Consider the following 107,867-nt stretch of genomic DNA (forward strand, 5'->3'; position numbering starts at 1 on the left):
TATATATTTTTTCGTCATCCTTGAATTATCTTATTCAAAATAAAATAACGCCACGCTCCAGAATGTCAAGATGACTTTTTTACAACTTTGCAAGCCTGCCTTCTTTACGTCACTTTAAGCCGGTCACGTACACGCTTCAGAATTTCCGAAAAGTAAATAAATTTTTTTTATTAATCCTAAGTAAAGTCCGAAATCCCCTCTTGGGCTTGGTCCGAAATCCCCTATTATTAGCATACATGATATACATCATATCATACATGATAAAAAATAGCTCAATATATTATTTTCTTTCGATATAAATATCAATGAAGTATAGAAGAATATCAGAGTCGTGCACTCTAGCCTTTATGAAAACTCCTTCCAACCTACGTTATTAAAACAATGTTTTATTTTCTTTTCTTCAATTAGGATGTCATTATAAAATAAAAGCCCAAAATATTCCTAATCTTTCGCTTGCTATGTTTGGCAGGTTGATTTTGACGTAATTTGACAATTGACGGTATTGTTAAGTACTTCAACAGCCTCAAATTTCTTTTTATTCTGTGGTCACTACTAGACAGGGCGTTGATGGTTCGGTATTCGGTAATTTTGAAATTTAAATGTTGGGAACTGTTGTTGAATGTTTGTGTATGAAACAAATATTTTATCCATAACTTTTTAATTTGTGAAATTTTACTTTTATGAAAATGGTAAGTTTTATATGGAGGAGAGTATTTGGACTAATACACTTCATGTGCATTAAACTTTGCATTTATTTAATGGTTTCACCATCTGCTAATATTATATTAATCTTTAGCATAACAATAATTAGTTATATGATACAATCAAACATTATGACCTATTTTAGATGCCTTCAGTATATTCATTTCTTAAACGAAGTGATAATGATATTCTTCAAGAGCTTCTTAGAGTATTAGGAACGGGGCGAGGCTCTGTCAAAGAGAAATGGAGTATTGCTGCTGAGTGCCTGGTTGAAACCGGATGTGATGCAATTTGGAAGCTTTCAAAGGATTTCTGTAAAAAGTTTGGTACGTATTATTTAAACAGAACCTAATTATGCTGTATACGTCTTGATGATATTGATAATTATTAAAAAACGCAATCTCGAGAATACAACTAAATCTTGTCTTTTCAGAACTCAGATTTCCTTGTGTTGCATATGTAACAATTACCTCTGTAGTTTTTGAAGATTTGAGTGCTACACTTGAAGTAGCAAGTGTTCAGCATGAGTCAATGTCTTTGCCCGAAGTAGTGCCAGATGTTCCACTCATAGAACTATGGCCAACAATAGAACAAAGAGAAGACTATGTAAATGCGGCTACTACAGCATCATTCATTGATGTTCTAAGGTAAATACCTACCTATGAATGTATAACTATCGAAATAGAACAAAAAAATACAAGTATTAATAGAAGTAGAAGAAGAAAATTTTCTCAATTTGATTAGCATAATTTTAAAGCATTTCACAATTAACGTACATTGATATTGTTAAAATTACCTGATCTAGATTCTTCTACAATAACATTTGGATGCCATGGGATGACCAAGATGGTACAATAGTAACACCAAAAACTATAGAAGATCGAATGGGATTGTGGTTTGACCTACATAGTGGTATTATAAATAGTAGAGTTGCCAGATCAATTAAATTACAAAGAACCAGTGCTATTAAAGCTCATGAAGATTTATTAGAACTTGAATCATTATTCAGTGAAGATACTGATGAAAATGGTTTGTTGTCTTTATCTTCCTAACTCTGTTTGTAAATTCAGTTGTCTTCAACTATCAAATTACATTTAAGTTCCGATTACAGACAGCCAAAGTAAAGTTAGTTACAAATCACAAGTCATAAAAATATAGAGACATACATTTTATTAAATTTCATCCCTTTCCTAATTTAAATTAAAATAGCTTGTTCATTTATGAACATGAGGATCCTATAGTTCAGTTTGTTTTGTCACAATATTTCTCATGCAGATTCAATGCTACCAGCAGACAATATGCTATTTAGATGTGCTGAGTTAAATGCGAAACTGGAGTCAATTAAAGCACAATGGAGTAATTTATATGAGAATGCAACAGTACGAGAGCAATATTTAGCACAAGAGAGAAATAAATGGCAAAAGGATAAAAATAGAATAAATGTATGTATATTCAATATGCATGTACGTAAATCAAAGAAATCTATTTTGTGTGTTTTTTTAGCAAATGTCAGTACTTATTACAGCTAAGATTTTTTTACGGAATGTTCCTTTGTATAACAGCCATTATGCAACAAAGTGAACATTTTTGGTTAATAATTATTAATGTCACCTTTCTTAATTGTTTGATGTATGAATCCATCCTTGCTTTATGCAAGTACTAGAGATTTTAATAATACCTCTTTGAAATCATATTTTCATGTCTTTTTGCTTTATTACATAAGCACATTTATTTATCCTCCTCCCACCTCTTGTCAAAATTAAGAAAAGCTCTCAAAAATGAATTACGTTTTCAAGCACAGACAATGTGTTGGTAATATATGTAAAAAAGTTAATAATTAATGTTGACATAATCACCGAATAAGAAAATCAAAGATCTCCCTCCCCCTATAGTTCGTAATAATTGAATGGCCCCTTTTGTGTTAGCGTATATTTATTATAGATTTTGATTAGTTTGATAAAGTTATTTTAAGTCCTTATGATTTTGTTATACTTGTAATTTCTGACATTATTACATAAGAAAATAAACTTTTCAGTGTATAGCAATATGGCCAGGGGGGCTAAGTGATGAATTCTATGATATATCAAATATCCTACAATCTCACCTGACTAGTAGTCATACACTAACCATTACAACTTCTGCTGAGGATGGATTATCCCGAGATCCAGATGAAGTAATCATTTGTAGCCAAGAATGTGAAATACCTGAGATACAGTTATCAGATATATCTATATGTAGTTGGAAAGGTTGGTAATTTTAGTTAGAAGTTGCTGAAAAATCTTTATTTTTATGAAATCTTTTTGAAAGTGCTATTGTGTAATTATGTGAAAAATACTATATGATTTTTATGTATGTGCGTTGATCTTATCAATCTTCAATCTTAATTAAATCAAAAAATCAAAGATTATGATGAGCATCTGAAAGCACTGATTTCGGAAGTAGGGGATTAAGAGGAAATCTCATTGAAACCTATAAAATCCTTACAGGCCATGTTCCAGGAATTGAGAAGATATTTATTTTAAGTGAAAATACACATTTGAGGGGTAGTTTTTTAAAACTGAAGACCACTCAATATAACACAAATTACCTAAAGAACTTTCTCCGAAACAAAGTAGTGGCCCACTGGAATAGGCTTCCGGAAAATGTAATTAGTTCACCCTCTTTGAACTCTGAACTTCAAAATAGGTTGGATAGTTTCTCCAAATACCCAAATACGCGCGCATCAGTTTATTAAGCTAGTGTCTTAATATACATAATAATAATAGAGCTAAGTTCGCTTTAAGTATGCTTTGAGTTCCAGTACTTTACTCTATATTAATTGATTTTACAGGTGCAACTTTAAAAGCGCCAGAGATGCGGGCCTACCTCTTAATGCTGGGAGAAAAATGCAGACTAAAACATCTGACTCTGGAGTGTGGACAGGTGTCCACTGCAGTAGTGATGAAAGCCGGGACATTGGATGTCACTGACTGTAATATTATCAACAGCCAACGGGTATATTTAATATAAAATAATTTACTTTACTCTAATATATGTTAGGCGGTTCAATAACTGCCTATTGCGGTTCAGAAAAGAGCTTATAACTAAGATAAAGTTCTGGCAACAAGAATGTTATCTTTAGAATGTGAAATGAAATGTATATGTCGCAGTCAACTAGCTTAATCAGCCGTTCAATGAACAGCCTAGGCGTTAAACTAGCGGCTTGAAAGATGGTCAGTTGATCGAACAGCTAGGCAAATGACTTGGATCGATGACGTTTCATTACTTGCCTAGCCTGATGACTGTTAATTTAAATTTAATTTCCACTTTCTGCCACTCTCAAACCCGAAACGAAACTCTTTAAACTGTCAATATGGCGTCGGCAAACCACATCTTTGATGGTGTTTTCAAAAAGTTTCATATAAAACAACAAGTCCAATGGAAGAGTGTAGTGACAATAATAATGTGAATTTGACTTAAGCAATTTAATTTTAAAAGAAACATATGTTTCATCATTTTTATTTCTGCCAAATAATGACTATATCGTAGGAATGGCCCACACATTAGTTAGCCAGTTTATTAAATGTTGTAATGAACGCTACGGCTGAATATCTTTCAGGCCGTTTGTGAAACGGCGCCGTTTAGTGAAAAGGCTATGATGTTAATTGAACGGCTAATTAAGCTTGTTGGCTGCGATATATATTGGATACAAATTAAGTTTATCATTAACATTTGGGATGAATCACTCTTAAATTCAAACTGAACTGTATATGTTAATATTATTTATTTATATTTAAAAACTTTTTTATCTATATTTCCAGATGGATTTGACGCAAGGCATTGTCGCAAAATCTGGGACGAAACTAACTTTAAATAATTGTGTGCTTGAGAATTTCTTCTCTGGAATTGTTGTACACAGAAATGCGGAGGTATTTTTTTTAATCTATTTTTTTTTTGCTCTATATGACCACAGTAGCAATACCAGTATCACACTACCACTAAGCAATGTAAGCCTTTTTTACTCAATTGATATTTTTTTCCTAAAAACAATAATATAAACGTAGATAAATGCATATTTATAATACAACATAGGTAAAACGTTATGGCATTTTGTTTATATAGTGCAAGGTTATAGATGTAATATGTAATCGAAACAATACAATAAAGGAAAATCTAATTAACTAAAAACTTTATTTTCTCATACAAACAAATTTATATAAAAAAAATCGGTACGCCGCATGTGGCGTTTTTTTTATGTAAAGGGAGGCAAACGGGCATGAGGCTCCCCTGGTGTTAAGTGATACCGCCGCCCATGGGCAATCACATTGCCAAAAGGCTCGCGTTGCCGGCCTTTCAATTGATATGTTCTTTTCTTGAAGGACCCTAAGGCGAATTGGTTCGGAAATACTTCAGAAATTATGGCTAACTTCACTTTTGTTGCAATTATAACAAATAAAGATTAATATGATAACGGTTTACTGTTTGGATGTTCGGAAGTGTCGTATGAATATTTCAACAAATCTCAACTATATTTAATGTGTTCCGTTGTAGCCTATGATAAATGTATCTTTGTAATAAATAATAAATTCAATTGGTTCTCGTTTCGTTTCATGTAAAAACCGTATGTACCATCATATGATTTTATGATCTAACATTCCTAGATGTTAGCTCTGACGTAGAGTTGTCTGTATCAAATAATTTTGTGCATTTTTCAATTAGTTTCATATTCAAATGAGTCGATCTACTTTATGTTGCATGTACGACGATTATTTTGTCTATGGATTTTTTTGTATGTTTATTAAAGAAAGTTAACCTAAACATTTGAACGTTTTACAAATTTGTATTTATTGTTATTGAACTCTTGCATTAAGAGTTTTATATAAAAATATATATTTTGTTTAATTACAGATTGAACTGAACAACTGTATTATTCGCAATTGTGGTGTTGGTATTCAAATGTACCCGGAGTGTCAAGTCACGTTAAAAGACACAGTAATAGAGAGCTGCAGGGAACAATGCATTCGCGGCGAGAGTTGCCCAAAGGATAAAAATAGGTAAGCCACAAAACTTCATACAGAAGTATTTTGGATGGTGGTCATTCATATGAAGAGTTCGGAAATTATTGAACAAGGGAGCGTCACGCTGTATCCAATAGTAAAACGTTTCGTGACCAACCCCAGTGACTCTTTATACCTAATACTTACCATTATGTGGTGTAAAGTACTGGAATGTGAAAAATAATACTAACAATAACGCGTAACGTAATCGTAACGTTCTACAAGGGTACGAACCCCCCTCCCCCCCAAATACGTTACGTAATACTTGAACTCTCCCCAAGACTGTTCATACTACATTATCTGATTCAAGGACATTTATGATTATCGATGAAACGAATCAAACAAAATATTGTATCTTGCTCAACTAAGCTAAAAAATTGCTGCTGCAGGCCCGCGAGCGCATGCAGTCGCTATCGCGGGGACTGTGGGGATGGTTAACTCTTATCCCTCTGCTAATCAGAGGGGAGAAACCCGACCCACTAAAATTTCCTCCTGAGCCCTCCATATCGCCTGCTATGCCGGACACATTCATTCTGAATGAATGACGTCTGGCACCGCATTGAGTCCCCCGGGGGTCGCACTAGGCATTCAACCCAGGAAGAGGCCCTTAACCTAACCTAACCTAACCTTTGTTTTACCCAAGTACTAAACATAAAACTTCTTAGAACCTAGAATTTATTACATTATATACATAACTCGACGTTTCGCGTGCTTTTTAGTAATCAGATATGTTTTTCATATTAACGCCATCTATTGGCGTGAAACGTGTACTTTTATTACATTTTCTGATTATTTATTTACTGTTTCAGTATCAAAGGACTTCATATAGGAGATAACTGTAAAATAGGTTCTGGAGATTTGAAGAAGGAAATTTTAGTAGTTGAAGCACCTGAAAATTAACGCTGAAAATTTTGAATTAAAAATAAAAAGGCAGGGTACTTTTATTTTTTTATAATTTATAACCGAATTTTAATTTAGAACTTTTAAAGAGTCCAAAACACCGGAGGTGGATTTTTCATGATTTCACTCTAAGCTTTTTTATTGAGACAGCTATAGTGTAATATAAAAGTAATATTTTGCATGGAGGACTCTTGAAACATACGACGAACGCCTAAAGTATGTGAAATATTTTTAACGATGCTCTTAAATTTATAGCATTTTTAATTTCTTATTCCAAAATATAAATTAAGCATTAAAAATAATAAATTTGCCCTAAATAGATTTTCTTATACAGACCGTTCAAATTGTTACACTACGTATTTTATAACATTTTACGTAATAACAATGTAAAAATGCCTGTTTCAGTACTTTCTTTTCCGAATACACTTTTTCTTAATCTTAAATTTCAGACTAACTGATATTTGTAAAGAATTAAAAAATTCTTTAATCCTTGTAACTCTATTATTTATAGCTTTGACACACATCTAATAGAATAATGTTCATTAAGCTGTTGTAAGCTTTAATATTTATTTTAAGTTGAGGAAATGATTTATGTTTGTCTTAATTTGAGGTGATTATGTTATGTTATTAGTTGGAATAAATTGTATATGAGCAATAAATTTTCTTTTATTTTTTGTATTTGGTCATGTATATGAAAATGATATACAAAAATATATTTTCAGTTTATTATTATTATATTATATTTTATAAAATTAAATATAATTATGTATGTTAACTAGCAAGTTGTATTCCAACACCATATATATATTTTTATACATAGACGACCCCATTATGTATCCTTCCTATAGCATTCTTCTTCGCTTAACAATTCAACCGAGAATTGAACCTAATATCCCAGGCTTTACGCTACAAGACCGCTTGCCCTCAAGGTCTTAAAATTCACCTTAAAAACACAATAAAACAAAACTATCTTTATTGATCGTACGGACTAGAATTAGTAATTCTAGACTAGATCCAAGAAAATTAACCCTAAATACGGCATTGGTAAAATATACCGATTTTGATTATAATGATTCGATGTTATTTAACGATTTATTTTATTAATTTATTTACTTGTAATTTAAATGACAGTCGCGTGTTAGAAGATATTGGTCTTTGTTTTGGCATTAGCAACTATCTGATTGCAAAAAATATTCTAAAAAGGTCTCGTCTTTAAAATTTATCGTAAAATCAATAATGGTGGCATGATAAATTGAGAACAAATCACTTAAGGGTATTGATATTAGTACTTTTTTAGATTTGTATTTACGTGTTAAGATTTCAGAAATTTTAAATAAAAAAGGGATAATTGTTGACTATTATTTATTGCATTAAAACGTTAGTATAAACGTATGTGAAGCATATAAAAAATTTTTGATTAAAATATATTTTTATAGACCCTGGTACAGACATCATAGCTGATTATTATTAGAAGTGTATTTTCTCAAGCTCACTTATCTAATATCTATCATATGTCTACTTAATATTGTTAATAACATGACATAAGTTTACAGAAGTACCCAGATATCAAACTACGACTTGGAAGCAATAAAGCGCTTTTTGTTTCGGTTTTTTCTTATTATCAAAAAACAATCTTGTTCGCCCCGAAGTCAATCTTTTTCAAACCCAAGGGATAAAGTAAGTGAATTAGGAAAGCAAAGATCAAGGTCCAATGTCGTGATATGGTATCTTACTTGGTCCAAATACAGTCGCAGAATATTTATTAATCAAATGTTTTATCCAGATTTGTCATCAGTCATTATTTTTGCTGCCTTCGGAGCTGCTTTTATTGCTAAGAATTTATATATACCACCTATACAGGGTGGCCAAAAAGTGGTAGATTAAACGAAACTAGGCGTTAGATGGGGTCATCAGCTGCAAAAAAAAATCTACAGAAGGTCCTTAAACTCGACCCCTGCAGAGTTATAATTCTAGTGGATAGTGTATCGAATTAAAAAAAGGAAATTTTCTTTTAAAAACGCAAAACAAATGATAACTCTGCTGGGGTCGAGTTTAAGATGCTCCCGTAGAACAATTTTTTTGGAGCTGATGACCCCATTTAACCATGTATTAAAATCTTTAATATACAGATGACAAGTTATATTATTATGTACATAAGTAGATACACTTGTTTAGTAACTATTGACTTTGCACCTGAGTTAAAAAGTAGATATCATTTTGATAAATAAAAACAGCTTCAGCTTTTAACGTGACATACATTTTTGTTTCGAGTCAAATTCCTTCGTCTGCGGTTTAATTAGCGGATTGATTTATCTGATGTATATATATATTATAGTTTATCATTCATAAATTCATTCATTTAAGCATTCATAAAAATAAATTTTGTATCGTACTCTGCGTAAAACTGCCAGACATATGTCAAGAAAGCCTTAATATTCACGAATCTAACCAGTTTTTAAATGGAATCGGCTGAGATCGCACGCATTGTCAATATGGAAGAAGTAAAATCGGACTTTCATGTTGGACATATTCTGTTGAAGTATATGCGACTTAATTCGGACATAGTGGCACAGGTAATTAATTATTATTATTTAATGAGCAACTAATTACACTAAGATTTTTTTTTTCAAGTCTGAATTGTGATTGTTTTAACTACTTTAACGATTTTTTTACCTATCATTTAATAATTCGCCGTGTTAAAAGTAGCCAATATTAATGCAATTTACTTATAAAACTTCGTTTCATTAACGCAATGATTGTTTAATTTAAACATTTAGTAAAATTTATAAGTCGTATAACTAGTATCATATAATATAATAAGTTAGGCTTTAAAAATATTTAACCAAAAGATTATAAATGAGATTTGTCTATTGTTGTAATCGGGCACAAAATTTCGTAGTTAAGTTGCACCATTGTTATCTTGATAAATCATAAAGCGTGCTTTTGTAATTTTGTAAAAATACATAGGTATTTTAAGAGAAACCTGTTAGCTGTTATAATAATAAATATTTAAAAAAAATGTATTCAGGTGTCAAATAGATATGTTACTATTATTGATGAAACAATCACCTGATAATAAATAATTGTACTTTGAATCTTGATACATAAGAAACTTCTATGACGTTAACTTTAACACCGAATTTGATTGATTTTATTGACAAATGTTATCTACATTTACAGTAAACCCTCATAACACGGTACTTTTATAACGCATTTTCATATTACGCGATTTCAGTACCTCGTGTAACACGTGTATTCCCCCGAATAAACCGGGGATAGTTCTGTGACATTTATAAGGATTTATTTTGATATATATTTGACAATATTAAGATATTTGATTTTGATGTCATTTAACGGGAAAAGGTAAACGTGAATCATTTGTAAATAACGCGTTATATGGGGTCATACAAGCGTTTATGCGAGTATACTTCTACAACGCATTTCCCATAACGCGGATACAATCTACCGGGTTGTAGGATTACTGTATATCAATATTTCTATGTATCATATTACTTCATAAAATTCTACTTATCAATTTTATTATCTCATTATACAAAATTTTAACGTTGAGGTTGCAAGTTTATAGATCGATCGACAGCAACGATGTTGTGTAAGCAAAGTCGCGTTAAAAGGCCTTTGAAATATAGTCTTATTAAGTTTATGACTTATTAAGAGGTTAAGAAGAGTTACTCATGTAAATGCATCAATAAATTTCTAGGGCAGCTTCATGGATGCTGTGAGATTTGAAGAGATTTAGCCTACAATTGTAGTATTATGGCATAAGACATGAAGTTTCAAGTTTGACTCGTCGTAGTTTAAGGAATAACAACGCGCACACGGTCGCCTGCGCAAGATTTGCAGTGGTTTTTTACTCATAGGTGGTCATGTGACGAGACTAATTACAGGTAGACTTCGTAAACATAATAGTCAAGGATTTATGACCTTGGACTTTTATAATATCGTCAGACATGATTTATAACAACAATGACATTGCAAAAACATGATTATATGTTGTTGTATATTTTGACGTCAATGATCGGCATTATTGTAAAGAATTCGCTAATGTTTAAGGTTTAACGGAAAGGGTTCTTTTTAATTTTATATCTTTATGTATCACGCCCTCCGTAAAGTCGAAAAACGAAAAATATTTTTTAGTAAATTTATTTCTGCTTCTGTTTAATAAATTTCGTCCCAAGGCAAGAGAGACTTGGCCAACCCGAAAGAAACATTTATATATTATAATATTTTACCGTTTACTTATTATATTACACTCGTATATTTATACTTTTCGTTTAGCACATAGCTATTATAATTAGTAAATCTCTCCATATGCAAACAAAATAGCAAATCATTATTAAAATTACTTTGGATGTATCATATTAGCGATTTATTGCAACACAGATTTTTTTGCATAATTATATTCAACTCTTCCATTTATTTTCAATTAGAATATTTCAATTTTCAGATAGATGGAATAACAGGACAGAAGGAAACTTATGGATCTGTACTAAGCCGATCTATTAAATTGGCCAGGTGTTTGAGAAAGAGTGGGTTCAAGCCGGGGGATGTACTCGCGATCTGTGGGGTCAACCATTTTGACATACGTATACCGTTCTTTAGTGCATTATTCAATGGCTTACCCCTAGTGTGTATTGATCCTTATTATAAAGATGGTGAGTTACACTCCAGAGACACATTTTATAGTATTATCTGCCTAAATAATTAGAATATTTTGTATACAACAGTGTCCCTTTTAGTTCTTCGTAATTTATTTAATAAAATATAACTCTCTTTAATAAATATAACTCAAAAGCACAGATTCATTTGCGCGAAACTGTAACGACGCGGTAGAATAAATTTAAAATATACTTACACCGAATTAAAACTTTACTTTCTATGGGAATTTCGCTGATCATTCGTAATATATGACAACTTAATAATTCAGATCGGAACACACAGAGGCTACACCTACACCACAAAAACATACGTCAAAGTGAAAAGCTTCTTTTTTTTAAACACTATTTTAGTAATAAGTGATAACTTATATCAAAACAAGCTTATGGCAAAGCTTTGTAATCTATTCTCTAAGTAAATATTTATTACAAGTGATATTTTATAAACTTCCATTTACATTCAACCAAAAATATTTGTTGTTAATTTTAAAACGAAAGTTAATAATTAAATTAAATTCAGTCAATATCTTTCGTGAACCTTAAATATATTTCAGACGAGATAAAAACAGTTTTGAAATTATCATTACCGAAAGTGGTCTTTTGCGATGAGGACTTTTATAAGACATACTACACAGTTATTCATGAATTAGGGTTAGACATAAAAATCATCACATTTGGAAAAGAAGAACATTCTATGAAACAGTTCATAGAAATGTATGAAGATGATGAACTGGATGACAGTTTCAGGTATTTATGATTTTAATTGAATTATTTAAATCTTCGCTTGTTTACACAACCCGCGCTTTTAATTCTAACCTAGTACCGTGGTTAATTTAAATTCAAGGTTATACTTAGTGTAGTTCTAATTTAGTTTAAAATGTAGTTAGATTTTTAAAAACAATTTAATATCATATACACTTATTAACGTCAGTGAAAACATTCTAAATTTACATTTACTAGTAATACGTTTATATAGTTGCTAGTATTTTTTAATTATATTTGTATGGCAAACACTTTCAGGGTACTAGAATTCGATGTTAATAAAATATACATATTTCTTATAAGTACAAGTGGTACCACTGGGAACGTTAAATTGGCCGCTTTCACACATCAGTTAATAGTATCAAAAATATCGGATCTTATGACGAATGGACCACGGTAAGTACATATATTTAAAACTTAGCAAAATTAGAGTTAAAAGTATGCGGAATGGAAGGTTTATTGGAATCCAATACTTCATAAGGAACGGATGAGGTTAGCTGTACACCAAAACTGCTATATTTCTGGGTATGACAGAAAAAAAAACAATATGTAATAAAGAAATTATTATAAAAACCGTAAGTCTGCACCGTACACGATTTTGAGTATTCTTTGAGGTTTGAATCTCGGTCTACTCGAATACATGCTTATGGTTATCAACTTGCCGGAGCAGAACTTGCTTGCTTGACGGAGTTCTAGCAGATGCCTATCGTTGACAGATGTTAAAAAAGTAGAAAACATCCAATTCGATCTTCACAGCGATCTTTCAATAAAATGAATTTTAACGTTCCATCATGAGTTTTACCCGCTCTCACGTATGCAATTATACAAAAGGATTGGAATTATACAAACAGGTGACACAAGTAAGATAGTGCGATGTGTTTACGACTTGATATTTCATGACAAGACAGACTTGTCGAAAATCCTATAGAACACCTTTGGTTTCAAGTCAAAGCATTTCACAAACGTGTTATATAATTCGCTGCATGGGCCCTATGTAACTATGTATAAGGTGATGTTGGAGCGGGTGCAATAAAATTTTTTGAGCACATTTTTTTAACTACTCATGTATCTGACCTTATTCTTTCACTGAACCACTGTAGGCAATAACGAGCTCAGGTACGAGGTTCGCCGAGAATTGTGAGAATTGCGTGCCTTAGCCACTGTGTTTCAATGGGTACGTCACAAGGCGGCCGTAGTAACGGCGTATGTAGTAACATAATATGCCCACAGGCCACAGCTAAGACTAGACTAACCTTCTAAGAACGGTACATATTACCTTACGGACCTTTTTTTATAGTCCGTTGAGTGAGCTCTACTATTTTTGTACTACTACTCTATAATTAAAAACTCTACTATTTTGCCTTTAATAGTTAGTTATATTCTTCATTTTGTAAATATTCTTGAGATTGTTTGTTCTAATCAATTTCTTATGTTTTTATTTATTTTGTATCGGATATGCATTCTTGATGTTTTAGGGTCGCTCTAAAGACAAGATTGTGCAGTTTCATTCATAATATTATCCCCTTACTATTTTATCCAGTGTTTTTACAATATGACTATAGTTTGACCAGAAGATACAAATGATTGTTTCTTTGTTAATTCAAACAGTTTAATCATTGAGTTTTATTGATTAGAGGCTTAAGTGCTATTGACACACTTCACTTACAATAGTAATATATGGAGTAATTATTCAAGGTCATACTCTGAATAGGACGAACCAAACCAAACCCTTTTTTCGTTTAAAAATACGATAGCTTGTCATCTTGATACAAGTCCTAAGAAAGATCGGCGTCGCCAAGTCGATTTGAATAACTTGAAACCCTGATATTCTCACCTACACATTTTTAGCCAGAAAACGCGTGAGCAACGGCTAGGTCTCATATATATCTGAATATATATATAAACTTATAAAGTCGGGTTAGTTACACCATTTATAAACCGAGAACTCCTTGTTCTACGTTGATAATATTATTTTGTTCAATTCGTCTTGGCTCTGATAGGCAGAATAACAGTTTAAATAGAAAGAGATTGTTTTCATATTGTTACGAGCTAGGGGATCGGATAGAAAATGCCGTAGATTTATTCAAGGGTTTATTTCTTGAAAAATCAATGAGGAATTTATGGGCACAAATTAATTGCAGAAATGCACTTATAGCACACAAAAACAATCACTTATTACTTCACTTATGCACACTTCACACAGTACTTTATCACTTGTTGAATACAATAATACTTTATTCGCACTTTATCGCTTCGGTGTTTCACTCTTGTTATCGCATTCAAAACTAAAGGTCACTAGTCGCGTTTCGGCTCGCTTATATATCCCTGGGAATATTTCTAAAAAATATCCGAGAACTCTCTAGGCGGGCTCGCTACTGAGTAGCGATTGAACAATTCTAGAACGTCCGCACTCTTTGTCTCTTTCGCACGTTGCTCCGTCCTTGTCGTACGGCGTTCTAGAGTGCTCGGTCTAGTTTCGAGAAAGTTCTGATCTTCTCTTTTTCTCTCGTATCATTTCGTCCTTGTCTCACACCTAGAAAGTTATAGAAAGAATATTCCTTCATCAAAGGGGTCTACCTAGGCCTGAAAACACCTGAAAACGGGTCTCCTGAAAACTGCACCACTCTACTACACATGTTCTGAAACCGACTGAAAAAAGGTGTCAGCTTCCTGAAAACTAGGGTAACATTGTGGAAATTACAATTTTCTAATATGTGATTGACCCTCTCCTGAAACGGTCAGAAATCATAGCACAGCCTGCTGAAAAGTTCTCTAACTAGTGGAAAAATCTAGAAACATTGTCCGTCTTCGTAACAATATAAAGAAAACAAAACACAAGTTTTCATTTCCTTCATAGACAATTTTTGAGTTTATCTAAGAGGTATCACTTAATTAATCGGCTACGGCGGTATGGATTTTCAGAGGAGGCCTTATCCATTGCGAGACTCCGGGCGGCAGGTCTTTACGAGGCCTTTTGTCCTTCGTGAAAAGTATGTGATGCGAAAGTAGGTCTGGTTGTTTGGTTTAGGTATCTGTCATGTTTGAGGAGAAATGTTTAAGTTATAAAATAATTGAAATTTGAGTTTTAAGATATTTTACATTGAAAGGTTTACGAAATTAAAAAATACAAAATGATTTGATGATGACATATTAAAATTGGTGATTTCGGCTTTTCCTAAGGCTAAAATCTTTAATTAAAGCACAATAATGTAATGAATGACCTACATCATTCTCGATTGAAATAATAGCAAGGGCTGAAAGCCGATCTTGCGCCATGGAAATCCTCAGAAATGTTTTAATTTGATGGTAGCAATAATTCTCAGGACTAATACGATAGTGGGGTACATTTCAGTTCATTTTTTTCTATTATATAGTCGTTTTCTTCAAACACACGGACAAGTTCTTCGTACAGATCATGTCCATCAACATCGCAAAATTCTCCTATTGTCATAGACATTTGCAAGTCGCTGCATTGCTTCAAAAAAGTTCACTATTACTATTTTCCTTTAATGTTTTTATATTATTCATGAAACAAAAGTTTATTGCTTAAGTTAATTAAGTTTATATCTCAAGTTAAGTTTATTGCTCAAGTTATTAAAGTTTATTGCTCAAGTTGATAAAGTTTATATCTCAAGTTAATAAAGTTTATTGCTCAATCCGCAAAAGCCTGGACGTACTCACCACCATTTCGCAAGTGCTATAGGGGCAGGTCCAATATTAGATTCCACATTGTTGGTCCCCCAATTGAACCCTGAACGCAGCCTTTGTTAGTTACTTTTTCAACCGTGTGTCCAGCGTAGGTTAATTTTATTTGTCTTTCATGTAAGTTAATCCAAATTATCCATTATTTTCCTTAGTTGTAATGGGCATTGTTCATCTGCCAGTCTGACTCTAATTTGCAGCGACCAAGTGCTGTCAAAGGCGTTCTCTATATCGAGTGATACGATGGTTAGTATCTTCTTTTGATTGACCTTTGCGCGTATATGTGACTGTCATATACGCGCATCTTCAGTGCTCCGCTGGGGCATGAATCCGTATTTGATTTTTTATTAGTAATTGTTGGGCCACAAACCGAGGTCAGTTTTAGGATTCAAATTTTCCATTCCAGCAGCCATGGATGTAGATGTAGACTCGGGCTGAGATTCCTTTTCTTGACTGGATAGCGTTGACGGTGGCACCGGTGCCCTAAGAGACACTGATGTAGTTAATTCATCATCATCTTCAGTGTTTTTACTTGATGATGGTGGCTGCACCCAGGAATGTTTTTAGTTGAATCAGGATTAGAGTCACTTTCAGTCAATAAATGTTTGTAGAAGTTTCTTGATCATCGTTTAATAAATAAAGTTCCACGTAGATTTTCCTTTATCTGCTTTCTTTTGATAGCTAGTTTCCTTTTTGAACTGGACTGGAATTTTCTACCGGCATCGCGATCACGCGAGCTCATTGCGTACATCTTGATTTTATTTCGCACAAACAGTCCAAAATACAATTTTAAGTATCACCAAAAACAGTAAGTTTTTTTAGAGTATTGACTTCAAATACTATAATTCACACTTTTCTAGCTCACACAATACTTTAAATACTATAAGAACGTAATATTCAATAAAATTTAAAGATTTGTATGGCGCAGTAATGATTTTGTAACTCATACTGCAAACAAAATAATTCCAAGGTGACAAGAGTTAAGGAATTAAATAAAACACGGGGATGTCCCCTGCGTTAGAGGAACAAAACATACCCCGACTCGCGAGTGCTGTGCGCTAAAATTATGATCTTCAAGTGTTACGAAGCACGTTTTGAGTTAATGAATTAGTTAACTAACATTATTTTCTTTTACCGTATGTAATTAAGGATCAAATTCTAAAGTTTTGAATTTAAAATTTTATTTTAAAAGATCGATATTTTTTTTTAATTTCCTTGGGGTGTTGCGCGAGGCCCCAGGCGATGGCCCTGTTCGACACCCCATAAGGCCGCCGCTGTGGATTTTGCCGGGTCAGCTAGTAATAAGACACACAGCATTAGAACACTCTCCTTAGTAAGACTCTTCGTCGATTATTTATCCTCATCTATGTGCTTTTTTCAGTAAAGGAACAAAAGCTCTTAGTATATCACCCATAAACTGGGTTTCCACTTATTTTATGACCATATCTGCTCCAATGATTGGTCAAACACTTGTACTATCCTCGGTGCCTGACAATCTTGATGTTATCATTAACATAATCAACAAATATAAGGTACGTAAAATTAACCTGCATTAATTTGCATAATAATCAAGATATATTTCATGACATATTTAAACAATTGTTACACCATGACTCTCAAACTATTTAATCACCTTCATAGATGTTGCCATGTCATATAATACTTTCAAGAGGAAGGTGTTTAAATTTTTAAAGGCAAGGTCCCTTATAGCTTGGGACTATTTAGACCATAATTTTGACAACAATTATATAAAACATTACTTATTATTATGACATTATGATAATGTTCTTATTATATAACATTTGCATACCTATATAGCTGATCGTGCGGATCTTTTTATAAATAATTAATCAATTAAAAGTAATATACATAATGGAATTTCCAAGACCTCCATCGTTAACTGTTGAATGATTTTTTGTAGTTTTATGTTTTTCCGAATCAATGAATGCTACATTTTTTTAATTCCAGCCAGTTGTTTCTCTGTTTAGTCCATCATTAGCGACGTCAATTTTGTCACGAAAGGATGAAGTGGACATGACATGCTTTTTTTACGTTGCATTGGTTGGGTCAAAAGTTTATCCCGATCTTTTTGTTAAGTTTAAGGTATGCATTAAAACAAATTCCAAATTGTGTTGCTAGATACATAGTTTCGTTGTGGTATCTTTATAACACAGATAAGAAATATAACTTTTATCTATCTTATTCTGAAATATTTGAATTAGGAACTACTGGTCTAGACGTACTTAAAATGTAGGCATTATCGTTTGCCCCTGTTTTCACGTTCAATCCTAATTTATGAGATTAATTAATGAAAGTAAATTACTCTATGTAACTCTACATAACTTGTAATTAAAACTTCGCCACAATTTCATGAACTGGCATCGTTATATACCGTGTCAATATAGCATTTAGAAATCAATTTTTATATTTTCGATATCGACGCCTACAGGCGCCCAGAGTATTTTTTACGCTTATTCCTTTAACAAGACGCCTTTATTTTCAGTCATTACTAAGAGAAGGTGCTTTATTGGTTGACGCCTATGGGCAAACTGAGACGCTTGGACTTGTCCTAAGAGGGCTGCCTGGAACACCTGCAGGGAGCTGCGGTCGGGCCTATGATAGATATATGCTTAAGGTATATAGTAATATTGGTAGTCTTATTTCTTCATACTTGGACACCAAAACCAGCAGATATAACCAGGGATCAGTCTGTTTACTGGAAATCCGTCTTTAGACACTAAACATAACTTTCATAGTTTTACTTGAATTTAATGAATAGATATTCTAAATAGTATTTATATTTGTTTTAGCTTATAAACCCAGATACAGGAGTTGAAATCACAAAACCAAATATACCTGGAGAATTAATGGTTAAAGGTCCAACACTCTCTGTAAGTAACTTAATTATAACATATATAAAGTAATAGATTTATTTATTAACTTTATTTGTATAGAGATAATATTACATACACCAATTAATATTATTTTAATTCTATCAGTATTGTTTATGATTTTTATTTCCAGGAATATTACAATGACCCTGAGGAAACTGCAAAATTATTTACAGAAGACGGGTTTTTTAGAACTGGTGATCTTTTATATAGGGACGAGAATGACTACTTCTATTTCGTGGATCGTATCAAAACATTAATCAAGTGTAGGAATTACCAGGTATGAAAATGTTTGCTATAGATAGGTGCTCGTGTGATAATCTATAGTAAGCTGACTTTATAATAAAAAAGAAACCAGTGGCCAGTTAAGTTCGGTGGTTGTATGTTAAACTAAACTCTTTGTTTGAAGGTTGGAAAAAGCATGAGCTTATAACTAAAATGAAATTAGGGTTAGTGGGGTTACGACGCTTACGAATAACTAATTTAGCTTATTTAAGGTCTTTGAAATCTAAGTGACGCTTTAAAGTTTAATATAAGTGTAGTTGACCTTTGTACACCGGAAACTAGAATGTTATTGAAAGAAAACAATTTTTTAACCGGATTAAAGTATTATTATAAACTTATAATTATTTACATTAAAATTTTATTTTAATTTAAATTAGTATATTTATAATTATGTAAATAATTATAAGTTTATAATAATACGAATAGCTTAAATCCGGTTAAAAAATTGTTTTCTTTCAATGTGTAAAAGCTATGTTAACCTAAGACAATAAGAATGTTATTATTACAATTTATGAGTATGGAAAAACTAAACGACTCATTTGGTTGCGCTTCTTATTATATATTAACGAATATATATGTAACTTATTAGGTTACATAACTGGCGCTACAACATTCTATGGTCTGCCTCAGTTTTATGTATCTGTTTTGTGTTGTTTTTTTCTAGTATGCAAGTAGGTGATCCTTTTTCTGTGCCAGGACATGAATGTTTCTTTTTTAATGTTGTGTTAAATACCTAATTTTTCGTAATACATACTATAAAGTTGTGTTATTATATTTTCGACTTGGATAACCTGGTTAATATTTCCATTTCATATTTGGCCTTACAAAATAATATCAATGTGTAGAAATACCGCTAACGGATAGCCTGTTAGGTGTGGTTTTCTTTCTTTATAACGTCCTACATTAAAAAAAAATAACTAACCCAATCCCAACCCTTCTCTGAACGACGAAGCTTAAATATCAGTTATAATATTATGAAAATTTCCCTTTGATTTAATTTTATTACGTCCCGAAATATACCGTTGTTAAAAATCTACCCACGCCTTATTGTAGGTAATATAAATTCGATACGCACTATATTAAAAAAAATGTATTTCAAAGTTTTAGGATAAATAAACTTTTAACGGCACAAAATATTAATGAAGAATATTAGTTTTGCGTATTCGTTATACGCTGTAAAGTTATTCAAACATATGCATTATATGATACAGCGTTTTAGAGTTTCGGGATCAGTTTCTCAGATCATTCATTCCTTTTTAGATCTCACCAGTTGAATTAGAAGAGGTGATTCGTAATCATGAAGACGTAAGTGATGTCTGTGTGGTTGGAATTGAGGATCGAGAGGACGGACAAAGACCAGTCGCATGCGTGGTTAGACGTAACAATAATGTCACTGCGCAGGAAATTAAGCAGCTCGTCGCTGGTCAGTTTAAGTTTAATATATGTGTAAATAATATTTGGTTTACGCAAATACTATTTTTACGAGTATTATTATTATAGCAAATAATATAGACGAGTAGGCAGGTACATACAAATTCGGTATTTTTATACTCGTACATTCTAGGCTTTTGCAACAAGGTATAATGTAGACATACATATATATCTATATTATCCTGCCTTTTAAATTATTTTGTTTTTAGAATATTACGATTATTAGACAATCTAATTTAAACTTGAGACGTAGCGTTTAATATGATTCCTGTAGTGTTTCTCGATCAGATGTATGATTTATTATTAAATTACGTTTTAAAAATTATAGAAAACACTATTTTTTTTAAATCTAATATAGGCAAATGGGCAGGAGGCTCACCTGTGGTTAATTGATACCGCCCCGCCGCCCATGGTTACTCACATAGCCAGTAGGCTCACAATTGCCGGCCTTTAAAAAAGCACATTCTATAAAATAGTTTGAGGCATGTAATGCAATGTAAATACTGATTAGAGTCTGGCCATACTCTCAGGGCGTCATTCTGATGATTTAGGTAATCACCACACTTATTAAACTAAGAAAGCCTGAGTGAGCTTTGGCTCGAACAATTGTTATGTGTCAAAAACGTATTTGATTTGACATATGGGAGCCTACTCTGCCTGCCTAAAAAATAATTAAAAATAAATAAAATATGTGTTTATTCATTTCAAGTACATATGCATTACAATTTGTAAGATTTGGGAACCCTTTAAAGTAAAAAATACCTGTGTCAGGGTTTCCCGCTCTTTCATAACAAACTTAATTATACATTAAAATATTTAATTCATATATAATTTAGTTACTTCTTTTATTTTATTTATTTTTGTTATTGAATTTTAACTGTTGCAATCAACACGCTTGAGTGCATAAGTATCTCATGCATAAGTAAGTAAGCTCTAACTCTGCGTAGGGTTTGTTCATGAGCCAGTCCTTTAGGCGTATTTTTAGATTGTAGACAGTGAGCGGGTAGATGTTAAGCAGCCAATTTAATTTATTATAGATGTAGTCTGCTTGCATATTGCGTCTGGCGAAGTCAGTCCTTACGGTTTGACCAATGACAACATCCCTATTTCTTTTTAAGAACAGCCTACTATCAAATGGTAGCGCTCTGTGTGATTTTAAAATTAGACTCAGGACATACAGCTTCCTAACGGTCAGTAATTGGCTGAGATAATAAAGCTCTTCCGATGGGAATCTGTATGGCCGGAACAGCATGACCTTTAATAGAGCCCTATGTCCCCGGTCCAATCCCAATTTTTTTTTATTGGCCCATCCCCATACGTTTATGCAATATGTCAATACGGACTGAACAAGTGCATTATTTAATAAAATAATAAAATTATTACGCGCCATCTAAACAAGAGACTTCTCCAAGGTACTTATTAATTTCCACTGTCATATTTCTCAGATAAATTATCGAAACACAAGGCATTACGCGGTGGTGTGGTATTCCTGAATGAATTTCCAATGACGTCTACAGGGAAGATAGCAAGAAAAGCGCTACTTGATATAGTAAAAAATGTTAAAAGAGAGTAACTTAAGTAATGTATTGAAGACACATATATATATACCTAGTCCAGCCATAAGTTCTGCTACAAATGAAACTGCATTTTTTAATGAAGTAATGTAATATTATTAAAATTTATACCTACATATTTATTAAAGTCTCAGTCAAAAAAAAATATTTTCGATATGGGCAACTTTGGCTTTAATACTAGCATTTCGCAATCTGTTTGGCCACGAATCTATGGATTTACGTACTGCTTTCAAGGGAGTTTTCGCCACTGCTTGCACCAAAGATTCTTTAAGAGACTCAATATCACCGTGTCGTTTAGAGCAGGCCATTTCATCTAAAACTGACCATGATTCTGGGTCTGGGCTAGGTGAGGGCCAGTTTCAGCTCATACCAAGTTCGTTCCGGACGTTAGTTTCAAGCCAGGCTTGGGTAGTTCGTGCCTTGTGAAGGTGCAGAATCCTGTTGCAAAGTCCATGGTATATTTGTATAAAGTATATTGCTGAGAGGTTTCACAACATGATCCAAGAAGTGTATCAGATACAGATCTGATACACTAGAAGTTTTCACTCCTTTTTCACAAAAAATTAGGTTTGACAAGACACACCCTAGCAAACCATCACTCACGCAGGATGACGACCACATTGTAGCTTTCCTACCACTTGATCAGCATTTCTTTAGAGCTGTGAGCGTATACTTTATCTTTTTGCTTAATGCAGTGTTATTGATTCGTGAAATTTTTTTCATCATTAATAAGGATATTTCTGGGCATTTCAACTGCGTATCGCGGCAGAAGGCGTTTTGATCGATCGACTCTCTTTAATTGTAAAAATAGATTTAAGGCATATACTGCATAACGACGATAAGCACCGTGCTTCAGGTCTTTTTTTTATAATACGCGACTGAGTCCTAGCGGGAATGTTAATTTCTCGACGAATTATGGCTTAACAGCATAAACAGCCTTTGCAATTCTAACAGCTGACGGCTGCCTCTATTTTTTCTGGAGTTCGACATACGAGGTGTTGTATCTGTTGGTAGTACGATATACGAACATAAAGCTGATACCAAGTTTTTGAAGTGTCTGGAATATGATCGATGTCTCCATACCCACTTTGTGCAAGGCGATCACTGCAATCCTGTTTTTTAACACCCCATTCCATATTGTAATTTGATAATGAACACGAAAAATTATGTGAAATGGCGCAAATTCGAAAGAAGTTTTTAAAATAATGTACGGCTTCCAAATTCAAAATAATTGAAATATTGAAAAAAATAGTTTTTATGTAACAGTATTTATGGCCAGACTAGTTATTTATAGAGAAATAAAACAAAAAAATATCATTATCGTTTTATTTTATGAACACCTAAGAGTTTTAAAGTATGGTCGATTATAATTTAGATTTTACAGTGCGTTTGTTTTAACAATTAAAAGCATAAACTGTAGACACTATTAAAATCGGTTGTTTATAGAAGGTTGTTAGATAAAATGAAACAATGCACCAAAACCTACAGAAAAATAATATTTCAATTTTCGAATAAGTTATAAACATTAATAATAAAGTAAGAGAACTAAATCAAACGTGGTTGTAGTGCTAAAAACTTTTAGGTCTGCACATTGATTAGTGTATATGTTTATTGATCATTTGTTTTATCTAATAGGTAAATAGACGATCAACCTTCTACGCTTGACAAACGTCGACTTTTTGGGTTGAACGCCGGTTTCCTCACGATGTTTGAAAAACAAGTATTAGCGGACATAGAAATATAAATCCATTTGTGCACAGCCGGGGTTCGAACCTCGAATTTTAAACGGTTATCATTAATTTAGCGTTTAGTTTTATATTGGTACTGGTGTAATGCAATGTTAGAAAATTAATTTATGACAGTGTCCGGATTCATTACGATTTCCTTTAATTTTCGCCTGTGTACTTTTGTTGATGCTGTCATAGGTATCTCATTCAAAAATACGACTCCACCACGCAGACGCTTCGAATCAGATAACGAATCTAAAAAATATATGAAGTAAATATATCACGCAATTACCAAGGATGTCGGTTATATAAATAAGTACTCTAGTCTAATTCGGCCACTATTACAGACCAGACATACCACGGAGATGGCGTTACTGTCAGCTGTCATTGTTATTATTATATTAAAAACGTCAAAGTCATGTCAGTTCAAAACTACTATACTATACTTTAACTAGTGGTTTGTTTGATTTGCCAATATTGCTAGATATATAAATTAATGACTGTTCAATGGTCTATAGTAATAGTGATTCCATAGTCATTATTATTATTAAAAATAATTAATTAGCACTTTAAATTTTTTAAACATAATAACAATCAATATTAAAGTAATCATGTCTCGTTCCTACGACTGTCGTTTGACTCTGTAATCAGTTCGGGTTCGGTCACGGAACGAGTCATACATTTCTTATTTTATGAAAATCACCTTGAACCATATCTTTAATATTATTTGCGCTGACTTCGTAACCAGTTCGAAGTACCACACAGGCGACAGGCAGATCTCCACATTCTGGATCTGGTAGTCCTGTCACTGCTACGTCTAAAATGCCTGGATGTTGGCGAATCACGTTCTCAACTTCGACCGGTGAAATCTAAAATAATGTTTATAGGACAATATAGTTTTTTTTTAAATAATGATACGAAATAGTTTTAAGTTGAGCAACAATATTTCAGCGATAATAAAGCAGAGTTAAGCGGTGGGACAAATTAAAGGTTGTAACTTTACTATTATACTTAAAACAACGTCAAAAGCAATTATTGTTAAATAGAAATGTTAGTCTTTCTGTAGTAAAAATTGAAATTAATTAATAGAAAAGTAAAACAAATTTAAAAAGTATGGTCCCTATGGCAGTGTAACTTTAACACTGGCAGCATTTCCTCGCTGTGTTGCGATTCTTATTCGTTAAGCGGGGAAATCAACAGCTCTGGGGTTATAGGTACTATCTACCTGGCGCCAACTTAAATCTTTAATTAGCACCTGTACACTTGAACCCCACAAAGTGTGGACTAAAAGTGTGAAACTCTAAAGGGAACAAAATCAAACTATATTTAAGCCATTTATTACTATTCTCTTGCCGATGGAGGTGAGACGTGGTTAACGTTTTCACACAAGTAGCATACTACAGCCCGTCACATCCTCCAAGGAATCAATGACATCCCATCTGGCCGCTTGCCATCAACTCTAGCAATGCCTGTTGGCTCCAACATGGCTGGAGTGGAGCGGAAGTGGGCGGCGCGGGGAGAAAGAGGACGTGCACTCTTTTGAGAATGGAGGCCATGGTGTCCAAGGATACTTACTTCAAACCCACAGGGACACTTATGGGGAGTACATATAGGTACTATGGCAATGCGAAGTGTTTCACGGTCCTAAAGGGTAGCAGTGTTTAGCAAAGGATCATTAAACCAATGACTAACAGACTCCTCTGAGATCAAGCTTGTGAGGTCGGTAACTGAAGTGTGACCTAATAAGTTTAGGAATTCAGATCTACAAATAGGATCATCCCACCATCTTTGAAAGTTGACGCAAGAAGGCAAACTTAAGCCTGGGTCGGAAGCTAACCACGCATCTGTCGTTATAGTTAATAAACCGATTTTAAGCATCTACAAAATAAAATCCGAAAATTACTAATACAATTATTAATAAAAATAAACATGGCGTATAAACAGGAAGTAGTGGGGTATAAGGCACATCTGGATGATATTTCCGCTAAAAATTATACATCATTGTCATCAAGTGTAGAAATGTGTGCCGCAGCTACTGTATATACTTTAAATATTTGTTAGTATATAAATATATTTATACCTGGAAACTTTTATATTTCAGCAGTAGTTTAATTCGTTCGCAAAAGTAGTAATTAAAGTTTTCATCTCTATAGAACATATCACCAGTCTTAAACCATCCGTTTTCATGAAATGTTTCTGCAGTGGCTTCAGGATTTTTGTGGTACTCCTGTGAATTGTTAATTTTCTACAGAAAAAATTATATTTGTGTTTAATTCCTATACTAATAATTTGTGTCTTTTCTTTCTATTTTTACTGAGTGTATTTTGTTGCGGTAATTTAAATAACTGTTGTGAGTTGACTGTAAAAAATTGTGGCTACATTTTATATTTTACCTTAAAGATGCAAGGACCCTTCAGCCACAATTCTCCTGGTACATTTGGTTTATCAATATCTTCTAGTGTATCAACATTTACAATCTAAAATTTAACAAAAATATTAAACAAAATAATCGTAAAAATCAATTTACAAATAGGATCGTAAAAATGAATTTTGATAGTGTTGAAGTTTTTATCAAAAGACCTTGATGAGAATGTTAAATAAAGGCGCTTTTCGTTGATGATATGCTGAGTCCTTTCTTATATACTACATACTCGATAGCCAGCGTTGCCATTTTTTGCCATATCGTGATTTTGGGAAATTTTTGAGTGAAAAAAGGGGGAGTCTTTCGTCGAAAGCGGGACATAGTAAAAAATATTATATAGGATTGACTTATTCGTGATATTTCTGTGAAGATATAACTTCTTTTTTTATCTTTAATAAAGATGAAGAACTCTTCACGGGATAGATGTAGAATAATCTTCATGAGTAATTCTGCTTTCATTTATTTATACTTTCGCCCGGTTTATATTCATATGGTTTAAAGGGATACTTAATATGAAAGATACTTGTTTAAACATATTCCTGGTGTCATTTTTGTAAACTGTTGAGAGAGCTGGTGCCATTTCTGTGCATGGCAATAGTCTGTTGAGTGACGGTTGAGTTAACCCCCAAAAGCGAGAACAAGCATGTTCCACGAAGGACAATTTTCATTCAAAATCGGAACCTGCCACCAAAATACCAAAGCGCCGCGACGTCAGGCAACACTATTACATACATACAAGTAATCTAGAAAATACCCTATATTGAAAGCATCCCATCGGTCTCCCAACAGAACTGGGAGGTGGATAATCAGAGTGGAATGCAATGCCAGATAGTTCACTCATTCCGTAAATACTAAAAACTTCAGTTCCAGGTGTAATATTCTGAAATAAAAATAACATCTTTTAAAAAAATACGACCAACTCACGATATTCTGGCATATTACAAGAAATATTAAATACCATCCAATCCCTCATTTCGTCAGTTCAATGTTGATAAACTTAAAAATATATTACTTTGGTTATTATAGAATTTTAAAGACAGAGGTAATAAACGTAACGAAATAAAAAGACGCTAACGGCTCTAAATACAAGGTCAGTTTCATAAGTGTTTCTTACCTTAAGTTCATTAATTAGTTCAACTGGCACTGCACTTCCACCCAATAGTAAAAGTTCAAAGCACGTGAAATCACACTGATCACGGTCTTCAGGTCGCATCAAAGTGGTCATAAATGTAGGACTCATTACTGCGTATGAAGGCTGTACAAAAAAAATACTAGAAAAACGAATCTAAAACAATTTCAACGCAGCCTGATGCGGTTAATAATGGACTTAAATTAAAATTGTAGCCTGTAGTTCATAAAGCGTATGTATAAATAAAATTAGCCAAAACATTCATACATAAAAAAAAGGTTTAAAATATATTATTATAACTTTAACCTTATAAGTATTGATGAGATAGTACGCATGCTCCTGCGTAAGCGGCGAAGATGTCTGTAGTCTTATGTATTTTAAAATTGGTGATAAAAGAAAGCTCATGATGGCTGTCAGCCATTGCAACGGTGAACCAACCAGCGCCATATGTGTTGGGCCCGGGAATGTTGTCGATCGGGACCTATTACAAAAAGGAGTGTATACAAAATAAAATAGAAATCTTATATGTATTACAAATTATCTCTTAGCAGCCTACTATCAATATTGAGTTCTGATTAATTTATATATTATTTACATTCTTCAATTCTACAGAGTTAGTGATTCGAAAAGGAACTAATGTTGGTACCTAAGTACATAAGATACATTATAACAGCAGGTAAATATTTAATAATAACAATGATTTTAGTATTACACTATTATACCTAAATTTAACAGAAATTAACATGGACTAAAACCAAATACATTTAGAATTTTCGTTGTTTTTCTATGCAATTTCCATTATGTATGATTTTTTTGAAATGGCATCTATACGAAGATCTAAGATCATAGGATTGCTATCATCTGTTTTAAACTGCGTTAGAAACTAGTTTGCCCGAATAGAAAAGAAATCTGAAAGATATTATAAGGAATCTACTTAATGTTATTTTTGTTTACGTGCAGTTTTAAAAGTGAACAATGCAGCAATATTACCATACATAGGGTAGGCTGGTAGCAAAATTTTTGTGCGTCGCTACTGCCGCTTTTGGCAAGCCGGTTGTGCCGCTCGTCGCTATTAAAAGTGCGCCTGCGCTTTCTGTATCTAAATCGGCGACTCTGCACAAGATAACAAATAAATTCAGCCTTTTTTGAGGCAGGTATTATTTTAAATATAATTAAGACATAGTGATCTATGTTAATAAAAATTATTATTATTATTTATTTTCTTAAACTGTGAGAAAGGTATTTATTGAGAGAAAATTGAAACATTTAGTTTTATTACGTACATAGGTTTTTATTTTGGAAAAGCGGACAGTCTCTATGGGGTAACATAGCACAATGTTTTACATGTTGGTATGTTACTAAAAAAGTCTTACTTAATAATCATATTATGGCAAAACGACGTTCTGAGGGACAGCTTGTAATATAGAAAAAAATATAAAATATATTATATTATGTAGTTTTTCTGAGAAAGTTCGTCTTCAACTCTTAGATGAACTATGGCTATAACTTATAAATCCTAATAAAGACACGTTTACGTAGCCTCGATGATAAAACTAGAAACGTTCTAACAATAATTAAAATACAATCTCTTACTCAAAATCATCAATCAATGAATCATCTCGATATCTAGTAACAAATTCTTGGAATGAACACAAGTAATCGCCGCTGTCAAATGTAACAATTTCTGTATTTTGCTCAATATCGTTGAGGGCGATTTGGACTTCCGTTGCCTTTTCACTTTGACAAAATACGATTTTTGGTTCCGACACTTCAAATGTTGCTCTTAGCTCATCTGAAACCGATATCTTTTTAAGTTTGCATGACCATGTAGATAATATAATCAAATATTACTGATGGTACATTGCCGTTTTATGTTAAATAATACGTATGGTAAACTAGATATTGATAATAATTATTTGAACCAAATGTTTTTACCCAATACTGAATTATTTAAAATATAGGCGGACAAAAGCTTAAATGTTTCTCCATTAACCCATTTGAACAAGATTCATTATTAGAAATCAATTTAAAAGTAACATAAGAAGTTAAGATTTATTTTATAAACATCAGAATGTATTTACGGGATCCAACTAGTGTTTGACAGTGCGAACATCATTAGGAAACAGGTATTACATCAAATAATTGATGATGTACAGTAAACCCCCTTGTAACGCATTTTCATTTTACGAGATTTGAGTCCCTCGTGTATCACGGGTATCTGTACTATGACATTTATAATGGTTTGTATGTACATATTTCGTTCATAACATAGTTTTTTCTTAATATTCCATTTTGCGAGGATCTCAAATTCTCGTGAGAGAGAGAAATGAGAGATTTGTACATAACGCGTTAAATGGGGTCATAAAAGCGCGTTATGCGATAATACTCCTACAATTCCTATAACGCGAAACCATAGGAGGGATGATTGTATATCAAACATAGGTTGATCAACTACATACTGGCCAATAATCAAAAAATATTAATAATACAAAATTTATAGAAAATTAAGTTGAGATGCATAGAGTACTTTAGAAAAAATTGTTTGATTATTCTGTTTATGTTAGCTACGCATTGCCACTTACTAACGCTAAGAGTTCTATCAACAGCTGAAACTATGGCACCAACACAAAGGGCTGCATAGAGAGGAATCGCTAGGTCCAAATGGCTTGGAGCCATAAGGACAATAACGTCACCAATTCCTATGCCACACTTCCGTAAGGTGATAGCGCATTCAATAATTCTTTGTAGAGCTGAACTATTGGTCTCTTCTTCTCCAGTTGCGCCATCTATCTGAATTAACATTGATAAAATATAAGCATAATTTGAATAATTTCATAAATTACAGAAACAATTTAGTAAAATTCGTCAATAACACTTTATTGAAATACCAATGATTCATTAGCATCTAGAATTTATACGACTGATTCGACAAACATTTGTGACTTTAATATGTCCCGTACATACGTCTGACGGGATTACGACATTCGCATTTCTGAATCACACCCTAATTAATAAGTGTAGTTATGATATAAGTTTTGGTCGGTACTTAGATCTATCATCGCTATATAATTAAAAAACCAGACAAAATACAAGTTTTATTGAATTAAAGCTTAGTAGTTCAATTTTATATTGTCCTTACATAACTTACTTACTTGCATAATAGCTTTAGGGTAGTCTTTCAAACTTTGTAATATTATTTTGCCAAGATGATATCTGTCACTCGGATTTCCTGATTGACTAACAATTCTTGACGTTAATTCATTCATAAACCAGTGTACGGTATCGTTTGACAGATGGGGTGCCATTAGGAAAAAATAATTTAAAATTACGTTATATTTTCTTTAAATACGTTGATGTTATGTCTAACGTATCGATGGAATGAAGTTATAATTTGAATTGCGAACTTTACTACGAACAATGACAAATTGTACTTATTATAGGTAAAAACTATACTTCAAATCACATATAATATGCGTACAAGGTCCAAACGATTTGAAGCTTATATAAGCTGTAATTTGTTAACCTATTATTGAAATCGTAAAATTATGTCTCGCGATAAGGTCTAGTGATCACTGATCGCTGTCCTTTTTAGATTATTCATATCGTGGGAATTATTCTTCAATTAAATTTTTATTTCAAAGCAGTTTTAATAGTAGTTATCTTGTAGTATATGTTCTGGGAATACTGCACCCATTGTAATTAATTTCAGGCGAAGATAAAAGAAATAAAATAACTTTTTAATTAACCACTGCTCTGTAATTATTAACTTGTAATTTTTGAAACACCCTTTGGTTTTTGGGTTAAAACTGATCTAGTTTTTATAGACCAAAGAGAAATAGGACAAACTTATCAACCAAAAAAATATCAACTGAGTATCGGAAAATATAGAACGGTTCGAAAATGCTATTGTGTACTGAAAGTCCAATATAATGTAAAAAATTGGTTTTATAAACATTTTTTTTCTAACACATGCACATCACGTTAATGAATCAGGTTAGGTAACTTAATCTATGGAGGATTCTAGACTAGAATTTGCTTAGTTCATTACTATTTTGATGAAAAATTGATCCTTGAGAAAAATAATAGCGCAAGATTGCTTTGTTTTTTATAACAGGCCATTGTAAACATTGCCTTAAGAAAATAAGGGCTTTGAAGGTTTGAATATTTAATACAGAGTAGACTTTAGCGAGCTTTCCTACAAATTATAGGCTTAATACATATATAGCTTTGAAATTATACTAATTATGTCGCCAATTGACGATTGAAATATATTTATTAAGTTTCCTTTTTTTATAATTTTCATTATCAATTGAGGAAAATAGCTCGAAACTTAATAAATATTACCTTAATACTAAACTATGATAACTTCAAATTCAATATTTATATTACATTTACAAAGCAACCACTTATATATTGATTACATAGATATTTTCATTGGTATAATTAAATGTTATAAAAGTTTTCATAGTAAATTTAAAAAAAAATATATGTGAATAAAATTTTTATACTACAACAGACTTCTAAGTAAACATCTGGTCCTTTCTCTGTCATCAATATCATTATATTCATTCATGTATTTCTTAATAAAAGAGCAGCTAAACTGAATATAAAGAGGTTTCCAATATTGGAAACCTTTTTAAATTTGTTGCTTATGATGATGTAAAACCGTAAACTTTACTTTATATAAAATTTAACATTCCCTCTAAATTAGTTTTTTACTCATTTTTCTCTCACGTAGTAGTTTATTAGGTTTGGAGAGTGCTTCTTTTTCATTTAGAAAGACGGCAAGTTTATTTATGTCGATGTTTGGGTCAGAGAGAAAAAAGCTTTCTGTCTCGACGTCCGATGATGACACTCAGCTGTAGGAATTAGGTAATCCGAACAACTCCTCTGAACACTATCCATGGTAAATGCGGTAGAAGATGCAGAGTGACGCCACATCTCTATGCAACGTATCAAATGCATGTAGGTATATAACCTAAACAAGTAAACAATTTTATGAAATAAAACGTTCATCTCAAATCTAACGTTAAATTTTATGAAATGAACAATTATAGAACAAAACGTAAACAAAATCTCAATAATTATTACCCATTAACACTGACATTTATTACTTAATTATGATTTTACGGTTTTTAACTAAATCTACATTAATAATGTATTTAATTTGTTTCACCAGTGTGTCTGTTCAGTAGATTACTACTGAACACAAACATTAGTTTGTATTGTACAATAAGTTGTTATATTAATTGCTTATTTTTTCTATTTATACTACGCAACATGTTAAGAAAGTTAAAGAAGCCTGATTTAAATACAAAAATACTACAACTGAAACATTTTTTTATTTTACTACTTGTATATTTAATATAAATCACGCACTGACATAGAGTAGGCAATAAAATAAACACATATTTTGGGTTCTGGTCGATCTTAATAATTACTAGTCTGTGATTGTTTACATTGTACACTTTCCAGTATATGGTTATTGTCAGTTGTCAAGGTTATTGTTTAATATTTGTTAATTAAACATCTACCCAATTATTATATCTTTAAAGTTTAACAAGTTATTCTAAATAATTTAATATTTCTTTTAAATAATGGCAGATGAATATGCAGCTGTTAAACGTAGCAAATTGGTTTTTAAAGGAGATAAACCAAAGTATGTACTTAGTCTATTAAGAATAAATATAAACCCTAGATTCTCTTTGGCGTCGTGGACTATCTTCAGATTGCAACTGTTTCTTTCATAGTGTTTGTATCATACGAAAGTAGATAATCAGCTTTTTATGCAAGACACGTCCTCTAGTAATAGCTCTTTGACAACGGTTATGCCTTTCTAAGAACCCATAGGCCCACAGCCGGAGTTTGATGCGTAGACCTCAGGGTTGAGTGTGGTTTAACCTCCAGGCCTAGTATAAGTAGTCATAACATAATATTTATAGTGTACTCTAAAGTAATATGCAAATCCAGAAAGAACATCCTTGTTCTAATTTGGTTTAGGTTTGTGAAATCCCAGTATAAGAATAATTACAGTATACATCCTACTTCTGTTGATCATATATTGTAGCACTTCTAATAACTTTAACAATGTTTTAGAGCTAAAAAAAGAAAACATAAAAGTAAGGATAACTCAACACATTCTAAAATTGATAATGATTTAGTGAAACATGGAAATTGGTGGAAAGTTGAAAAGATTGAGGATCTAACTGGTCCCATTTCTATTGAATTTGGAAATCTTTCCTATATATCAGCATTAGATAATGGTTTATTTACTTTGGGTGCTCCTCACAATGAAGGTGAAGGTCCATCTCCAGAGGAAATATTTACTGCCTTTCCTGCAGGAGAAAATAAATTTGCCCTCAAATCAGGGTATGGAAAATATCTAGGTATATCCAAAGATGGTGTTGTTATTGGAAGATCTGATGCTGTAGGACCTATGGAACAATGGGAACCAGTATGGCAAGATGGTAAATTAATTCCTTTTAGTTTTATATACATAGAAATAATAAAAGCATTGGGGCATTTAATAAATAACTTGTAAATCTAGGTTATTATGCAAGCTTCCTTAAAATATTGATTTTATACATAATGTTGAGACATTAAGTATTAAACCATAAAATATAATAATATTCCAGTGAGACTACAACCCTTATATGGTTCCTGATATTCAATTCTTTGAATATATTTATAGAAAAGTGTCTTCATCAGTTTTCTTCTACACATGTTGTAAATTTTTGGGTCTAAGACATGCCAATAGCATATTTAAATATGTAGGATGTAGGTTTTATTGTAGACTAAAATTGATGTTTGTTACAGGTAAAACAGCAATACTTAGTTCGTTAAATAAATTTGTCTGTGTGAATAATGAGGATGATTCTATAGTTGCTATACGTGTTTCTGCAAGTGACCAAGAGTTTTGTAATATTCGTAGTAATAGAAGTAAGGTTGTGCAGAAAGTTTTAGTGCCTGAGGAAGAAGGGGACTTAGCAGAAGTTGAAGTTAACTATGTGTAAGTAATAGAAGATGTTGTGTTGTAATCTAGGACTTTTATTTTTTATAAATTGTATTTGCACAAATACACAGTTAGTTAATTATACAAATATATGAATCTATCCTAATTTAAGACCAATAAGTAACATATTTACTAAAAAGGATATTTCACAAAATAAAGTGCCCACTATCACTACTTACAGTCTCCATTTTTTTATTGAGACTGTAAGTAGTGATAGTGTAAGTAAGATTCCCTTTGAAAGACATTTTGTTCTTGTGTACTATTTTTTATCCACTTTCTACTTTTTTAACCCCCCACCTCCATTAAACGTGCCGTAACGTTTTCTGAATCGCGAACGTTTCGCGACCACCCCCAGTGACTCTTTATACCTAAAAGTAGTAGGTAGTAGGAGTTTCTTTTTAGGCTTTGCTACTTTCAGGGGGGAAGGGAGACCTGTTTCCTTTCCTCTACGCTATTTTGACACACCTATTGCTTTTCGTTATTTCTTATTTAAATAATTTCACAATAACAAACGCCACGTTGCTGCTTTATCGTAAATAAATGGCGGCGCTGCGTTAGCGCGTTCTACTTTTACGATTTTGCGACGTTTCGAAATGAAAACAAAAACTGTAATTTATAATTAATTTTGTATAGATGACCAAATCAAAAACGTTGTAGCTAAATATTAACAATTGTATTAGTAATATTTTACATAGTGTTTTTTTTTTCAGAAAAAAGTTTCAAAAATTTCAAGATAAAAAACTGCGCATAAATGATACAGGTGTAGTTGAACTAAAGAAAGCAAAGGTGGATGGTAATCTTCATGAGACATTATTAGACAGACGGGCCAAGATGAAAGCAGACAGATATTGTAAATAGGCAATAGTACCTCATTATCTTGGTTGTTGATGATATCATAAGAACATCCAAGTTTTTTCAATTTCCAGATTATATAATAACTTTTAATTGCACCTAGCATAGTTCTCAGATTAATAATAGTTTGACATCTTATCTATTTATAAGATGCTGACTTCAAACTCATAGTAAGACTGAACATACATTTATATCAATCAAACCTATCTATTTCCCATAGATTGTTATGAAAAATTTGCTAAATGTATGTATATAAGTATATTTCACATTGAAAAAACAAATTTACCTAGGTGAATTTATATTCTTATTAAAATTTCAACCAATTTAGTGAAAATATAATGCTATGATTTTATTTATCAATAATATTAAAACTAAAAATATTTTCCAAATGATTTATTTTCCTTGAATGACATTCGGTAAGAGGGCCTAAACAATTTAGATAAATTTGATATACCATTTATCTTAAAGAGAATGGTACTGACTATGTCCCGCAGAAAATTTGAATATACTAACTACTTGCTTATACAAAACGATATCTACATCTAAACCTAGGATTAGACTAGATAGTCTATCGGAACTTGTTTCAGAGCCAAAAGTCATGATACCTAAATATAGTGTACAAAATAGAAACATTTAGTCTTTAGAATATCGAGTAAGTCTGCATATACATTTTGTTATAATATTATTCTATAAAAAAGAAAATATATTGAACAGGGACTTTATATTAATTAATCCAGGTATCATGATTAATGCCTATAAAAGTCATCTGAAATTAAAGCAAATCCAAATTCATTAAATTCCTATGCATTTGAACTTATCTTAAAATTTAAAAATATTGGCATAATTACAGAATGTTCAAAATTATTTAGACATCCTTCTCAAAGATTTTCAAATGTAGAAAGTTAATTAGCTTCAATTATGAGTAAACATTCTGCAATCATTCATACAAACATCATAAATTCAATTACATTGGCAGTACTCGTTCATACGTGAAAATAACTCTATACAATGAAAAATAAATTTATAGTTAGTGATTTAAATAAAATGAAGATTTACTGTACAAATTAAATAAATGGCCCATCAATTTTTACAATATTTGCAGATTGATTGATTGATCACATTTAATCAATGTTGGGTTGACTAAATCATTTAATGTTCTGTTTCCAATAGTGCCATAAATCAACCTGACCCAGTCTCCTTTGCATTCTAATTATACACTTTTAAAGCATTTGTTAGTTTCTTCTTAGGTTCAAATAAGTTTTTGGCACTAATTCAAACTTTTAATGATTTTAATAATGTGATTACAAAGTTAGTGTTCCAGAATATTGATTTATCTATATTGTAACAATGACTACTTGTACTATTAAAACAATGGATCGGTGGGCATTAAATAAATTATCTAATATATAATGTAAGGAGTATTACAAATTTCGTGCGATGAACAAGGAAAAATATAAAATGTTATGTTATACAAATTTAATATACATATACCGCGACCACAATTAAATTCAATTTTGAATAGAAAATTACCGGAAATTTTAACACGTGAAAAACAAATGTGTGTTGCGTAAAATAACAAGTCAATATGCACAGATATAGTACGCGCATGTCATTTGAATAATGGGTAATGACACCATAGATAATTAATTTGAGAAAAAAGTCTGTATAAACACTATCTATGGCATTAGACTATTTGAATCAATCAACCCAAAGCATTAACTGGTATAGATGACCAGTAAAACTAATATATTTATGTTATTAACATCGTAAAATTTAAAGTAATCGCGGTAATAATAAACATTAGTGTTTTATTGTAGGGTATGTGTAGAACATAATATACACAGATAAACAATATACATGACACTTAAATCTATAAGGCAGGCCCACAATGAACCATCTTACTGCAAGCCTCACCCAATCCTGAAAAAATAATATTTCTAATTTATATAAATATCTGCTGTTTATGTCAAACGCAAAACATACGTCTCATCACTTAACCAATGAAGTTCTTCTAAAATGACCCATTAAATAAACTTTTTTTTTAATCCGAAGAACCTTGAAGGTTTAACGAATATAACATAACAGCAAAAAAGTCGTGAATTTTTTTAGTAAATATGCTTTATCTATTTTTACTAAGTATTTGAAGATCATAATAAGCAATTGATATAACGGATGGGGGTATAAAATATTTAAGGCTAACCCATCTCAATGTGGTCTCAGCTGGCGTGCATGGCTGCGTCTCCACGTTCTGCTCTCAGCCATTCCACAAATTCATCTAACATTACAGGCCCTGGAATAATACATATATGCTATTAAAAAAACGGATTAATTTAATGGTAAATAAGTCTCCTACTTATACGTCCAAAGCCGAATCAAGCCAGAGTTCAAACCCAGGACATCTGGTATATAAAGGCTCTCTACATAATCATGAATAAAATATATTGACAATTGTAAAAAAAAAGAAATTACATTTAAAATCAAACTATTACGACGTCTCATAAAAGTCCTAATGGTCCTATTACGGTACGCTTTTACTAGATATGGTCCTATTACGTACCATGAACTGATTTTGTGTACAAAAATAATACAATGTACCAATGTCTGTTTTTTTCTATATAAATGTTTTAAAATTTGTGAGTGATTTTTTATCAAATGTCAACCACCCAACCAAAAAAATTATAAACATTGCACCCAATTCTGAAAAAATAATCATAATTTGTTTAAAACCAAAAAGGCCAGACTACTTTTCCAAATAAATTAGATTTCGTAATTTTAACAAAACACTGTAATCTTAAAGCTACTTACAAGCTCCATCCGCGTCATAAGCAGTAAGGTGCGTGTCAACAGTGCGGCTGAACTCGAGTATATTACACCACTGGTCCCGGTTAACGACTCGGTACCGCCGTCCATGAGTCAGAAACTCTGCGAGGGGTAGGCGAAGAGGCCAACGCGGTAGAAGTACTCCTAATAGTGCACGAGCCGTACTCGTATCTAGGGAACGTTGGTCTTTATCCTGAAATAGTTAAAATTGTATTAAAGCTAACAACATTGTTACTGCTAGTCTTGGTGACTTGGCGACTTGGCGTTTTTGAAAAATTCAGATTTTTTTTTATTGACGTTCGTATGTGTACATTAACAAATGATGTTTTGATTTGCATCGAGATAATCATTCAGTTAAAAAATGTTAGCGTAGTGGTAAAGCGATTCATGATATAGGTTAAGAAACCTTAGCTCCGAATGCAAGTTGCGCTGAAATAGATTCTTTCTATGTAATTGACACTTATTCGTAAGACTTTGTGAGCAAAATGTAAGCCCAGATTTTTACGCAACGTGCACTACGTTTTAGATCTTTCTATAGACGCAACATGCTTTAGACTGGTTATTATAAAATAAAAACTGGGTTACCCCCAAAAATTAACGTGACGTTATGATGTGACGTGAATTTTTAATTGAGGTTAATATAAATAAAGGATTATAACTTGGACTGTATGTTATGAGTTATATTAACTAGGTATTGACTGCGGCTACGTAACTTCATACTTAGTACAATGAAAATAACTGTTTTCCTTGCGACGTACCCTTTATGGTGGAATATTTAATTATCCATCCTGACAAATAATTTCATTATTAAAGGTTTTTAAATCATTCATTCATTATTAAAACCATGTTGTTTAAACTAAACAAATCTAATTGCATTGCCATTATTTTTAGCACTTATCACAATGAAACTACAAAACATTAGCAAAACAGTCTAAAATCTGATATATTTATTATAAGTAAGCTGTATTGTGAGATGAAATAACATATTGTTAGTAAGTTAGGAAAACAAATTTAACTCACCCTTGCAAAATCATAAGAATATCTATATATTGATTTGAAGACATATGGGTCATTGAGTAAACTTCGAAGATTTTCTAATTTGCTCTGCAATTTGAGTACGCTGTCACATTGTAGATCTGTTAAACCTGTTAATAATAATATAAAAATTGTTACAATACATTACTTAGTACTTTGTCAAAGCCCAAATACACACAAAAGCTTATATATTTTATTTTTATATATTTATTTATTCATACTTCGTTGCAAAAATAAAAGAAACACAAATACATAAAAATTACAAAGGATTATTGCTTTATCAATGATTGCAAGTTATCTCTTCCAGGCAACCCTAGTAAGAGAAAAACTAAAAAAGAAAAATGATGAGTGTAAGAAGTGCAGAACTAAATGTTATAAAAAATCTTCCTAAATCCCTAATCTAAAGTAATAAAAAATATATATTAATAACAAACTAAAAATTAAAATAAAACTAATCTTACAGATTCATGAATAGCGAATAATAATGCAACATAAAATAAAAGGGAACAAGAATTACAACTTAGTCTTTCATTGTTTTTAATTATTAGGTACAACAATGAAATATTTAAATATCAATATAATACATACTTTTTACATACAGACTTTACCAAGTATTTGGTAAGACACAGGAACATTCACACAATGTGAAAGCATAAAAGCTTACTTTAATTTTTTTTTTATAGTAATCATCTACCACCAATAAGTTCTGTCCTTAAAGGTTTAGCCAAATTATAAAATTGATTTATGATGTATAAAACAGTTTTCATCATTGTTCTTTGTCATCACCTGGTGTACTTTATATGTAACCCATGCAAACTAGTATTATTGTTAGTTAGTAGAGTAATATTGTTGTCATATCCCTAGAACAAGCTTAGACAAACAACTTAAGGTTTGCATATCATTTAGATTCATTTATAGCGAGTGTTTTAATTCTTCACTGAAAAAATTAAACAATTTGCTCTCTTTATTAGACTTAGTTAACTAATGTTAAAATATTAATTGTTTAAACTTATGCATTAAAACAGTCCAGGGTATAATCATTTTCTAAACTGAAACATGCACAATACCATATATAAAAAACATAGTGTCTATATCAACACAAACCTTTCAACCACTCTTCCTGTGTGAAATAACCCATTTGTTTAGCTCCCATTTTATATGCAATGACCAACATTACCACATTTTCTGGATCCACTCCTAAATCTTCACAAAATTTTTCCATACCCTCAGGCCCTGAAATAAAACTTAATAATTAAGAACTTATAGATAATCAAAATACAAGTGATTAATTATATTGAATTTAAATAAATAACAGTATATACTGAATGAGGTCAATCTTTCTGCTATTATAGCAATAAAAATAATTTTAAGACATTAGGGCATTTTACATATAACATTACGTCTAAGTGTTTAACAATAAGTAATGACATAATATATATTAAAAGTATGGCTGCAAGAGTAAAATTTCCTTAAACTTCCTGTCGAGGAATGCCTAAAATCTTAAATAGTCTACTATGTATTAGTTCAAGATTTAGAATCCGAAGTGGCAACATTTTTTGACCCTCTTTGTCTACTGCTTTATATATTAGGATTTCTTTAGTAAATTTTGTCTAGAATTATTCTATAATAATATTCATATTTATAGCATTGTGGCTCTTAATCTGTAAAAATACTGATATACAGAATAGATACTGCCTTACCTAATACATCTGGTTCTGCAATTGTGGTATATTCTTTAAACCAGACTAAACACTTTTTAGGACTAAAACTTATATCTTCAGTTTTGGAATGTCTTCGAGAACTGAAATAAAAAACATATCATAGTGTCACATATAAAAGTTTAAACATATATATACAATATTGCACACTGCTTGAAATTGTATATTTTCAAAAATGTTCATCACAGAAACATTACAAGCAAACACATAAGGTATATAGAAATATTTTTAGAGTAGGTAAAATTAAACAGAATTTTCTTGTATGTTTACTCTTGCAAGTCATAATGATTATTATTAAGGGTACAAATTTGTAATAAGTGATTTGCAACAAATTTAATATGAGCAACATTGTTGTTGATAAAACCTAAGACATCTAAATTAGTAGAATTGATACTTGAGTAAGACTAAACTAAACTTTTTAAAAGCCTTTACTAGCATAACCATAACCATTACAAACAATTTTTTAGCAGACCCGCCAGGCATTGTGATGCATGATATTTCAAATGATTAGGATATTGAACAAAGTATGATAGTACCGACTGCAGTACCATCTGGAGGGTGATTTGTGAATCTAAACCATCTAGGATGCCACCTAACCACAAAAGCAAAAATTATTCAAATCGGTCCAGCTGTTTTAGAGGAGTTCAGTGACATACACACATACAGTAGAATTATATATATAAAAATGGTAAAAGACACTTCTTTTTTTAAGACATTTAAGGTTCCTTTTAACTACTGTGTTTATAACAGTCTTAACAGTCTTGTCAGCATGACAAATGCATATAATAATATCTTATAAAGTATGTTTAAAACTATTTATTGATTTATTTCTTATTATAATAATTTGCCAAAAGGTTTCATATCAAATCTTCCCTTAGATAAAACATTACCAAAAAAAGTTAATTATGAGAACATACTTTTGTCAAAATTTCAAGGTCAATTAAAAGTATATTAATAATTTTAATATTCATTGGAAAACAATTGAATATAACAATATTATAAATTAAGATAAATATTATTTAACTGACCTTGTGTTCCTTGACCTTTTGTGGTGGTGGTGGTCTTCAAGAGACGTAGTACCTGGCAGCAAATCGGCTGCTGCACCTCGCGTGCGTTTACTGCATCGCGGCATTGCTCTACCACCCTGCATATACATTAAATTTATAGAACTATATATATATAATTTTAACAAATATCCCAAATATTTAAATGTTTAGTCTAAGTATCATAAGCCAAACAGATTTAAAAATACTATAACGAATGCTATGGATGTATCTAACTTACTGCTACATTACTGATTCATAAGTTAGCTTGGTGATCTTTTGTACATAGCTTAAGGAAAACAATTCAGGCTGTAGTATTGTTCAGCAAATCTAACAGTGGTATCTACTAGTAGTGACAACTTTACAAAATGTTTACTTATTTAAGAGCAATACAGTTAGAAGTAATAAATCCTAAGGACTTTTACATTATACTTCTAAACAAAATCTCTCCCACGCAGGAATAAGATCACGTCAATATGAAGCAAAATACTTATAGCATAAATTTACATCTTCAGATATATCTTTCAAATATATTTCACTATCAATGTTAAATTCAAAGAAAATCCATATATTTGTTTAATATTTACATTACGTTAAACAATACTTACGATCGGTGGTAGATTTGACAAGAAATTTGAGAACTTGAATGGATTTTCGTCTCCTATTTTGCGAATTTGTGGAGACAGCTTGACGAAAAAAATGTCCTCTTGACAGGTCGATAATAACCTGAAATAAAAAATCAATGTGAAAAAAAAAGTTTAAAGGCCGGTAAAAAATATTATAGGAATTCAAATTATTAATATACATTTAAAATACCTCAATATAATGTCAAAAACCACCACAAAAGAGGTCTATCTGTTCTCTTAAAAACTACAAACTTGCAAAAATTCGTTTGTCGATGTTTTATCTAAGGAAATAATTAAATCAAGCTTATGGCAACGTAGATCAAAAACTACTTAAACCATGCTGAATAAGATCAATTATTAGAATTTATTAGTTAAATCTAGGGTGCAAATAGCGGCTGCAAATACGAAAACCTCAAATTACACACTTTTTTATTTACGCTACTTAAACCACAGGCTAGAAATGACAAATTTACCTTTGAAACACAGAATCCATGATCCATACACTCCCACAGATTATTATTTTCGCCCTTCACTTGTATAACAATATTTTGACCAACATGAACATTTAAAACAGCTAAAATTAAATGAGCTAAAGTAGAAAGTTGAAGGCCTTGGAAAAAGCGATAAGTTCTAGACCAAAAGTAAATTTTGTTTTAAAGATAAAATTAAAAAAATAAAACCACTAGATATTTATTAATATTGTATTTCATAAAACAGCAGAATATTCAGAAACGCTAACAACAATAGGCAATAAATAATGAGGAATCTTTGAGCACACTTATAAAACAATTCTTAAATCTAGTGGAAGCGGTTACCATGCGTAGGCAAGACCGAGGCCGTTAGTGTAAGTCATGTGGGACACTGCGGGTGCAGCAGAATAAGCCACTCCTAAAAGGCCACCAGCGACCTAAAAAAAATATTTTATCTTATTTTAATATAGGTGGACAAGTTTATAATACTAGTAGGTATATTATGTATACTAAGGGTATAATATTATCTATTTCTTATTAATACAATTTATATATGGATGTGATACAAATAGATGTTTATATATTATAGCGGTTTTAAGTAGAGATTTAAAGATCTAATTTGTGTCACCCTAGGGACGTAAGAATATAACGAGTTAAAAAAAGTAGTTAATCGAGAACACAACACAGGCTACAGTTTGCAAAATATTGTTGTCGTAGTAGTGTAATCATTAACTTACTCTAGCGGTTGCTAAAGGAGCAGCGACATGTGACACGACCGGACTGGCAAAACTATGGTAAGCTGGTGCCACCGCTAAACCAGGGTTGCTTACGCGAATGTCAGCTTTACGTACACTCGAGAATGGTGTGTCAATTGCTTTGCTGTATGTCGATATCTAAAATAAAGGCAACATTGTTAGACGTAGAAAAAAAGAAGTTGAAAATTATAGTTTTACAAATCGACTTTTACGAGAATTCAAACCCAGGAGCATTGGAGATCCTACGAAAAAACGTTAGTTTTTCCCGCTCTATCGATTTAGATAATAGCGATTTAAAATAATAGATTCGCAATATCAAAAATGCCCACAATTACTATACATTTCAAGTGAAGTTTTAATAATTATCAAAGTTTTATGAAAAATCGTAACCGCCCATTAATATGGCCAAAGTGCTTATACGCTCATTATTACAAGATATAGTTATACCTGACCCAAATTGAAAGGGGACCGCAGGATATTGGAATGCTGAGTAGCAATTGCCGGTTGCGCTGGATAGGAACTGTATGGGTTCCAAGCCCCATATGTATAAGGGGCTCCATAAGCAGCTGATGCCAGAAGACCTCCGGCTTGAGCAGCCACCACAAAGCAAGCAACAATAAGTACCTTAAATAATAGAATACAGTTATGTGTATCACTTGCAGGTATGTACTAGGTACACAGACAGACGACTGATTTTCTTAAAAACACTCGCTTTACAACGTGCATTTTTTGTTTATTATATTTTCAAATGTAAATTTTAATTCTGTAAAAAATAGATTTAACTTGTATAGTGAATAACGTGTAATGAACGGAGATAAAACGTATTACTACTTTATATGTATTTTTTTAATTATCTTTGAATGGGTGCCGTAAGCTGTTGTTAAGACAAGTGGATAGATTATGTTTTTATCTGACGTATAAACCTTCAGTTTCCTATTTTATGATATCTCTGCTAACGGGATTAGTCAACACTTTCGATGAAAGCTTTCAGTCATTCTCCCCATTGCCAATAGGCAAGCAATGGGGAGAACAATAATGTTAATTACGTAATATTGTAGATATTTCTATTGGTTTTAAAAAAAATCAACCTACAATATAAGTGTATACAACTGACAGTAAAAAGTTAGATTAGTTGTAAGACAATTAATTTCTTACCTTAGCAATCATGGTTGATTCCTTTCACGCTCTAGACTGATATGAATTTAAACGGTCAGTGTAACCCTTTTATAGCAGGCTTAATATAAATACAAGGAGCTTATATCATAACTAGATACTCATATATTATACTCTCACATTGTATGCGTAAGCTTAAGAAAAGCCTAGGTGTGGTAGAGCGAGGACACCTCATTGGGTCAAGACAAAACAGCATAGCATAGTGTGCAGGATATTAAATAACAATAATATATTATGACCTATATGTGTCATATATGCATTACTATTTGCACAAATTGCTGGCATTAATGCATTTTAATCTAGAACTGACTTACAAATTAATACAATTACAATATGGAGAATTATTTTGATCGGGATAACTGTCTATTTTATAAATCTAAGACTGTTAATCTTATTTCATGCGGTAAAAGTAGAGCAAATAAGAAAAGCATAACGATTTCTAGATATTTAATTATATCTGTCAAAGAAAACTTAAGTCTATCATTAAATAATGTTGTGAGTTCAGTTGAGAGATCAGTTTATTAGTTTACTCTGTGTGTAAAAACGTGTAGCAAATTTTTAAATAATGATAACCATATTAATTATAATGTTGTCTTGTTTTTCAACAAATAGCTCCCGGTGGTATTCTGCGACTTTACAGAATAATAGTGCTGTAGAATCATTTCAAGAAGTTCAAAACTTTTCTCCAATATTGACTATTGATCCACAGCAATATAATTACATAACGGAAAAACTTAAAGTGGGTGACACAGAGAGCAAATATACAAACTCCGAGCATCAGAACCGAAAAGAGCATTCCGAAAATATTATACACCAAACTCAGCATACTACCTTTAAACCGAAAAGAAAGATTTCGAGATGCAGGGAACCACCAAGAAGATTGAAAAAAATTAAGACAAAAATAACAAGAGACAGTCGTTTTCTAGATATATTCGAAGTTATTGAATTTGATCATGTGCCTTGCACATCTTCTAATGGATTAGAAGGATTATGTCTTCATGAATACGATTGCCAGAAGTCAGGTGGTACTAATATGGGAGTGTGTGCTGATGGCCATGGAACGTGTTGTATAGGTAAGGTTAACAACGTATAAAATTTATAGACAATAAAATGACTAATGAAAACTATTAAAGAAAATTCAAAAGCCGAATCTCGATTTATAAATGACTCAGTTCTTACAAGAATTGAACCCTCTTTTGATAGTTACATATTAATAAATAAAATACCAATTTTCTAATAAATTCACAAAATTACAATACTGATCTACGTGCTAATTTATGCGTTCCTAAACGTCCAGCCTAAAATTTAAATCGGCAACCAGAAATCCTGAGGTGGGTACTAGACTCTAATGTTAACACGTGTTTTATCATAATTTCAGTGCAATTCACATGCGAGAGTAAATCTGCATCTCCCAAAGGGTGGTTTACTAATCGAGAGTATCCCTTACCAACTATTGATAGACTGTCGTGCATCATTACTTTGGAGAAAGCATGGCCAGAAGTTAAGCAATTAAGACTGGATTTTTTAACCTTTGAGGTATGTATAGCCAGTCGTTCGTTGGTATACACTGCCTCCGTGTTGTACTTCTTAAAGAAGATCGCGTGATAGCATGATCGAACTCTGAATGTTCCTTGTAAGTTACAATTCAGTTCCAGTAGCGGCTAAATTTTAATTGTTTCAGCGAAGGGTAAATGGCGAATATGGCCGAACGACCTATTAAGGGTTTCAAGGCGTCACCAACAAATGATAAGCTAGATTATATGATTCAGGATGCCTTATAATGATACATATATATACATACATACATGTAAACTATTTTTTTTTGTTTTTAGTTGTTACCTCCCAACTCTGGCAATTGTGAACAGGACCAATTCATAATAACGGGTCAAGATGTTAACAACGTGTTACCGATCCTATGCGGAATCAATACGGGCCAACACGGTATTTCCTAAATTTTAATAAAATTTGCTTTGACCTTGCAACCAGTCTGATGTCTGACGAATAATAATTAGTCTAAAGATTGTTTAATGATAAATATCTACCTACATTTTATTAATCATTTCTGATTAATAATCTTACTATCGTAGATATTACAAAAATAATTTATTTTTTTAACCAAAGTGAACAAGGCATATATGTAATGATATTAGAATTTGTTAATAGATTTCCTTGTTAAACAAACACACATAGTGATATGACATTAATTAGGTAATTATATGCAGATAGATACACAATTCCTTGGTGTACAGCTGTTGTGATCACTGATCCAGTTTTCTTTATACGCCTGTAGATTTTTAAAGATCTCTTAGTATCTCCTTTATGCGTCAATCCTATATAACCTTACCTCGGCGTAGACTCGTGACGATCAGTTTATGACCGTAAGTTATTTGTTTTTCAGGGACTTGTAAGCAAATTTTCCGTCCTATATTTTGTTCACGAATAGGTTCTATTCAAACTGCTCTATACATTTTAATATATATAATTCTATCGTAATATATATATATATATATAATACACATGTAGTATGTCACTGAACTCCTCTTAAACGGCTGGACCAAATGATTTTTTTGTATGCGCTTGGGTGGCGGCCTTGATAGTTTAGATTCACAAATCAGGTACTTTCATAATGCTAATGTTGTATAGTTTTAACGTATTTTAATGTTTGCAGTTTATGTAGAAGTTGGAAATTCGGCAGGTCCTATCAATTTGTCGATTCAAACCGTCACACCTGAGAGTCGAATATTTGCTATAAAGGTATATCAAATGATAATAAAAGTATTAAAATATCATTCATTAATGTAGGTAAAATAATGCATACTTATTGTCGTAACTGGTTCTTAATTTACATTTAATGACAGTTCTTAACTCAAGGGCGTAGGACGTACGAGAAGAATTGGCAACTCTCCGTCACTCTTAAATCACCAAAGTTTATTTTATAGAACGTTTGTAAAAAGCATTTTATTGTAATTAAAATCTAATAAATAAATAAGAAAACCTAACGTTTCACGTTTTCATTATCAGCAAGGCGTGGCGAAATAGGAGTATGCACTTACACTACTGTGGAGACAATACGCAATACGAATACTATATAAGATTTATTTGATGTATCTAAAGGCCCATTTAGATGATAGATGATAGGTCAGAAATGATCGAGCTCATTTGGTAAATTCTGTCACTTTTAGATAAAAACTCCCCACGATCTACGAAGTTATCATAATATCGTTATTACTTTTTGATTAAATTATAATTACTTATGTCTTTCCAGATAGAAATTAATGAACTGTCTACAAGGCCTAATAATAGATATAACGATAGTTAATACATAAAACGATCCCGATTAGAATACCTAACAAGTATAAGTAAATAGAACTGCGTCGAAAAAAGTATGTACAACAAAACTTAACAAAAGTTACACTCATTGACATGCAAATTAGATTAGAAATTTTCCTTATTATGTAATCTTTACTAGGGACACAAAATTCATGACGTAATGCGAAAAATCTATTTTGGCAAATCCCACAGTACATTAAATTTTTCTTACTCGACTTCCTGCAAATCCTGCCATAATTTAGGGACGATAAACTAACTTTATCTTTGTTGGACTTTTTAAATTGTTTTTTGCTCATTAATTATTTGATTTGTTCAGGATGATTACTAAATATTTTTTTTTGACTGATTTACCAGTAAATTAATTCATAATATCTACCATCACTATGAATACGTAATAATGGCATGATTATGAGGCAAAAATTAACTATTCTAATTAGAAGTTGTCTAAAATTAAATACCTCAACTCAATAATCCTCGGCGAGAAAAAATATTATAGATATGTACTTATTTCCTATTTTATGTTCCTTACTGTTACTTTGTAGAATATAGGTTGACTTTAATCTAAATAATATGATAATTTCTATTTTTCTAGATTACACAACTTTTGCCAAATAATGCCTTATCACCACCGTCTGGATGTCTCCAGTATTTCCAAGAAGAGCAGGGATATTTGGTTTCTTTTAACTATCGGGACATTTCCGAAATATCAATTGGAAAAACATCATCTTATCTGGTAATTTTAGTTATGTTGTATAAAATTATATTTTGTGGTAGTACCAATGATATTTATCAATTTATTTGCAGAATAATCTAAATTATGTCATTTGTATACAACGTCAACCTAGTTTTTGCAGTATCACATATAAAAATGCTGGATACATGCAGATTGTTAATTACGATGGTGGTGAGTGGCATAGATCTATGCATTTTCATATAATAATATACAATTTAATAAATCTTTAACATAACCTACATTTTGTTAGTTTAATTAATTACCTTGAACTTTGGCGGTCAAATTAACATCAGCAGAAAAATATTAAAAATACAGTTTTTCATGTAGATCTTAAAAGTAAAATAACTAAGTATTATATATTTATTAGTTGCAAAGCACTTCCAGAGTCATATATATTTTACGTGCCTTATATATTTAATTTTTAGAAGGTCTTCCAATATTACCACCAAGGCAAGCAGGAGTAGAAATTTTTAATTGTCCGTCAGACTGGCTGTTAATATCCGCAGTACGACTTTGTGGAGAAAGATTAAATGATGGGTCTGCTGTTCAAGACTTCTCTTTTGATGCCCCAGTTACAGGTCAGATATGAGATAGCCTAAGGCTAACCAACATAAACTGTAAATTATAATACTACATTTTTATGCAATTGTCGCGCTCCTAAACCATATTGCTATGGTTACATTAATACAAACCACAGCGGTTTTCTAATGTAAAATATTGTGATTATATTATATTATTTTGTAAAATAAGGAAAAAAAGGTATAAAATAGTGAAACAAAGTTTAGGTTCATACTTTTGCATGATCTTCATAGTTTTGCAAACTTCTGAGTCAATCCATGATTATAAATTATTCTTTAGAGATCGCACATGTTAGGAATATAAATTAAACATCTGAAATAATTTTTATTATTTATTTTCCGCCAAGCTTATAAATTAAATAAATGAATTTTTCATCTCTTTCAGATAGTGCTGTTGGTCCTATAATGGTTTGGTTTAGATCTGATAGTGTTTACACTGGCCGTGGCTTTAAATTACACTATCAACAAAATTTGTGCTTAAATGCTTCATAAATTATCATGGTTTAATTAAAATTAATTTCAGTATATAAAAAGTTATACTCCTGAAATTATCATAATATTGTTGTTGAGGTAAAATACTAATAACTGTCTTCCATCCTAATAAGTTCTAAACTCTGAATACCTATATATTATATATTTTTTATAGTACATACATTAAACTCGAGTATATACTTGATATATATATATATCATTGATTGTCTAATAACTATAATATAAGTGACTTATTTTTAAAAAAATACATTGTTATATAATATAGTATTCATTATATATATTTTCTAGGTTCGGAGGGAGGTTTGGCATTTTGGGTGTCATTACTATAAACAATAAATTGATTTTAATTAATAATACCCACTTTCAGTTACAATTAATGTTCAGCGATATTCTTAAATATATTTTTAGTTGCTACTTTCTTTCTTTTTTTTACTTAAACCGTCTCTTACAATTTTGTGAAATGATAACATAATAACCACTACAATTGCACGTAAAAATCCCATAGTCACAATTTGAAGGAACACTTGACTTACACTATCTATATTTCCACAATATAGTAGAGATAAAATATGCCCACTAAATCCGAAAACTGAATAGCATTTTCCTTTCTGAAAATTAAAAAGAAAATTGGAGATTAATCTACTGGACATAATATATATATGTAAACTGTATTACGATTTAATGGAACCTCAAAGTCACAAATTTTACTTACTAGTGCATCCTGAAGCATCTTCCTACCAACTTCGGATGGAGAATGTAGGCCTCCTGAACCAGATATCTGCTTGGTTTCTGCAGGTTTTGTGAGTTCCTCTTGTTTAAACCCAGGTGTATCTGTATCAGGAGGAAATGCAAGAGTTAATCTTACATTTGTTCCTACCAGTTCCATAAATACTGATTCTGCTAAGCCTCTAACTGCCCATTTTGCTGCACCATACGCACTGTAGCCATATATTCCTAAAGAGTACAATTGTTTTATAAACTTATATATGATATTATTCATGTTATTGGATTTTCTAGACTTACCTAATAAGGCAGCTTCTGTCGAAACAAAAACAATAATACCCTCATTTCTCTCTTTCATCTTTGGTAAAACATACTTAGTTGGATATGCGGTTCCAAAATAATTTAAATCAATCATCTGTTTAATTTCATCAATTTTCATTTCCTCAAATTTACCACAAATACACATACCAGCACAATTAAATAACATAAATATTGTTCCCATTTTATTTTCCAAATCAGAGAAACATTTTTCTATGGTATTATAATTGGATGTAACATCCAATGATGCATATTGTACTTTTTGTTCTTTATTAATAAAATGTCCTTGCATCTCATTAACTACAGATGATAGTTTCTTAATATCTCGACCGATAACTGTTACATTAGCTCCTAATTTTACGGCCTCGATGGCAACAGCCTTACCAATACCACTTGACCCGCCAGTCACAACAACATGTTTATTATTTAAATTTTTGTACAATGTTTTTTTATCTAATGAGAAATGTAAAAAAAGTAATAAAATTGCTAGCCCAGAAACGATTGCACTGATAGTTATTATACAAATCATCTTTTGAGACACTAAAAGCTTTCTGTTCTTCAACTAGATTAACTAAATAATAATAGTACTTTATGATTGACCACAATTTATACAAAATAAAAATTATATTTCAATTTATATCAGAGCACATTACAACTGACTACGATTAATACACTATAGTTATAGTATTGCTGATGAGTGATGACTGATTTGGGCAGTGATGCCAACTTCGACAGAATGTTCTCTAGGACCAACCTCAAATACCTTAAACATCTAGAAAGTAGTAAATCCTTTAAGTTTTTATTGCACACTCGGTTTGAGAGAAATATGAATCAAAAGTACTTTTAAAGTAGTATAAAATAGGTCTTCTTTCAATCTTGCGTTATTATAGCTTTTTGATATTTGAGTTATAGCCCGCTTTTAGTTTAGTTTACATTTGGTTTACTTTTTTGGTTGAGTTTGCGGCTAAAGTTCATAGAATCGTACAGTTTTTTTTAAACCGTCTAAAAAATTGCTTGGGTAAAGTCCCCCCTAAATTTGGGGGGAAAACATCCAAGTTGACATCACTGAACACACGGTAGACTTGTCAAATTTAGTTCGCTTTTTGCCGCGGAACATCTTTTTTATAAACTTATAAATAATTTCACAAAAAATTACTGTCTATTAATCATTTTCATTTTACTTCTTGATTCGTTATATATTATTAAGGAATGACTTAAGCTAAGCAAATGTGTTATTACAGCAACATTAGTAATATGATGTTAGTATTGCTTTAAAAACCTTAATTCTTAAAAGAATTTACACAAAAGTGTAATGAACAATTATTAATTTAATTGTTAAATGTTGACGGCACACTCAATTTCACGTGTATTTTAAAAGTTTAAAGTAACAAGCGTCAAATTTTGGTAAATAAATTTACGACCACCAAGCAAATATCCATGATCACAAATAATTTCATGGATGTTGTGGATAAACTAGCAGACATGGATATAGTTATACCAGCTGATTTATTAAGTATCATGCTGTTTTACTTACCTACAAATTTAGAATCGTAATAGAGACTAATTAATTCTAAGGTGTCTGAAGTCTTAAAAGTGAAGGTTTATTCTTTCTTAAATGCAAATGGAATAAAGAGAAGACTCACCGCTACTCATAGCCACAACAAAACGGCATACGTGAGTAAAAAATAGAACCATTTTAGAAAAAGCTAGATGCTTGTTAATAGAAACAAATACCTCTCTAAACTTATGGGCTGCACGGATTGCAACTGCAAATTATTATTAGTTAATCGTTGTCCAACTAAAGTAATAAATGATGAGACACGATTAAAAAGATGGATGGGCAAAACACCATCTGGGAAACACCTTTAATGTATTTGGCCAACAATAATTTGTTTTGAATGAAATAGAAAATGAAAGGTAAATTTTCCAAAATTACAGCATAGAAATCAGAATAGGTGGGGTAAATCCTTGTTCAGCGACTGATTGATAATAATCCCGAGTGATAAACATTAAAGTTAAGTCAAAACGATATGGTAACGTAACATATCGACTTAAAGCTTCACCACATTTGGGATTTGATTTAGCAGGGTATATGCACCAAAAATATGGAAGCAGCCGCAGCCACTTGGGCTGCAAAAACTAAGAACAAGCATGGGATTTTGCAAAGCGGCGCTAGCTTCGTGATGAGGAGTGTTGGTAGATGATAACTGCTGGAACCATGCTTTTGACCTTTTTAGCTATGTTTCCATATTGTCTTTGTACATAAACATTTTTTTTACATTGTCATATCCAAAATATAAGATTCACTTTTCGAGTCAATTAATTTTTTACCTATAGATGTAATATATTCATTCTAACAGTGACATTTATAATTGTCATCTGCCATGTGCGTTATGTCAATTGTAAGAGTTTAGTTTGTATTATAGTATTATTGATCAAAGGCTAGAAAATTAACCAAAATAATAAATTTACTATTTAGTTTTGCCAATTGTTATTTTTTTTATTTTCTGAATTTAATAAATTTTAGATATTTCATTTATACATTGCTTAACTGTTGATCGTCCAATATACTTTTTTAATCTTCCATTTCGCCCTTCTAATGAAACAAATAATTTTAAATGTATTTAAGAATTGATAAGTTCTCTTATTGTATTTAATATATATCAACAGTGTCATTGAATTCAAGCTGAGTCAACATGAATGTAGAAGCAAACAGGCTGAGTACCTTTAATAACTGGCCTGCGTCAGCTCCCGTTGATCCAATAAGAATAGCCCGAGCTGGTTTTTTCTACACTAGTAATGGAACTGAGGTTGAATGTTTTAGCTGTGGTGGAAAGATTTCTGAGTGGAATTACGGTGATCAAGTTATGGGGCGTCACCGTATGATGGATCCTAATTGTTCGTTTGTTGTAACACCCCATCTATCTGGAAATGTTCCATCTGTAGTTAATCAAGCATATACCTTAAGAAATGAAGAGAGTAGTACATCAAGACCTGTAGATATATCAGTTACCCCTATGCAATATGAATTAACTCAAGATGATCTAATGTATAGAAGTGATGCACTAAGACTGCTTTCATATGTTAATTGGGATGTAAGTAAATTAATTTCATAATTGTTTACTTATTACTGTGGTGGTCTATTAATGGATGTGTAAAGTAGAATTCTAGTTTAAATAAAATCTGGTTACTATTAAATGCTGAAGTATTGCAGCATCTTCTATCTATCTTCTTCTGTCCATATACAATTTAGGAAAAGCCAGTATCTGTAAAAGAATGCTAAAAAATCAAAATCAACAGTAACCAAAAAATGCAATCAATAAATTTATTAAAAAATCAATAGGTCAATATCTATATCAAAAATTATGTGGAATTAAAATGTTTAGAAAGGTGAATTAAAAAGTTTATCTGCCACTTAATATAAGATCAATATATTGTTAAATCTAGCAAATCTAGATAAATTCAGACAAAAATTAATGTTTTTATAAAGCTATTGAATCGTTGAAATAGTGAACAAGTATATATTTTTTAAACTTCATTTTAGATAAATAAATTCCTTAAATTTGTTAAAACAAATGTGGTAATGAAATATTGTAATTCAATGAATTGTTTTAGGACTCATCTTTTTCACGAGAAGCATTAGTGAATGCTGGTTTTTATCATGCTGGCGGTGGGCGTCTGCGATGTGCTTGGTGTGGTGGTGAATTGGGATCATTAACTAATATGGGATTAGAATCACCTCTTGAAATACACCAGATGTAATCAATAATTTTGATTTTATATATGTATATGAAGTTTAGGGTGAATCTTCAGTAGAGTCACCTACATTCAACTATTAATCCTATTAATTATTTAAGTAAATAAAAAGAATAGACTATATAGAAATTCAAGAATTTTCATTATATGTTTTGCCATTAGTACAATATTTTCAAATATATAGTTTAATAAATATAAATCTACAGGTATTTCCCAATGTGTGAATTTGCAACTAGAAGAGCGAGGATGGATAATGTTAATATAGAGATATCAGAAAACATACATGACTTACCAGAGTTCAGAGTTGATATTCCCCAACCACAGGGCACAACACCTCTGCATACGTAAGTAACGGAAAACATACTATTTGACTTACAATGTATGTATATTGAAAGCTGAGCAAATTTCTAAGGATGGAAAGAATGTACTCTGTATGTGAGATATAGAGCATATTAATTATGATATATGATACTCAGGTGTCGGCTTATTTCAACAGACATACTCACAAACATAACTGTTTAATATGAACACAATGTCAGCAAACATAGCAGTATCTTGTTTACATTGTATATTAACTATTCCAAGGTCCAGGTAAATCCAATGTCCCTAGTTTATCATTAAGGTTAAAGTTTAAGTGAGTTATTTTTGCCTACTAATTATGATCAATAATATATGAGATTTATCTAGGCATATTTTACATTAATCTAAAACAAGGGCTCTAATTTTATCTACCCACATCACTTTTGGTTAGAATTGTGATTTTTTTTAGACATCGACATAACATTTATTAATAACACAACACACATACAAAACCACATAAAATAACAATAATCAAAAAAGAAATAAAAAATAATAATAATAGAGAGGTAAGAATTAAAAAAAAAAAAGGTTTAATTGTGTAATGTGGTTTTAGAACATTTAATAAGGTCAATTCTGTTTGTATGTATTTTGTAGTCGAATTTATTACTCTAATATACTTTATTTATAATTTATAAATTATAAAATTAGTTTACTATTGTTGTAAAGTCTTGTAACCATTAAATAGGACATGGGGCAGTTTCATTATGAAGTTTATTATTTTAGCAATGTTTTAAGGCAACAAAGTGAGTAGCCTTGTGTACAACATTGAAATGCATTGTTTACCAGGCATCAAATCACTAAACAGGATCATTGGATTATATAATTTCTGTGTTATTCACCCAGTTACAATGTGAATGCACAACATTTTTTTTAATTAAAAAAAAACAAGATTTCAAATATTTTAAATTTCAAACTAAGGAATTAAGATATAGATTTAAGATTTAGCTTAAAAATATTTTTTTTAGTTCAACTTATATAAAATATTCTAATAAATTTTCTTAACATTTGCCAGTCTACTTTGATATATTATGTTACTTCCAGAAGTGGAGCAGAACATAATGAGCAAGTAGTAGCAGCTGGGAGTACCTGGAGAGATCTGGGAGTTGTTAGCGGAGGAGCTAGGCATCCTACAAAAGCCTCTTTGGCAGCCCGAATGGCAAGTTTTGATTGCAACTGGCCCCAAGATCGGCCTCAAGCACCTTGTTCATTAGCTGAAGCTGGTTTTTTCTATACTGGGTTAGAGGATCAGGTATATTAAAAAAATATATAATAAAATTACTTTATTGTCTATTAGAAATATCTATGCCATACTGGTTGTAATTATATTCTCTTTTATAATATAAATTTAAATTATGTAATGTCTTGTGGTAAATTGAATAAAAGTAGAAGAAATAAAAGCCTAATAAATAACTAAGATTGTTTTGGTTAACAAAGAAAATAACGTATATTATGACATTTTTGCAAGCTCCTTTGACAACTGATCGCACACACTTATAACATCCCTTTTTTTAAATTGGTCTTTATTTTATCCAGGTTCGTTGTTTTTACTGTGACGGTGGTCTGGGCAAATGGGAGGCGGGCGATATACCGTGGCGAGAGCACGCGCGTTGGTTTCCACAGTGCGGATACGTGTTACTCATGAAGGGGCAGCAGTTTGTTGATACGGCCCGTAGCAGTAACTCACGACGTACGGTAAGTTAAAATTACCAATACCAAAGCTCATTATCAAAGGGAAGTTTTTTAAAGATTCCAGGGATATTTCTTTCAATAACAATTTTTTTTTGTTAGTTAAAAGTAAATTTAACTAACTTTGTCTTTGTGCGAAAGCGGCATGTCGTAAATGCAAAAACCACGTGTCAGACTGAAGGCTGATCTACTTATCTATGAATTTTTTTTATCAAAGAATCGGATAATCCGATGTACTGGATTATTATTATTTACTTAAGTTATTAGAAGCCCTGTTTTGTCTATTTTTTCAGTGTCTGTGACTTGTTACTGAACTGAAAGTTTGACGATCATGTATGATCATTATGGTCATATATATAGTTGGTACGGTTGTAAGTTGTTACCATGGTTACCAATTATTGTATGGAAAACACACGTTACTAACTTTAAATCACGTTTTATGCTCAAAATATGCGTAGTTATCACCTATACCTTTTAAACGTGTATTAAAGTTGTTGCTAGCCGAAACTAAGGTATATAATTAAAAAAGTCTTTATTTATCCACATCTTATTAAGATATTATATATATAAAAATATATGTCGCAGTAAAGTAGTTAAATCAGAGAGTTAATTGAATCTCTAGACAGTTAATTAAATGTCGATATTCAATCAAGGCGCTAGCATTTTGATATAAATAAAGCAGCAGTTGGTTAACAATGTAAAACAAGATTTCGCCATGATTATTTCATTTGTTATTGTTATTTCGTTGTAATCGTGAAGAACGGATGATCAATCGTTGTCTCCTTTCCTCTCTCTTACTGCGTCATTAAAAGAGAAGAATAAGACATTAAAATTATTTCTAACTTTAAATTTCAGGTGTCATCAGCTGAACGTGGCGTACTAACTTCAGGACCTCGCAATGCTTCTATAAACTTTCCGGTCACTGAGAGTCAGGTTAATTTTTTTTCTAATATTACGGAACAAACGGTCAGGATGCTCAACTGATGATAAATGATACAGTGCATGGACTGACATTGCTAGAAGAGACGCAAGTGCGTTGCCGGCCTTTTAAAAATTGATACGCTCTTTTCTTGAACGACCCTAAGTCAAACTGGTCCGGAAATGCTTTATTGGGGAGATCCCCAACCACCACCACTGTGCATCACCACCAACACTGTGAACCACCACCACCACTGTGAACCACCACCACCACTGTGCACCATCACCACCACCACTGTGCACCACCACCACGACTGTGCCCCACCACCACCACTGTTCACCACCACCGCCACCGTGCACCACCACCACTGTACATCACCACCACCATGGCTGCCCCTAAATAACGCTCTGTTGCCGAACGGAGGACGGAACGTCCAGGTGATACAAGTGGAATTTCGTATTCTGACTCGAAGTGCAATGATGAAACTTTGTTTTGTTTAATCTAACCCTTTGAGTTCTTAATGAAAGCCGCTAATTATTGAAAGTCTTTAAGAACATAGAAGTAAGAGGTTATATATATATGTGACATTATTGTATATGTCGCGGTCACAAGGATCCCCGAGTTGTTCTTGAGAACAATGGCCGTCGCTTTCGTCACCACGTGGCATATTTCGAATTTAGGTTTAAAGCACAGTAAGTTCTGCGTACGACTTTGCTGGAGGCCGTCGAAGACCAAACTGAACGACCGGTGGTCGGCGACCACCGCTCGACCCGTTATGTCCCCACTTTTGAATCGTACACAGACACACAAACGCCATCTCTGAAAGATTTAGCATTTGACGCTTTTTTAACAAGTAATAACGACATCTATGATCGCTTTAACGCAACCTCGCCGACATATATGAGTATGAAGAAATATTCAGGATTCTTTATAAGTGTATGTTAGTTTACAAATTCCAGATTTGGCAAGAAACACATCCGGGAACTCGATCCTTCTAGCCAAAGCTGTCCAAGGGAATTTCTATCAGCCCTTCATTCCACCACTGCATAGGGATGTTGAATCGCTGGCCCATACCGCGATTCCATTCTTAACGCGCCTTTTCCGGTACCTGTAATCGCTCGGCAGTCCCTAACTGCTGGAAGACCGCTTCAATAAATCAGACAACTAAAAAAGGCGATCTAAAATATCTTTTACCGCTTTTGCCATGAATAGTGTTCACAGTGTTGTTCGGACTAAAACCTGTAGTTGAATTTTATCATCGGACATCAAGGCAGAATACAAATTACCTTGACATCCGTCGTTCCACAACTGAACGTTTCTTAAGCCAGCTTTTGCCGCGCACCACCACTATGGAACCAGGTGCCCACTGAAGTATTTCCGAACCAATTCGACTTAAGGTACTTCCAGAAAAGAGCAATACCCATTCTTAAGAAGTCAGCAACGCACTTGCGCACCATGGGCGGCGGTATCACTGAACATCAGTTTAGACTCCAGCCCGTTTACCTCTTGTTACATAAAAAAAAACTTCATTTCGTAATCGTAAAGTGTTTTTAGATAGAGAATTGTATGGAAAGCAATGCGGCGGCGGATGCCCTTGGAGCCGGTTTGGATGCAGCGCGAGTCAGACGGGCCATTGTTAGACGGTTGCAGGCCACAGGTCAGTATTTAAAAAAAAATCATCTAAAATATTCTGGTTTACAACGCAAAGGCCTTAATCAAAACCTAAAAGTACTAAATAATACTCAAAGCTGTTATTTTTTATCGCTATATATAAAATTCTCACAATGTTCGTTTCCTTACTCCTCCGAAACGGCTCGACCGATGCTTATGAAATTGTTTATGCATATTCAGTAAGTCTGAGAATCGGCTACCAGCTATCTTTCAAACCCCTAAGTGATAAGGGGTGTCCACCCAAAATTTTAGTTTTTTTGAGAGAAAAAAATTGTTTTTATTTTTGTCACCCCTCTACGATCAACCCCTATAGTAGATTTAGAGGTTATTTTTATTGAAATAAAAATAATGTTTCCTGGAAATAATATACATGGCAAAAAGACGTTTGCCGAGTCCGCTAGTTTTATATAAATGTACTGCAATGTGGAAGAATTAAGATCGCTTTTCATTTTAAGTAGTTGAATGTGGGCGAGAGACAAGTCTGACCAGATTGTTATTGCTATTTTTAATTATTTTAAATCTAATATAAATACACAATAGCATGAGGTTCCATCCGTATGGGAAGAACTAATAATCCCAATTAATTTCCAATGAAAATAATGATATTATTATATTCATTTAAAGCTGAAACAAAACAGATTTTATTCTACATTTATTTAATTTTAATCAAAACTTTGACACAATAAATCTATCTCTAATATAGGCCACCCAAAACCAGTCATAATTGTAACGAGTTGTAAATGAACATTATTTTGAAAAAGTATACAATGACAGTTTTAATTCAATTAAAAAAGCTTTACTAAGAAAAATCTGTTATGCAAATTATACCTGTTAAGAAAAACAAATTCTATCCCGTAACGTTTGGGTGCATTTTTGCGTGTTTTTTTTATTTTTTAACCTGGTTCTTTTTCTATCTAATTAAAATTTTTAGGATCGCCATTTCCCAATTCCGAGTCGTTGATAGATGCTGTTCTGGATGATCAGTTGAACGAAGAAGCCTGGAGTACGGTGTCCAGTCAGCGCTTCGCTAGGGATATACTCGCTGAGACACTGCGGGTCTTTGATACTAATGCTAGGTAACTTTTTAATTTCTATGAATTGTTATTAATATTAGATGCTGGATATTACCTTAACATATCACACATCATCACAGCTTCGGTTCAGTGGCCATGTCCGTAAACGCAAATGACAGCTGTCAATGCGTGGGTGTCAGTGGGTGCTCGTTGACAATTGACCATGGCACTTTTTTTTCCGTATACAAATATATGTATGTCTTTGAATTTTTTTCGAAGTTAATTCGCAGATAGCTTCATAATTTAATAAAAATATGCTTATATATCTCCCGGTAGTTAAAAGAGGCGTTATATGCGCAGGAGTATGTTTTTTGCGTCAGCTAAAGTTTTTACATGGACTATAACTTCGACAAAAAAAGAGCTTACCAATTCTTAAAAGGCCGGCAACGCACTCGCGAGCCCATTCGCATTGAACGTGTCCATGGGCGACGGAATCACAATATCGGATGAGCCTCCTACCCGTTTGCCGCGTTGTATAAAAAAAAACCCTCTTACATGCATTTTACTTAGTTTACTTAACTTTACTTAAGGTATTTAAGATAATTCCTTAGATCAACTTAATAGTTGATCTTAGATTTTTCTTTCTATAATTTCTTCGTATATTAAATTTCGTACCTGAGTTACAGTGTTCTTTATTAATAATAATAATAGTATTATTTATTGCTGTAAAATACTTATACTAGTACAAATGTGATATTAATCGGCAAGCCGGTTAATTTCTGTTATACAGCTTGTCCTTGCCTCCTTTTAGAGCTTCGACTCTTCTCGGTTTCTAGTTCAACGTAGCCACATCTTCTCTACTTATGTCGTCTTCCCATCTCTTTATGTTTACATAATAATAAAGATAAATGTAATGGACGACTCTGTCTTTATTGATTACGTTATTAATAACATCATTGACAAGTTAAATGAATATTTCTTCTATTTTTAGGGCTCTACACCTGGATGAAGACAGGTCCGATAGTAGGCAGTCTTCCGAGAGCTCTTCAGCATCACCCCTACCAGAACAGCCTCGACCAATTAAACTAATCAACTCAGAGAAGGAAATGCCAAAGACACCAGTGGAAAAGAAAGAGATGAGCTTGGAGGAAGAGAATCGCCAGTTAAAGGAAGCCAGGCTTTGCAAAGTGTGTATGGATAATGAGGTTTGTATGATTTTCGTTTAAAAAAACTTACAATTATTTAAATATATCAATATTTTTCTTTTTCGTTGTAAAAGTCAGTGGAAATTGTTATAATTATATTATAGGGAAGGCAAGGTATAAGGTACCTTTCGAGTTTTTATCTCTTTGTGCATCTTTATTTATACATTTTTATTAAGGTTGTTATAAATTCGATTTTCATTTATTTTCTTAAACCCAAAAGGTAATATACATATATACAATATGTATATTTTGACTAGACATCTTATGATTTTCCTTCACAATATGAGCAAATATAAAAATTTTGTGACATGGGAGTCATAGTTTGAGCGCGTTTTGAACATTTTAAAAGCAAATATTGCAATTTGTGAGCTCATCAGTCAATGTATGTATCATAGATGTGTATGCGCAGGTTAGCATGGTATTCCTGCCATGCGGTCATTTAGTGTCCTGTGGGATGTGCAGTACGGCCCTAACATCATGCCCGTTATGCCGTGCCGCGGTTAAGGCGCTCGTCAGGGCCTACTTCGCCTGACAACCCACCAGGTGATGCGAGATATTTAGATATATCATTTGTTTTATCCTTACACAGGATGTCCCATAAACCGACGTCAAGCGAAATTGGCTGATAGCAGTTAAACCGCCAGAGATTTTTTATCACCCGACTTGGGATTGACGTTGATTTATGGGACATCCTGTATATAATATTATCTATGTAATAGATAATATTATGACGGGTTTGTTTTTTTTATAAAAAGAGTTAAATACTGGAGGTGATTGGCGCGTCGTTACCATGGTAACAAAGATGGTACTATCGTTAGTTAGAGCAGTGTTGGCCTTCAGCGTGCGACTCTAATCACTGAAATCGTAGGTTCGATCCCCGGCTGTGTACCAATGGACATTCTTTCTATGTGCGCATTTAACCGGCTTGCCATAGGCTGAAAAAGTCGACAGCGTGCGTCAGGCACCTATTTGCCTATTAGATTAACAAATGATCATGAAACAAATACAGAAATCTGAGGCCCAGACCTAAAAAAAGGTTGTTGATTTATATTATCTTTAGTTCAAGTTTCAAAATAATTTTGTTGTAATATTAGGCTAATAATATAACGTGTGTAAATGTAAAAATATTATAATTATAAATTTTAAAATTATGTATACTGTGAAGCAGAAATGTCACAGATCGTATTTTGAACTAACTAAATATGAATTATTGGAAACAATGTAGGTTATCATTTAACTGATTAAAATATGTTTTATTACAGCACGAATACCTTATTTTGCCGACGCTACTTCAGCTTGCAACCAAACCACGATAGCACATTATCGTTTTTATTAAAATATTTATTTTAATATATGTGATAGTTGATATTAAGTTTATAATTGTTTAAAATGTTTGACAAAATATTTTAACGTGAAATATGGTCGTTTGTGGTCTGATATCTCGTATACTATAAGTAATAATGTATGTATCATGTGATTGGAGTCAAAGAAAATTGTCGAAGTATGGCGTACTATAAAAAGTATAAAAATTAATTAACTTTTTATGTGTTAAAAATTTGTTGGCATTAAAATCATATGATTAAGAACAAAACTCCAGATAAAATAGTTTTTTTAACAAAGCAAATAATCTTTACGTACATGATATTAATTTTACTTAAGACTTTTGTCAGTAAACGTTCATTTTACGGTATAATATATATTTACTCATTACATTGTCAAAATATATAACGTGTGTATGTCGCAGTAAAGTAGTTAAATCAGAGAGTTAATTGAATATCTAGACAGTTAATTAAATGTCGATATTCAATGAAGTCGCTAGCATTTTGATTAAAATAAAGCAGCGTCGAAAACGTTTAACTAGCTGTATGAGCGAAAGCCAGCGTTTTGATTAATAATGTAAAACGAGACTCCGCCATGATTATTTCATTTATTATTATTATTTCGGTGTGATCGTAAAGAACTGAGAGCTTTGAAATTCCGTCTTTTGCTTTATTGCAAATGGTTAGGTTAGGTTAGTCTTGTTGCCTAAGAACGTTTAGGAAACTTGGTAAAACGTTTCGTTCACTCACTTGTCTGACGGAACTTTAGCGACTTCATTGAAAATCGATCTTTAATTAACTGTCTACATATTCAATTAACTCTCTGATTTAACTACTTTACTGCGACATCTACTTATATTTTTATTTGAAATAAAATTTCTTAAATATCTCCCATTGCCATTTTGGCAATTCCCACATTTTCTGTAGTAATAAATAAATTAAATGTCTCTGATCGAATCGTTAACTTTATATTGTATTTTTGATAAATATTCAATGAATCATTTGATACATGTCAGTGACTAATCAGATTTGATAAACAATAGATATTCTTTTTTAAAATTTCTCAAGTGTTGCCATTTCTTAAATTGATTTTTTAAGCGTAACATATAGTCGAGACTTATCGCTAAGTATCTGTACCGTACGTCACGAATTGGATTTGACTTTCAGCTAAATCTTGACTCCGAATGGTAGGTCCATTCAGAGTCGCTATAGAATTTCTGGTAGTTAAGAATAAATTTGATAAAATAAGCTGCTCATAGACTTTACTATTCCTAAATAAAATCGTATACTATTTTAATAGGTGTTTACTTTAAGCGTTTCTAAATGTTCGCGAATATTGCAAGTATCTCCATGTCGGAACGAACAATGTTGGAAATTTCTAAAATATGTAATTTAAAAAAATATGTGAAGTTTCATTTTTAAGAGTTCCTAACTCTAGAGCTATAAAGTCATTTTTCTGTATGATATTTAATTTTCAAAAATGGTAATAATACTGTCTAGAGATATGTTTTGAAATATGAGAAAAAAGTATTTTATGGAATGCTGAAAAGCATGTCCGTCAATTAAATGTAAACTATAGTACGATCGACAAATTAAGATACTTGATAAGATATTTTTTCGTATCTGTATTAATTTATCATTCAAATATATGTCGAATAAGTATGACATGAGAAAAGAATGTCCTTTGAAATTACATAATGCCAAACACCGTCAAAAGCCCGTAGTGTCACCAAATAATATAAAAATACTAACATTTTAGACATTTTGGTTATTTGCAATTACACTGTAAACACATTTAATTGACAGTCTACCTATATAACAAAAATTGTTTGAGTTTTTTTAATATTGGCCTAAAATAAACTAGATTTCTTGACATTACTATATCAATCATGTATAAATACTTGGCGAAAAATGCTCTAGTTAATTATATTGATACTTGTTTGTGATATGGTATCGTTATCAATAAGCGGATTGGATTCAAAGTGATTTCACTTTACATATACAAGAAGAATAGAGCGGACAAAATACTTAACTGTAATACAAACCTTATTACTTGTGTATTAAAGCTGATTTTTCATTCTCAAATAAGTTGGTGTTGACTGACTAAACGTTTTCCGAGGGTAATATGTAAAAACGAACTAAAGGGTATTTTTCAGTATAAATATTTTCAGTGAGATTTTGTATGTAATGAATTTGCTCTACACATTGCGAATTCACGATAGCACATTTACTTGGAAATATTTTTTTATTCCGTTCCGCTTTTGTTGATTCGTTTCAAATGCAATTTCAGTCAAGGTTTTCAGTAATAAGTGTGTAGAGTATATTGTTATTGTGTTAAGATAAGGATCTGACTTGGTCGAAATATATTGGTGGACTGAATTGTTCACATAGTTATAATGCGTTTTATTTCATGTACCGTTCGTATAAACGTAACAAGCATACCAATTCTTGAAAGATCATCACTTGCAAGCCTTCGGGCAGTATTGGTATTAACATTTGGTGAGCCTCCTGCCCGTTTGCCACTGTTCAAAAAAAAAATATCAAAAACTATCCGTAAAGTTTTGACGGACCCTTCACAAAGTAAACGTACATTTTAATAACTAAATTATAAAACGTTGCTAATGTCAGTGTAAATAACACTGACATTCGTGTTTTTGTAGCAAAACCTAACTTTAAATTAATAATGATCTATGCTTACGATTAACTTATTTCAATACAATGTCTGAATATGTATGATATCGTGAGAAGGACAGGAAGCAAGCGTAGGGGGAAAATCGTGAACTCCTAATTTCATAGGATAATACATTCAAAATGCGTGCGTGTTATTGACTTAAAATTTCAATTCTGTCGTGGACGTAATTGTACATCGGCTTTGTGTCGCTTTCATGAAATTTACAAGTCAATTAATCGCTTTGTGTGGATTTATATTAGGGATTATATTAAACCCAAAGTATAAGTTTATATTATTGCCGATACAACGATACTTTTCAAATTTCGCGCCATAAAAAAGTAATGTAAACGCGCATCTTGTTTGATCTAGTTCGCTGCAAACGAGGCACAGATTATCTATGCCCGGGTAATCCCTTGTCCCCGCGTTTTATTCAGTTTGTTGTCTCTCTCACCCGCTTTGTCCGATTTATTATTTTATTTAGTATAAAATAAAATACAGAATTACAAAAATCTTATCAATGTTAATTTTAATAACTACTCCTTTAATGTTATTTAAAAGTTGTATATTTTTTTATAAAAGTTAAAAACTTTAACTGTCCTTAAACTTGATATATTTTACCTGAATTTATTTTAAAGCGTCCGTATCGGTATCGACAATATTTCTATATATCGGCATCGGTATCGTATCGGATAAAAGGCGTATCGATGCATCCCTAATTTATATACATATTTCGTTAAAAAGGTCACATTTGATCTGATCAGGCACGGAAACGATGAAAAAACAATTATGATTTAAGAAAAACTGTCATCTATTATTTAAATATATTTGTAGTGTTGTGACGTAAGATCCTAAATCGAAGTAATGAGCACCCAATTTCCGGTATTTCATCAGATTTGTTTTAATTACCAAGCGGCTATAAAATGAAAGTTCAAACGTGCATCATCAAAGGTAAGAACGATTTAGGAAAATTGGTTTCGATACTTGGTCAGATCAAAGGTGACTTTTTTTAGGAAATATATGTACACGGCGCCCGACGTCTGGACCAGAATAAACCGAGATCATGTTCAGAAATATCTCAGACGACGCAACTAATGCTTTTGGAAACATTATTTATATAAAGCTTCACGCGGAAAAGCTAGACTTACACAAATCACACTTATTCATTCATAATTTAGTTAATTTTGCACGATAACAAAGTTTACTAGGCGTGTGAATTGTTAGGTCCCGCTACAATCGTTGGAACAATTTTGTGCATTTCTCAAAAGGTCGCGACTTTTTCTAGACGTACTATACGTGTAGCAACTTAATTTTGATAAATAAATATGAGAATACCTCATAGTATGGGGTATTAATAAATCAATTTCCAATATCAATACTAATTACGACGTAGGCATATTCCAAGCAGTTCTTTCAATATTCGTAACGTTGATGTTGCAGCCTTGGGATGGTGCAGTGCAAAATCTCAACATTGATGGTGGTATTGCAATTGGTCCCGCTATTAGAACTTATAGAGTACCGGCACTGGCATAAGGTAGAGGGGTTAAAAGGAGCCTTGAATATGCAAACAACCGCAAGTTTTATTGGTTTTATACACAACTAATTATATATACCAGCCACAACTGGCACTACATAGTGAAAAACTACTTACTAAGAAAATGGAGCCCATTTATAAAAAAATAAAAGGTAAACAATGTACACAATGAAGACAAAAACAAAGTTGCTAGTAATGCACTTACAAATATAGAAAATAGGAACATTATTACACTGGCCGTAGTACAGCAATTTTTAATATTACATAACAACACCCTTAAATAACACCAATTAATTTCAAGTTAAACATGACTAACTATATAAAAATGAAATATATAATTAATCGCTCAAAGAATGTTTACGATGAAAATGACTTACGGAATTGTTTCTTGTAAACAAAAGATGACTAAAGCGTTTGACTTGCGCTATCTAAATAGAGCACATATCATTTTGATTAATGTCACGGAATAATGAGAGACCTTTGGACGGCTTGGATGTAAATATTTACATTACCCACTTTCCTTATGATGTGATCTGAGTGACCTGATACATATTGATTTTTTAATCTAAGACATACCTGTTTCCTTACGATAAATATCTTTACCATTTAGAGAGAAATGGTAGTGCAGTCGAGTTTAAACGCACAACTTTAGGGTTGAGGCTTTCACGCTTAAACCATCACGAACACTGCTCTTTGGTGATCTATAAGTATACATTTTAATTAAATATCTTAACATTAAGAAATGTAGTTTACAGATGGAAAATATTAAATTTACACTACACCTAAATATTTTTTAGGGTTGAGGCTTTCACGCTTAAACCATCACGAACACTGCTCTTTGGTGATCTATAAGTATACATTTTAATTAAATATCTTAACATTAAGAAATGTAGTTTACAGATGGAAAATATTAAATTTACACTACACCTAAATATTTTAAATTGAGTTACTTCTTCTAATAGATGGCGCCATGGCGGTCTCCGTCCATTTATAGCATATAAGCTAAGGGCAACGGAATTAGAAAGAAGGAAGTGGTCATGTCATTTTTAAAGTCTCCACTCCACATAAATGTAAGCTTAAGGCGTTAGCCACAAAAATAACGAAATTAAGATTAATCTTGCGTAAATTATTCTCTATAATTTTCGAAAGGTTTCATGTAGTATTTAGGGATCTATTATAGGCAAGAGTTTAGTTTGTTACGATTTTACATTTTCTTATAGCCTTACACTGTATTAGGAATGTTAGGAATGATGAGGTCGAGATGTTCCCACAGATCCACTCTCTGATAAAGGAAGCAGGAAGACAGACTCGTTGTGCAAGTAATCAGTTAACACTTAGTCATTTTTATTTGTAAGATCTAGCTTTCGTCGCACGTATACAATATTATTTATTACAAAGCATAATCCAGAGGATTAGATTTTCCGCAAATTATTGTTTTGGGTCGAAAGGCAAGCAACATAATAAGACATAACATCATTTTCCTTTGTAGAAAATTTATAAACGAAACACACAAGATCATCTAACAATTATAAAAATGTGTGCGTAAGAAGTGAAACTTCTTTATGACCTTATTTTTTGAAAAATGATCTACTATATGAAACTTTACAGAAATTGGTTAGATAAAGTTTTACAAAAGACTTTTATTATCATAGACATGAATACAAATAATATAATTATTTCATTTTACCTTATTACTACTAAGATTATTACCGAATTTCATTAATTTTAAGAAAATTACTATCAATTTTATCGTTATTATATATTTTTGTTATGAATGGCTTCGAATCAACCGTGGTAGGGACAAGAAAAAGATGGCCTGTAACGGAATAATGTGACACGTAAACGAAAAATGTGACGGTAAAATTTTTTACAACGCCGATAAAGAAGTTTCACTTCCAAAACAACATTATTATTTTTCCAAGACGAAGTGATGTTGTGAATGTTGAAAAGAGTTCTCGAAACACATATTTTCTTAAAATTTCGTATCATTCTAGCAAAACTTATACTTACTGCCTACTAAGTTGTCTAATAGTTTGGTTTTTTAACAAAATAACGTAATCTGATGTTTTTCTAAATGTTTCTACATATTTTATATATTGACAGATTAGATATAGGAAAAGAAAATGACGTCATCTGATTCTAGCAGTATTGACGTTTCTATGGAATTGTAATATGACATTTCCTTTCGGAGCGATTAAAACAGGAAAAGTTTATCAGTCTCTTCCTTTGGAACCAGGTGATACATTTTAAAGCTATTTTTTCTGTTTTTATTACGTGTTGAAACTAGCGAACAAGCTTTTTTCAATTTTTACATAAAAATACATATAATTTGTGCAAACGGTACATACAAATATGTGGAGTTTCAATATGTACCAAACACCTGTGCGTATCCTGTTATTTTTAAATTGGAATGCGTGTTGTTCGTACAAACATACGTACTAAAATTTATCATGATTATACTGTTATAAAAGCAGCTCATAAATACCTTATATGTCATCAATTGCTACTGACAGAGGCCAGTAGAATTCTATTAAGTAACCACACTGGCAATTCAAGTTGTCTTTGGTCACCGAATTTTCGTTTGGCACTATGCTACGCTAACTTAATAAAGAAAAGCACTTGATAAATATTTATTTTCTTAATAGGATGTTAATGTTAAACACCTTGTCAGATTAATCGTTATGTCAGTGCCTACACCTATAATTAAATTAGCCATGAACTCGATTTCCTCTTTGAATTGAGATCATGGCTGTTAGTTAAGTGAAACTAACTCATTTCTTTTAGTAAAGAGTAGGTATACCGTTTTATTTACCTTAGGGAAATATTCTAATGTTAATAAAACATAATGCAACTAATGAAAAGTTTTAATAACACGAAATATGTATATTATAAAAAAAGACACTTCTAACACTGTTATTTTAACTTGCGATAATATTCTTAATAAAACTTTGTCCTAAGTAATAAAGAGTGCATTGAATAAGGGAATAAACTCGGGACTTCAATGGATAATGGTGCCGTGGACTTTGATCGGTGGCTTGTTTAACATTCCGACCGCTAGATGGCGATACCCGTTCGACAACATTGAGTTGACCAATCTAAGCGGTGAGCGATGACTCAGCAATAGGTTTTAATTAAATATAGATGTATAGACGCGACGTCCTTGCAAGGCTGCATTTGCCTCTCTCCCCACCTACGTTACGTAAATCCTTGTATTAAATTATCAACGGAAAATGTCTATATAAGGATTTCTTAAGATAATGATTACTAGTTCTAGCTAACTAGCTAATGACCGGATTACGCTTTTGATATCCGATGCAGTAAGTTAATTAAATCTTATTATTGACAGATATGTTTCATTTGTTGCCCTTTTAAGGCTTTTACCCTTTCGTACTTTTAACGTATCATAGTGTAAATAGTATTAAAGTCGTGTATATGAAAAACTACTAGGATAGTTATTTAACAAGAACATTTCGTATATTCTTTGTCTTCTTAACTTTGACGAATATTATGTAGGTCGACATTTCTAAGTTATTTATCTTATATTACTTATTTATCATACGTTATATTGATTATTTTAGTATTAAAATTTGTTTTTTTTCTGAAGGCTGTTCAGTGATACGTTCATTTTAAAAGGATTTAGTAATATCACAGTGGCGCCATCTGTCTCATTGAATTTAAAGACTGCGTGGGCGCCATGCACATGACTCATAAGACACTCCTTATATTGCATCCCTACTAGGACTTAAGGCAAAGTACGCTAACATGGCCCTTCATTTATACAATACATATATTTAGGATTAGACTATGCTCCCTAACTTCGTGGGACAGCCAACTAATATATTTATGTATCAACTACCTTTAACCGAAATCGTCGTTCATGTTAAATGAGAAACACTCTCATAAATTATAAAGGATCATGAAACAAATATTCCCTGCAAGTGCTATTTGTGCTCAGAATAGAAAACAATGGTGCTTATCACATCAGGGTTGAGAGGATCTCGCTCGATTTGACTTGACCTTGGCTAGCTCTTCTAGCTAAATATCCAGAACTTAATAAACGCAGTCCTGACGCCGACACTATCGACATCTATATAATAAGTTCACAGTAGAGATATTGTGTATCGTATGTATATTTTTCGATTTTTTTACCTATTGTATGTATTTTGTTAATAAATAAATAAAATTCACGAATTCCCTAGGGATCGCAGAATTAAGGCGATTGTATTTTTTCAATTTATACGACACTCCACTCCGCTGCCTTTGTGACCCAATCAATATGTGTCTTGGTTTGCCTATAAGGTATATAATAATGTTCAAAAGATAATAAATTTAAAGCTAGTAAATAATTTAATAATAAACAAGTTTGTGCTAACATTTTTTTTACAATACTGTAAGTATTTATTCAGCTGTTATGAAAAAAGGATGTTGCCCGAATTAAGTTCGGTTGCGATTTTTGTATGGATATGTTTAAATAAAACTCTTTGTTTCAATCTGGGTAACAACTGACTTAAATGACGTGGTTTATGCTGCAGACTCCCACGAGAGGGGTAAGCTTTGGCCCGTTCGGGGCGTGCGTCCCCTTCGGGTGGTGTTTTTGTTTGCACCATCCTGATACTGGGTGGTATGAGGGCGAGAGATATAGGCTCTACTCGATGCGCGCAGCCGATGTTGGGGTCATGTCCGGGGTGTTAGTCTCTGCTACTCCGTGGTAGCGGGCAGACTCGCGGTCAAGCACAGCCGGGAGACGCCTGGTTCTCCCGAGGCCCAGCGAGGCGACCAGCGGAGCCGCAGTTTCTACCGTAGTGTCGCCGGGACCTGCAGAGAAGAGCTCTCGCTACTTGCTACTAGCTACTTGTAATGGGTCTGGAGTGCCACGATCAAACATTCTTTTCGCGAGCCGTGCGGCTCGTCTATGCACTACATCCGCAGGTCTCGCGCTATGATGGGGTTCCTGGGGTAGAGGAGTTGCGATGCTAACAAAAACAAACTTGGCTTATCAAAGCTGTCATATATCTAAATTACATTTATGGACATTATCGCAAACGAAAATGTTAAAAAACATATTGGCCTCCAGTGTGCGATGATTGTTTATATGTCCTTACGCTTCGAATTTTTAACTAACATTTATATATATATATATATGTAACTTAACTAATGTTGGGTTACATAACTCCCGTTGGTTAATAATTCCATTTAATCGCTATCAGTTTGTACCCTGTAGGTCAGATAAATGCAATATCATGAACACTGAACAGCCATATGGCATGTAGCTGATAACACGTATGACAAAAAATATATTTTGTGGGAGTTTCGTACAGCAATAATAAATTTTAATATGATATTTACGACTATGGATGATGACAAATCATTTATATCCCATAATCTCTTAGGTTTGATTGATGGTAAGTGTAACCACACTGATGGTGTGTGAATGAAAATCTCTATAAAGAATTTTTGTTGTCATACAGGTAATAGTAGGCGAACTATATACAATCATAACCTATACCACCTGATTGGCATAATAAATATCATTAATTCATCCATCTTAGGAGGCTTCAATGGGCTGGACATGTTCCCCAGAATGGAGATGGTAGGGTACCGCGGAGGCAGTTAGATGGAAACTCCAGGGGCTGGAAAAGCGGCAGACGATGTTAAGTCCATGCCATGCCAATCATGAACTTGAAGCAAAAGACAAAAATCAGGATCGACCGGAGGTTCTTCCTCGACCAGGCCAAGGCTCGATAGCGTCTCGACGAATCTCTCAGGGTAATGGTAAAAGAAGATGTATCCACATCTCACATGTGTTAGTGATCACTACGGACAAAGACTCTTGCAACTAATAATTTAGATTTACATGAAACCTACAGAAAAGCAGGTTTTTCTTACGTTTTCTTTAATTGATAATATTCAACCGTTTGCCTCCATCCCGATTATAAAGGGAAAACGGAGGCTAATGTGGTAACTGGAATTGACCCCTAATATATACCCATTTGCTCTCTTCATAAAGACCTTAAATTTTATATTTAGCCGAAAACGTATGTAGAGAATTCAACCATGTCTACAAGATTTAAAAAGTGATAATTTAACTAAATTTGAATGAAATCCCAATATAATCCGATACAATCCACGGGAACAAAACAGTCTTACTACTGTTTAGCAGTAATAGTAAAAACACATACTCCTTATAACTCTTAAACTTATAAGTCTGCTAATAATGTAAACGCTGTGCAAGATCTTCTAGTTCTTGAAGGAATCGAAAGCGACATATGTCGGTCAGAGATCGAGCCTAGTTCAACGTGTACGTTACAACACAATATTTGTTCTACAGATCTACCGGACCAAAACGGCTACAGGAAAACTATTGAGGTTATTAGTATGTAGGATAGCGATAGTTGGGACTCGGAATATCCCAGTTGATGTGATTCAGCGCGTGACCGTGCCTGCGCGTGCGCCTATCGGGCATTGTTTCACCGACAATAGCTTAGCTGATGTCATCAAACACATGTGACATGCTTTAGAATATATAAACTAGAATGTGTATGACTTCCAGGATTTTTTTAATAACTTACACAATGCTGTAACATAGAAAACGCGCGTAAATACCTATGTGAATGATACAAAGGCTTCCCAATTCCCAACCATTGACTACAGTTCGGAGTATATGTTGGTTTGAAGTTAAACTTTTTAGTATTTATATAATGCCTTGACAGATGTCACTATTAGAGGTAGGTATGAATAAATGTCTTTGTTGTTGTCGTTTGATGTATTTTTTTCCTGGTTTTTTTGTTAAACTCGAAATTCCTTGTAACCTCTTTCGTATATAATATTACCTCAGTAACGTTTGTTAATTTTTTTAATGCTGTTTTTAAAAAAAAACTCTTGTAGAAATCTCTTCTATCTCCCTCTAATCTCTTCTACGAAATATTGTTTTAGTTATAATAACTTATTTCTTATTCTTTAACTTATTCTTTATTGATTGTGATCTAATTTTTCCTCGTGAATTTGTCTAATCTACAACTCAAATCCTCAAACCTCAAATCTTCCTACTGCACAGGAAAACATCCCACTTCAAATGTTATTAACATCGCTTAAATTGCCAAATACCTTTAAATCTAATTTATTATTTTCAACAAAGTTGGAAATTATTAATTTTTAAATTTTTTATTGAAACTCCATTTTTAATTAGCCATTATATCATCAACTGAATATATATATATTTAACATTATAAATTGAGAATGTGTACCTATAGGCAGTTACATAACACTGTTACACAAGAAATTAATCACGAAGACGGAAAATCGTGATGAAATTCGAGTTACACGAGGCTATATTTGCTCCAATGAATGGGCAATTGCTTGTTGCCCAAGAAGTCTTTAGTTTACCTTCCTCAACCAGCTGACGCAATGTAGGCACTTTCATATTCAATAACTAAAGCTTTACGCAAATAGATAAGCCATAGAGATTCAGATAACACGTTTCACAACTAGTGTAAAATGTCGTTATCTAAAGATGCTTATAATACAACGTGTCCTATAGGTTCTTTGTTTAAAAATTCGAGGTAAATACAATAATGTTTTAAAATAATTATATTCTTCCGAAAAGTATATATCGCTCATAAAGTGTAAATTCAACTACTCTAGTATAGATATTGTGACATACGAATATATTCTTCGACTTTGAGCGTGCTTTATCCGCGTACTGAGTAATATCAGCTGGAATTTCAAAGCAAGACTTGTGTTATTCCGACTACTTAGAAGTTGAAGTGGCTGGCGCCAATGACACGTCATACCACTATTTGCAATAACAACTTAAATAGCGAGATAATAATTTTAATTCTATTTTAAGATTATACAATTATGGGCGTATAATAGACGACCTTTCCTATTACTTTGTTTTGATGTGTACATTAAGCGGCATAGCTTCCGGTTCAAAGACGCTGCACAAGGCATTATGTTTTAGATTATTGGTTTTATAGTAGGTGTGTATAACCAGGAGCCTCTCATATAGACTTATGTATTAGATTTTTTTTTACAGACAACAAAACCCGGATCAAAAACGTCAGCCTCAGAAGGCTGATAACCTACTTGCTTATTATAAAAACCAAATGTATATATAATAAGTTGACTGATAAGTTACTGATATCTATTCAGATCTAATAAAGCGGTAAAATGTGTAGCAGATTAGTAATCTTCTCTTTTCACAGTGTAAGTTCCAATCCGATTCTCAAAGTTCTACTATCAACTATGCATTTCTTCTCTTTTACAAGGCCTTCTGTATATTTTTTCTGTTTTTATAAAATAAAAGACCAAGAAAATACTTTATGCTGGGCGTGATTCGCTATGATATATTTTTTTAGAAAAATCGATTTTATGGTAAAGTTATTATTTTAGTTTTAAGTTAGTTATAAAGTTTAGGTTAAGTTAAGTTAGTTTTTACGTTACGTAAAAAATGCTCATCAGAGATTTTCACGGCTGTGGCAAGTAAGTTGAAGGATGTCTATACCTATCCAAGGTGGGGTTCCAACGTAAAGATGGTGGAAAAGTGGAACCAGCTGCCCATTGAAGTAGGTCCTTCTAGAAAAGAGCATACCAATTCTAGAAAGGCCGGTAACGCACCTGCAAGCCTTCTTGCAATGTGAGTCTTCATGGGCGGCGATATCGCTTAACATCAGGTGAGGCTCCTACCCCTTTGCCTCCTATTATATAAAAAAAGATACATCCGAGCTGTAAACTTTATTTGAGGTTAACAGTATAATACATTAATTCAATTATATTTATATAAATTTTGTGTTGTGTTGTAAATATTTTATTTTTATAAAGTTGAAAAAAAATACTTATTATTAATAAGAACAGCTTCAACGGTACATTTTCTGAATTTTTTAGTTTAGATTTAGAATGACCCTGAAATTTGAAAAAATCGTGATTGGGCGTTTTGTAAAGGATGAATGATCAGGTATGAATGGTTGCAGTCAAGACTCAGGGACATGCAATTAGGACTCGTGCTTTAGTATTTAGCACGTACGAAGGTTATATAGAAGTGTCATATCCCTTAAATTAAAACATATTTAGTATGAAAGGTAGGTTTAATTTTAAGATACAATATTCATTTATTTTTGTACGGTTAATAAGTTTAAATCGAGTCATCGAACTTACTTTGTTATTTCGCATTTACACGAATAAACGAAATAAAACATTGTACCAATTAAATGCCAATTATGTATTTGTCTTTGTGTCAAGACTAGCGTGTTAATTGAATTAAATATTTATTTCATATAAATTGCATTAAATTGCAAATTATTCATAGTAGCATTGTTTGTAGAGAAAATAAACCTGTAGCTTTGTAATCACAGAACGAGTGTTTGTTCTTATGACTGTGGGTGGTGAAACCTGCAGGTGTGTTATTTGAGATATGGAATGTATGTCTTAGTTTTGTTTGTCTTTGAGACGTAGAACCTCAGATGAAAATTAAACACGTATGTTACTGTGATTGTTTTAACCACCGTTTTCTTTGTTATGGCCGCCGTTCGTATTGAGAATAGTACCTACTCAATTCGGGATTTTGATTTATATTATCTGGAGATAGATTTATACCATTAAGTACATATTAGCGTTATGATAATTTTATATATGTTGTAGTCAATTTATCGTGGTAAAAAACCTATTGTACTTACTCTGAAATTAGTTTTTCAGGGAATCGAAGTCACGATCTCCATAACGACATTGATGTATGGTTCAATTATATAATTAATTCTTGTGAAAAGTCATTACAGTCGATGACGAGTATACACTAGGCCTAAGAGTCGAGACAAAGCGTAAACTTCATCTCCCATATGTCAAAATCACTTGAGTTGAAGACGTTAAACGAAGAAGTCATAAAGGTATTGGAGTTGGACAGGATACGGAATTCGTAGTTTCGTTTCCAAACCTTACCATAACATAGGTGTCAAATAACAATGTGTTAAAAATCTATTAACTGGCTACCCTTATTATTAAAAGACATTCGTAAACCTAAAGTTAAATTCATAAAGCAACAGAATACATCGTTACTTATTTTATTAAAGTCTTTGTTCGAAAATTGAAGTAGAGGCAACCCTAATGATTATTAAGTCTGTTGACTACGCACTTCCGTCAGCAACTGTTCATATCCGCCGATAAACAAAGGGTCAAAGGGTTTCCGTTCGCCACTTACCGCTTACATGCTATTTTAGTTGAAGATAATGGAGGAAGCCGTACATCCTTATTGGAGACCAGTTTTAATATTAAAATGGCTGAAATTCTATTAATACTTATACGGACACGTTTTTGTAACAATTAATTAATTGCCAATACGTTGTAATGCGCTATGGCGCAGGTTGCATTTTTGCAGGTTTTATTTCTACGTGCTTCTCGAATCTGAATTTTAGTAATGTACTTGGAAAAAATAAATAATTGCGCTGCTTTTTATGCAAAGTATATTGAATTATTTCGTGTTTTGTGGACACAATTGTGAAGTTATATATGTATTTAGCACAAAATAAATATGTAATAAATATAGCAAAACTAGTAAACCTTATAAATATTTATTACTTCTATGCAATTTGTACGATAAAGCAAATAAGATATGGAATTACTAAACATCTTTTCACATCGCTATGGTAAACAAAGACAGCACAGCACAATTATCGGTCACAAGATACTTATGAACTAAAACATTGTTATAAACCAATTCTATAGTATATTTATATCGAAGTACATATATACAAAATAACCTTTAGTTTATAAAAATGGAAAGGAAAAATAACTGATCGTTTAAAAATACATCAGGGTTTACCCCAATTAACTGTATTAATGAACTGATATTTTTAGCGTTGCCCTGTTAGTGAACAAAATAGGAAAAAAAGAATATGTTCATTTACATTGTTTAAAGAAATCTTCCTTTGTTAGAACCTTGTCATACACACGATTTGGGGAGCTTCATCTATATGTTTACGTACATATTTTATTTTGTATTAATAATTATTCTCATAATTGAAAGCAAAATATAATATATAAGTGTTGTTTATCACGCATGAACAATTAAAACGCAGGTCGTTGAACTTGCCAACAATGCATGCAATAGAATCTTTGTCCTTAAAAGAAGCCCTTACAAAATAAAGAGGTTGCTCTTTTAAAGCAAATACAATATACTTTGTCAAAGAAAATATTCTTTGATTCTTCTTAAAAGTAATATTAAATGTGTCCGGGTTTGAAGTTGGGTACAGAAGAAATACTAATATTAATATTAAACTAATATTTCTAACACAAGTAGCTAATAAATATAGAAAATTAAAACATACTTAAAAAGTTTGGTCCCTGTGGCAGTGTACCTTTATTGCTGGCAGCATTTACTCGCCGTATTGCCTTTTATTGCATCGCCGCCGATGTTTTTTTTTATAGAAACGGGCAGAAGGCTCACCTGGCCTGCTCACAGGGGACCAAACTTTATAAATTTGTTTTAATTTTCTATGTAACAATTTCATTGTTTATTATATTTACTTGTAAACTACTAGAAATGTCGTTCGTGACAAATAGAAAGCATTCCTTTAAAAAAAATCTTTTGGTGCCCTATCGTCTAGACTCAAGAGGCTGAACTAACAAAGAACTAACAAAACTAAGATATAAACGGAAAACAAAAATATTAATACAATCTTACAAATCTTTTAAAGAACTACTAAAAATATGAAAAGATTATATAACAAATTTTTATTTGTTTCGCGTTGCAATATAAGAAAATTATTTTATTGGTAACTAGTTCTGTTAGCCCATTATGTTATTAGTAACAAAAGATAACTCTATTTTATTGTCTCTTAAACAGAAGCAGCAGGTTGTCATTAGCGCTTCTCATGTACCTAGACTAAAAGTCGGCTAATTGTAGGTCATACTTTCTCGACTACTGGAATAGTTTCTATTTTAAATGATGACTAAAGACTAGGTTGTCTCTTGACAATATAATTCTAGAAATAATGTAAAACTATATATTTATCACAGTATGTAGCAATTGAGTATGAATATATTTTGATTAAATCCACCTTGAAGTTCCGGCAAATTTAACAATCCTTGACCAATATTATACTAATCAATTTCGTTCACTAATATAATTATGTTTTCTTACATAAACTCTGGTAGTTTAAACAATTAATAAAAACTTTGATATGCCGCCACATTGTTAGCAATGAAAAGACTTTGGCTTGTATAGATGAGCCTGTAATCGTTCACATATCCATCAAGCCATGTCAGCGCTGAGATGAAAGCTTGACCGACTCGAAACAAGCTTAGATACTGCAAGTGACAAATGAGCTCACTCTAACCCGCATTACCAAAGGCATTATACAGCATGTAGTATTGGTCATACGGTTTTCCTCAGACCTTCAAAAAGTGTGAACCCAACAGTAGTCTTAAACTGGCGAATGTTTTGAGAATATTTCTTTGTTTATTCATTTACAGTCAGTGTTTTAGCTAGATCTCCTAATATTATGGTTGATTATAACGCATGAGTAAATCAATCAATGTTTTTATATATCATCAATCTAATTCCTAATCCGAAAATATTCTAATAAAAAATGCTTCTTGTAAAATTCTAGTGACAAGCCAAAACTCGCGTCTTTTTCCACAGACTGACAAACAATAAATAAGACATCTAAATAAAGCGTCAGTTTTGACACATGACAGATAATTATTTAACAATCTAAAATAAATATAACTCTTTCTTTACATATATTTACAGGCAAGGAATGGATCATGGAACGAAATACTTTTATAAACAGTGTGCTATAATTTCATAAAGAAATTTGGTCATCATTTTTCCAATTATGAATGGGACTTTGAGACATTCACCCGCTAAAACTCTGACAGTAAAGGTGTGCAGCTTGGGTTGATACAATCTACAGAATGTGTTATTAATTAAAAAGACAGCAGTGCGTCTACTGACCTATGTTGAGCGAATATTTAGATTAAATAAACAGGTGCGTTATTTATAAATGGGGGCAAAAATGCTTTGCAATCCTTTTGACAATCTTATCGTGAAGGACCTTAAGTCGAATTGGTTCGGCAATAGTATTTGTGATTTGAATCTTTTGAACAGTCTGTATATTAGAAGGAGATCACTTGGAAACATTGGAAACAATTATGCATGACAACGTCGTGATGACCACAAAAGTTCATTGTGGTAACCACCGTCATTTCTGCGGAGAACTATTTTAAAAATGAATTTAAAAATAAATAACTTACAAACAGTGAAAGTAATCCCAAGTATGCAACATTGTAGATTCCGACATACAATCGTTTTGAGATGTAATAATACAGTAAATGGAATTATTCGTTTATTGGACTTTAAGTGGTTTTGTATTAGTGGTTTTCAGCATTATATAAATTGTCTCTTTCTATGATAATATTTTCTTATAAAATGTTCTTTCTTTCCACATTAACGGTGTCCAACATTCGCATTCAGAACCGTGTTTATTATATTGCATAAACCTATCCTTCTTTGAAAGCTTAAGTTTTCCATTAAATAGGGTTTCATTAGAAAATACCGTAGGAACATTCTTAAAACAGGGATTAGCGAAGCACTAACAATATTCATATTTTATGGCAATTTAAGCTGTCTGGTTGGTTTAAATTAGAAATTAACTTTACTTCAAGAAGTACTAAAGTTTTGTTTTATGTGCTGCTATCTAGCAGATGAGAATTTAATTAGTTATGTGTAAACCTAGTGAGAACTTTGCTCTCTTTCCTGTATGCGAAAATAAAATACATTCTTTGAACGTTTTATTTGGATGGATTACTTGTAGCATTGATAAAACTAAACTCATGTTTCAAAAAACTTAAATTAATACTAGTATATTATACAACTAAATCTATTCCGTACTTGTTCCATTACGTTTCTTATATAAATTCCTTATAGTATGCCTAGCTCGGAGGCTTAGTTGATTACAAGTGTAAAAATGACTTTGATTTTGAAGCCACGGATATAATAATCATTATAGCAAAAAATTTGGGACTATATTTGTAATAAATTTATCAGTACTCTTCTGCATCATCACAGCGTAGGAACGATTTAACAGAAAGAGACGAAATAGTTATCTAGTTAAGACTGCATTGAAAGTAATTTAGTTGTTACAAGATTTAATAAAACGAATGTCTAACTCGGGATTGGTGGGTAATTGGATTGTAAAAATGTCTCCAAAGGGAAATATATATACAATCTGGAAATTTCCACAACATGTTGGAATCAAGGACCACTATCGAGTATTGATAAATTGTTGTTGCAATTATGTACACATGTGTCCTACATCGAGTAACATTTAAGGCATTTAGACTAAACGTGATATTGCAACAAAATAAGGACCGAGCTAAAATAAACACGAAATTTACTACACCTTAATAGCTATAATAATTTATTTTATTTTAGTTGGACAACGCAACATGTCCTGTTGTCCTGAATGTGTCGGAAATAATGCACATTTTCGCTAAACAGCTTCATACAGTTGTGATAAACTGTTGCTGAACTTTACATAAAAATATATTGACACAATGGCTTACACGGAAATGTTGCATCTAGTCCTTGCAATATATTAATTTTTAATAAAAGAAATGTAGCAGCATTTTGTAAGGGCACTAACAATACTGCAATTATTTCTCCTCTATCAAGCCGATGTTATGCAGTTGCAGTTCGGGATTTAATTGGATATAAGTTTTTGGTGACTTTAAACACATTGGACGATTCATACATAGAGATTCTTTAATATAAAAAAATATTTTTTGTACTCAGCTGTACTATATATTGAAGAATTTTTAAGGAGTTTTGATAGCGGATTTGCCATCTATATGATTCAATTTCGCTATGGAATTATGAGGTGTTTCGCACATTTTCATCCTAGGTGAGTTTCCTGGAAACATCAGTTGTGTCGACTTGGGTCGTAATAAATGTTAAAATGGTAGCCGAAATATTTTTATTGCCCGAAACTGGATAAATTTTTCTGCTACCAATACGTAAAATTTACTTATCCTGTATAATATATCTGTTTTCATTCCTTCGACGTGTTTCACCTGCTATAGGTAATTTTATGGAAAGTGAAGCGGACGTGTAGCAGATGGTGTCCTAAATATAGTCGTTTCCTGCAAACTATTCGAGTTTGTGAACGATGGTTCTCAGAAAGTAAAATGTAGGCTAATGAATTGGAAAATCCATTGTTGGTAATCTCGATTCGACAATTAACTATTATTCCCGTTTCCCTCAATGTATTGAATAAAATAATAATAAAAAAAACATTACAAGTTTCTTGTTTTAGAACATTTTTCTACTACTACAAAAGTAGTCTTAACTAATACCAATAGAATCTTCTGCCTCCCATAAACACAGTACTGTGTTATTTGCCACTCTTTCACAGTTACTCCGCAACATTGTTTGTCAGAGGTCTGAGACAGATACAGAGGGTGGACTAGGCTACGCAAAAATCAAGAAAAAGATACAAAGTGTCGAAGTCGTGAATATCATGTTGTTTTGAACTAGATAACTCGCATTTCAGATATATATAGCTATATTTGACGTGATCCTTCTGTGGATAATTTATATAATAAAAAAATTGCCTTTTCATTAATGGAGTTATGTTAAGAAGACACAAACTAAAAAAGACTTCGAATTTGTTTATAATCTAAATGCGCTTATTGTTTACCACAATCGATATCGTATCAAGATTTACGTCACAGACTTATCAATATAAACGATACCTATTGATAAAGTATTATCTTAAGTATTTCTGAGGTCGATCTACTTATGATAGATTATAAATTATCACTCAATACAGTGGATGGTAACATATGCAGAGCTTTGAATATTGATTATTTTTGTCAGTCTAAGGTGGGTATTGATTTTAATAAGCCAAGTAAGTATTAGGATCAGACGGAAAATATTGTATTTTGAATCCGTATTGTAGATTTTAGCTAAGTACTGATAAAATAAAATTACGATATTTTGTTCTTGGCAGCCGTGTTGTATCGTGCTGTTTAGTATTTGATGAGTTAATATACACATATTAAAGTTAAGAAACTTATTTATTTCAATATGACAACATTAATTAGTTATTACAGCAATATTAAGAAAACAAATCTTAACAAAAGTTTATTACATGTATATTTCTGGAAAGTTGTTAACTTATACAACATTTTGATAGCGATATAGAACAAGAAAAACGAGACAGGATTTTTTCTGGACCAAATGCACGTGTTTACAAATCATACTTATATTTTAAATGTTAATTGGAAGTGAAAAGAATTGAAAAGAGTGGTGGAGAGTTTATTGCCAGTTCTTCTCTTCCGGTCTACGCCCTTGATTTGAGAACAGGCAGTAAATGTAAAATTAGAAGCATTTAATATACATTCTTTTTTGACGTTCATAAGTGTACGTTATTATATACATATATTGTTACCTATATTTGAATTGGAACAGTAATTGTTCAGAATAAAATCTTGGAACACAGGCTGTTTGTATAAATTCCTTTCATTCACCATTGTCTGCTTCGTTAACAGTTACAAAGGAAGTTATTTACTCAAGCATATCGTCATCAAATGAGATATGTATTAAGAATAGTTTAGATCAATTAAGAGCGTTCATTGAGTGACTCAGTCTCCCATTGAGATATCATGTGCGGAGGGCGTGTGATTGTGTGCACTGTACTATGTACTATGCAAATTATTCGTCAGCATCACTCACTTTACTCGCATTTATACTGTACTTCGAGATATGAAACATTTCTTTATATATAAAATAAATCATTGGCGCTACATCCTTTTTAAGTCTTGGCCTAAGATTTATGTATATGTTTCATGATCATTTGTTAAACTAATAGGCAAGTAGGTGATCAGCCTTCTGTGCCCGACGCACGCCTTCTACTTTTAGGTCTAAGATAAGCCGGTTTTCTCACGATGTTTTCCTTCACTGTTCGAGCTAATGTTAAATGCGCACATAGAAAGAAAATCCATTGGTGCACAGCCGGGGAACGAACCTACGACCTCAGGGATGAGAGTCGCACGCTGAAGCCACTAGGCCAACACTGCTGTTTATATATAGTCTATCTATCTAATAAATCTTATGTGCGTGCATTTGTAATTAAACTCCTGGCTGGACATATTTTTGTCTGTGTTCAAGTGGATTTAAGAATGCTTTAGATTAACAATAAGACGATTTTGTTGTAATGTTTGAAGTTTAGTTTTTAAGATATATGTACAAGACACACGTTTCTGTCGGGTCTATTATAAATAATAATGATTAAATTAACGTAGGAAGTGTATATTCATGGCCCTGGGTTTGATTCCTGTCGAAATAATGATTGTTTTTTTATTGGTAGACGTAGATTAAACAAAACATGTACTTTTTTGTGAAATCTGTTTTGGAAAAATTTATGTCAATATATGTCCTATATTTGTATATAGGTCTGTTACATTAGATTTAGAATTTCGGGGAACAAAGTTTTAAATTTGTTTGTCTTATGCCTCATGGCCCATGGGAAGGACACTACTGGAGTTTATACAGGTTATATATTTTATTTTGTAGTTCGGCAATCTCTTGCAACTTAGTCGTTTTTGCACAGCGACAAATGTAAAACTGAGTGGAGGCGGTCACACAAGAACATTTAAAAGGACATCGCAAGTCAAGGAACATAATTATACATAATATAGATGTTACTTATTTTAGTTAAGAAGGTTATTCTCCTTAAACAAAGCTCTGACTCACAATTTGCTGCGTAAATATTTTTATTTCGGCTTCCTCCGCTGCTCTTTGTTTTGCAAATGACTCGTAATTTGCCTCTGTACCAACGTTTATTTTCATATTTTGAGGCACCGCATATGTTCTGGTCAAAAGGATTATTATAGTCGCTCCTAAGAAATTTACAACCATTTATTCTTTTTGGTTGAATTAAAACAGAACCTTGCACTCCTAGGCGCTCTATTACGCTTCCCAACTGGCAACTCTTTTGAACTTAGTTGGTTAAAGCACAAATTAAATTAAGAAAGAATTGAAAGAGAAATGACAACCAACCAGTTGAGAAATCAACCGTTTCAAATATAGAAACTATAAAATATTATTTGTTTTTAGGTTAATTAAATATTCAATTTTAATCGTCGCTGAAGCACTTAAACTAAAAACAGAGTCAATTAAAGGTCTAATGAATGTCTCATTATAATGTGGTCTTGACAAGCTTTCAAATTACCTGGCGTTCAGCAATATCAGTTGTATGAATATTTATTATTAAACCGCTTAATGGAAAGGCTAATGGCAATGAACCGTGCATGCAAATCCCTGCCTTTGACAAACTTAAAAAGGATCTGTTCTGAGATTTCTGCATTGACACTAATTCTGTTTTGGTTACAAAAGACGTGACTGCATACAAAACAGGTGGAAAACAAAATGTTCTTTGCAATGAGGTCGTGTACTTTCTACACGGATACAAAATTGATCCCGATTTTAATATTGTGGACATGTGTGAGGTATTTGTGGATGGAGGACCACTCGGTGATGACGCAAGTGTTTACCACCAGAGAGAGCAGAAATAAAGTGCCCAAGCTATCGTCGCTCGAGGGTTAATGTACAATAGTTCACATTTCATACTTAATATTTTGATAACATTGCATTGTTCTGCCTATCGCATGACTTTGCTTCTAGAAATAAAGTTATCGGTATTTCATTGTACACAGTACATGTTAGATGCTTAAATACGTAATCGTTATGAGATGCTATTATTTGAAATAACTCTACCATTATACTTAACTAGGTGGCAATTTCAGTACATAAGCATTATTTATTTGACAGCGGCCACTTATACTCGTCAGATCTTTTGAAAGTTATGACTCAAAATATATATTAAATTGGCGTGTCTTTGATAAATAAGATGGCGTTCGTATGATGGCTGTGTCACGGACCTTTGGAACCGTTGAGCCTCCTGACAGGGGATAAATTGCTGTCACTTATACATTTAATCTTGCAAGTGCTGTTTTGCTCAATAAAAAGATTGCCCTTGTGAAGACGTGCGGCGCGCCAACGGATATTGTTCAAGTACTCGTACATATTAAAAAAAACTATACAAGTACTCGTTTTCATTTCTATCTTCAAGACAATTCTTTCTTTCTCCAAATAGCCTATAGAATCAATCTTTGTTTGATGTTATCTTTATAGTTAAGGTCTTACGTCAGGTAAATGATGCCTTTGAAACAGATATAGATAACTTTAAAACTTTATCTTACTGATATATTGTGATGGACTGTTGAAAGTTCCTTTTAAATTGATGACTCAGCGGATTCATGGCAATCCTATTTGAGATTGCGAAGGCTTGAAACATAATTTAGTTTACACAAGTATATTTGTGCACGCTAAATTTGTTTCAAATCGATTGGCCGACTTTTAGCACGCACGGCAGGATTTCTTCACTTTTGTTTTGAATTTAGTAATAAAACAATGTTTGTTCTTAGAATACTTTGTTATCTTATTCTTACAAAGAGATTGGTTATAAAAAAAACGCTTTTGAAATTAGGAAATGTTTGCAACGTGTTATTCAATACAAGTTTTTCTTTACGTTCTACCTAGATATGGTAAATCTCTAATTAGTTTAAAACATTTATTTTAACTCTAACTCTATGTATTAGCCAGTAATCCAGTATAAAATATAAAATTTCTTACGCTCAATATAAGGTACGAGATATTCAGAACTCAAAACATGAACTAATAAAAGTCTCAATTAAGTAATTACTGATTATTGAAATCACTGTTTCCCTTTGTGACGGTGTCCATACAAAACAAATTATAGTAAAAAACAACTCAAGCAAAGCATTTATATACCATTCGAATGCGGAAGTGCCTCCGCCGGTTGAGAATTTAAATAATATCACCATAGTATTCGATACCAACAGTACAAAATATTTCAACGAACCCTTATCCAACAAGTAGTCTAGATTGCGGTCTATTTGAGTTGACCCTACACGGCGGGTCCCACCATTCAGCTCCATTACCAGCTAACTTGCTATTGATAAGTACGACTGCTGCTTTAAGACCAACCTTGTTAAATTTATCTGATTTTCCGTTAAGGAAGCCTTTTACTAGACATTACTGTTCGGTATTATTTTCATGTTGATTTTCTAAACGATTTTTCTAAAGTATTTTATTTTTCTTTATCAGTATTGCCTTCTTTGGACTGGCCTTCAGATGTTTGTATCTGTTTTATGATCATTTGTCAATCTAATGGTGTCAAGTAGGTGCCAACCTTCTGTCCCTGTCACACGCCGTCGACTTTTTAAGTCTAAGACAAGCCGGATTCCTCACGATGTTGTCCTTCACCGTTCAAGCGAATGTAAAATGTTCATTGGTGCACAGCACGGAGACCGAACCTGACACCTCAGGGATGAGAGTTGTACGATGATGCCACTAGACCAACACTGATCTATACAATCAAGTATAAAATATTTAAAGTGATGAAATACTATACTAGTAGAAAATTTGGTTTGAAACAAGAATATAATTGTTATTAATTTAATCAAGTGCGTGTCTTTTAATTTTAGTACACAAAATAGTAAAAAATGCTGTAATGCAGAACGATTTTGATAAGTGCATTGGTAACACGAAGAGGAAAAATATTTTTGGCATTTGCTTTACCTTTTTATGATTGGAAATTATAAATTATAATCACTTGTGATATGCAGGAATAAAATTAATTTAGTTTGAAAATATGTAATTTGAAACTAATAGAAATATAAAATAGTCGACGTTTGGAGTTTGTTCCAATATATAAGACAGTTCTCACGAACGCAAAAAGGTGAGTTATTGGTATTTTTAACTCTGTATGACAGAGCAAGGGTTGTAGCGCCGCTATTTGAATACTATGATTGTTTCCATTAACAGTTCAACGCGAAGATGGTTTGGTTTTTTAAGCATAAAATAAAGAAGATTCTTTTACACAACATAAACAGGAATTGTGCCCAATACAACGACCTTTTTTAACACATAACTTTTTTATTCAATCAATCTCAATAATTGTATAAAAAATTATGTGTATTACATTTATGTTAACATATTCGTATGCATCAGCGCGCATTTGTTTTATTTGTTATTAAAAATCCCAATAGAAATATATAATAGAATAAAATAAGTTAAATTAAAAAAAAAAGATGCAGTGTGAAGGTATGTTGTCTGTGATTTTGTCTAGAAATAGCTTCTTATATTCAATAACTTATAAGACATTATTTTGCCATTGTTCAAACGCTTATAACTTATACCATAGACGACAGAGCTGATGCATGTCCACATTCCTTCGCAACCGTCCTCGCCTTAAATGGGTGGTTGTCGCCAACAGCCGTCTCACAAATGCCTGACATCACTGGGAATATTCACTGTTAGACAAGTGCATGATGGAATGTGATATAACTCTTAATAAGTGTAGGACAAACATGGAATCGGACACAAATATTGTATGCAACACTTAAATATCTTAAACCTGTGCGAGTGTCTGTTAAAGTTAGCTTTCATTAAAGGATGCTTTCTCGAGAATCTTAGGGCAGCTAGAATATTGGGTGATATGAGATAGAGTTCGAAGGTTATGTTTATTGACGATAAAGGACCAAAACATTTATACGAAATGCACCCCAGATATTTACGTCTTTGAGTTGTTCGGACTAGGTGAAATAATAAAGGAAAAATGCTATAATATCGAGACTCTACCACTTCGTCTAGCGTGAATGTTCCTTTTTGTTTTCCCAAAACTTTAATAACGTACCTATTATTACTATGTATTTAGGTTAATTTTACAGTGCACACAATTATATTCTGATTTGATTTCAACCATATCGTTTATGATTGCGATTCTCCTATTAAATAAATCTGATGTCAAAATAGATAAAGATTATTAGATGTTGGTGATTCGCAATTCACGAGCACGGTGGCCTGATACCGTTACATTTCGGAATGGGACCGTCCGTTGTATCGGTTCGTAACCAATATTGCCTATTTCGCATACCTATGATATCTTAAATTCTAGGTTTTATTAACTACTAATGGTGAGCAGAATGGAAAAAGTTCTCACTCACTAGAATGATGAGTTTGGTAAAAATTAATATGGTGTAATACCCGGAGACTCGAGTTCTATTCACGGCGATTTCATAATTATTATAGGTTATAGATCCCTAGGGTACTTACGAACCTGCAAACAAAATAGGTACATTAGAAATTATATATATTTGTTATTGTAAATTAGAAATTATATATAATTGTATATTTTATACCACATAAAAATGGAATATTGTCAATAAAAATACGTACGTCATATAAGTTGGTTGACACGTACGCGAATTTCAACATTCCCTAAAAGACATTGCTCCTTGCGGTTTTACCTACATTGTTTGTACCTAACACCTGTGCTCAATAACAATACAATGCAGTTTTATTATTGTTAAAAATTTAACTCCGAATATCCGAAACAAAAGACGTTCGAAAAACAAACGAACGAGACTCATCTACTCGTAGACAAAAAAATATATCAGAACTGTATAAATTGATGATATATTCCAAAATTACACGCAGATTTCAATGTGAGTATTTGATAACATCTATTTCTTCCCATACGCCATTCAAATATGATTTTAAAATTCAGAGTTCACATCAAGTTATTGTAATTTCTCAATCCTGCGCATCTGCGACCCAGTTGAACCAAAAAGCGTTTCAAAAACATTGAATATGAATGGAAACTGGATTGAATTTATTAATACGTAATTAGGTACGGGCCCTGCATTAGGGGGGACACAAAAGGTAGCGAAAATGAATAACAAACTCATGTGACCCCTGGCCCTCTATTAAATACTAGAAAACGTGTTCAAACGTGTATTACAGGATATGTTTTAATTTTCATACTTTTTGTCATCTCGTTATGGCTATTAAACCGGCTCGTTTTTATAACGAGTACTGAACGATTTAGATTAAAGATTAAAATGTTTTGCAGAACTCGCTTGCGTATGGCAAATAAATGTTTGGAGAATCAAAGTAAAATTGCCTTAATTATTGCTTGTTTTCTTGAATTATATATTATTATCTATAATTATATATACTATATTATTATGAAAAGATGAAACAATGTACTATTTGCACCTAGAACTTGTAAATCACTTTTGTTATTCCCCTAGAAGTTTTATCACACACGCGCGCGCCTCACGTTCGCCTATGTTCTATTTAGTTCCATTCCTATACTATAATTCAGTAGTAAGTACTTGCTATATATAACGTACAATGTGTATGTAAAAAAAAATACACAAAGGCGGCGCTGATGTCACTCCGCGACCAAGATGGCCCTTACATGACGTCAGCGGCGTCTCAAACAAACAGCAGATAACAGATGGCTACACTTATAGATAAGTTTTATCTAGTACAAATTTCTTTTACTTTCGCCTAAAATGTTCTTTAAAAAGAATCTTCTTAAGTTATGGAAATAAGTAAAATGCCAGTGGAAACTTTATAAACTTTATTAATATGCATTGAACATTTTCTATAAATATAATTTTAAATATCAGTGTGAGTTTGTCCTAAATTGTGTATTCACTAATGTCAATGTCCATACGTGTATCTCGATTGTATGAGAATTACAACTAGGTAAACTATGTTAGAGCAAGTTGGCGCATTCACCTCGTTCTAATTAAGTGCTCTGGTAAAAGATATGTAATATGTTTCAATATAGTATTGTCTTTTGTTAAAATAGCTTTTACACATTAAGAAAAACACTTTTTGAACGGATTAAAGCTATGTATTACTATTAAAACTTATAGTTATTTACATAATTCTAAATTTTAATTTTTTTTTCCGACGTTTCGAGTTTCCGCGTGTGCGTGCGTTCAAAAAGTGTTTTTCTTAATGTTTCAATATTATAAACTTAAGTTGTGCATTATCAGAAATGTTTGATAAAATATAATTAATGGCAAATTTCAATAAAATTATTGTTTGGTCCTTTCGGACAAAATTATCGGTTAAAACACACAAAAAGCAATACGCGAGGGTGTATAATTTTAGTGTAACGGTGTTATAAGTAACACTATTAAACATGTAAACAATGTAAGCAGGTTTTTAGGTTAATTTCGTGTGACACTAAGGAACAAACGACAAAAAGAAATGATTGTGAATTGTACGGTTTAATTTTGTGTGCCCCGTATGGCCATTTTGAGAACTGATGATCTCAAGCGCCACGTCATATCCCTACAACAGTCATACGACAAAAATAACTTTTGCCAAGCCCTGATGCAACTTCCCATTTGAGAATGGGCTACCAGCTGCCCGTACAAATATAGGGCACGGAAATTTATAGGAGTTCTGATATGATTTGACTTATTGTCTTTGATTTTAACATTGAAAAAGCGTTGGAAGAAGTCTCCTTTCATGCTGCGGCTGAAACTGCGGCTTATAGTTATTAATTTATATGTCGGATTGGAAGGAACACAAAGCACACATGATTGATTTGATACGTTTTACAAAAATATAAAGGGATATTTGAAATTTCTGCCAGTCCCGAAATATTTGGTACGGTTAAGGTGAACTTCTAAAAAATTATAACTACTGATACCCACCTACGCTTTAAATGGGTTAAAACTGCTTTAGTTATTTTATTTCTTCGCGGGAAATGAATCATTCGCCATAGTCGTAGAAAAGAAATCTATAGCTTTTAGGTCGTGATAATGGTTGGACAGTTATAATTTTAGTGGTCAATGGACTTGTGAACTTGTAAAATTTGGCAAGAGAATAGTTATTTCCGGACATGGAGGTTTTGATACGTTTAAACTTTAAATAGAAAACTATGTCGCGTTTTATCATTATGTGGTTACATATCGTTAAATAAATTATATTAAACATTGTTACATATATTATACAAGTTATATAATGAAAAGATTGTGAAATATATTGTTCAACTTAATTACTGTAAAAATAAATTACATAATATATAATTAACATAACATTTTATCGAATCTCATTTTATTTAAACTTATATATGTAACACTAATCAGATATGCATGTGTTATTAAATCAATTATGAGTAGCGAAATGAAAGAGAATCTTGTTTTATTATTAACCTTTTTGTATGATGTATTTTCTATCATTTGTGGAACTATACAATGCCTAGTTTTGGCCAAGAATCAAATAGGTATTTACGCTTAATTGCGCGTGCCCAATTCGCTATTATTTGGCACAAAAGTTAATTAAAATACATCGCGAGTAGCTTGCCGAGTTTATAAAATGAGGACCGATGATTAAGGAATTGATAAGTGGCGATTTTAGTAACTGGTTATTTTAAACTATGTTATTTGCTTCAGTTAGTAGGTATAAAATGGGAACCTTAAGTGTCGCAACTTAAGCTTAATTTGTTTCAATATTAAGATAACCAAACATAAAATTTAGTCATAAAAATGTAATCTAATTGACATTAACTTAATTAGGACAAAGTATTAGTAAAATCAATTTACTGCCATAGTACGTCAATCGATTTTATTTTTAAGATATTAAAAAAGTTCCAGATCTAATAAGCACCGACCACAAATAATTTGAAGATTTCTTTGTTGTTAAAGTATATTTAGTTTTAAGTCGGTTAAAGCTTTGTTTTTTGAAATTTCGTTTTTATTTAAGTTTTATCAAAATTAATAATATGAAACATAATACAAAGGAGTTAATACATTTTCATCAATTATAGAATGGTTAAGGGCCAATAAGCCCGGTTTCTTAATGGGGTAATTTTGTAGTGTTACGGAATTCTATCATTTGAAAATAACATGCAAAACATTTATTGTATGTAAATATTTTCTGCAGTTTCCAGCTATCGTTCAATATCGTTCATCAGTCGTGGGCGAAGATCAACTGAGTCATATTCTGTTATTCTAATGGCCGCCTCTGCATGTCTGGTTATGCACTAGCCTTCACTTATTGCGTGTTTAGTGACATTCTTGGGACCTAAACTGTCAATATTGATGTCATTCGTTATTTTAGAATCTATCGCAATATTTCTATGACATAATCATGTGATTTACGTAATTGTTTAGTTAGTATTTTAATTGTTAATGAGCAATTGTTATGTTGAAAATTTACTGGAATACAATCATACTTCGAAAAAGGTTCTAAACTATTTACTGGTAATTTTATATTAAACGTTTAAAATATTATTACAGCTGACAACGATACTTAGATATGAGTTACCGTGTTAGAGAGAGATATCTGTATCTGTAAAGAAATCTTAAAAAAGAAATATAAAAAGTAAAACTACATATACCGCAGAAAATATTAGTCTGATGGGCGGAAGGCTTAAGAAGTGCTCAGAACTGAACTGTCTCAGAACAATATTGTATCCTAATGAAAATATTTTTAATAATATAATAATATTTTTTCAATCAATCATATTAAAAAAAAATACTTTTAATTAATCGGACATTGTTCTGAGACAGTTCAGCTGACAGAACTGAGCAGTTCTTAAGCCTTTCGCCCATCAGACTAATATTTTATGTAAAAAGTTGTAAAATAAACTGTATTTTGTATAGTAATGAGGACAATTTATAGTGTTTTTGTCATGGAAGAGCTGAAGAAACCATGACACAGGTATCTTTTACTTAAAAGGATCCCCAACGATTCGCCTTAATATGTTTTTTTACTAACCCTACAAAAAGCCTTAGATTTTCTGAAATCCTTCTTTTTCTTTCTCTACATAAAAATCTCAAGATTACAGGGAAAAAGACAAAAATATTTACCCCACTTGGTCCAGCTTGCTTCAACTTTTGCGCTTAGCAACAAATTTAGTGTTTAATTTTTATTTAGGTAATAACAGGGTAAATTGACCAAAACAGAGGGCTTTGGTTACTTTGCTGTAGGTTTCGATAGGCGGAGTACATGATAACCGTATGCTGTGAAGGTAAAAACTAGATGTATAAGACAGGACGTACTGGAGCTTGTCAAGCGGTCGCACCAAAAGCAGATGCATTCCATTGTTGATTGGAACGGGTTAAAGCCGCGGCCTGCGACGGAAAAGTCGTACCTATGTCTGCGATGTTGAAAGTAAATATTTGTGGAGCAGGCAACTACAATTATCGCTTAATATTATGTTTAGTCTTAACATTAAGGAGCTTATTTTAGTGTCGTTTTGTAAACAGACAAGTGAATTTTTCAAATTGAAATCAATTTTAAAAAGATTAGTCATTTTATTTTCTATTTTTAAAATTTACACCTAAAGAAATGATAACTAACGATGGCGAATGGCTTTTAAACTTGAGTGGTATCATTTGTTTGTTAAGTAATATTAAAATTAAAAGAAACACTTTTTGAACGGATTAAACCTATGTATTATTATTATTTAAAGCGTGCATGGTCACGGTGACACGTCGAAAAGCACGCGAAACGTCGGAAAAAAATAAAAATTTAGAATTATGGAAATAATTATAAGTTTTTAATAATAATACATAGCTTTAATCCGTCAAAAAGTGTTTTTCTTAATGTGTAAAAGCTATTTTAACAAAAGACAATACAATATTAAAATTGTAACACTCTTAAATACTAATTTAGTATAACTGATGTCTTATCCAGTAGACTTATGTGGTATTGTGGCGGTGATTGCGCCTCGCGTTCCCGTGAGAACGCGACCGCCGCCCGCGCCGCATGCCATGTGAAAAAGGTCAAACACCGAGATACTTTTGCAAAACGCAGATTCAAGTGCTGTGTATTACGAAAATTTAATGGAATAAATTTAAATAGAGTTATCCATTGTCCTTCGGTAATCACGCACTGGACTTGTTTTCGGGCGCAGTTTTGTAGATCATATTCTAAAATTAGAATAGTATTTACGAATTACTAACCGATGCCAACGAGATTTTTTTACAAACACTTCCATACCTAATTTTTTTGTTTTACTGTGAATTATATTATATTTTATGGTATAATAAGACACATGAGCAGTGTTAGCCTAGTGGCTTTAGCGTGCGACGCTCATCCCTGAGGTCGTAGGTTCGATCCCCGGCTCATTTAACATTAGCTCGAACGGTGAAGGAAAACATCGTGAGGAAACCGGCTTGCCTTAAACCTATAAAGTCGACAGCGTGCATCAGGCACAGAAGGCTGATCACCTACTTGCCTATTCAATTTACAAATGATCATGAAACAAATACAGAAATCTGAGGCCTAAAGAACCTAAGAAGGTTGTAGCGCCATTGATTTATTTCTTATAATAAGACACAATAAATCATTTTGCGGAATACTATTAATAACATTATTTTTTTCCAATTTATCGGCATTTGATTACGAAATAGTCACGGTATTTATTTAATTAATTTCTTTTTATATATTATCTGATTGGATCAATGGGTAATGGATATTCAAGGCGTATTCATACATTCTCGTAAGCCAAAAATCCACACTTCATGTTTCACTGCTTGACTCTTGGGTTTTTCGACCAATTAACTAATATATTTTTAACGAGTATAGTTGTAATTCAGGCCAAGTCGGTGACCCGTAATAGCTTGAAGGACGGACCGAGCAACATTCCGATCTAGCGAGAAAAATACCTTTTGCTCTATTTGTCGTTAGTCAAGGCCACGCAGCCTGAAAAACATGGGTAGATTAGGTTATCTAATCCATAAATTATATATATGGTCCCACTAGAGTCCCTAACTGTACTTTACTTTTACTTTATACTTTTTATAATTCATTAGTCTTTGCTGCTAAAAAGCACGAAAACACATACGAAATGAAACTGGGTATTCATTTCATACTATAGTAACCAAAATATATGAAAAACAATATTAATTAGTAATTCTATTGCGTAATTAATTATCTTTTAGGGCGTTACCCGTCTACTCATCTATGTTTCATACAGCAAGTTGCGTCATATTTGCTGGGAAAATATTTTCATCCTACATTATACTGCGCACTTTGCTCCTAAGTACGCCGTGTGAAATTAGCGAACAATGAATTTCAAGAGATGTTTCTCAAAGCGGCTCATTGAAGAAGTTACACCGACCAGTCATCGTTGGCCTAACCTGCCCCTCAATAGTCATAGTCCTAGTACGCCGCACCAATAATCTTCATACAAATGAAAGGTCTAAACAACTGGTCGTCTGGTTCACATACTGCATTCATTGAGCTTCCTTCACACGGTCAAAGACGACAAAAAATAATACAAAAAAGCCGTTACGCTCCCGAAATGTTCCCATAATCGTGAATAACTCATTGATAAACCCTGTATTGACATTTGATTTCTCCATACCAGCTTTGCCTTAAAAAAATATCTTATCGAGGTTTTCGGATAAGACACAGAGTAACGTAACTAAGTTATCTATTGAAAATATTTCCTAGAAATATTCATACGGTCACCGTACTTACATTGTATATGAGGGTAAATATTTCTTGTTATTAAGCGTTAAATATACGTGTTTTTAATTTATTCTTAATTTTATTATAAGAACAAAGCAGATATTGTACATACTTTAACTATAACTTCCTTATGTTAAATACATAATTTTTAAAACGAGATTGCATTTTCAAAGTTTGACTTACGTATACCTCTCAATAAAAAAAAACATTGTAGAACCTAATGCGCTGTTTTACTAGGATTTTTTTGTTTATTGTTAAACAAAAAATTATATAAATTTAATATTTAGTTAAATGTAAAATTGGAAGTGTAATTTTTTTGTAGCATTTGTGATTTCCATAATTTTCATGAATTTTAGAAAAGATAAGATTTTATAAAGAGAGCTATGCTGTAGATATAGCGTTATATATGATGTCTTTAATAAATAAATAAATACGAGCTAAAAGTTGTTATTCTATATACATCAACTGTATCTCAAGTTTCATGGTTTTGAAGTTTTTTATTCGACGCCATTGACGGCGACGCTTGTTTAGTGCTTCAACTGAAACAGATGGGTCACAAATGTGCGCGTGGGACCTTTATAATTATTCTGTGAATGAACCGCTTGAAGGATCATAAACATTCCCACGATTCACTGGATATGATAAAAAATTGACCCAAGTTCGCAGTATAGAACTATAAGTTAGATAACTTGTGGAGAACAGAGTCTTTTTGCTACGATTTTTTCTTACTAAAAGCTTAGCTAAATTTTAACGTAGGGTTTGGATTTAGAATCATATTTTATTTTATATTATAAACTACACCAATCAATTCATATTTGAAAATGGTGATACGAAAATTATTCTATTTTTGTTATTTTTACATACGTCTCAAATGTTATATTTTTATGTGAACTTAATCGAACTTAGTCGATACACAGCTGCGGAGGCTTGGTAATGAGCTTGATACTCGCTTTCAAATTAATATAAGAAGCCAATAATGATAATGATACACCGAGGAATGTCGTTAGCAGTGTAACTTTAGTGCACATTAAGCTATCAAGGCATCAGCCTCGTCTGCATTCTTGGGCCGGCTCCCGAGGCCGGCTTAGGAATTTCTGCAACCAGCAACCCGAGACGGAAGGAGCACGGCGGAAGCGGTTCATGGAATTGGTCTGAAATCTACCAGAAGGTTCTATACTCCGATAAACTGTATTTAAATTTGAACCGTAAAATAATGTTTTAATCGTTATAGTAGCTCAACACAGACTCTGTGTCTTCTATACTTCGTATTCCCGTGAAACTGTAAACTTTATTCTGGTTTGGAAGACTTATGAATCAAAGTTGAGCAACGTAGTTAATGCCTTATTGCTTTAACTTAAGTTTTATAATCAAAAGTATGGCATTGAGACTTACGTTGTAGACCTTCAAGATATATCCGTGCTACGGCGCGCAACCGTTTCGCTCCATCGTACCGTGCATCCTGCTATATGTTTGTTTTCTTAGTATTTTTTATCTGCAAATAAACTTTTTAACACATCCAAAGGTCTAAGGATTAAAAACCATGTAAAATAAAATATTAAATTTAAAATATTAGTTAAATAAAATATTACAATCTTTGTCATGAAAGCTTTAAGTATTGTTAAACATGATTGCGTTTGGCGACACGGTTTCGTAAAGAACCGTTTATTTCTCAAAAGCCCTTCGACATTGTGAAAAGGTAATATTTGTTCATGTACCCGACCTCCCGCCGAGAAAGTATGTTCCGAGGCGCCTATATTCTGTAATAAGTGAATGCCGTCACAAATTCTCCCATTTGATTGTTGATTAAACAATCGAACTGGACCCGCATCGTTCATCCGTTTCAATTGTAAATACTTATTGGAAATCAATTGACGCCAGTTAAACAATTCAAGTTGAATGAAACCTTCGAGGACGATATTAATGTCAATGACAACAAGTGCCTATTTAATATCAATATATTTCGTTATTTTTATTATTGATTAATAACCTTAAAACACCTGGCCCAATTAAAAATCCTTTATAGTAAGCAATATGAAATATAAAACAGAATTAATTTATTTTGGATAGCTTATAAAAAATAAAGAAACGTAACACACTCTTCCATTTATAATATTATTTATTATTTTTATACTTATTTATTAATTATTCTCACATAGAGGATTGAAAAACAATCATTACTAGACATAGAATAATCAGAATTCATTTTTTACCTATGATATAGATGCAAAAAACCGTAGCTAGTATTATTCAATAATATAAATATTAAAGTAATTTCTGATTAATCCCTACTTCAGTTAGGTTGATCTATAGGTGTGGTATAAGTTAGTCATACAAGTAGTTCGCTCTATTGCAGTATCGAGTGGAGTGAAAGTGAGGTCGCGGCGCTTTCTATCCGCCAAGCCGAGTTTCACAGAGGCTTGCGAAAGCTAATAATGCGAAACTCTATTGAACTGGAATTAGACTAGATAACCAAACTATACACTTATATTGGAGTAAACTAAAGGGCAGACGAAATTATTGTTGAATTACAATATTTAAATACTACTCTATTGTAAAGTTAATGTTTTATTTGCTTTGTAGACAAAATAAATAATATATATAACAATAAATATATAATAAATAAAGCTGGATATCTCTTAGAACAGATATCCGGCTTTATTATACGACTCTAAGCCACGGATACGTTAAAGTATTAAGATATTATGTTAATAGTTAATTAATAACTAGCTATTTGACAGTCGAAGCTATTACGAATCGGCTGTGACAGCCCGCTTCAAGAGTGTAAATGGGCCAATAGAGTATACTCTACATAGTAAAGTATCTCTACGTTTTGCTACCCCAATGGCTTAGTCGTCGAGAACTTGAGGTCATATGCCTGACGTAAAAATAATTGTTTCAACAAAAAAAAAAAACAATTTTCTCTATGATTGCCGTGGGACGTCAATATGACATTAGTCAATGGTCATTAACTTTAAACGTCACAATCAAATTATAACGTAAACAAAATCGGGTAGGCTTAATCATGGCGTTCAACTTACGTTGTAGTATAAGTAGTCGGGGCAATTTGATTTACATTATATTATTCTCTATACTTTCGCTTGTTTCCCTAGGCCCTCCAGTGTATGTATCATTTTATACAAACGCTAAATGTGCTGAGAATACAATGGCTCATTTTTATTTATTCAAAAACGATTCTGGTTTCTCCAATGGCGACATGCTTGCTCCACCTATGTAGGATCAAGGAAAACGTATTTACCAAGAAAAGGTACCAACCATGACGAAGCACATTCTGCTAGGTTGTATGATATATAGCCATTTCAGCAACAGGTTTTGGGTGAGTAATATGTATGTACAATATTGGCAGTATATTTTATATAAATCTGTCAAAATTCAATCATTACACTGGATATTTGGGGAAGCATTATATGTATATGCATTTATATTATGAACATTAAAATATGATTAGTTTTATTTATTTTGAAATGGTCTAAGTAGTAGTTTTGTATTGAACAATTAGTTTAAAATGCAATGTTCATTTATAATTTCAACAGAAATAACTATCGGTGTCTTTTTATTTCAGCGTAATCGGACTGAAAGAAAGTGACAAAAGAGTATACTTTGTTTATTTATCTAAAATGAATGACAATTTAGGTAAAAACAAGGGAGAAAAAAAAATTAACAGAAAAACAGCGGCTCACTCAGTACTTTCGTTAATAAAGCAATTATACTCATTTATTTATACATAAGGCGTTTAAATAATAATAAATATAACTCTAAAGGAACTACGTGATACCTTATCTCTGATAGCGTTTTCTCAAAAGGTCTCCATGTTAGCAGTACTTAGCATATAATTAATGTAACTGCGCATATCAGATCTATGGCATCGGCATGACAATCATATTAAATAGAGTACTAGATAATACGTGTAACACTTACTTGGGTCTTCGCGAAACAATGGTCACGTGTTGATGGTTATGTGCACACAATGTCCATTGTGCAACTCCTGCGCATACGTTGAGAAACGAGATCCTCCGCCTTAATCTCAGCCCACGTCTGTCTAGAATACTGACGTTTTCATTAGTGGGAAATTAATTTTCTAGATTATACTAAGAATTATATTAGACATTTGTAAATTGTTCGCTACAACATTTTAAAAACATATTTTATTAAAAATTTCCTTCATATAGGTGTACGGCAGAATTTTTTTCTGAAAATAATAAATTCGGAAATAATATTATGTTACGAACGCTTAATCGCGGAACACGGCAGGTTTAAAAGATGTTTTTTTAATTTATTTATGCCACATCATAGAATGCACATTAAAGGTTACAAATTACAATCAATCTATTCTAAAATACATGACAGTTATGGCGAACATAAATTTTTAAAAAAATCAAATACATATTACACTTCCAATTTCAGGTTTTCTAGTAATTTTTTGCTTAACAATGCGGATTAGATACTAGATAGGGGCTTTACAATGTTTTTTTTAACTGGTCAGGCCCCTACCGACTATATCAAGCTCTGGATAAGTAGTGTTTATTCTTTTAAGCGAATCGAAATAAAAATGTCTTTGTTAGACATTGTGGTGCGATCTTTGTCTTACAAATAGGGACAAAATTGATGAGTGTTTCATCGGTTTTGACCGCGGCTTATTAGGTACTAATCAACCTTGTACAAGATATAAGTCCATAATACATTGCTCTTTATCTAAAGCATTCTAAGAAACAGCGCTCACTTATCCCGCTATGGTAACGCGGTGAAGCAATCGTAAAGCTTATTAGTATAACATATGACGTCATTTTTTAAATTTGGTAATGCCAGTATTCGACCTCGCTGTTGTGGCGTCGTGAGTTCTCAGACAAACTGCGCAGAATAAAAATAGGATATAGTTTTTTATATAAACGTGGTTCGCTATAGGATATACTTAAAGTTACGTATGAATAGTAATTGTCCTTTAAAATATCTATTAAATGGAACATTATTATACGAAGGTCGACTATAATATTGATAAACCTAAATTCCGCATTCGGCATAATAAAATAAATAAACCGTATTGATTGTATTATCAATGTTCTAAATACAACTATCGCCCCTTTTTTTAAGGTTGTAATCAGTGAAGTATAAATATAAGGTGATGTTTTGTCTCTTTCTGTCAAATTGTGTTTACGCTGTATTGAAAAGAAACAGATAACTACTTCGGTTGAAACGGTGTAATTCTGAATTATTTTTATTCTTTAATCATAATTATTTGGGCTTCAGAGGAATACATCGCATCGCATAGGTTAGTAACTTTAATTATCCCGTATGTACGAGAGAGGGTAGTTACGTTTATGTATAGTTTGCTGTATGGACCTTGATTTAAGGACGTTTTCTGGGTAATAATAATAATATATTAATTAATAATAATAAATAATTAATACAAACTTAGCGGTAAGCCTGGCTCCCGTTCGTTAAATATTAGATTTCGTCTCTATGTCTCATTTTTGAATATCAACCTATATGATTATGCAAACGAGACCCGTTTCTACGATTCTGAATAGAAAATATAATATTTATGATGCGTAATGTATTACGTAAACCTTTTTTGATGTTTTGCTCTAAATCTTTCAATGTACTGGTCTCGATAATGCCTACAACAGCTGTTTGGACTTCGACGACACTGATTTAGATTTTATTAAATACTAGCTGCCGCAAACAGCGCTACGCCTTAATATGATTTTTTACAAAGCCCTTTTTCAAATTTTCTCTCCTTAAAAACATTCCTGAGGGTTCAAGGAATAAATAAAAAAAATACTCAAATTGCTCCAGCCGTCTTCTAGTATTGATAAATGGTCACGAAAAGATGTACATTTATATATTAATGTATTGATATACATTTATATATTTATGTTATAGTGTGTTGCATGTATTTCTGACTAACAATGTATATTTTTATGATTATGTCCAAATAAAACAAGTAATCTGTATAATTTAGTTAATTACGCTTTATAATCTACTTTTCTTAATTACTCACTATAGATATAACAATTAGTTAATTACAATTACAAAGTACTTTTATTATTAATTTAAATACAATAGTTTTAGTGAAGTCATCATTAGTTAACAATACTGAGGTCATTTTTTATCCAAATGTCCAGTTGATTGCGTTTGTTCTGATTGCTTACAATTTTATTAATCAGAGTCGGCCGTGGGAACCATTGTTATAAGTTATAGAAAAATAAGTCTTGTAGCTTTAACAACCGCAAGGGTTTAGGACTTAGTGGTGTAGAGCATAATTATTTTCCGAGCTTAGATCAGAATTCTAAACAGTTAACTTTAATTTCACGCTTTGAACTTGAACGAATTTCATTAATTTTGAAACACACACCCATACCCTTTATTAATAAACCGATTTGACTATACAAGCGTATACTAGCTTACTTACGTATTCTAGCTTGGTTGTCTGCCTTGTTAGTACTTAGTAACTTTAAATAATAATTTATAAAGGAATTGTTTCTTTGATTTTACGATTCGATACATCATTTTATTAAAGGCTATATAAATTGTATTTTTAATTCTGTTAAGCTTTAAAATTCAAACTAAACTTTAAAATTCATAATTTTAAGAACCCGACAAAACGCTTCTCTATTCAAGATGGCGTCGCACCAGTCCTTCTGACATACTGTCCTTGTAAACACGTAAACAAACGTCAAGGTTTTTACGGTATGTATTGTACACATGTATTATATTTTGGTCAAAACAGTCTCCGTCGCAATTAAACTCCAAGACATTATTAGGATTGGATTTTTAAATTTTAATTTACTTCCTGGACGTCAATTTGACTTATCCTGGCTGTTTTATGTCACGTGTCCGACGGATAAACATATGTACTTACAACATATGTGTACTCATAGTTATTTATTTTTTAAATTAATTATAAATCATCATCGGTTTTTATGTATTTTTATATACATATTACTTTCAATAACACTTTATTTTTACTTCATTTCACTTTACACACGGGGACACATAGCCGCTTGTCAGACAGAACTCTCTATACTCTATGCTTCTTTATAAGTTATTTCAAAAATCACTCCCTATCATAACTCTTTATTCAAAACTGCGAAGGCTTGTATTAAATAACTAATGAATATGTTTCGTGACAAATAATACAAACAGTTATAATGAATATAAATTACGATAAACATTTTTCTTTGAAATTATATCGTATTTTATTTAACATAAACACATCTTAGCAGTTTCCATTAAAAGTTCCATATTTTAGTTGTTCTATTTAATAATTGTTCTATTTTCGAAAAATACCCGAGATCTCGTATTCTCGAGAGATAGTAATTCTTAATCCCACGAGATCTAGAATTAACGATCCAGCATTCCGTACCTCCGAGAACCTTCGAGATCAGAATAATTCAGTGGTACCATCATTCATTCCACCATATGTTTATAAATAGAGAATAAAGTTAATATGCATAGTGAGTATAAGTATATATAGTGGTATAGGCCACACATCCACATGCACGGTGAAGTGTCTTACGTCGCGGTCAAACGTTAAAAAAAGAAGGATAAACATTTTAAAGTTCTATAGTTCCGAACCTGTTACTGTTTTTTGTTTTATACTAGGCCACCTTGCTTAATTCTGGCCCCATATGTTGTAGGTCACGATTTAAAATCGCCATAAGGGTGTATCATGTTTCTTTTTTAAAATAAGGTTGCAGATGTCTAAGTTAAAAAGGGCAAAAGTGTACTAGAATAGTAATATTTTATGTGTATAATAAAATATGTGGTCATATTTTTATGCGGGTAGCAAGTGTGGGTACTTATATTTTTAAATTGGATTATTAAACTCAATACCTTATATATAATGTTGTGATAGATTTGTACATCTGTTTTATTAATAAAAAAATTATAGGCAAGTAGGTGAGCCTTATGTGCCTAACAAGTCATATTTACTTCACAATTCAATGCAACGCAAGCTCATAATTAATAAGAAATTATTTATCAATATACATACATAGCTTGATATTTCGTAGGGCAACAAACTATGGTAAGTACGGAATAAATGACCGGGGTGAACTGAAGCGGTAAGAGATAGGAAGATCAGAAAAAACTATTTCTTAAACGTCAAACTAATCATTTTTGTTATTACGATATAGCTTTCAGGTCGCGTCCACTAAGGTGTTTCAAGTAGAATTAAGGTGGAATAATCTTATCTGTTAATTAATTATCAATTTCCTTTTTTTACTAATGTCACTCATGTCGCTTTTATTTCTTTAAATAATGTTATTATAACTTATAAAAGAACTAACGAACTGTTATTCCAAATATGAAAATGTTTGAAAAATAATTAAATTGGATTAAAACCTTTTTGATTCAAACATATAACTTTGGAGGAGGAGGATTTTTGTACTGTAATATAACATTTTTAATAGACAGTATAAAAAATACAACTTTAGACAATTACAATTCTATGTACTAGGCGATCGTTTAAATCCGTGTATCGAGATAATACAAGGAGAAGGGATTAGAGCGTTGAGTCAGCGTCTTGCCCCAAATTCCAGAGAACACCATCCGCTGTGCAACCTTCAATGAAATTCCATCTACAACTCAATGGCCTCAAGCGCTAGTTTGGCGTGAATCAATGAAATCAAAGACCCGTTGTGTCGTGGCCCGAGCAAGCCATGTCTAGCAAATACTTTATGGTTTCGATGGCTGAAATTGTTCGGTTTCCTTTAGAAAATTATAGTATACGGAAATGGTAAGGTCTGTGATTTAGTAATAATAATAATAATATAGCCTTTTATTCAGATCGATTTAGGTACTCACATAAAGATAGATCATTATTAAACTAGATATTAGAAGGTTGAAAAAAACTATTCTTATATTTGGATCTTGCTTCATTTCTGCAAATCTGTTTGCGAGTCGGCAAAGGTTTTTTATTTTTTTTCAAAAAGACTCCTTCCAACTTTATCTTACTGAATATTTATCTATAACTAATAATTAAAGATTTACAAGTATACATATATACTTACTTTACTATTTAAAAAAACACACTTTTTAACCCAACTAGACGAAGTCGCGGGTAGCTAGAACCTAGTTCAAAACCCGAAGGTTAATGAATAATTGAGATGTTTAACTAGTAGCAAACCAATGACTTTTTTAATTAGGTCCTATACCAAGGATTATTATTTATTATACAATAATATCGATAGGGGCGCTCTTGATTTTCGCAACAAAATATTGTAGTCTATTCGACAAAAGTCAATTGTCACATCACATCTAGATTGCACTACTACTATTAAATAACACAATAGTATAAACGCTGAGAGATTTAGGCGATCTTTCTTGGTGAAATGCAAGGTACGATACGGACTAAGGTAGGTCTCGCCTGACAAATTTTTTCCAATTTAGTCTTCTCTTAAACAACACTTACAATTATTAAGTTAAACATGTTATGATTCACGGAAAAGGAGACTACTAAATAGAATATGACAGAATATAAAAACACTAAACAGATTTCATTAGGGAAACCCAGAAATAGTTATTTAGTCTAATCTAATATTCTTGTAACATAATCGCGAATAAGGAAATACTTAAACAACGGCAGGTTGCAGAAACGGATCGAAGGTTTGACTTAGGTATTTCAAAAATACAAAAGATTTTGATGTAACGTTCTGGAATCTATTCCCAAATCACAATGGGAACGTGACAAGGAACACGATTCCTCAAATCCTTTTATTCAAAACTACTGCCTGCGTCTCTGCACGTTTTACATGTCATTCAAGACACTTGTAATGTGAGAAACTATAGAAAAGTTTATAGAAAATGCTTTGTTTTAGGTATGGTCTCTGCGCCATTGAAGGTATACCTTGAGAGAGAGCCCCACTCCCACCCAGCGACATCCAGCCCGCCTTGAAAAGTTTATATTAAATAAAGGCTACGAGACTTATTAAATTATTAGTGAGACGACCTTCAGGGATACTTGCGTCCCGGAATGCCTTCGCTGGCTTTAAGAGTCCTATTTTCCAAGAATCGTGATGCACGCGCACTAAGCGTATTTTTTACTTTATATAGTTTAATGAATTAATTTTGATAGTCTTATTTAGTGTTTGGCTTAAAATAGAAATTCGATCGGTTTATCGATAAATACAACCGAGCCACTTATTAATGACATTTTATTATTTTTATATACTATTACACGAAGGTTGGTGAGACTGTTGGTATAAATTTATCTGATACAATTCGTACAATTTCAAATATTAGTCTATATTGTTTTCAATGACAATGTGTTGTGACATGACTACGTTGTTAAGTTAATAAATGCCAATTCTTCGCGATATCGCTAGTTATACAGCATTCCATTAAACCATATTAATAATAAAAACAACACAGAATAAAGTTTTTTATCAATCTTTCTCTTGCTTTGATAATATTATACGATTGCATATCACATCAGCCAAATGCGATATGCACGGTTTTATGTTAATAAACGATACAAAAATATATACGTTTTTTTATTTATATATAATTTTTTTACCTATTGAAAGATGATATACATATATAATGCTGCATTTATAAAAAATCATATGACTGAGTATAATATTTTGACGTCAAAATGAAAAATTAAATACTAGGTATTGTAACAGTGGCAGAATCTATAGAGATGCCAAAAACTGGAGCATAGTAACAGTAACGTATATTAGGAAAGTATCAAGATGTGTTTGTCGTATTGTAAATTCCTTTGCCTTCTTAGCGCCAGCCTACCTGTGGAGTAAAAAAAACTTTCTGGCTGTTGGGCCGAGTCGGCGCTTTTGAGATAATTTATAAAGCTCTGCCTTTCTCGGAATTTCGAAATCTCGCCAAGATAGCTCCGAGCCCAGCTTCAGGGAATGGAATGTAACGGATTTTGATAGGAAAAAATGGCTTGCATTGGTTCCTATTGTAAATCAGATAAAAAACTCCAATTATGTGCAGCTGTCATTTTGGTTGGTTTAACGAAGCTATTTAATGTTGTAGCGAGCGTGAAATGGAATGCACTTTCAGCATAAATATAGAAATAATTGTATCTGTGTAAATTAGAAAAATAAATATTAGAAGTTATATTCGGTGGGTTATTTCAAGAATTCTCTGGACGATGATGAAGAATGTCAATAATGGCGTTGATATTAAAAGATGTGTTTGTCTAGTAGACCTATACAGTTACGAAATATTGATATTGTATTGATATATATAAAGAAAATATCATACATTAAAACCGTAAGAAATTTATTCTGAAATCTCATGTGCAACGACACTGCATCGTTTTCTTCGTATATAACCGCGTAGGCTGTAAAGCTGGTTTATGTACTTTAAACTGAAGTTGAACCCCAGCCGTCCTTACATGGAGTTCTGGGAAAAGAAGGCCGCATACCAAGCCAAGAGTTTCTATTGGTGCATCTCGTGGTTCAAAGATTATA

The 107,867-nt window shown here is 32.3% G+C and overlaps 9 protein-coding genes and 1 long non-coding RNA gene across 12 annotated transcripts; 6 read left to right on the forward strand and 4 right to left on the reverse strand.

Moving 5' to 3' along the window:
- Positions 1-563: 563 nt before the first annotated feature.
- On the forward strand, positions 564-7,142 carry LOC123713709 (protein nessun dorma). Its single transcript, XM_045667528.1, has 10 exons — positions 564-689; positions 848-1,028; positions 1,136-1,349; positions 1,508-1,731; positions 1,978-2,144; positions 2,738-2,948; positions 3,533-3,696; positions 4,503-4,610; positions 5,590-5,735; positions 6,548-7,142. The coding sequence occupies exons 1-10, from the start codon at positions 681-683 to the stop codon at positions 6,636-6,638; spliced, it is 1,515 nt and encodes a 504-aa protein (XP_045523484.1). The 5' UTR covers positions 564-680; the 3' UTR covers positions 6,639-7,142.
- Positions 7,143-8,204: 1,062 nt separating this feature from the next.
- LOC123713477 (luciferin 4-monooxygenase-like) lies at positions 8,205-23,089 on the forward strand. The gene is made up of 12 exons (XM_045667158.1): positions 8,205-8,315; positions 9,003-9,211; positions 11,104-11,311; positions 11,866-12,058; positions 12,332-12,469; positions 17,157-17,307; positions 17,744-17,878; positions 18,279-18,410; positions 18,586-18,666; positions 18,800-18,946; positions 20,212-20,374; positions 21,828-23,089. Exons 2-12 carry the CDS (start codon positions 9,098-9,100, stop codon positions 21,953-21,955), a joined length of 1,590 nt encoding a protein of 529 aa, XP_045523114.1. The 5' UTR covers positions 8,205-8,315; positions 9,003-9,097; the 3' UTR covers positions 21,956-23,089.
- Positions 23,090-23,320: 231 nt separating this feature from the next.
- Positions 23,321-30,539, reverse strand: LOC123713178 (luciferin 4-monooxygenase-like). Of its 2 annotated transcripts, XM_045666725.1 has the most exons (11): positions 30,387-30,539; positions 29,817-30,024; positions 28,828-29,026; positions 28,225-28,347; positions 27,541-27,715; positions 27,220-27,360; positions 26,860-26,985; positions 26,077-26,160; positions 25,764-25,910; positions 24,387-24,552; positions 23,321-23,938 (listed from the first exon to the last, which is right to left on the reverse strand). In XM_045666725.1, exons 1-11 carry the CDS (start codon positions 30,537-30,539, stop codon positions 23,805-23,807), a joined length of 1,656 nt encoding a protein of 551 aa, XP_045522681.1. In that variant the 3' UTR covers positions 23,321-23,804. The 2 variants fall into 2 exon arrangements, with proteins under 2 accessions (XP_045522681.1, XP_045522682.1); XM_045666726.1 differs by lacking the exons at positions 26,860-26,985; positions 27,220-27,360.
- Positions 30,540-32,736: 2,197 nt separating this feature from the next.
- Positions 32,737-35,431, forward strand: LOC123713050 (protein FRG1 homolog). The gene is made up of 4 exons (XM_045666537.1): positions 32,737-32,893; positions 33,331-33,701; positions 34,051-34,243; positions 34,957-35,431. Exons 1-4 carry the CDS (start codon positions 32,832-32,834, stop codon positions 35,102-35,104), a joined length of 774 nt encoding a protein of 257 aa, XP_045522493.1. The 5' UTR covers positions 32,737-32,831; the 3' UTR covers positions 35,105-35,431.
- Positions 35,432-35,476: 45 nt separating this feature from the next.
- Positions 35,477-42,792, reverse strand: LOC123713051 (DCN1-like protein 5). Its single transcript, XM_045666538.1, has 9 exons — positions 42,531-42,792; positions 42,323-42,440; positions 41,700-41,815; positions 40,654-40,754; positions 40,058-40,186; positions 38,939-39,063; positions 37,904-38,111; positions 37,299-37,388; positions 35,477-37,018 (listed from the first exon to the last, which is right to left on the reverse strand). The coding sequence occupies exons 3-8, from the start codon at positions 41,801-41,803 to the stop codon at positions 37,315-37,317; spliced, it is 741 nt and encodes a 246-aa protein (XP_045522494.1). The 5' UTR covers positions 41,804-41,815; positions 42,323-42,440; positions 42,531-42,792; the 3' UTR covers positions 35,477-37,018; positions 37,299-37,314.
- A 271-nt stretch (positions 42,793-43,063) lies between these two features.
- Positions 43,064-44,818, reverse strand: LOC123713385 (pupal cuticle protein C1B-like). Its single transcript, XM_045667012.1, has 4 exons — positions 44,721-44,818; positions 44,013-44,189; positions 43,548-43,703; positions 43,064-43,247 (listed from the first exon to the last, which is right to left on the reverse strand). Exons 1-4 carry the CDS (start codon positions 44,730-44,732, stop codon positions 43,152-43,154), a joined length of 441 nt encoding a protein of 146 aa, XP_045522968.1. The 5' UTR covers positions 44,733-44,818; the 3' UTR covers positions 43,064-43,151.
- A 506-nt stretch (positions 44,819-45,324) lies between these two features.
- LOC123713327 lies at positions 45,325-48,107 on the forward strand. The gene is made up of 5 exons (XM_045666929.1): positions 45,325-45,811; positions 46,117-46,274; positions 46,571-46,679; positions 47,407-47,492; positions 48,004-48,107. The coding sequence occupies exons 1-5, from the start codon at positions 45,325-45,327 to the stop codon at positions 48,055-48,057; spliced, it is 894 nt and encodes a 297-aa protein (XP_045522885.1). The 3' UTR covers positions 48,058-48,107.
- A 1,598-nt stretch (positions 48,108-49,705) lies between these two features.
- Positions 49,706-52,006, reverse strand: LOC123713561 (3-ketodihydrosphingosine reductase). The gene is made up of 3 exons (XM_045667287.1): positions 50,895-52,006; positions 50,584-50,825; positions 49,706-50,479 (listed from the first exon to the last, which is right to left on the reverse strand). The coding sequence occupies exons 1-3, from the start codon at positions 51,439-51,441 to the stop codon at positions 50,276-50,278; spliced, it is 993 nt and encodes a 330-aa protein (XP_045523243.1). The 5' UTR covers positions 51,442-52,006; the 3' UTR covers positions 49,706-50,275.
- Positions 52,007-53,319: 1,313 nt separating this feature from the next.
- Positions 53,320-65,234, forward strand: LOC123713414 (baculoviral IAP repeat-containing protein 2). Of its 2 annotated transcripts, none has more exons than XR_006754185.1 (11): positions 53,320-54,007; positions 54,528-54,670; positions 54,875-55,012; positions 56,070-56,277; positions 56,562-56,720; positions 57,570-57,647; positions 59,188-59,290; positions 60,236-60,380; positions 61,309-61,522; positions 61,918-62,065; positions 62,785-65,234. XR_006754185.1 is itself a non-coding variant. In XM_045667064.1 (11 exons), the coding sequence occupies exons 1-10, from the start codon at positions 53,609-53,611 to the stop codon at positions 62,052-62,054; spliced, it is 1,710 nt and encodes a 569-aa protein (XP_045523020.1). In that variant the 5' UTR covers positions 53,320-53,608; the 3' UTR covers positions 62,055-62,065; positions 62,785-65,234. The 2 variants fall into 2 exon arrangements, 1 of the variants encoding a protein (XP_045523020.1); XM_045667064.1 differs by having other exon boundaries at positions 61,932-62,065.
- Positions 65,235-99,420: 34,186 nt separating this feature from the next.
- LOC123713417 lies at positions 99,421-100,155 on the forward strand. The gene is made up of 2 exons (XR_006754186.1): positions 99,421-99,748; positions 99,995-100,155. It is a non-coding gene; the product is annotated as an uncharacterized LOC123713417 (long non-coding RNA).
- Positions 100,156-107,867: the final 7,712 nt, after the last annotated feature.

This window comes from Pieris brassicae, chromosome 8, assembly GCF_905147105.1.
Source record: "Pieris brassicae chromosome 8, ilPieBrab1.1, whole genome shotgun sequence".
Taxonomy (NCBI): domain Eukaryota; kingdom Metazoa; phylum Arthropoda; class Insecta; order Lepidoptera; family Pieridae; genus Pieris; species Pieris brassicae.

Bases quoted from the DNA above. Each gene is read 5' to 3' on its own strand.
- LOC123713709 (XM_045667528.1), top strand. The intron at 1,350-1,507 runs GTAAATACCTAC...TACCTGATCTAG, and splicing joins TCATTCATTGATGTTCTAAG to ATTCTTCTACAATAACATTT. The intron at 2,145-2,737 runs GTATGTATATTC...TAAACTTTTCAG, and splicing joins AGGATAAAAATAGAATAAAT to TGTATAGCAATATGGCCAGG.
- LOC123713477 (XM_045667158.1), top strand. From the start codon at position 9,098: ATGGAATCGGCTGAGATCGCACGCATTGTCAATATGGAAGAAGTAAAA. The intron at 18,947-20,211 runs GTATGAAAATGT...ATTCCTTTTTAG, and splicing joins TCAAGTGTAGGAATTACCAG to ATCTCACCAGTTGAATTAGA. The intron at 20,375-21,827 runs GTCAGTTTAAGT...CATATTTCTCAG, and splicing joins AATTAAGCAGCTCGTCGCTG to ATAAATTATCGAAACACAAG.
- LOC123713178 (XM_045666725.1), bottom strand. From the start codon at position 30,539: ATGGCACCCCATCTGTCAAACGATACCGTACACTGGTTTATGAATGAA. The intron at 29,027-29,816 runs GTAAGTGGCAAT...TATCGGTTTCAG, and splicing joins TGATAGAACTCTTAGCGTTA to ATGAGCTAAGAGCAACATTT. The intron at 23,939-24,386 runs GTGATTTTCATA...TATATTTTTTAG, and splicing joins TATTAAAGATATGGTTCAAG to ATTCGTTATCTGATTCGAAG.
- LOC123713050 (XM_045666537.1), top strand. From the start codon at position 32,832: ATGGCAGATGAATATGCAGCTGTTAAACGTAGCAAATTGGTTTTTAAA. The intron at 32,894-33,330 runs GTATGTACTTAG...ACAATGTTTTAG, and splicing joins TTTAAAGGAGATAAACCAAA to AGCTAAAAAAAGAAAACATA. The intron at 34,244-34,956 runs GTAAGTAATAGA...TTTTTTTTTCAG, and splicing joins GAAGTTGAAGTTAACTATGT to AAAAAAGTTTCAAAAATTTC.
- LOC123713051 (XM_045666538.1), bottom strand. From the start codon at position 41,803: ATGCCGCGATGCAGTAAACGCACGCGAGGTGCAGCAGCCGATTTGCTG. The intron at 40,755-41,699 runs GTCAGTTAAATA...TTTTTATTTCAG, and splicing joins AAAAGGTCAAGGAACACAAG to TTCTCGAAGACATTCCAAAA. The intron at 38,112-38,938 runs GTGAGTTAAATT...TAACTATTTCAG, and splicing joins ATTCTTATGATTTTGCAAGG to GATAAAGACCAACGTTCCCT.
- LOC123713385 (XM_045667012.1), bottom strand. The intron at 43,704-44,012 runs GTATAACTATAT...CCTTTATTTTAG, and splicing joins CCCCTTTCAATTTGGGTCAG to ATATCGACATACAGCAAAGC. The intron at 43,248-43,547 runs GTAAGTTAATGA...TATTTTTTTTAG, and splicing joins CTCCTTTAGCAACCGCTAGA to GTCGCTGGTGGCCTTTTAGG.
- LOC123713327 (XM_045666929.1), top strand. From the start codon at position 45,325: ATGTTGTCTTGTTTTTCAACAAATAGCTCCCGGTGGTATTCTGCGACT. The intron at 46,275-46,570 runs GTATGTATAGCC...TTTTGTTTTTAG, and splicing joins TGGATTTTTTAACCTTTGAG to TTGTTACCTCCCAACTCTGG. The intron at 47,493-48,003 runs GTATATCAAATG...ATGTCTTTCCAG, and splicing joins GTCGAATATTTGCTATAAAG to ATAGAAATTAATGAACTGTC.
- LOC123713561 (XM_045667287.1), bottom strand. From the start codon at position 51,441: ATGATTTGTATAATAACTATCAGTGCAATCGTTTCTGGGCTAGCAATT. The intron at 50,826-50,894 runs GTAAGTCTAGAA...TGTACTCTTTAG, and splicing joins GACAGAAGCTGCCTTATTAG to GAATATATGGCTACAGTGCG. The intron at 50,480-50,583 runs GTAAGTAAAATT...TTTAATTTTCAG, and splicing joins AGATGCTTCAGGATGCACTA to AAAGGAAAATGCTATTCAGT.
- LOC123713414 (XM_045667064.1), top strand. From the start codon at position 53,609: ATGAATGTAGAAGCAAACAGGCTGAGTACCTTTAATAACTGGCCTGCG. The intron at 54,671-54,874 runs GTAATCAATAAT...ATAAATCTACAG, and splicing joins CCTCTTGAAATACACCAGAT to GTATTTCCCAATGTGTGAAT. The intron at 61,523-61,931 runs GTTTGTATGATT...GTGTATGCGCAG, and splicing joins AAGTGTGTATGGATAATGAG to GTTAGCATGGTATTCCTGCC.